Raw genomic sequence first — 144179 nt, 5'->3', positions numbered from 1 at the left:
GTGGATTTCTCTCATTATGCAATGCATATCATCTGTTTCTTACTTTGTCATTATTAATGGTGAAGCATATGGCAGCATCATTCCCACCAGGGGCCTTAGATAGGGCAACCCCCTCTCTCCAGGTTTATTCCTCTTATGTGCTGAAGGCCTATCAGCCCTCATTCACCAGGCTACCTGTTCACAAGCTCTTCATGGTATATCTATTTGTAGAGGCTGCCCAAACATCACCCACTTTTCTTCGCCGATAATAGTCTTCTATTCTGCAAGGCTAATGCCTAGCAATGCTTAGAATTGGTCCAGATTCCTAACTCCTATGAAGTGGCTTCAGGCCAGAAAATTAATGCCGATAAATCCTCTATTTTCTTTAGCCCCAATACTCCCAATGATATTAAGGAAGAAATCTTAAGTATTCTTGGCCCAATGTAGTGCTCTCAACATAGGAAATACCTTGGTTTCCCTTCTCTTATTGGTAAATCAAAAAACCAAGTCTTTGTTGAGATTAAGGAGAGGGTGAGCAAGAAGTTGGCTGGCTGGAAAGAAAAGCTCCTTTCCATTGGGGGTTAGAGAAGTCCTTATAAAATCAGTTGCTCAAGTGGTGCCGACATATACTATGAGTTGCTTCCAATTACCAAAGACCCTCTGCGATGATCTAGAAATAATGATGAGGAATTTTTGGTGGGGCCAAAGAAACCAGGAGACAAAGATGGCTTGGGTGAGTTGGAAAAAGTTATGCAAATCTAAGCTTTATGGAGGCATGGAATTCCAAAATCTCCAAGCTTTCAATATCGCTCTCCTTGCCAAACAAGGATGGCGGATTCTATCTAACCCAAATTCCCTAAGGGCTTCGGTTTATAAAGCCAAACACTTTCCCTTTGGTGATATTTTGAATGCAAAGTTGGAAGCAACCCGAGTTATACTTGGAGGAGCATTTTTAACAGCCTGGATGTCATTAGAAAAGGCACTAAATGGCGGGTGGGCAATGGTTAAAGAATTCACATTTGGGAAGACAAGTGGCTCCCATCTCCAACCACTCACAAAGTGATCTCTACTCTGAGGGATTTCGAGGATTTTCCAATGGTCTCATCACTCATTGATGAGAATAGTAAATGGTGGAAGTCAGACTTGGTGAAATCTCTTTTCCTCCACTTTGAAGCTGAAGAAATCCTTAAAATCCCCCTCAGCCATAACCTCCCTGAGGACTCTCTAATCTGGTTGGGGAATAAAAAAGGTTCCTTCACGGTGAAAAGTGCATATTATATAGCTAAGGAGCTGGTTGAGACGGGTGCAGCTGGTGAAAGCTTATCAAACCACCATGCCTCTCCTTTATGGAAGAAACTTTGGCATTTAAATGTTCCTCCAAAAGTGAAAGTCTTTGCTTGGCAGGTGTGCTGGGATGGCTTGCCAACAATGCTGAATCTTAGGCACAGGGGTTTAAATACGGCTGGTTTTTGTCAAATTTGTGATAGGAAGATGAAATCAATTTCTCACGCTTTGCTCCAGTGCAACCATGCAAAACAAACTTGGTCTTATTGGAGTGACTGCCCTGTGGACCTCTCTTTGCCAAACCAAGACCTCATAAGCATTGTGACTAAAATTATCAAGAAAGGGACCTCCACTGATCTCGACTTTTTTTTTCATGGCTGCTTGGTCAATTTGGGGAAACAGGAATAATTTCATTCACAATGATGCTGGCTGCCCCCCGAGTCAAGCTTGGGAGATTGCTAAATGATCCTTGACAGACTTCAATTCCTCCAACCTACATGATCACCCTCTCCATCCCACAGTTAGAGCTCATTGGTCTCCACCCCCTCCAGGTTATCACAAAATCAATGTAGATGGGGCAACAACAATTGATGGGGCGCCCTCTAGTATCGGTGTCAACATCAGAGATCACACTGGAGCCACTGTGGGAGCTCTCAACAATCTGCTTCCAACGGCTTTTCTTGCTCCTGTCACCGAGGCATTTGCTCTGCTTCAGGGAGTTCTTTTTGTTGTAGAAATGGGCACCTCTAACGCTATATTCGAGTCTGATGCTTTAGCTTTGGTTCAGGTAGTCAATGCTAATGAGTTTGGGGGTGATATCGGCCACATTATGCAGGATATTAAATCTGCTACTCTTGCTTTCAGCTGGAGCTCCTTCCAGCATCTGAAAAAGGGAAGGCAACAGGGGTGCCCATGAGTTAGCTAGAGATGCAAAACTCACGGGTCATTCTCACACATGGAAAGGGGTCTCCCCACCTTTCATTCAGAAGTTTCTGTTTGATGATCTATTGTGATCCTCTCTCTGGTCTTGTTGTATTCCAATTTCAGTTTTAATGAAATTCATTTTTCCCATCCAAAAAAAAAAAAAAATGTACTCTTGCAAAAACAACGCCATGGCTTTCATTGCATTATTTTCCATCAACTTGGATAAACTTCGCTTTTAGCCATAAGAACAGAGTCATTACAATCCTAAACTTGAATACCCATGTGCCTCTACTATCAAAACTAGTTAAAGCCTTTGAATCAAAATTTACCTTGATTATACTATACCAACAGGAGTATACTAGTACTGGGATCTTGCATTTATGGAATGAATCTGTCCACGTGCACAAGAAATTATGTTGCCTACTATGAGGTATAGTGTTGGCAACAGAATTTCTTAATTGAGTTGTAAATCAAGTTCATGACTAATACTATGTTTGAAAGTTTAGAGAGAGAGGAGAGTAGAGGGGAATGATTATCTTTCACCTTATTTTGATATTTTTAAAATTAAATAAGAGAGATGAGAATAATTAGCCCTTCTTCTTTTTTGGATGATTTAAAAATTAGGATGAGAAGGAGAGGATATGATTAAATATATTTACATAGACAAATTTACCCCCATTTGAAAATGTTTTTGGAACATTGGTCTATGATTCATATGATTAATTTGTTATATTAAATAATTTTGACTATAACATGCAATATTTTTATGACTTTTTTTTCTTCTCAAAAATGAATCACTAGCTTTGTTGTTCAAGCAATTGTCTCAAGTGAATTTTACTCTATTGAAAGCACACAGTAAAATTTTAAAAACCTCATAATTTTTCTTTCTTTTTTTTTATACTAAAAAAAAATCCTTAATTGATAATAATTAAAATAAGAAAAAATGTTTGGTTTGTTTGTTTACCAAAAAAATCGACAAAATATTGAATTTTGAGTGTTTCATTTATTATTATTATTATTATTTAATATTTTTATTTTTCTTAGTTCGTGAATTTAATTTTTGAGGATTCAAAGAAGAATTGAGACCCAAAAAAACAAAAAAGTTAGAGAGAGACTCTATTAATTAACTCAAAAATAGGATCCTATTATGTAATTTAAACTCAAATGTTTGCCCACTTACTATTCAAAGACTAAACAATAGATCACAGCTAAAGTTCAGAAAAGAAAGCAACCCAAAATTCTCAAGAGAATATCTATGCTAAAGGAACATCCTGAATGGCCCCCATAATTTGTTCCATGTCCTCATTTTTTGATGCTTTTCTCTTTTTGGCTTTTGAGGAGGTTTCACCCACCCTATTATCATCCACATTATCACAGATCTTGAAAGTAACTTCGTTTTGAGCAACTAAATGATCAACATCTTCAATGTTCTCCATAGAGTCCTCTCTGGGTGAAGTAGCCCACTACTGCCTCGTCTCCAAAGCAGTTTCAGATTGTTCTCCAATTGCTCTATCTTTTCCATAAAACTTAACCAATTTGTCGTAGTTTGGAATTGGTTTGTTCTTAAGCTCTTTTGCTCTGGGTTTAGCCTATTAAAATATGACAACAAAATACGAATTATATTAGTATAATATAATGACCTTGACAAGTTTGATTGTAATCAAACAATTAGCACATAAGAAATTATAGCTTCCAAAACCAATGGTGATTGATATTAATAATTATCAATTTATCATAAATAGAATTATACCTCAATATTTAAAGTTGTAAATAGTGAAGTTCAACAAAGTGAAGATAATCATTATGAGAATTGAGAAGTCAAGTTGTCCGTCAAACCTTTAGAGGTTAATTTGTCATTCAATTATGACTACTTAGAAAGGGTCACATAGTGCTTACTACAACATATTAGTTTTTATAGTTCATCTTAACTCAACTAGTACACAAGTCCATGTTAGTAGATCTATTATTGAAACAAATATATACGTAATATATATGACAAACTTGGATTAGACTTTCCTAAACTTCTGGTTCAGCACTCCATGTTTTGGTGATTGGACTCCAAGCAAAACCACTCAATCCATTCTTAAACACATCATAGCAATATGACCAATTATACTTGATGGTTTTAATGTTATTTTTCACCTTTTGCTTGTCTATTGGTTTTTCAAATTTTTCTTGCAAATCCTTCATAATATTGTCATAGGCATGTGTGGTGAAGACTGAACCATTTCTACTAATTGAGTAAGTTACTTGTCTCCTTTGAGGTCTTCTTCGAAGTATAAACCAATAGGCTACAAGACAAACTACATAAGCAATTGCCATTCTGTAACACCACACACTCATACCAAGGATTTAGATACACGACATATCTTATAAATAATCAACATTTGTTATAATGGGACAGAGTGCAATTAAATATCCACAAATAAGAATCAAACCATCAAGTCTTTCAAATATAATCTCAAAGAGTTCCATAAAGCCAAACTCACTATCCTAAGAAAATATACTAAAACAGTCCATCAACTAACATAGCTCCAAAAAAAAGTCTTCAATCTATGTCTCCAATGATCTACCATCAAAGGATAATTCGCCACTCTAATCTGAAAGGGTGGAGAAAGAAAGGGGGGGGGGGGGGGGTGAGTTAGAAGCTCAATAAGAGACTATATAACATGAGGATGTCTTTCAAGACAAAACAATAGTATCATTGACAAAATATAATATTTACAAAACATTTACAAATAGTTTTAACAATATTATAATATATTCCATAAAACATTTAAATTTTTTGGGTTGATGATTTGTGGACTATGGTTGTTTGGTTTGATATGTGATTTTTTGGATTGACTTGTGATGTTTGGGCTAATCTCTAGAGGGGAGCTTAGATTTTGAATGGAAGGAGACAAATTTTGTTTTCTCTGAACCCAATTAGATTTAGGCCCAAATATACCTATAGAAAAAAAAAAAAAAAATTCTAAATCTCATGGGCCAGGCTCCATTGGGCCCTTGTGTGGCTTTGTCCCTAATTACAATCGGAATCCAATGCAATAATAGAGTGTTGCATTGACCCCTTCTCCAGTTAGTGAAAAGCAATTTTTGCTTCTCATGGGGCCTGGCAGAAACTACAAGAGTCAAAACTTTTAGACCATAAAACCACAATGTCTGATACTATTCAAAGAATTTTTCAAATCCTTAGGAGTCTCCTTTCTATAATGACTTTGTTTATGCCCGCAACTCTGACATTTCTTTATGGCCCATCTGAATAATTTTACCCCGGGTCATTTCGTCCTAACATTGTTGCTACTTAACTTGGTTTCAAGTTTCAACGAAACATCAATCTATGATTGATCACATCCCATAACTCTTTAGCCAAATGAAGAAACTTATAACTAAACATACTCCTTTGCTCAAAAAAAAAAAAAAGTCAACATACTCCATTGACAATGCTTCCTCCTCTCCGATTTTTAGTTTGTCTAACCACTACTTTAATAGGATTGGATTTGTGGTTGGTGTCTGAACGTGTGGAACTGAAAGCTATTAAAAAGTGTGAGGTTCTTTAGTACATCAAGCCTACATTGGCTTCATTGTAATATGAACAAATTAATAGCAAAGATATAATCGTTAAGGATTTTTTGTTGTGGATATAGGCTCAAAGGCCAAAATGTTAAATTCTAGTGTTTATTTCTCTTTTTTCTTTCTCGCACTCTCTATTGCTCAACAAATTTAACATGCTATCAAAAACAAAATAGATCTTCCCTCACAGCACAATTTTGACTTGTTTGTCGAAACTCAAGGTTTTACCATAACTTTGAGGGGGTGGGGGTGTTAGAGATATTATAGCCCAAGAGTTCCATGGTAGATATTAAATTACTAACTGTCTCAAAAGCTTAAGCTCTTAGGAAATAATGAATTTAATCACTTGACCATAAGTCTAACACTCTCCCTCACTTGTGGGTTTAAACTTTCCCTTTATAAGTGAGGGCACAACAAGTGAGAATTTAACTTTTTAAATGAGAGGTAAAGTAAAGCCAGTGATCGAACTCAGGATCTCCTGTTCTGATACCATGTTAAATTACTAACTGTCCCAAAAGCTTAAACTCTTAGGAAATGGTGAATTTAATCACTTGACTATAAGTCTAACAGTAAATAATGTCTACAATAGGGTCACTGTAAGAGGAATACATGAATAGCAAAAAATGTTGTCGTCAAGGGTTTTCGCTGTCTTCAACTAACTCAACAACTTTAACAATGGTCTCATAGTCTTATAGCTTAACTCTAGATTAGCAATGGTCGTGGCAAAGTCGATGAGGGCTGGCATTCTCATCATAAATCAACTCTAGAGAGGAAACACTACAAAAAAAGGGGTCTATAGCCGCGTTTCAAAAACGCGGCTATAGACCCCGAAAACGCAGCTATAGGCTATAGCCGCGCTTTCTAGAGCCGCGTTTACAACCCAGGCCTAAGCGGCGCAGCAACAGCCCCCTGCGGGTCAGTAGCCTCGTTTTTATAATCGCGGCTAAAGGTCAGGCCTGAAGCCGCAGTTTTTAAGCACGGCTATAGGCTTCGGGTCTATAGCCGCGTTTTTAAAAAACGCGGCTATAGTCAGCGACCTATAGCCGCATTTTTGAAAAACGCGGCTACAGACCCAGTTGAGCCGCGTTTATAACTGTGGTTATAGGCTGCGAACTATAGCTGCGTTTATAAAAAACGCGGCTATAGGCCCTCTTTCAGCTACGTTTGCCAACCAAAGCCTAGAAAGTATAGCCGTGTTTTAAAAACGCGGCTATAGCTTCTTTTCTTTTTCTTTTTTTTTCCTTCCCTCTTTTTTTCTTTCTTTTCCCTGTTATCACAACTGAAGAATTTTTCCCTGCTATCACAAGTTCCCAACACAACACAACTTATCAAAATAAACAAGTTCCCTGCTATCACAACACAACACAAGTTCCCTGCTATCACAACTTCCCAACACAAGTTCCATAAGCAAGTTCCCAACACAAAAATTGCCAAAATAAACAAGTTCCCAAACAGCCAAACTGCCACAGCCACAGCCAACAACATCACAAACAGCCAAACTGGCTATTAACAAAAAAATATATATACAAACGTTTGTTCATGTCTATTCACAAAAAACTTTACAACATGCTTAGAATGACAACATGTTGTGAGGCCTCAAGAGTTTCCTCAGTAGCATTTGGCTCCATTTTGACATACGCTTTCTTGTCCACTTCATGGTAAAACTGCACAAATTATTCTTTGTCAAGTTAAACTTGCCAAATTTTTGCTTGCAATACATAATACTCTAAACATGAGTTCAAATTCAAACATTTGTATCAAAAGGCATGATCATGGAGCAATTTGGTAGAACAATGTTATGAGGGAAAGAGACATAATTTGACATTATTTTTGCCTAATTATGGAGTGATTTCGCTTTTCAAATGCCAAAATGGAAGGGAAAAAAATTATTTAGAAATAGGGAGAGCTCATTTCGATTAAAAATACAATACAACGAAATATAGTACTACGAATCAATCTCTGCCCCATAACAGTTATGTTGTTTTCATCAACTTAGTAACATGAGAGGAAGGCTAGCTGTAGTTCAACTATTCGTTAACAAGAGTAGTGTAGTAAGTTTTCTAGTCAATTTGTCAGAGTTAAAACATAGAGAGAATAAAAAAATCTAGTCAAAACTTTCAATTCAATCAAGTTCAGCAATACATGGATCAGATTGATAATGAGAGCTATTGTTTTTTCCCTTTACATTACCTATTTTGCATGTGTCTAGTCATGGAGATGTGCATGTGCCAAGCAAGTGTGTTCTTCATGTTTCAGGTGCCAAATAAGAATGCGATACTCTAGAGTAGTCACTATATCAAAACCCAAAACCTTTGAAATGCATCCTGAATCAACTTATAATATTTTATAACATATTCACCAGCAGAAAGTTTTCTTTCCTAGTGTACTGAGTACTGAGGTTCATAGTTTATCCATCATAGCATGGTATGTACATATGTAGGCTACTGTTTTTAGAGAAATTTCTAAAGAACGCGGTGTTTTACCTTCGGATACACAGTTGCATTCCCATCATTCCCATTAAGCATTGCCACTCTACATATATATTAAAGGCATTGTATTAATATCACATAACAATGCATTGTAAAAAGTAGTGTTTCGTTAAATAACATTTGTTTGCTACCTGAGAAGGATATAATTCACGAATAACTGGGCCAAGTGCGTTAAATTGGTTGAACATGTCTCATCGAATTCCTCAGTTCGTCCAGTTGTTGTTGGTGCCTTGCCTCAGATTGAGCTAGTTCTTCCCTATGCCTCGCCTCAGATTGAGTCAGGTCCTCCTTATGCCTCGCCTCTGATTAAGCTAGTTGCTCCCTAAGCTCTTCATGACTCGTCTCCAACCCTGAAATCCTTTGTGTTGTTCTGGTTGACGATGATGGACTCGAGGTAAACAGTGAATTGTTGGTGGCACTTCTTCCTGATAGGGTGATTCCAAAACCTACCCTGCGTACACGTCCGAGGCACTCTAGACGATCCATCACCCGAGCATACGCATCGTCTCTTGACCAGAGGATTCTACTACCAATCTCTCCTTCTAGTCGCATGCCCTGTTCATTCAACAGTGCTGCCATCCTATCCTGTTTTCCCACAAGAACCAAACAACATATTACACACCATAAACAATACAAACACAACATACACTACAATTCCATTCGATCAAGTTGTGCTTACCATGTTCTCTTATACATGGCTACTAACAGCAACCCCATCTTTGGTGCGGTATACTTGTTGATATACATCTGCGCGCTCAACGGGCGCCCCTTTAGCTTTCGCCTACATGATGAACAAAATTCATACAATAAGCACTAAGGCACTCGTGTTGTTAACAGCTTTGTCCAGTATAATGTTAACAGCTTGCTGCACATACCGTGTACACACGGCAAACAATTCCAATTTTCATTATAAAAGCAACTTCTCCATATCCCCAACCAGAGGGTTTAACTACTCAAAGAGACAAATGAAACATAGTGAATTGAGAAAAAACTTGCTTCTACGATAGGAAAAATTTCTACAAAGCTTCCTTAGAAACTAGCTCTCCAAAGCTTGGCTAGACAATCAAAAAGGAAAGTTTTCGAAGTAGTTCGAACACAAAGCTTTTAGGGTAGGTGAACTTTGTCTAATAAAAACATAACGCGGCTTTTATTTTTCTTCAGTTTGTGGATTTATTTCGTGAAATCCTCTTCATTATGTTGGTGGAAAAAAGATTCTCTTCATTGGAAATAGGTCATTAATAATGCTACTTTAGAGGGCTTATGGAACATATTTATTAGGTTAGCTGACTCACAAAGAATCAAAGAAAAACACATGAAAACAAATTTCCAATGAGTAAAGAAAGATATATCAGTGGCATTAATACAACCTAGCTAGTACTCATCAACCCTACTAGAATTGAGAAAATGATGGAAAATTTTGTTGCCTCTAGTAAAAATGATGCAATCCTCAGCCAAAAAATAAACATATAAATGAAAATAAAGGAAAGGAATCAAAGGATAAATTCATAGTGTATATTTTGATAAAGATAAATTTATATTAACCAATAAGTTAGGGGATTCTCACAACCAATATATTACATCATTTGGTGGATTAAGCAGGCCTCTACAGATGTCTATTATTAGTTATTAAGTTATTACTAATAACAGAAATAATAAAAGGTTTATGATTTCATTTAAACAAAACTTGTGTAAATTTAGGCCTTTCTCCCACGCATTCATGTAACCCACTGGTTGTGCAAGTGTAACTTTCAATCATGTATTACAGCAACATATTCAGTTGACTTTGGATTTAATGAGGTCGCAAACAGCCAATACCTCCCCTACTAGACCAAGTTAATTGTTGATAACATTTGCTTACTAGCTTGCATTATAATTACACTGACTACTAGTTCATAACATTCCAACCAGTTCTCCTTAATAGTAACTTATAAGTCCCATAGAAAGGTTGTAACTTCAACTATAAAGGAGAGCACTTTACCAAAACTATGTGTTGGCACTTATAAAAATAAAAGGAAAATCAAATTATGACCTTTTCCTATGACAAGATTTTGTGGAATCAATTATTTTGATTTAAGTTAATTTCGCATCTTTAAACAAGCATGCAGTTACCTAGCTTTTGAAAAGATGAGCAACCTCACTTCGTTTGGGTTGCCTTCATTTTTCCTTAATAAATTTGGATTTAGAACATATAATTTTAACCCAAACTTATCTTTTATCATTCTTAAGTGCACTGAATAGACCAAAGTGAACTAAAATGGACCAAAGTGGACGGAATGTACCGAAGTTGATCAAATTGGACCGGAGTGATCGAATGGACCATATTGGGCTGAAATGGATTGAAGGGAAATCTATAGACAGAGCAGACCAAATTGGACCCAAGGGAAATAAATGGACTAAACGGATCGAAGTGGACCGTATATACTGAATGGACCAAAGTGGACCGAAATGCTACGCTAATGTTATATAAATATAGATTATTAGAACTGAATTATGCATCTCGTAATAAACATCAAACTTTAGATTCGAAGACATGTTAACTACTTGGGGGTTGTGTCTCATCCTCACTTCCCACTAGTCTTGCCTCCTCAGAATGATGTGCTTCTTGATCTACTGCCTCCACCCTTTGTCAGGAATTCGATGATCCTTGCCCAACGTAAACCATCCCTAATTGACGTTTTCTCACCATTCTTGTGTCCAACACCTTTACAACACAAACATAAAGATAATTATAGCCAACAAGCAATCACATGAAGAAATAAGAATATGAAGAAATATCATTTGTAAAGATAATTATATATGTTAAAACTATTATTTCTTAACAACATGAAGAAATAACAATTTCCACATATATATGCAACGTTGTCAAACGTTGCACGCAATAGACCTTTACAAATTCTACTTACAATTTCAATAATAACTATAACATAATTACACATACAACAGCAGTATCCTATTACACTACTCATCATCGCTGTACTCGACTGCGTTGTCATCTTCATTGTTGGACTCATCATTAATGAACTCACAATCATCCAAGTTGTCCATTTCATGAAGATCTCTTTCGCCAATGACAGAGGCATTAATTGTCATTCCCTCCACATCATCTCGACCCCAACGAAGGTCATCCCTACGAACATCATTACCACTTATACTATACGGAATGTTCTCATAAAACCCATCAGTGTCATCCTCGTTACAATTGGGGCCAATACCAGTATCAAAGACACCTCAGGCTTTCGTTTTAACGACGACATACTAATCTTTGTGCCTTTTATCTTCAACATAAAATACTTGTATAGCTTGAGATGCCAAGACATATGGTTCATGCACCATTTCCTCCCCACCATGTATGGAATGAGTAAAATTCACCATAGGAAACCCAAACTCATCAGTCTTATATCCCCTCCTATTTTGATCATCAACCCATGTCCACTTGAATAACACATGTTTGATACTGCCATAATAATTCAACTCAATAATATCTGTCAACACACCATAGTACGTAATGCCACCTTCAGTGGCGACACTAACTCCACTATTCTGCGTTGTTCTATTTGCCTCGACATTCGAACTCCTAAATTTTAACCCATTTATGACATAATGTTTCAGCCGATTGACTGAAGTATATGGCCCTTTCGAAAGTGTGACAAGTGCATCAGTAAATGCAGTACTTTCCCTATCAGCATCAGTCATAGACATCACCTAATATAACCAAAAAAACTTATTATCATTAGTACAGTCATTTTACTTATGGGAAAGTTTCAAGCTTAAGAAGTGACACCTACGTGAGACCTAAACCAGCCACAAAATTTCTCCATGTGGTGCTTATGAATAATAGCATTCGATATACGACAGTGGCCCCTTCGAAGTTCATCCTCCATCAACCTTTTGTGCATCCAGCATGCGATGGCAATTGTATTAGTGTTAACACACGTAGCGAACTTTGGATTGTCATACAATTATATTGGTGTCTGTAGTACTTACTCACGAAATTGGTAAATGTTGTCGGAATTGAATAGAACGTAGCGATGAGCTTGGGTCAACTCCCTATTGTCTAGTGCCACACTTGAAACCGCCCTTGTTGACTCCTCCATCATCCTCGTGGGTCAATTAAATATAGTTTCAACTCCTTCCATATATTGTGAACAAAACGTTAAGCATTCCTCCACTATGTATCCTTCGGCAATACACCCTTCTGGAGTAGCCCTATTTCTTATGTAAGACTTAAGACATGAGAGGTACCTATAATGTGCATGAGAAGGTTAGCAATTGACACTAGTTTTTACAAAGCGCACATTATTTTTATATTGTACATATATTGCATTCGACTTACTTCTCAATAAAGTACTTCCAACGGTACTGGCCTGGACCACCAATCTTGGCTTCAGTAGCCAAGTGTATGACCAAATGTACCATCACAGTGAAGAAAGATGGAGGAAATATTTGTTCCGATTCACACAACGTGACTGCAATGTCTGCCTCAGCACTCGCTATATCTGAAACCGTAAGGGTTTTCGAACAAATTTTCTTGAAGAAACAAGCTAACTTTATCAAAGGCCTAGTAACGTGCGATGACAAAGATCCTTGTAAAGCAATTGGAAGGAGTTGTTGCATCAGGATGTGATTATCGTGACTCTTTAAACCAAAAATCTTGCGTTCTTTTAGATTGACACGGCGTGAGATGTTGGAAGCCTACCCATCAGACACTCTTACGTCCCGTAAAACTTGCAAGAAACTATCTTTCTCCAATGCAGTCATATGAAAACACTCGGGCGGTATCGTGTACTTATCATCACCTTTTCGCCGTAGGTGGAGTTCACTCTTTATTCCCATGTCCGCCATGTCAAGGTGTGCCTTGTAATTGTCCTTTGTCCAGTCCTTCAAATTCAACACCGTGCCAAGTATATTGTCCATCACATTCTTCTCTATATGCATCACATCAAGATTGTGTCGCAACTTGTGATCCTCCCAATAAGGCAAGTTGAAAAAAATACTTTTCTTCTTCCAAACACACTGGTTTGCCTCACCTCTCTTTATTTTGTTGTATTTTTCTTGACATTTCTTTCCCAGACAACGTCCAACTAAACTTTCAATGTCCACAATTATGCTTGCCACAACTTGTGGCATAGGAGCCATTCGCATATCAGTAGATCCCTCAAATAATGTATCTTCTTCTCGAAATTCGTGGTCCCTACCCAACCATCGCCTATGTCCCATGTAACATAATTTGTGGCCATTTTTTAAATATCGAGAGTCAGTCTCCAATGCACAACAAGGACACGCATACTTACCCTTCGTACTTCAACCCGACACATCTGCGTAGGCAGGAAAATCATGTATGGTCCACATCAATGCTGCATGCACTTGGAATACATTTTTTGAAGATGCATCGTACGCTTCTACTCCAACATCCCATAATTCCCTCAGTTCTTCTACTAAGGGTTGCAAGTACACATCTATTGCAATCCCTAGCGATTTAGGACTAGGAATAACTAGTGATAGAATCAAAGATGACCATTTCATGCACAGCCAAGGCGAGAGATTGTAAGGGACTAGCATGACAGGCCAAGTGCTATGAGTAGTACTCAGAATTCCGAAGGGGTTGAATCCATCCGCAGTTAGACCAAGTCTGACATTACGAGGGTCAAACGAGAACTATAAATGCGTACTGTCAAACATTTTCCATGCATCCAAGTCAGCAGGATGCCGCATTACCTCGTCATCTGTACGACCATTAACATGCCATTTCATAGAACTAGCTAGGTCGGGTGACAAAAACAGTCGTTGCAATTTCGACTTTAAGGGGAACCACCGTAGGATCTTTGCAGCTTTCTTCTTTCCCTTACTAGATGATGCATTATTACCTGTAACGGATGCCTCATTTGTTTTCCACCTTGAAACTTTGCAACAAGGACACGCCTCGAGGTTAACATTCTCCTTCCAAAATAGCATCCAATCATTGGGACAAGCATGGATCTTCTCATAACCCAAACCCAAATCCCGGACAATCTTCTTAGCCTTATAATGGTCCTTTGGCAACTTAGCGTCTGAAGGAAGCATATCCATCAGGACTTGAAGCAACATAGTAAATCGTCCAACCACAAAGAGTCTTCAACTGGAACAACACAACGATGGCTGAGAATATGCTAAATTTTGTACAACCAGCATATAAGGGTTTGTCCACATCATCTATCATGTTGTAAAACTTTTGTGCACCATCAGTCGGTTGGCCTTGAGCCTGTTGTTGCACTCTTTCACCTTCTTGCATTGGTTCGGGTGGCATTTCATGTGTGGGGCACAAATCATGCAACATCCCACGAAAGTCACCATATTGTTCTAGGGAGTCTTGTACATGACTACTCCCACATTCGGTGGCCGTTGGTGCATCGGCCGATTCCCCATGCCATTTCCAATGTGTGTAACTTTGAAGCATCCCCTTTCTCCACAGATGTTCACGTGCCACCCCTGGCGGGACCAAACACAAATTCACACATTTGGTACAAGGACAAAAGATTTTCCCATCACTTGCATGTTCAGATGCAAATTCCACAAAATTAAGTAAACCTTCAATATATTCCATTGAACCCCTCTGCTTCTTCATCCAACTTTTATCCATTGCTATACAAGATTTCAAAATTCTGACCTACAACAACATTTGTTAATGCATAGCCAGTAACCCTTCAAATTAGTTAAGATGAAATTATATGAGTGACCGTTGAAACTTGTTGAACCAAATGTTCTTAAAATAGAGGACAAATTTTAGTCAAATAATCCTATCTTTCACCAAAAGCATGCTAGTGCATTTTGGTTAACGTCAAAGTGTTGTATAGAAATATAGAATATGTCTTTGGATGATGGGTTTGCAATAAATATAGTATTATGAAGATGATTTTCACGTGGTTAAGAAAGATTAAGGATGTTTTGTTTGACAATAACATTTTCTAGCTAGAAAATAGTAGACCCCTAACCATGAACCTTATAAGCTAAGGTTCTATTTAAAAAAATTTGTTGAAGATTATAATGTAAATTGAATTTCACCAACAAAGGATGTAAAGTTTTTTAAAGTCTCACTTATTGTAACTATAGTCGTATTTTTAAACAAATAAGACAGTCAAACTAAATGCAGCTATGATCATGTGATACTTATTACTTATTATAGAGGGGATCTATAGCTACGTTGTTAAAAACACTGGTATAGGTGGTGGGTTTTAGTTGCATTTATAACAAACGTGGCTATAGGGCAACTATAGCTAGATTAGGGAATACTCTTTCTATTTTTTGTATTCTTATATTACACCCAGGTGCATGTCCCACAAGGTGAGTAATTAAAAGAAATCTACCTTATATTCAACAAGCAGTGGAAGATGAAGAATCATAGGTGGCTCAGTGTTTTCCTACCAAAAACCCCCATTAAGAAGCAAAAATAAATAAGAAGTATGGTAAGATGTAGAAGATTGGACCACATGTACACAATGTAGTAACAATCATGTACACATGTAAGATGTATAAGAAAGCTAAATATTATATTACACACGAACTATGAGAATTTTTTTTTTAGTTTGTAATAAAAATTTACAGTTTTTGACTTACGTCACCTTTGACCTTGACAAGAATCATTAATTTTTATTTCATTGGAACCAATTTTTGGTTGATAACAAAATAGAATAGAAGAAGGGTTACCTTGCTTACTCAATTGATTTTCTATAGAATTGTAATCGAGCACATATTCTAATACTATGTATGGTAATATTTCATTTCCAAAATAAATAAAACTGTTGCCCACATAGCAAAAGGTATGAGGGAACTCACTTGTAGTTAAGGAGAAAATGATGTAGGAAAATAGTTATCACAAGCTTAGCCAGGTCACTTGCAGGCCGAAATCTACTACCCGCACCAGATAGAATGAGAGCCTGTGCTTTGGCTTTTAAATTCTATTTACAAGAAAAATAACAAGTTAGTTATTTCAAGAAATATAGGCATGGGGCTTTGACCACTTCTTTGAGGTGCCAAGAGTTGGTTTAAGTTGCCTTGAAAAATCGATAAGATTTTTTGATTCTATCAGTGAGAAAGAACCTAATGCATCCATATAATTAATTAGGAGATACTTGTTGAGAGTCGATTGTCACATTTTCTTATGGAGTTTAAAGTTGATTTAATTTATGAAAAACGTTAGGCAATATCAATTTGTGCGAAGGGTTAAAGTTAATTTAATTTATGAAACTTGATTTCATTTATGAAATAAGTTAGCCAAAAAAGAAGACATATGTATGAAGTGAAACAATTTAGGTACTATAGTCTGGAATAAGGTTCAGAGGAAGTTCAGGTTGCATATATATATATATATATATATATATATGTGTATGTATGTATGTGTATGTATGTATGTATATATGTGTGTGTGTGGGTGTGTGTGTATACACACACGCACACACACTCAGCGTCTCTTCATGCAATTTCAAGGGCGAGATATTCACCCATTCAAATATCGTACCACTTCTCTTTACAGGGCGAGAAATTCACCCATTCAAATATAATTCCACTTCCCTTTCCAATAGGGTACTGCACGCATGCATGTCCCAACTGTGTTTGTTTTACAAATTTTTTTTTTTATGAAAATTTGTTTGATAGGGCCTACATATGTCTCAAATATGGCCCTATCATACAAATCTGAATGTACATAAAGACTTACAACGATGCATCAAAAGCATCAAATGAAGAAAGATATTAAACACAACAAAACACATTGTAATCAACAATGTATCCCAAGGAAAAAGATATATATATATATATATATATATATATATATATATAACAATTACAGTTCTAAAGCTTACAAAGAACGATGTTGAGCAATAAGTAACAAAAGAGGAACAACCAGCTTTGGTTCGTCCTTTTGGAAGCAATGAGTCCCGTAGCCTGATAGTGGAGTTGATCAATGGCTGCATAGAGAATTATGTGTTAACATCTTCAAAATTTGCTTGTCAAACACCATGATATTATGCACAGAAGATTTACCTAGCTACTAGAAAAGTCACAAAGCCAATTTAACAGTCCAAGAAAAAGAATTATTTTTCTAGTCTTTTTTATAAGTAAAAACAAATTATTAAATACAGTCTCCATCTTGCAAAAAAGGGCATGAAGCAGCCAAATAGGTATAGAGAAAGCTCAAAAAGGGGCAACGTTGGTATTGCACAGTTTGTGTTTGATTAAAAAACTTTTACTTTCTTTTAAAAATTAAAAAATAAAAACAACGTAATACTAATACAGGTGACCCTTTTTTAACGTAGGCACTTTGTATCTTGATTAGCACTCTGCCCTCACGGTGACTCCTAGCCTCTTCTGCCTATTTTCCAGCCTAAAAAATCTGTACACATGAAGCCCAATCACCAACATCAATCAACGCAACAATCATAAAAAAATATAATACTACAGGAAAGAATTCAAGAGGTACTGCTTAATTTTCATGCAGAAAATGAGACACAAATGCAAATGCTTATTCAAAAAATAATTGGCATTAACGTGTTCTAATCATCCATATGTTTTTCTATTACAACACGAAAAAAAAAGAAAAGAAAAAGACTATGACTAATAAACCAATGATCGCAGAGACACTAAGCAAAGATGCACTACTGAAGTTCATTCAATGCAAGGCTTAGGTAGAGAAACAAGTATGCTTTGGTAATTTATTCAACTACATAAATATTGATATCTACATAAGACCCAACTTCTGTTTTAGTCCAAAAGTTTTGGAAGTGGAGAAAATAAGGCATTCATGAAACATAAGGCCATTATAAAAGGAAAGCAAAGGGAAGAGACGGTAAATGGGGTTGTGTATAACGCAACTTCACATGGAAAACAGTGAACAATTATAGAACACTGCAGGGTGTAAAATCATCGAACACTTTATTATGGAACAAATATAAATGGGTTTTCAAGAGGGGAAGAAAATAAACATTATAAAATGGTTTTTAATTTTAAAAAAAAAATCCAGATAGTGTGTGAGTCAACTTGTAACTAATTATTCCACCAGTGTAGGAATAATTAGTGACATTGGCATCCACCCATTAGGCTACAGCACCAGGATCCGCACCCATCATCTACAACATGTTATTGGGTATTCCTAGCATCACTTCAATTTCAGTCCCTATCAAAGCCCCCAAAATCCTCTCATCAGCCTCGAAGAGCTTCAATTTTTTAAACCCATTTTCCCTCAGCATTTTCACCACCGTATCAGGTGGGAGTTGCTGTGTGGCCTAGGTTCCCCAGTTCACCCCAACACTCAAGCCACTATACAACATGGCCATGGAAACAAGAAAAAACAACAATATTGAACAATAACTACTAGACTCTACTAGCACTCTACTAGAACAAATCCATAATTCATAATCCATAATAAATTCACTTTCGAAGGAATAAAAAATAAATGATGAACTAAAAAAGCAATTCTAGAAGTACCTTTGAAATAGAATAACTAGATAACTGGTGCAAATCCATAAAAGTAGATGAAAATTAATGGCATTCAAATTCATTAAATCAACAACATATACCTTGCCAACAATAACTCATAACCAACAGCAAATTCATTTGATGCAATATATGTGTGTGTGTGTTTTGATCTCAAGTTTCTTTGGACAGCTTCATCAAACACTGAAGCTACACTTATCCTATGCTATTGGTTGAAGATAAATTTCATAAATGATTTACAGCTTAAACAGAAACTCACAAAAAGAATCAAAATTTATCTACATTTGACATCCACTCATAATGGCTAATTTATCTACATAACATGGTTGTTGGTTAGTAGCTTCTCTATACACAGATCGTACAAATACCTTAAAAGCACCATAGGATCTAGAGAGTAATGTCTGCAATCCAACACCAAGTCCAAATAGCATGGAAGAATCAAAATGTTGGATAAGTAATAAATATAAAAACTCAGAGTTTAATTTCCAAAACATTAGAAAGTCATCCCCAAATTTAAAAACTAGACCAAACTGGTCCAGTCAGTTTAAACAGAAACTGGACATTAAATTGGTCGAGTAAAACTATCAAAACTAGTCAAAACTGACAGTTCAACTAGTAAATATTGCGACATGATCATTTTTCGATTATTGGTGTATGTTTTTGAAGAAAAACATACACCAATAATTTCCACGTTACCAATGAGAAAGAAAAAAAAAACATTTTTGAAACTTTTGGGCACCAAGAATGGTCCTCTGGCATTCTTGGGAAATTTAATCAGTTCAACATTCAAATTCAAATCTATTATTCTACAAAACTTAATCAGTCCTGCAAATAAGCTAGAGACTCTAATATAATATATTTGTCAGCTGACTTGACTCCCACAGCCATTGCTCAGATCAAGTAATTAATTGGCCTGGTTAAGATTCCCTAATAAATTAATCATCAATGTGTCACTATATTGTGTAGCTGCAATCATGCATCATCATATTAAGAACAGCAAGAAAATAAGAATTTGAAGATTAATATCAAGCTTTAATCCCAAATATTTTGGGATTGGTTATATAGTTTTAACAAATTAATTAAAGTCAATCTCTTCTAAAAATAACAAAATAAATGTAGGAACATATGGTATAAAGGGTTTGAATTTTTTCTAGTATTTTTGTGCGTTGAAGGCGATACGGACACAACATGTGTCTTAAAATGATCATGTATCACCAGGGTGTCTTATCAACTTCTCCTGTGCATCGGATGGAAGCCTCACCCCCACAGCTAGACTGCAACACAGGACAATTGAAACCTACCCCAAGTGTTGATTGGCTAATTCAAACCTACTCTTAAATAAGGACTCACTACATTCAACTCCAAGAGAAGTGCTGGTGCATCTGTGATTGCTGCTTCAATTAAATTGCACCATGATGTTAGATGTATGCTCCATTAATCTTTGAGGCTTATCCTATTGAAGATCTCATCTACTCTTCTTATGTTAAAGTTAGTTAGCCAAAAAAAATAAAAGATTCATTGATTTTTTTTTTTTTTTTGGCACAATACGATGAAGGAATTATTATTTACTGCTAATATGGTCCTCCCTGACCAATGGGATGATGTCGTCTATGACAATATATGTGTGAACTTCCTAATCAGTATAAGGAATAAAAAATAAAAATTACTAGATCATATTTGCATAAATAACAACATTTTATTAGTTGGGAGATCATGAAACTAATCTCAAGTTTTGCACATCATGAAATTGTATTGGAGGTTAAGAACTAAATAGTGTTATTAACCTTAATAACTCTAAAAAAATTCTAATCATGTCTCTATTAATGCTCTTTTGACTCTTTTTTATATATAATATTCTTTAAATTTTAATAATGAATTATATAAACTTGATCCTGCTAGAGAATAAATAATCTGGGTCATGTTTTGCTTTTCTGTCAAAATTAATTTTACTGTCAAAGTGGTACAGATTGTTTTTTAAGTCTCTCTCTCTCTCTCTCTCTCTCTCTCTCTCTCTCTCTCTCTTGTTTACTAGAAAACCAGGAGTATAATATTTCTGAAGAATATGTACGAAGCTTGTAGATGATTGTTGATCACTATAAGCAAAGGTGTAGATTATGTCATTATATGTGACGCATTAGTGGTGGAACCAAAGAACGAATCATAACATTTAGTTATGGTGTCTTTAGAACAAATGCTGTCGATTTTTGACACTTCTTATATTTTATGTATATATGCCCAAGCAGCACAGGATATATTCCCAACTTTTTTTTCCTTTCTTTCTTGTTTTTCTTAATGCTATTGCTTGGAGAAGAAACAATCAAACCAAAGAAAGCAAAGAAAAACATCAATTGCAAAAGCACTAAAACTTAAACTTGTACACTTTATGTTCACACTTGACCCTTTAAACAAATTTTCTTTCCCTGTTCATCTTTCCAATGCAACAAAATTCAAGTAAAGATTACAATTTGACTATGACAAGGTGAGATAGGGGATATATATAACAGGTTCAGCAATGTGAATGTGGGTTTCCTTATCAGATTGTATTAAGTAATTAGTACACCCCACATATATTAACCAACCTAGTTCAAGCTGTACACCAATAAGTTTTCAAAATTCGCATCCACAGCCATTGTGGACTAATTAATTGTTCAATATTGTACAGACTAGCAAAAAAACATATAAGTACAAAGAGGATAAAAAAAATCATGGGTTCCAATTAGCAATTACCTTAAATGCTAAATATCTTCATTCTTGATTAAGGGACATGCGATTATATCACTTAAGCTGCACTTCGGCTATTGAGCTGCGTTTAAGATAAATTTCATAAATCAATTAGAGCTCAGACAGAAACTCACAAAAAGAATCAAAATTTAAGGAAAAATTGAATAAAGAAAGTATAGTTTTTGTGAAAGCATGGAACAAACCAACAATAAAATTTATTATGGCATGAAGAAGAAATTGTTGATCTAGGAGATTAAATTTTTGAAAAAATTAAAAAAAAATAATTGAAAACAACAAAATATCGAAACCCTAAACCAAAAATCGAAACCCTAAATCAAAAATGGAAACCCTAAAAACAAAAATCAAAACAAACAATTTTCAAAACTTACTGTTAGTCGGAGATAAAGGTTGCACCCTTTGCATGTGCTCGTTTCGTCGCTCTTTTGATGGAAATGGAATCGGAGGGTTTGACAGGATCGTGTTTGAGTTTTGAATTGAATAATGGAGAAAGATTGGAGAGAGGAGGGAGACGTATTTGATGAGGGAGAGCCGATCGATGGCGGAGATTGAAAGACGAGGGAGGCCATTGGATGGGTTGGGTTTGGAAGAGGAGGAGTCGGTGAGGCCGAAGAAGAGCTTCGAAATGAGAGGAGGGAAAGCGAGGAAGGAGTCGGGTTTGGTCAGGTGAGTGAGAGAGAGTAGGAAGGAGTTGATGGAGGAGCGGGTGGAGATGACTTAGGGTTGAGAGCGATCTAATTTAGGGATTTTTTTATTTATACTAAATGTTAGGCCGTGTTTGATTAACCGCAGCTCCAGACATATTGAAGCTGTGTTTGATTAAACGCAGTTCAATATGTCTGGAGCTGCGTTTTTTAAACGCAGCTCCAGAAATAATGAAAAAAAAAAAAAATCCTTGGAGCCGCATTTCTAAAAATGCGGCTTAAGTCCTACCAGCCAAACGCAGCCTCAACACCTAAGAACGCGGCTTCAAACCGGGTCTATAGCCGCGTTTAGTAAATGCGGCTATACTTTTTCCCTGGAGCTGCGTTTTTCAAAAATGCGGTTCAAAATCCCTGTCTATAGCTGCGTTTTACAAAAACATGGCTAAAAAACGCGACCCAAAAACGCGTTTTTTGTAGTGAAAAAATACGGCAGTTTCGCTCCAATAATCTTCAACCGATTCCAGTAGATGCTTTTGATTATTATTATTATTATTATTTAGGATCCAAGGTATTCTTAATTAATTGGTACATGATTTACACCAAATACTGGGTCATGTAAAAAATAACAATAATAATAAAGTAATAATAATGCAGTAAGGGTTTCTCTGATTTTACATTCTGCTGACAAATGCTTGTGATGTGAGCCAACAAATCATTCTCATTTAGTTTTATTCGTAAATGTCCAAAACAGAAATATGCAACACGATGGAGCTGTCAAAATACTCTTTAAGATGTGCATGTTGCAGCTGGAATCTGTGGGGGTGTAGTAGACATGAGCACGTAGCTCTTATTATTTTGGCCTTTTAAAATGAATTGGACTGCAAGTTTGTTGTAATCTAATTCTCACCATGCTAGTTTTTGAGGACGTACGTTAAACTGTTCCTTTCAAACTTCTGGCAATAAAATAGTATAACACTTATATAAGCTGACCTTAATTTATTTGAATAGTTAAGAATTTTTCAAAGGTTTGGGTTTGTTGCATCCACAGGAAAATTATTCACAATCTGAACTGTTTGATTTTTCAGATACAATAAAACATGCAGGGGAAAAAAGAAAAAGAAAAAAAGAAGCCAATTCAATTACTCATCACTCCATCAACTACTTTAATTCTAAAATCATTTTTGCCCGGCCCAAGACAGAATAAGTCGAATACACTTTCAATAATAATAATAATAATAAAGAATGTCTAAAGTCATTTTTTATGTCCAATTAATGAATAGGTTTATGGATAATAATCCTTTGCGTGACTTTGACTTTTGAAAATTATTTCTCCAATAATTTGCTATGTTAAGAAATAAGAGCAACTCCCTAATTTCAAGCTAGAAGGTTCTTTTTTAAGTTTTGTTTGGGAGTTCATAATGGAATAGAATGGGATGATTATAAAGGAATGAAAACAAATGGAATTGAATTGAATGTTTCTAAACAAGGAAAAAAAATGGAAAAAAAAATGGAACTAAGTAACCTTGATTGAATATTTTAAAACAAAGAAATGGAAATGAATAGTGTAAGTGCACAATTGCACCTGGCCTCAAAAACAGTTATGGGCTCAGGCCCAATGAGCCTTAAACAATATGAATTTGTAGAGTGTGGGCTTGAAACCCAGGTTAGAAGTGTCTAAGGATTAAATGACAAGTCAAAGATTGCTAACACTTGAAAATAACAAGGAATATTGTAAATCAACCCCCTCGGACGTAAGCCAAGAGCTGTTCTTATATTATCTCTTTCTCTTTCTTCTTTTTCTTTCTTTTTAGATTACAAAAAAAAGGGGCCCCTATTCCTATTCTAGGTTACTCCTTAAATACTCCTCTCTTTGATACTTTGTACACGTGTTGCCCCAACTCCCCCTTAGCCTAGATATTTCTTTTCTCAGTGCCTTTGAATAGTAACCAGAAGTTTCCCTTTCACTGTTCAGGTGTCACTTCCCAATTAATGCGGCCAGGGTGGTAGGTGCAGGGTCTTTAATGTGGAGGTGACAGCCTTTATCTTTGGTATTTCTCTAACATCGGTGCTTCCAGGACATTCAAGGGTTCACCTCTTTTAACCATTGGTCTTGACCGTGTCATTCCCTAACCTTTACCATGAAGTCCCAGGTTCTCCGGTGTCCGTCCGAGGGGAAGTTCACCCTCGGCTGGATCCTCGGATCCTCGGCGTATGGGCCGAACCGTAGTACTAACAGATTCCAAACCCAAGAGCAGGTCGGCCTTCCTTAGCACGGCCCAAAAGGTCCACATTCCCATCAGGATCTTTTTACTCCCCATAATAGCCCCTTAAAACTCTAATTTTCAACGTCCGAGGAGAAAAATAGGGTTTTGATCCGACGAGAACCTACTCCACACACTTTGTGAATAATTGCACGTGTGGAAATCGTTTCGCATCCCAGAAGATGCCACTTGGCGGTTTTATTTTCAAAATGCGCGCATTTATTACCGTAAGTTATACCTTGTCCCCCACGTTCAACGGCGAGATGGGTATCCAACGGTCCTCGTTACTCCACGAAAATTTGGGCGGGACGAATATAATTTCGAGGCCGCTTTTCCGCACATCGTGACGCTTCGGGAACCTGCGCCTCCATTTAATTCCCCAGGGACTAATCCCATCAAAACATCAGCAATCATACTTCACCTGCAAAAAAACCGTGGAAATTTGCACACCTTCAACTTTGTAAGTTCTTGCTCTCTCTATTCTTAACCTTTTCTCCTCGGATAGAGTCCTCGGTTGTCCTCGTAAATATTTTCTCCTTTAGAGTTTAGCCTTTCGTTCCTTTCTGATGGGTAGGTTTAAGTGTCTGGTTGATACCGCCGCCGGAATGGAAGGCTTCAGAGCCAAGTATCACATTCCCGGCGATGTGGGTTTAAAGTATTGCCCGGCAGAAGCCGTGGCCGGTTCTAGAAAAGAGGGAGAGGTTATCATCCCAATGATAGCCTTTATAGAGGGTGGGATGACCCTCCCAATGAAACCTGTAACTAGGGAATACCTTCGCAACCACCGGTTGTGTCCCGATCAGTGTCTCCCAAACGTTTTTAGAGTTTTGGGTAGTGTCGATGCTCTAAACGAGCAAATGGGTCTAAACCTCACCTGGCACGACGTCGTCTTTCTGTACGAGTCCCATAAACACTCCAAAGTAGGTTACTATATTAAATCCCGTTCCAGCTTCGTTAGGCTAATCTCCTGTCTGCCCAAATCCAACAAAGGCATGAAGGACGACTACCTGATCGTTTCTGGGAATTGGCACGACGGCCTCCACTGCCCAGTTGAGTGGGGAGATCCAGGTGCGACACCTTAGGATTAACCTCCCCCCCCCCCCCCGCACAAACTCCTCTAACACTCACACAAATGTGTATTCACATTTATTTAGGTTTATTATATGTTGTGTGAATCTGACCATGTTCGTGTGATTTGGTGTCTTCTTTTACAGATAAGCAACACGTGCGCCCACGCTTAAGCCACTGCAACGTTGCAGATCTCAACCGAGTATTGCGCTCCGAGGTGTTTATCAGCGAGGACTTACAACTCAGAGCTGCTCATCTGATTCTAGGATACGATCCCATCTCCTCAGACTTCCAAGAGATAGAAAACGCCATAGTAGCGGGTGACCGGAGGCGAAAGAAGATCAACGTAGTCCGGCCCCATTTTTTGGACGACCACGATCTCCCTGACGCCCCTCACACCGTACTGCATCTATAACCGATTGTTGCAGTCCCTCTAACTACACACTCCCAGGCAATTGCTGTCCCAGAGGAGCAAGTGTCTTCTTCAAACACGCTAGACGAGGAGATAGAACAGTTCCGATTTGACGACTGCGAAAGACCGTGAGGGAACCAGTTCGTTGTACTGTCTGACGAGGAAGAAGAAGCCACTGAGGCCTCTGGAATTGCATGGTTCGTAGTTGCCCGACCGGAAGACGAAGCCGAGGAAGACATGGATAGGATGCAGGATCTCCTAATCAAGAGAGGTGCGAAGGTCGCCGAGAAAAAGACGGGGGCATCCCAAGCTCTTCAAACTTTGCCACCTCCCCCTCCTCCAGTCGAGCCAAAACTTCCAGCCGAGGATCCCAAAAAGAAGAGAAAGGGGGAGGCCGAGGGGACGATCAGCAAAGACCCCAAAAAACCACAACAACAGCCTCTAGCGGCTCAGCAGCAGAAGCTGGATAAAGGCAAGGGTAGGGCCCGCTCAGTTGAAAGCGGGGAAATCAGGAACGTGGCCGAAGTGCGCCGAGCACCGACCACGTGGTCCCCCGACTTAAGATTGGACGGTGCACCCATCTCCTGCCAATCCAGTATAAGGGCAGTTCAACAAGACCGTGTCCACCACTTGGCCGAAGTGTTGGAGCGCCCTCTTTTGCTGCCCAAAGACATGAAAACCTTGGAAAAAATGAGCCAGCCACAACTATTCCTCTCTTTAAAAAGAGACTTAGCGCTGGTAAGTTTACCCCTTTTTAGGAAGATTCCACTTTTAAAAATATTCATTAGTTTTTTACTATTCCTGATTCCCTTATACTTTGTTACAGGCCATTCAGGAAGTCTTTGTAGCCAAGAAGTTCATAAAAGACACTCGGAAGAAGGCCAGAACTGAGCAGGAGGTTAGGATGGAGACTGAGAAGTCCTTGGGCATAGCCCTTGCTGAAAATGAGAAGCTTACTTCGGAGGTGGCTGAGCTGAGGAGAGAGAAAAGGGGGGTCGAGTCAAACTTGAAGACTATGAAGACCCCGATAGAAGGGCAGTGCAAGCTCCTACACGAAAAAGATGATGAGCTCACCCGAGTCCAAAGGGAACGCTCGGATTTGGAAAAAGAACTTGCGCTGATGAAGGAAGAAGCCAGCTCATTCCAACGCTCCTTACAGGCTGCCAAGCAGACAAGCTACGAGGAAGGGGTAGCAACCACCGAGGAGCAGCTGACAGAGGCCTTCGCGGCATTGTGCCGGGAGTACTGTCAGAAAGTCTGGGGGGAAGCCCTAAACGTGGCTGGAGTTCCTCTATCCTCGGATCTGAGGAAGTCCGAGAACGTTTGGCTTCCCCTGGAGATACAGGAGATTGAGGAGGCTCCTGCTGCTACTCCTACCCCTGACTCAACTTTCCCTGCTCTGCCTCTAATGGTCCCACAACTAATTCCAGATCCTACAGAACCTTCAGGTTCCAACAAAGAAAAGGAAGGAGGCGAGGATGCAGAGAAGGACTTGAGCCAAAAAGTGGAACCCAACGTCCTTCCAACTAAGACAGCAGACAAAGGAAAGCAAGTCATGACTCTCTTTGAGCTGGAGTTGAAAGAGACTGAGGCCACCAGTACCTCTCAGCAAGACCCTCCTCCAAAAGCTTAGGACCTAGCCTTAGGACTTCTCTTTTTCTACATCTGCCTTAAATATGTAATGTACATTTAAGTAATTAATGAAGAAGTATTTCGTTTGATTCTTACCCATATTGCATCCATTTTACTTTATTCTTTTTGTATTTGTCATAAAGACTGCCATTAATACATAGTCAAAAAGGGACAGATCAAACAAATCTAACTTCAAGTATTACACAATCATAACCTCCACGCAATCGATCGCGTGTTATTAAAAACTTAATAAAAAGTGATATGGCTAATATGTTTAAACAATGCCTTGGTTAAAAAAGAGAGACCTCATATAACGATTAAAACCTTATAATGTGTAGCATTGTTTTTAGTAGGATGTAAGATCCGAGGACCATTCCTTACATAAATTTTCTTAACACTTAAAGATATAGAACTTTAAAATCCGATCTAACAAACAGTAAGGTACTAATTTCCAGGCGCAATGAGGAATTAACTTTAATCAAGTTTGCGGTCCGAGAACAAGACTTATCCAAGTTGCTGTTTAATTATTTAGATCAGTAATTTCAAATGTTAATTTTCCCAAAGTAGGAGGTCTAAGGACCCGGCATAACTTAGGTTCTGTTTAACAAATGAGAAGACATCAATTTCCACAAGGTTTGTGGTTCGAGGACTACACTTAACCAAGTTTCTGTTTGATTCTTTAGAACAGTAACTTCAAGTGTTAATTTTCCCAAAGTAGGAGGTCTGAGGACCCGGCATAACTTAGGTTCTGTTTAACAAATGAGAAGACATCAATTTCCACAAGGTTTGTGGTCCGAGGACTACACTTAACCAAGTTTCTGTTTGATTCTTTAGAACAGTAACTTCAAATGTTAATTTTCCCAAAGTAGGAGGTCTGAGGACCCGGCATAACTTAGGTTCTGTTTAACAAATGAGAAGATATCAATTTCCACAAGGTTTGTGGTCCGAGGACTACACTTAACCAAGTTTCTGTTTGATTCTTTAGAACAGTAACTTCAAATGTTAATTTTCCCAAAGTAGGAGGTCTGAGGACCCGGCATAACTTAGGTTCAGTTTAACAAATGAGAAGATATCAATTTCCACAAGGTTTGTGGTCCGAGGACTACACTTAACCAAGTTTCTGTTTGATTCTTTAGAACAGTAACTTCAAATGTTAATTTTCCCAAAGTAGGAGGTCTGAGGACCCGGCATAACTTAGGTTCTATTTAACAAATGAGAAGATATCAATTTCCACAAGGTTTGTGGTCCGACGACTACACTTAACCAAGTTTCTGTTTGATTCTTTAGAACAGTAGTAACTGCATGCATCAGAGGTACTTATAACTTCGAAATGTTAACTGACAAAAGAGAATTTTATTAATAATAATACCTTCTAAGATTATTTACATTCCATGGGCGTGGTACAATTCTTTCGTTTAGGTCAGCTAGCCGATATGACCCTATGCCTGCTACTGAAACAATGCGATAAGGGCCTTCCCAGTTGGGTCCTAGCTTACCCCAAGCTGGGTTTTTAGAGGTGCCAACAACTTTTCTTAGCACAAGATCACCAGGTGCAAGTGGCCTTAGCTTCACGTGGGCATCATATCCTCATTTTAGCTTCTGTTGATAGTAAGCCATTTGAACCATAGCTGCCTCGCGTCATTCCTCAAGTAAATCAAGACCTTTCTCCAGGAGTCCATCGTTATTCTCCGGGCTAAAAGAACTTGTCTTTAGGGTAGGAAAATCAGATTCCAGAGGTATCACTGCCTCGGCTCCATAAGTCATAGAGAATGGCGTTTCTCCAGTGGACCTGCGCGGTGTGGTCCGATACGTCCACAGAACGTGAGGGAGCTCTTCTACCCATCTGCCTTTCGCATCGTCCAACCTTTTCTTCAGCCCACTGACAATGACCTTGTTAACGGCCTCGGCTTGTCCATTTCCTTGAGGATAAACTGGGGTGGAATATCTATTTATGATACCCATGTCACCACAATACTTCCTAAAAGCCTTACTATCGAACTGAACACCATTGTCTGAGATGAGTGTGTGTGGTATTCCGAATCTAGTGACGATGTTTTTCCAGATAAACTTCTTGGAGTCAACATCTCTAATATTTGCTAAGGGCTCGGCCTCGACCCATTTAGTGAAATAGTCTGTTCCCACGAGAAGCCATCTTTTATTACTTATTGCCCTCGGAAATGGCCCAACTATGTCTAGTCCCCACTGCACAAAGGGCCAAGGACTGGAAAGGGGGTTAAGAACTCCTCCAGATTTGATGAATATTAGGGGCGAACCTCTGACACTGATCGCATTTCCTGGCATAGTCTTGAGCCTCCCTTTGCATATTGGGCCACCAATAACCCTGAGTTAGAGCTCTGTGGGCTAAAGATCTTCCCCCAGTGTGGCTGCCACAAATCCCTTCATGCAGTTCTTCCAGAAGCCCTTCCGTTGAGTCAGGGTGTACACACAACAAGTACGGTCCTGAAAAGGATCGTTTATACAGTTTCTGGTCCTCGGACAACCAGAAACGCGGCGCCTTTCGGCGTATCTTATCTGCTTCAGATTTGTCTTCAGGAAGGACATCATTCCTAAGAAAAGATATGATCGGGTCAATCCAACTAGGTCCAGGCTTTATTAGATGGATGCAAGGCGCGTTGGCAATGACAGCAGAGGGTTCTAGTAAATCCTCAACGAGGATGACCCTAGGTAAACCTTGAGCCGAGGTAGTTGCCAGCGTAGCTAAGGAGTCTGCATGGGTGTTTCCGCTCCGAGAGATATGAGTTAAGGCGAAGGAGTCAAATTCAGGTTGCTGGCGCTTGATCTGGGCCAAATATTCCTGCATTCTGGGGTCTCTAGCCTCCATGGTCCCCATGACCTGGCCGACCACCGCCGAGAGTCCGAGAAGACATGGACTTCCTTTACTCCCATCTTACGTACCATCTGCATGCCTACCACGACTGGTTCATTGTCGGCCTCCTTGTTAGTAGCCGAGAAGGCCAATCTTAAAGATTTTTCAAAGACAATTCCTTCGGGGACATTAGAACAAGTCCAATACCAGACCCTCTCTCGATTAGCAGCCCCATCCACATACACTTCCCAAATCGGAGACACCGCAACTCGTGATTACCCCAACCGATTTTTCACCCATGTGGGCCTCTTTCGCAGTTTCTTCCAGCAATGGCTCAGCAAATTCCGCCACCAGGTCAGCGAGGACCTGGCCCTTCACCGAGGTGCGAGGCTTGTATTTAACATCAAAAGCCCCCAGGATAGTCCCCCACTTTGTTATCCTTCCTGAGTAGTCGGCGCTACGCAGCACTGCCTTGAGGGGCAATTGGGTCAGAACAATCACTGTGTGAGACTGAAAATAATGGGGAAGCTTTCGCATGGCATGAACCATGGCTAGGAGCGCTTTCTCTAAGGGTTGATAACGCACCTCGGCATCACCTAAAGACTTACTAACGTAATATACCGGTTTTTGCACCCCGTTATCATCTCTTATCAGGACCAGGCTGACCACGTGGACGGCTACTGCCAGATAAGCAAACAAAATCTCATGTGCCTCAGGACGAGACAGAACGGGTGGCCGAGAAAGATATTGCTTGAGCTGTTGAAAAGCTAACTCGCTGTCCTCGGTCCATTGAAACCCTTTCCACTTATTCAACAGTTGGAAGAAAGGACGACACCGGTCAGCTGACCGAGATATGAATCTATTCAAGGCAGAAATCATTCCCGTTAGCTTCTGGATTTCTTTTGGGTTCCGAGGAGACTGCAAGTCCTGAATAGCCTTGACCTGCACCAGATTTACCTCTATGCCTCTATGAGTAATCATATATCCCAAGAACTTTCCAGACCCCACGCCGAAAGAGCACTTTGAGGCATTGAGGCGTAACTTGTACTTTCTCAGTATCTGAAAAGTGTCGGCCAAATCTTTCACGTGTGAGGGTATTGTTTTTCTTTTCACCACCATATCGTCAACATATACCTCAATGGTTTTCCCCATTTGCTATTCGAACATTCTGGTCATCATCCTTTGATAGGTAGCCCCAGCATTCTTCAAGCCGAATGGCATGACCTTATAATGATAATTCCCCGTCGGTGTAATGAAGGCAGTCTTCTCCTGATCCTCTAACGCCAAGGGAATCTGGTGGTAACCCTGGAAGGCGTCCAAAAAACTCATCCGAGGATGTCCGACAGTGGCATCCACCAGTTGATCAATACGTGGCATTGGGAACGAATCTTTAGGACAGGCCTTGTTCAGATCAGTGAAGTCCACACATACCCTCCACGTTCCATTTTTCTTTTTGACAACAACCGTATGGGCCAACCACTCGGGGTAGAAAACTTCTTTGATAGCACCAGCCCTTTTAAGTTTAAGAACCTCTTCCTTCACAGCCTCGGAATGTTCCTTGGAAGATCGCCGAGGTGGCTGCCTTCTAAGAACGATAGCTGGATTGACATTTAAGTGATGACAAATGAAGCTCGGATCAACGCCTGGAGCTTCATAAGGATCCCATGCAAAAACATCAACATTGTCCTTCAAGAATTCTAACAATTCCATCTTCTCTTGGTGTGGCAAAAGTACACCGACTTGGAAGAACCTCTCTGGGTCATCGGCTACTGGAAACTTCTCCAACTCCTCACAATATGGCTCCTCCCCTGTCGCCATCCCAGATGAACCGGGAGCAGTTAATTGCTATAAACCTTTGGTGATCAGAGCCGAAGATTCGGCCTCCGTCTGATGCAGGACAACAGCCGATATGCATTGCCTGGCCACCGATTGGCTGCCGAGGACCTCTTCAACACATTCCCCTGAGGGAAATTTAACTTTAACATGCAAGGTAGAGGAGACAGCTCCAAGAGCGTGCAGCCATGGCCTGGCAAGGATGGCTGTATATGGAGACTATGCGTCAACCACAATAAAGTCCACCTCAACCGTTTCTGAGCCGGATTGAATGGGCAAACGAATCTGTCCCTTCGGCACAACGGCTCTCCCTTCAAAACTTATGAGCGGCGAATCATAAGGAGTAAGATCTTCCAACTTCAACCTTAACCCCTTGAATAGATCCGGGTACATGATATCTGCACCGCTGCCCTGGTCTATCATCACCCTTCTCACATCATAATTCCCTATCCTGAAGGTGACCACAGGAGCATCGTCATGGGGCTGGATAGTCCCTACCTTATCCTCCTCGGAGAAACCTAGGACGGGCAAAGTGCCCCTCAACCTCTTCGGCCTGCTACCCACGTCCTCGGCCTGAGGATGGGAAATCGCCATCACTCTAGTGGGACCTGAGTCGGTTCTACCAGGTGCAGCGAAGATAACATTAATTGTTCCTAATGCTGGCCGAGATGAATTATTCCTCTGGTTTTTCAAGCCAACTTGACTGACCTGCCCAGCGGGCTGACACAAGTGCTGCTTCAGCTTTCCCTCACTGACGAGCTGCTCCAGATGGTTCCACAAGGTCCGACAGTTCTCGGTAGTGTGGCCCACATCCTGATGGTACTGACAAAAGAGGTTTTGATTTCTTTTCGCAGGGTCCCCTGCCATCTTGCTGGGCCATCTAAAGAAGGGCTCTTTACGAACTTTTTCTAGTAACTGATGCACTGGTTCTCGGAACACAGTATTTACAACATGAGGTGCTGCCGAGCCGGATTGCCTGAAGTAATCCCTCCTCGGCTTGTTGTTGTGATATCTGTCTGACCTGAAATCCCTTCTCTCCTGCGGGATAGCCTTCTCCTTTCCCTTCCCCTGCTGCTGGTCTTCCTCTACCCTTTTGTACTCATCAATACGATCCATAAGGCGGCGTACGCTGCGGACGAGCTTTTTCGTCAAAGACTTTCTTAGGTCGTGGTCAGTAGGAAGACCTACCTTAAAGGTATTAAGCGCCACCTAATCAAAATCACCATCTATTTCATTAAACATTTCCCAGTATCGGTCGGAGTATGCTTTCAGCGTCTCCCCTTCCTTCATGGCCATGGATAGCAGCGAGTCCAATGGCCGAGGGACTCTGCTACACGTAATAAACCGCGAAGCGAATGCCCTAGTTAACTCCCCGAATGAGCCTACAGACCCCAATTTGAGACCGTTAAACCATCTCATAGCCACAGGTCCCAAGCTGGAGGGGAAAACCTTACACATCAGAGTCTCGTTGTGAGAGTGCACTGCCATCCTCTGGTTGAAGTGACTCACGTGCTCCACCGGATCAGTCCGGCCATTGTAGATGGTAAAGGTGGGCTGGGTAAACCTCCTGGGAAGCCTTCCTTTTTCAATCTTCCGTGTGAATGGAGACTTAGAGAGTTGGTGCAACGCCCTACTCATAGCGTCGTTGCCTAAGCCCCTAGAATGAAGCTTCTTACGTCTGCGAGTTGGCTGGTCGTTCTCCTCACCGGAGGATGTTGCACTGGTGGGGGAGTGCGACCTCGAGCTGTAGCCATCTCCCCTATCCTCCTCAGAGGAAGGATTAGACGAGGACGGTGAAAACCTGCACTTAGCACGGCGTAACTTCCTCTTCAAACGATTAATTTCCTTCTGCATGGATTTAGAACCCTCCTCGTGAGTGGTGCTACCCCTACCATGAGTATGGCTGGCGCCTGGGTACTCTGTGTGGACGCTTCCCTCACGATCCCTTCGATGTTCAAGACGCTCTAAATGGTCCTCCGGTTGTGATCCCTATGACTCTGCATGGTAAGAGCCTAAGCCTGCCATAATATCCCTACCTCTTCTAGACTAGATTTCCCACAGACGGCGCCAATTGTAAGTGCACAATTGCACCTGGCCCCAAAAACAGTTACGGGCTTAGGCCCAATGAGCCTTAAACAATATGAATTTGTAGAGTGTGGGCTTGAAACCCAGGTTAGAAGTGTCTAAGGATTAAATGACAAGTCAAAGATTGCTAACACTTGAAAATAACAAGGAATATTGTAAATCAACCCCCTTGGACGTAAGCCAAGAGCTGTTCTTATATTATCTCTTTCTCTTTCTTCTTTTTCTTTCTTTTTAGATTACAAAAAAAAGAGGCCCCTATTCCTGTTCTAGGTTGCTCCTTAAATACTCATCTCTTTGATACTTTGTACACGTGTTGCCCCAACTCCCCCTTAGCCTAGATATTTCTTTTCTCAGTGCCTTTGAATAGTAACCAGAAGTTTCCCTTCCACTGTTCAGGTGTCACTTCCCCATTAATGCGGCCAGGGTGGTAGGTGCGGGGTATTTAATGTGGAGGTGGCAGTCTTTATCTTTGGTATTTCTCTAACATCGGTGCTTCCAGGACATTCAAGGGTTCACCCCTTTTAACCATTGGTCTTGACCGTGTCATTCCCTAACCTTTACCATGAAGTCCCGGGTTCTCCGGTGTCCGTCCGAGGGGAAGTTCACCCTCGGCTGGATCCTCGGATCCTCGGCGTATGGGCCGACCCGTAGTACTAATAGATTCCAAACCCAAAAATAGGTCGGCCTTCCTTAACACGGCCTAAAAGGTCCACATTCCCATCAGGATCTTTTTACTCCCCACAAATAGCTTACAAGTAATTTTGTTTGGAAGTAACATAGAGGGGATAGAACGAATTCATTTCATGACAATATTATTATTATACTCTTATTTTAAAATAAAATGTTGAATATATAGGAGTATTTTGAGAGTTTTAGTAAAAAAAAATTCATTAAATCTAATTACATTCCCTCTCATTCCTCATATTTTCGGAGGGAATGAAAATTTGAGATTTTAAGGGAATAGAAAGAAATGAGTGTTCCCTCTATTAAAACTTCTAAATAAAATAATAGAAGAATATTCTAAAATTATTCTTTTCATTCATTTCTATTTCATTCCATTCTCTTATCTCAAATGAGGGCTTAGTATTTATTATTATTCTTTTAATTATTTTTTTATTTTAGAAAATTAAGTTGGGCTTTCTCTTAGTTTATTTGCTAATCCATATTGATTGGAATAACTATTATCATTCATGTGTTTGGTATCAACAACACTTAAAACATTTTGGTATAGAGGGTGGAAAGAAATCATATTTTAGTTCAGTTTTCTAAAATTTCCTTATTTATAAAACATTTTTGTGTGGGTCTAGCTTAACTTCTTGTTATGTAGAATGCATTTTTAAGATTAATATTTTGATTTTTCTTTTCGTTATTTTTGTTTACTAATTGTGATCAACATTGCACCCTATGTGCAAAGTTTTTAGAATATATTGTAAAGACATCATTCAGCAAAAGAAAAAAAAAATTGTAAAAAGACATCTAATGAGACATATTTTTAAATCCGTGAACGAAGTTAGGGTTAGTCTTCTTGGATCTCAATAGACGTAATTGAAAGCTCTACCTAACACTATCAACTCAAACCCAGATTAATGAGAGAGAGAGAGAGAGAGAGAGAGAGAATGTTTTTTTTGGCAAGTGGTGCAGCCAACAATGATGGCATTTTTAGGGATGCTTTTTATAAGAGTTATTACTAAGTTAAGAAATAGATATTATATAGCTTTTAATAAGGGCTAGTTATTCTTCATTTTAAAAAAATAGACTTTTTTAAGGAATAACTATTAATATTAGGCTTAATAAAAATTTGACTAAAGTTAACAATGGAATTAATAACTATTCCATTATAAGTTCTATTCTTAGATTTAAATGTGCCCTTAATTCAGGAATTGAGGTCTCAATGAGTAGCAGCCTAAATAATGATCATATCTAATATATTACTTGAACGCAACTTGGAAAATTATAAAGTTTTTGTCAATTGTGCCCTTCATTTTTGTCAATTGCTATTTTGAACTTTTAGTTTCTTTTATGTCATTTTAGTCCTTTAGGTTTACTATTATTGCCACCTTTAATCATTCCATCCAAAACTATAAGTGTTAACCATTAAATATTTTTTAATACTAAAAAATTATTAAATTTTGTTATTGAATAAAAAATAAATCTAAAACTTTATTAAAAAAAAAAAAAACTAATTCAAGCTCCGTAAGCATCAACCAAAGGAAGGGGGAAAAATATATAAAAAAACGACCATAAACTCATTATCAAAGCCACAGAACATAGAATTTGGAATGACAAAATCAATCACAACCAAATAAAACCAAACACAACCAAATGAAACGTGACTACCAAATTAAACACTACCATCTACGATACGCCAAAATTCAAAACCCAAACAAAGTTCCATTTGAAACACTCTTCAAGAAATGGAGGAGTTGCCTTGGGTTGGGATCGAACAACACTAGAGAGAGAGCTTTAGTCCAAGTGGGCATTCTTGTCAAAAATGTAAGGGATCTTGACGAGGACATTCGCCTTAAAAATGCTTTGAACTCCACTCATTGAAATGGTTGGTCCTTGCCGCAATTGAAATGGAGAAGAGGTTACGATCATCTCAGCGCAACTCTTGCTTAGTTGGCGCTGGATTTATTTTTAGAGAGAGGGATCTAATGGAAAAAGTTTGATCAAAGTTTAGTGCCAAATTAGTTTGAAGCAATCTCCTCTAACTCGCAACATGCAGATTTATAAGATTATTTATATATATTACTTAAACAAATCTCAAGATTCATTAAAAAAGTTATGTGATTAAGACTACATATGGAATGTCGTTTTAAAAGGTTTAATAATAATTTTTCAACAAAATATGCCTGCCGGCTATTAATCTAAATTCCAATATGAACAATATATTCCAGCTTTCTCTGATTAAAGTATCACCATATATCAACTAAACTATTGTCAAAATAACAAGTACACTAGTGGTGTTATATTTCCTCTATATAAACACATACTTCTTAACCTTGGTTGCACAGCGAGTTGGAAGAAAAAACTGAGCTAATACTCATGGCTGCTCTTCAATCATTTCTAGTGTGTCTTATATTTGCTTTTGCTGCCATTCTGATCCCTACAAGCACATCTGCACAATTAACTGCTGATTTTTACCAGAATGTATGCCCTGGGGCATTGCCTACCATCAGATCAGTTGTCAGGCGGGCTATTAGACGTGAACCACGCATGGGAGCATCGCTACTACGCCTGCATTTCCATGACTGCTTTGTTAATGTAAGTATGATATGTAATTTACTGAAGATGTGTTTCTTATCTATCATTAGAAATGTTTAGCCTTTTTTTTTTCCTTAGTGGAAGTAAGATGAATCAATCAGCGATTCAAGTCTCACAAAAAGGAAAAAAAAAAAAAAAAGCTTACTCCTCTTCAGTAACAACGAAGTTGATATTCTCGTTTCCCTAAGATATATATCGAAACTTGGTCTAGTGTTGTTTCAAGAGCAGATGGAGAAAATACATCAAGATTGTCTTTGAGCCTCGTTTTATAGTACAGATAGGTGAAGCAATGCTGGAATAAGGAAAACATATTGGTGGGAATAGACTCAAGGATGTAGACTAACCTACCAACTGCACAGAGTTCGTTATTAGTCAAAGAGTCTTATAATTTAGTAGTATTATCTGGTATCATTTATGAGAAGAATCAGGGCTCAAATCTTCTTTCTTACATTTGTTGTAAAAATTGAATGATTAAATAAAACAATGCCCGTAATTTAATGTAAACCATATTTGTTCATTGATTTACTCGTATTTTCGATGACAGGGTTGTGATGGATCAGTTCTGCTAGATGACACAGCCAACTTCACTGGTGAGAAAACGGCGTTTCCGAATTTGAATTCACTTAGAGGTTTCGATGTTGTAGACCAAATCAAAGCAACTGTTGACAAATATTGCAATGCCAGCGTGGTTTCATGTGCAGACATCTTAGCTGTGGCAGCTCGTGATTCTGTTCAAACTGTGAGTGCTGACATAATCTTCTATTCCATGTAAATATAGTAACATTCCTAATACAAAAGCAAAAATCTTATTAATTCATGTGCGTGTGTTATAGTTGGGAGGTTCTACCTTTTACTACGAAGTACTAGTAGGAAGAAGAGACGCAAGAAACGCAAGCTGGAACGACGCAAATAGAAATCTTCCTGCACCGTTTTTCAACTTCTCTCAGCTTATCTCTAACTTTCAAGCTCATGAGCTAGACTAGAAAGACCTTGTTCTCCTCTCAGGGGGGCATAGCATTGGACTGGCTCGGTGCACCACCTTCCGTGCAAGGATATTCAATGATACTAACATTGACAAAAGCTTTGCAACCTCAGTGCAGCAAGTGTGCCCTGTAAGTGGAGGAGATAACGACACAGAGCCACTCGATTCAACTCCAGAGAGATTTGATAATGTGTACTACAAGGCTTTGCGGAAATCTCAAGGTCTCCTCCATTCTGATCAGGAGCTCTTCAAGGGTGATAACAGTGAGAGCGATAGACTGGTGCGATACTACAGTTACCTCCCTGGTCATTTTGCTAGAGACTTTGGTGCTTCCATGATCAAGATGGGTAATATGAAACCTCTCACTGGCAATGATGGGGAGGTGAGGCTGAATTGCAGGAAAATCAACTAGAACAGTTGCAGTGGAAAATTTGATTCAACATTTTGGTTTAACATTTTCAGGGCCTCATTCAATAAAGTGGCAACTGTAAAATTTGCCGGCGAGGTCTTAGCAATTTTTTTTGTTGGCTTAGCAAGTCTTAAAAATAAATGTTAAATTGTTAATGGCATTGTGAATGTGTTGTATTATTATTATTATTATTATTATTATTTTTGTTGCAAGTGTGTTCGATTTAATGTATTTGAATTTATTTTTTTGAACGGATGTATTAAAAAATAATGACACTAGTATTGATTTTTTGGATAAAATAAAAATTACCTCTTTAAATTTGAGTAAATTGTCATTTTCATCCTTTAAATTTATATTTTGTAATATTAGTCCTTAATATTGACATCTATCCTCAAATAATACCTTCCAACTAGTTTCATTTAAAGTAGAGAAATACTATATTCACAACAACAAATTTTAGACAGTGAGTTATTATTAGTTCTAATTTGAATCTACTATTAAAATTACTTTATTTTCCCATAAGTAACAGTTAATAACAACCTTTCTCCTAAATTTTTTTTTGTAAAAGTGTTATGAAAATGTTGTAGACATAACATTTCTCTTTAAGATATATTCTCAGAGGTACATGTATCGTAGTCACTCCGAATCTTGTATCCGAGATACTACATGTTCCGCGGGTAGCGCATCCTGACTACCCCGCTCATTAGCTTCTGTACAGTCCAAAGACGAGTTCATATCTCACTTTGGTGAGAGACCTTCCATATTGGGTGGTCGTCAAAGTACCTTATGCTCAGATTTTGCAAAAGGATTAAGATTCCTAAACATAGTGATGACATTTGTTCTTTATCCCCTGTCTCACTATAACTCCATTACAAAGCCTCGTGCTTGGTTTTTGCTATCCCTCCTTGGGACCTCTCTATAGACTTTCCTTTTCACTTCATTTTTTCTCTCATTGATGTCTATAGAGATATGGTGACTCTTGATAAGCTCATTTTTCCTTCGGCTATCACGCAGATTCTTCGCCATTTTTCTATCCCTCTGCCTGACTCCTCCTTCTATCCTATCCTAGGAATCATCAGCGCATCGTTTTTTTGACGAAGTGAGGCCCAATTTCAATTAAAGTGGCCACGGACCGAGACGACGACTCCTCCAGCCCCCTCCATTCCATCCACCTCCGCTCCTTCTTCTTCTTCTATGGGTGGTGTGACTCTTGAAGCCATCATGGTGCAGCTTGTGCACATGGGTGTTCTCCTAAACACTCTTAGTGATAAGTTGTGTCTGGTGAACACTTGTGTTGGCCGTCTCGCTCCCCAGCAAGCTAAGATGGGTGGCTAAGACAAGTTGTCAATATCTATCATGCCATGAACTATATTCTTGCAAAGTTTTTCAAGAGTTTGTGATAGGGTTAGGTTTTATTGTATTTAACAAGTGTTTACGAGTTTAGTGATTTAAGACTTCTCTCATACTTCATTTGTTTGTTGTGGTTTTGTCACGAATTGCCAAAGGGTGAGATTGTTAGGACATATGTGGAATTTGTTAGAACATATGTTAATGTAAATTGGCTAATCTTTTGGCAAAACACACTTTACTTGTAATTTAGTAGATCTAGGATGGGTTTAATACTTTAAGGAACAAGAGTTCAAGTCTAGTATTGAAGCCATGCAAAACTATCCAAGAAAAAAGTGAAAAAAGTGATGTTCATTAAAGCTCGGCAGATAGCTCGATAGATAATATCTATCGAGGTTTAATGCGTGTGCTCAAGAGCTGCTCGACAGAAATAGTATCTATCGAGAATTACAAAAATTCAAATTTTCAGATCTAATTTCACGCATATCTAAGTGTGTTTGTGTAGAGTTTCTTTTCTCATAACCCTAGACATATATGAATATTATTTTAAGGACTGTCACACAAGGAATCAGAGCATCCCTTCATGCATTGTGTGACTAGAGACAAAATTTGACCTAGGTCATCATATTCTTTAAAGAAGCTATTGCGTATTTGCGCCGAGGGTTTTGTAACCAAAGAGTTTCTTAATCTTAATCATTTGGATGAACTAAAGAACTTTGTAGCCAACATCTTCTTCAATTTTATGTGTTAGTCACATACTGAGATTTGTGCAAAGGAGTAAGTCACGTACGGGGATCCGTGCATCAATTGGTTAGTCACGTACTTGGAGCCGTGCATTGAAATGAGAGATTGTCACTACATTACAAGTCCAATTGGGTATTAGGGTAAGAGTTTAACTGTAGGTTGGTATAAGGTACTAGGATCCCTTTGCCTGTAACCGCTTGTTTTGATAATAGCAGATTCTCGAGAGTGGTGACCTTAAATTCATCCGGTGAGATTTTGCCTCGGTGGTTTTCCCCATTCGTAAACAAATCACCTTGTCAAATTTATTTTTTGCTGCATTTAATTATTTGATAATTTGTTTGTGCTACCACGCTTATTGCATGTTATTGAATCTGATTAATTAACTTGACTAATTAATTGATTAATTTACCAAAGGGGGTCAATGAATTTTTGGTCTATCACCTAATATGCCCATTCTTCTAGCATTTATAACACTTCCTTGTCTTGCTTGTAGATTTGTAGCTACTGTGTCCCCTAGCAAAACTATTATTTTTGTTTTTCTTCCTTCCACAATCTTGATTACCCTTTTTTACAAGCCCTTCATAATAAACTTAATTTTCAAATGTTGTTCGACCGTCTAAGCTTTTGACCAGCATAGCATCTGTGTAATCCTACATATTCTTCTTATTTGATTTTTGAACATGGAATTTACTCATCACTCCATCAACTACTTTAATTCTAAAATCATTTCTACCTAGCCTAAGAAAGGAAATAAAATTCTATATAAATTTTTAATGAACAAAAGAAAGTCTGATTCCTCTCTTTTTTTTTTTTAATTTTATTTGATCAAGTGATTCCTTCCGATTTGATATGGAATTTGGTCATCAGTTCATCAACTACTTCAATTCTAAAACCATTTTAAGGTTTATGAACAGTATTTTCTTGGGGGAAAAGAGAGGAGGTCTTATTGCTCCATCAATTTTATTTGTTAAGAGAACCTTTTTAAACTTGCTGGACTTTGACTTCTGGAAAATATTGCTCCATTAATTTGATTTGTTAAGAGAGCGTCGTTCATTTGAAGCTAGAAGATTCCTATATTTATTTATTTATTTTTCTTTACCAATGCCACCTAATGTGCAAGATCAATCAAATGGAGTATGAATCGTTCCTACGATCATGTTTTTGGTCACTTATATTATGAATACAAATCATTTGTTCTTCTCGCATTTCACTTAATTTATACTCCACTAATCCTATTTATCATATGTTTGATTTATTATTGTTAGAGGTATATTAGCCCATTGACATAGGCCCAAGCTTAATTGTACTTTATGTGCAAGTCAAGTCTTTTACTTGTATTAGAAGTCTATTAGTTTAGGATTTAGTCTACTATATATACCCATGTTATGGTTTATTGTGACACAAGTTTTGTACTAATACAGATTTTGTACTACGCTCTTATATAATAAAATGTAACCCTTAAGGGTTTCCTCCGTGGACGTAAGCCGTAAGGCTGAATCACGTAAGTCTTGTATTCTTGTGTTCCTATTTTATGGATCCCTCTTCTACATATATTCAAGCATATTCAATATAGAATATATCATAGCTAATATTTAACATGGTATTAGAGCCACCTTCCTGTGACCATGATTTTATGTCCTTACGGTGTGTTTAAGAACTATCTTTGTCTTCCTAGGTGTTTCTTTGTTGCGTTCATCTTTTTGGATTCTTACTACTGCCGTCAAAACTCTCTGGTATAATCATGCCACCGTTAGAAGTCACATCAACACTACAAGACCATTGTCTTCCTCAAACCACTATCACAGAGGCAAAATTCAATCAAGGGATCTTCTCACTCTTATCAAATCTCAAGATTTCATCAAGTTTCCATCTTGAGTTTGAGAGGGGGTGTTAGGGATATATAGCCCATTAGCATAGGCCCAAGCTTAATTCTAATTTGTGTGCAAGTCAAGTCTCCTACTTGTATTAGAAGTCTATTAGTTTAGGATTTAGTATACTATATATACCCATGTTATGGTTTATTGTGACACAAGTTTTGCACTAACACAGATTTTGTACTACGCTCTTATATAATAAAGATGTAACCCTTAAGGGTTTCCTCCGTGGACATAAGCCGTAAGGCTGAACCACGTAAGTCTTGTATTCTTGTGTTCCTATTTTATGCACCCCTCTTCTGCATATATTCAAGCACATTCAATATAGAATATATCATAGATAATATTTAACATGGTATTAGAGCCACTTTCCTGTGACCATGATTTTCTGTCCTTACGGTGTGTTTAAGAACTATCTTTGTCTTCCTCGGTGTTTCTTCACTGCGTTCATCTTTTTGGATTGTTACTACTGCCGTCAAAACTCTCTGGTATAATCATGCCACCGTTAGAAGTCACATCAACACTACAAGACCATTGTCTTCCTCAAACCACTATCACAGAGGCAAAATTCAATCAAGGGATCTTCTCACTCTTATCAAATCTCAAGATTTCATCAAGTTTCCATCTTGAGTTTGAGAGGAGGTGTTAGAGATATATAGCCCATTAGCATAGGCCCAAGCTTAATTCTAATTTGTGTGCAAGTCAAGTCTCCTACTTGTATTAGAAGTCTATTAGTTTAGGATTTAGTCTACTATATACATCCATGTTATGGTTTATTGTGACACAAGTTTTGTACTGCACTCTTATATAATAAAGATGTAGCCCTTTAAAGTTTCCTCCGTGGACGTAGGCCGTAAGGCAGAACCACATAAGCCTTGTGTTCTTGTGTTCCTATTTTGTACTTCTCTCTTCCTCATATATTCAAGCATATTCAACATGAAATATATCATAGCTAATATTTAACATAGCGATTATGTTTTGAAGGTCAACTGTGGAAATGGTGATAATGGATCCAGAAGACTTGGATTTTGCAGAGACAGAAACCATTGGTTGGATACTCTTAGTGTTAGCAACAGTAGCAGCTGAAATGGAAATAGTTGATTTGTTGCGTTGATAACAAGTCTCAATATTATGTCAAAAATGTTTGCAAAAACGTCAAAAACGTTTGTTGAATTGTCAGCGACAATTGTTGCAAAAAGAAGACCTATCCTTATTCTTCATTTAGGAGCAAAATATGCAAAAATAGACTACAAAAATGAAATCTACGCAGAAAATTGGGTAAGGAACACATGGACTGCAAAAGTCAAACTTGACAAAAAGTCAACAGTCAAACCCTAAAGTCAATGGTCAAACCTTAAAGGCAACGGTCAACTGTGGCTGAAGTCAACGTTGATGTAGGCAGGATGACGTCAGCAAACAGCTAGGGTGGACGTAAGCGCTGACGTGGAAGATGACATCAATTAGGGCTAACATGGCGGGTGACTTGGCAATGATGACGTCACAGATGACGTTAGCAGGTACTTAACGGCGCGTGCTGAAACTTAATTGGCGCATGCAGCGTGTGGACAATTCGTCGTATCTTTGAGTGGCGCATGGGGGCGCGTGGACACTCAGAATGTGGTGATTATGGTGGCGTTGTGTAGATTGGTTGACTATCTATACGATTGTATCTCTAGTGTCGTAATTAAAGCTTCAGTACTTATGGATCCAAGAGCAGCAGTGATCTTGGCGATGGAGAGATCTTCTAGCGGTGATGATTCAACCCAAAATGCCTCTGACGGTAGTGGAGCAACTAGAAAAATAAAAAGGGCATAGATGGGTTTACTGACCGAAGAAGGTTGATGCAGTAGAGAATGCTGAAGAATACAAGACTGTAAGACACCGAAAAGGTTAGAACCTGGCTCTGATATTATGTTAGAAATACTGGATGAATAGTATTGTATTTCACAAAAAAAAAAACATACATTAGTGCCTTTATATAAGAGGCAGAGTGTGTAGTACAATATGTATGTTATAGAAGTAAACAAGGTGGGCCTAAAGCCCATAGCCCTATTACACGTTAACAATTATTATTATTATTATTTTTTTTTTTCATTTTAAACATTGGTTATTTTTAAGGAAAGTGAAATGATTTGTATTCATCACTTGAATGGATGTGAATCCACACTTCGTCGTTTGTTTTTCAAAAAAAATGATTTAAAAAAAAAAATATATATGTGCAATAAGTTTAGGAATTTAGGTCTCAATTAGGGCAAACATACAGCATAATATAGCAATATATCTGATCATATCGGTATTAGGAACGCAACTGTTTCTTTCTTTTCTTTTTTCTTTTTTTAAACAAAGGAATGCGCAACTTCAAAGACTTGTTTTTAGTCAATGATATAAACAATATGTATTCCTTCATTCATCATTCTCGACTTAGAATCATCATACGTACCAACTAAAAACTATTACGAATATGGTGGAAACAAGCACTAAACTAATGGTGTGATATTCTCATATTCCATCTATATAAACACAAACTTCTTAGCCTTAGTTGCACACCAATTTGTAAGAAGTAGTGCCTGAACTAACTTATAGTAATACCCATGGCTGCTCTTTAATCATTTCTAGTGTGTTTCATATTTGCTTCTGCTGCCATTCTGATCCCTACAAGTTCATCTGGACAATTATTAAGTGCTGATTTTTACCATAATGTATGCCCTGGGGCATTGCATATCATCAGATCAGTTGTCAAACAGGCTATTAGACGTGAAACCCGCATGGGAGCTTCACTACTACGCCTGCACTTCCATGGTTGCTTTGTTAACGTAAGTGTCATATGGGTTTTCCTGAAGATGCATATCGTATTGTATGGAAAAGCCTAATATAATATATATATATATATATATATATATATATATATATATATATATATATATAATATATATATATATATATATATTGACTTTTATTATTTTTTTAAATATGAAATTTGATAATTATGAAAATTCTAGTATAAATTATAAAATAGTCTGTAACATTTGTAATTATAAATAGGCCTTTATTATAATTATGTTTATATATGAAACTTCAAAATTATGCAGTGCTTAGTGGGAACATTAAGAGCACGTTTAATAGACTGTAAAGATAATTACATAATAATAGGAATGTATATTAAAAAGAATACAAGATGTTGTAATGTAATACTTATTACTATTCATTTGTTTGGTGACAACACAATAATAGAACATTGAAGACGATGGAATGAAAACATTTTAAATCAAACTGAAAATATATTTTAGAAAATATCTTACTCATAGAAATATAATTAATCATATGAGTAAGATGCTTCCTTAAAAATAACATTTTTTAAATTTGAAAGAAAGATTAGTTATTTTTTATGATTTTTTATTTTCATAATTATTATGTGCATATGGAAAGTTTGTTTATTTGAAAATATATTAATTTTAAAAATTAATACACCTACTAAAGAATAGCTATTACAAACCTTTTAAAGATGAATGATTATTTCTCATTTTAAAAAATAGATATTTATAAGGAATAATTATTCCCTGTAATGAAAACATAACTAAACTATTGAATAGCTAATCCATAAGAATAACTATTACATTACAGTGCTTATTACAGTTTACCAAATGTACCCTAAGTACATGGTTCACGTCTAATAGCTTGTTTGAATTTGTTCAACATGATTCAAAATTACATATTTGTAATATTAACTGTTAGGACAAATGTGATTCATGTTAGGAATATATGTCATTTAAAATTGGCTAATCTTTTGACAAAACACACTTTACTTGTAATTGGGTAGATCTAGAATATATTTAATACTTCAAGGAACAAGAGTTCAAGTCCAAGTATTGAAGCCATGCAAATTTGTCCAAGAAAGAAGTGAAGAAGTGCTAGATTTTAAAGCTCGACTAATAGCATCTATCGAGGTTTAAAAGGTAGTTTAGCCCGATGCTCCACAGCTGCTCGATAGATTCTCTATCTATCAAGATTTATGAAAATCAAATTTTCAGTTCTGATTTCATTCGAATCTATGTGTACATGTTTATGATTTCTTTTCTCATAACTCTAAACATATATAAGGATTATTTTAAGGGCCGTCAAAGGTGGCACAGTTGCACGAGTGTGGAGCAAAATGTTGTTCATGCTAATTGTGACCAGAGACAGAATTTGCCCTAGTTCATCTCTCTCTTGAAGAAGCTACTGCGTTTGTACGCCATTGGGTTTTGTGACCAAGAAGCTTTATGATCTTCATCGTGTTGATAACTGAAGAAATTTGCAGCCAACATCTTTCTCAAGTTGGTGATTAAGTCACGTACTAGGATTCGCGCATCTATTGGTTAGTCATGTACTAAGAGCCGTGCATTGAAAATGAGAGATTGTCACAATAGAACAAGTCCAGTTGTGTATTGGGGTAAGGGTTCAACTATAGGTTGGTATAAGGTATTGAGATTCTTTTACTTGTAACCACTTGTTGTGATAATAGTGGATTCATCGGGAGTGGTGACCTTAAAATCACCCGGTGGAATTTTTTCCTTGGAGGCTTTCCCCATTCATAAACAAATCACCGTGTCAACTTTATTTTCTGCTGCATATTATCTTAGTTGGTGATTTGTTTATGCTACCATGCATTTTTCTTGTTAATTGGATTAATTAATTAACTTGGCTAATTAATCAGTTAATTTATCATAAGGGGTGAATACATTATTGGCCTATCAAGTGGAATCAGAGCAGACACACTCTGATTAGGGTTAATCTTTGCTGTGTGATCCATTGATCCTTGTTTGTCATTGATAGAGGACAGTCACTCATTATACCTCCTTTATTTGATAGCATTAACTATGCATACTAGAAAGTACGTATGACAGCTTTCTTGCAGTCATTAGATGAAAATGTGTGGCAAGCTATGGAGATGGGCTGGACTAAGCCAAAGGAAGCATCGGCTGATTGGGATGATGCTAAGATCAAGGTGGCTAACTTCAACAACAAGGTATTGAATGTGTTATTCAGTGTAGTCATAAATGAGGAGTTCAAGAACATATCCTCCACTAAAACTGTAAAGGAAGCATAGACCATTCTCTAGACAACCTACAAGGGAATCAAGGCTGTCAAGGACTCGAAACTTTAGAGACTCACTACAAGCTTTGAAGAGATCAAGATGGAGGAGGATAAGTCGTTTGATGAGTTCTATGCCAAGCTCAAGGACATAATGAACTTAGCCTTTAATCTTGGGGAAACTATTCTTGAACCCAAGATTATGAGAAAGGTACTCAGATCTCTACCCGAGAGATTTCATGCCAAGATCACCACAATTGAGGAATTAAAGGACATCGACAAAATTCCTTTGACAGAGCTGGTTGGCAATCTGCAGACTTATAAATTGGATTTGACAAGGATTAGGAAATCAAGTAAAGGTAAGAGCATGACACTGAAGGCCAAAAGCAGTGACACGGATGAGTCTTTAGACGATGAAGATTTTAAAATGAAGTCCTACATCACCAGGCAATTCATGAAGTTCATGAAGAATGCTATTTGGAAGGGCTTTGACAAGGACCGTAGGCAATCTAGTTCTTTTCAGTTTATTAGCCAAGTCAAAGGGAAGAAGGATGCTAAGGATGAAGATCAGTACACTGTTCCCTCAAGACCTAAGTGTTTCAGGTGTCAAGGCTTTGGACACATGAAACAGGAGTGCCCTACATATCTCAAGACCATTGGGAAAAGCAAGGCACTTGCTGCTGCATTGAGCGACACCGAACTTGAGGATGATTCCGAAAATGAGGATGATGGAAACTTAAATGTCTTCACCGCCATTGTCAATCCTACTGAGGGGATTGTAGAAGATGTGGATGAAGAAGAGAACTTGGTGGAGTCAAAGCTTGAGAAGATGGATGAACAAGATGACATTCATACAACCTATGCAAAATTGTACAAGGTCTCCAAAAAGCATGAGAAGTTGTATAGATTGGCCACTAAGAAGCTTAGTGATGTGGAGCTTGAATGAGAAGAAATCTCCACAAAGTTTGATGAAGTTAATCAAACTATTGGAGAACTGAGATTTGAGAATAATTTCTTGGCTGAGAATACCAAGAAGCTTAAGGCAGAGTTGTTCCAAGTCAAAGCTCAGTTGTAGAGGCCTTCAAGTGCAAAGCTTGATGAGATGCTTAACCTTCAGAAATCTGCATTTGATCCTAATATTGCTTCTTCCAGTACTACTGTTTTTGTTTCACCTGCTAATAATGTTGAATCTGAGAACAATGATGTCAAAACTATATTAGCTAGTGAGAACATAGACAAAGGTAAATCTATCTTAGGAGTGCCCCTTAAGCTTACTAAGAAAGAAACTAAAAACCCTAAGGCTAAGAAGGGCAATACCCAAAAGCCTAAATAGAAGAAGTAACATCTTTGCCATCATTGTGGAACAAGTAGACATACTCGACCTAATTGCTATAACTAGCTAGCCACTCAATAAAGAAACAGTATGATCTCATCTGGAAACTAGAGTCAGTTTCCATCCTCTCTTGCTCCTCTTGGAGATCTACTTAAAGCCCTCATGTTCCTCTCGAACTTGAACGGTTGCAATTCTTCCCCCACTTCGTCTGTTCAAGGGTTCGCTAAAAGGAAAGGTTCTTCCAAGGTGTGGAAGGAAAAAGGCTTAAAGTGATTTTGTCACTTTTCTCTCTCTCTCTCTCTCTCTCTCTCTCTCTCCCTATTTATTTTTGATTGCATTACTTGTGTGTCTTGCTTTCTTATTTTGAGTCAGTCTAGTTTTACGCATTGCTATGTTTAACATTTTTTTTTTTCAGTTTTGCTTTATTTTTTTGTGAAAAAAAAAATTGAAAAATCAAAAAATTACAAAAACAGTGTGTGTTTGTGTACATTGGTACTTGTGTACCTTGAATGACCATTGAAACAAAGTTTTCTAAACTTTGTATCTCTTGTAGCTTAGATAAGCATTTCTATGCACAACTAAGCAAGTGAGCTTTGTGGCTTGTGTTTGTAATGAGTAAGATTAAGTAATCTTTTGTACTTAACACTCATATCACTCTTTTTGACAAGTAGGACTAGAAAATCCTAAGAGAAAGGCATAAATAACCATCTCACCATTGTCGCCCGCCAATCATGAAATGAAAACTATCTTAACTTGTTTTGAAATATAAAATTGATTAGACTTGTTTTGTGTGTGTGTGTGTGTGTGTGTTTTGGATCTTTATGCTTGACATTTTTCTTGTTGAGAGATGTTTTTAAAAGATTAAAATGTTGTTTGGACTTTTGGTTGAGTAGCATGCGTGATTGCATTCATGTTTGTGTTTTTCTCTTCTTTGAAAAACTGTTTTAAGCAACCTCAACAGCTTCTCGATACCTTTCAACAACTAAGCTATCTATCAAGATCTTAATCTTCCTTTCTTGACAGCTATTATCGTAATAAAGATCCATCAAAATTTTTGAGAATTTGTCTCGATAGCTTCTCAATCCATCGAGAAATTTTCTATCTCATTGATATCTTCTCGATCTATGGAGGTTCTTATGTTGTGGACACCTCTCGATAGCTCCTCGATAGCTTATTCTGTCACATTTTAATTCTCGATAGCTCTCGACACCTCTCAATCCATCGAGAAACTGGGATTTCTATATAAAAGGTCAGCGCGATTTCTATTTCATTTTTCTCGATCTCTCTCGATCCTTTCTAACTTCTCACCTTCCCAAACACTTCTCTCTCACTCCAAACTTCATTCCCAGAAGCTTTTCAGCCTAGATCAAGCTTTTATTCTTTGGTAAGGGTCTTTAATCCTTCATTCTTCATGCATTTCATGCATTAGACCTAGGTTTTTGGGTGTTTGAAATTTTTTTTGGGGTTTTCAAAATTGATGAAGTTTTTGCAAAATTTTGGGATGGGTTTTGTGTAAATGATCCTAAATGTTCATGCATTGCATCACATATGAATTTTTAACAATGTTCATGCATTTTAGATGTGTAATTATTATCTTAAAATGTTGTATGCTGATAAGATTGGATTGGGCTGAGCCCATGATGCTTTTATTGTTGCATGTCACATGCTCATGCATTTTTCATGCATACGTACCTTCTATTTTCTATCATATTGATATTAAATTGTTTGGTGCTTTTCTTTTTGTCTCCCTCTCTCTCTTTCTTTCAGTCTGCATCAGGGCACCTAAGCGTAAATCAACTCCGTCCCGGAATCCTCTTTATTCCAAGGCATCTTCCTCTGATTCTACTCCTTCTCATCTTCAGTTCAGTGATGAGAAAGCCCATAAGGACTTCTAGGAGAACATTTCTCGACGAGGCATTCATTTGGAACCCCAAGTCATCTTATCAGATTTTTTTGATACTGACTTTCCATTATCATCCACAGTAGGGGATGGGAGTCACTGTGTGACGTCCCGGTCAATTTTCCTTCCGTGATCAATTAGGAGTTTTACTCTAACATGCAAAAATTTGATTATTCAGTATCACTTTTTGTCACTCATGTTCGAGGTACGCACATAGTGGTTACTCCGGATATTGTATCTGAGGTGCTCCACATCCCAAGGGTAGCGCATCCTGACTACCTCGGTTGTGATCATCTTGGGACTGTGTCCAAAGATGAGCTCATGTCTCTGTTTTGTGAGACTCCATCCTTTGTCTCACTATAACTCTATCATAGAGCCTCATGCTCGATTTTTGTTATCCCTCCTAGAGTACCTCACTATAGACTTCCCTTCTCACTTCATCCTCTCCCTCATAGATGTATATAGGGATACGACGATCCATGATAAGCTTATCATTCCTTCAGCTATCACAAGGATCCTTCGCCATTTTTCTGTCTCCATTCCCATATCGGATCCTGTCCCTATGATATGTGCCATTGATGCGATTACTATTAGACGGAATGAGGCCCAGCTTCAACCAAAGTAGCCACGAACCGAGACAGCGACCCCTCCAGCTTCTTTAGCTCCATCCACATCTGTTCCTCCTTCTTCTGCAGATGGTGTGACTCTAAAGGTGATTATGGCGCAGCTTCAGCGCATGGATGCTCACCTTGACACTTTTAGCGATGAGTTGTGTCAGGCGAACACCAGTGTCTGTCTTATCGCACGATGACAGGCTTGCCTTGATGGCTTCGTTGAGTCTCCTACTCCTTCTCTAGAGACTTATGAGGATGAGAACGACAATTGTGGCTCTAATGGCGATGGTGATAAGGATGATGGTACTACCTCTTCCAGTGATGATGAGAGGACTGCTTGAGTTATTTTCCCTTCGTCATTTGTGACAAAAATGGGGAATATTTTTGGATATGAGAGTAGTCATGTATTTAGAGGGAGAGTTAGTTTAGGAGATTTTCGTTAGGGGGTGTGTCTATACTTGTTGAGGGATGTAGTGAGGACTTGTGTATTTTTTTCTTTTCTATCTTTTATAGATACATTGTTCTTACTTTGTGATAGCAAACCTTATACCCATTATTGGTATATATATATATATATATATATATATATATATGTATATATTGAGATTGTTATTTCATTTTCACCTATTTCTTCATGTGTTGTTTCTTTTCTCTCTTTATGCACATGCTTCTTATTACTTGTATGCAATATTTTATTTTTGTTTCACACTAAGATGCCATGATGAGTTTTGTTTAAAGTGTTTAAAAAATATAGGTTGTCAAAGTCTTCTTGCCATGAACTTTCTTCTTGCAAAGTTTTTCAAGAGTTTGTGTTAGGATAGATTTTATTTTATTCAACAAGTGAGTATGAGTTGAGTGATTTATGACTTCTTTAATATGTTTGTTTGTTTGTTGTGATTTTGTCACGGATTGCCAAAGGGGGAGATTGTTAGGACATATGTGATTCATGTTAGGAACATATGTCATTTAAAATTGGCTAATTCTTTGACAAAATGCACTTTACTTGTAATTTGGTAGATCTAGGATGTGTTTAATACTTCAAGGAACAAGAGTTCAAGTCCAAGTATTGAAGTCATGCAAATCTGTCCAAGAAACAAGTGAAGAAGTGCTGGATTTTAAGGCTCGATAACTAGCTCGACAGATAGCATCTATCGAGGTTTAAAAGGCAGTTTAGCCCGATGCTCGACAGCTGCTCAATTGATACCCTATCTATCGAGATTTATGAAAATCAGATTTTCAGTTCTGATTTCATTCCAATCCATGTGTACATGTTTAGGCTTTCTCACAACTTTAAACATATATAATGATTATTTTAAGGGCCGTCAAAGGTAGCACAGTTGCACGAGTGTGGGGCAAAGTGTTGTTCATGCAAATTGTAACCGGAGACAAAATTTGCCCTAGTTCATCTTTCTTTTGAAGAAGCTACAGCGTTTGTACGCCGTTGGGTTTTGTGACCAAGGAGTTTCAAAGTCTTCATTGTGTTGATGAACTGAAGAACTTTGCAACCAATATCTTTCTCAAGTTAGTGATTAAGTCACGTACTAGAATCCGTGCATCTATTGGTTAGTCACGTACTAGGAGTCGTGCATTGAAAAGGAGAGATTGTCACTACAGAATAAGTCCAATTGTGTATTGGGGTAAGGGTTCAACTGTAGTGGATTCTCGGAAGTGGTGACCTTAAAATCACTCGATGGTGATTTGTTTATGCTACCATGCGTTTTACTTGTTAATTGGATTAATTAATTAACTTAGCTAATTAATCGATTAATTTATCACAAATGGTCAGTACATTCTTGGCCTTTCACTAACAAATGTAAAACTAACAATTATGTGAGGGGCTTGAGCATGCATTTATTGTGCTCCTGAAGTATTGAATAGTTACTCATGAAACTATATATTCTAGCGATAGAAATTTACTATAATTGTTTTCTTATATGAAACTACAGATTCCACCATACCATGGACAAGGTTTCTCTCCGAACTAGTTTGGAGAGTAACTCTTCAAACTCGTCTTATATCTTTTTATTGGATGTAAATTGACGAGTATCAAGGTGAGATTTTCTAGGTAGCAGACGATCTTATCCACACCCAAGTCGGGGACGAGAGTAAGCGTAAAATCCCAGCATCATACGTCGTCCTTTGAGGCGAGCCAGGCCAGCACTCATTGAAGGCACAAATAAATGCAATCAGGACAGTTAATAAGCAATGACTGCGCCGGACCAATTACAAGAGCAATGATGGTTCAACGGTCACCCGTTACACCTTAAATGGAATCACCATTGTCAATTAATGCCGTATTCCTCTCAGGAGAAAAATGCTTAAAGCAGCATTAACAGACATAAATTGCACCGACCCAAAGCAAACTTTAAAAAGGAAATGGAACTCAAGTAAAAAGACATGAGAAATTAGAGAGATAGAACTGTGAATAACTTCATCTGAAAATCGATAAGCTGACTTTAGCATCGGAGCATTCTCAGCTGGTTCCATGCCTGCGAAAATCCCCTATGCCTTTCTTTTCTTAACAGCAGTTACTGGAGATTGTCCATCGATAGTGACGAGGAGCATACTAACGAGGTCAAGATTCGGCTTCATCAGTTTAGCGCCGTCTATGGGAACGACGAGTTGATCCTTTCTCAAACCATCATGCTCCTACCGATAAAGCTCCAATCACTTGATGGATTCTACACCAGAACCACCTCCAAATCCTATGGTGATGGCTCAATAGATCCAAGCTCTAACAGCGAATATACAAGAGCTAATGAATCAGAATGAAGAGTTGAAGTGTCGAGCCTGCCCAGAGGGCAGCAATGCCTTGCATCATCGATGCAACCGTAGTAGACATGACGAAGAGGCTAGTAGCCTTGAAAACAGTAAGGGAAAAGATGCAACCGAATACACAGGGTAGTACATGCATGATAACGATCACATAATGAAGAGCTTAAGAAGGGAACTTGACGAAGTAAAGAATGCAATGAAAGGGAAGACGGCGATGAACCTCGACGGCATGTTGAAACGAACAGATTCACCTTTCACAGCCAGTGTTTTGGAGTGCCTTTTGCCTTCAAAGTTTCGTTTACCATAGTTGGAGTGTTATGGTAGTACAAAGGACACTTTTGACCATATAGGGGCCTTCAAGACTATCTTGAACCTTCAACAGACCCCGAATGAAGTTATCTGCAGATCTTTCCCTGCCACCCTTAGAGGGGCTGTTAGGGTTTGGTTAAGTAAGTTGCCGGCATCTTCCATAGCGAATTTCTAATAGCTCAGTGACTCATTTGTTCATCATTTCATTAGTGGATAGTGTCATAAGAGGCCAACCTCTTACTTGTTGACAGTGAGGCAACAGGAAGGGGAAAGCCTAAAAGATTATGTAAAGTGTTTCAACAAGGCTGTGTTGGAGATTGACAAAGCTGACGACGAGGTGATAATGACGACCTTATAGGCTAGGCTGAATAACCCCGATTTCATCTTTTCGTTGGGAAAGACGCTGCCAACCTCTATGACTGATCTCCTGTTCAAAGCCCAGAAGTATATGAATGGAGAGGGCGCTTTACTGCGAAGGGGCTAACAGGAAAACGGAAGAAGGAAGAACCTGGTGATTCTCATGGTAAGAAGAAAGATCGTAAGAATTCGTATTTAGAGACTAAGATCAGCAAGAGCAGTTTTGACACTCCAAAGAAGAAGATGAACTTCACCCCATTAGTGATGCCTGCAGACAAAACACTACAACAAAATGTATTTTCAGTGAGGAAAAACTTTGTCACTAAAAGTCCAGTTTTTCGTCACTAAGAACCTTTAGCGACGAAATCGAACTTTTAGCGACGAAACTCATTTTGTCGCTGAAACCTTGTTGCTAAAAGTCCTAGTGACGAAAAATTTCATCACTAGAAGACCGCTTTGTTTTAAAAAGAAAAAACTTTTAGCGACGAAAATGTTTCGTCACTAAATGTTTTCCTCGCTAAAAACACTTTTTAGTGACGAAAATATTTCGTCACTAAAAGCATTTCAGTTTATTAAATCATATTTAGTGACGAACAATTTCGTCACTAAAACTATTTTCGGGTACATATAGTAACGAAAAAATTCGTCACTAAAACTATTTTTAACAAAATCCAAGCACATATAGCGACGAAAATTTTTGTCACTAAAACCATTTCTTACAAAATTTTGCTACATTTAGCGACAAAATATTTCGTCACTAAAACAATTTTTTGTTGCTATATTTGTGATGAAATAATTTGTCGCTAAAACTTATTTTCTTTTTTTTAATATATTTTTTTATAGCTTTGATATTAACCTGTAACCTGTCATTACATTATTAAAACCTCAAAGTTGAATAACACATTTATTTCAACAACTCATTTATAAAAAAAGATCTATACATTCCACAAATAAAAAATAAAATAAGTATCCAATTCAAACTCCTTCCATACAATAATTATTTGCAACACCTACAATAACTCTAGATGTTTTATAACAATACAAAAAGTGTAGCATAATATAATTAGAACTAACGGAAGATGTCTTCAAGTAATGCCAAAAGTAAATCCCCTAAAAGCCACCAATAAGAAATCTGCACAATATAAAAATAATACTACATTAAAATTGTAAATTTTCCCAAGGAGGAAAATTTTGAAGTGGACGAAGTTGCTAAGCTGGCATTGTTGGACATAAATGAACGACGACCTGGATTGTACATGGAGGTGTAGTACCTACTGAGCATTGAGGGGCTTAACGTGAACTATGTTTAATCAGGAGCAAGCTGGATGGATCCAATTGTAGGATAATAGGTTTGAACATGGTTTGAATCTCATATAAAACATACGCAGCGGAAATTTAACGGATCTATTTCATTCACAATCGATAACATGCACTATGTAAGTTTCAGAATTCAAGAACAAGAGAGCGTACCTTGGTGTGTTGAATTTCAAAACAAAGATCGAAAGCACTTGGAAATACTTTTGATCTCTACTCCAATTCCACTAACGCCCAATATGTGTGGTCTCTCAATCAGTTCCAAAGGGAGAATGCCAAAGTGTCTAACACTTCTTACACCACTTCGCAATAGTCACTACAACAAAATGTATTTTTAGTGAGGAAAAAATTCGTCACTAAAAATCCAGTTTTTCGTCACTAAGAACCTTTAGCGACGAAATCGGACTTTTAGTGACGAAACTCATTTCGTCGCTGAAACCCCGTCGCTGAAAGTCCTAGCGACGAAAATTTTCGTCACTAAAAGTCCGATTTGTTTTAAAAAGAAAAAACTTTTAGCGACGAAAATATTTCGTCGCTAAATGTTTTCCTCGCTAAAAACACTATTTAGTGACGAAAAGATTTCGTCACTAAAAACACTTCAGTTTATTAAATCATATTTAGTGACGAATAATTTCGTCACTAAAACTATTTTCGGGTACATATAGCGACGAAAAAATTCGTCACTAAAACTATTTATAAGAAAATTCAAGGACATATAGTGACGAAAATTTTCGTCACTAAAACCATTTCTTACAAAATTTTGCTACAATTAGCGACGAAATATTTCGTCACTAAAACAATTTTTTGTTGCAATAATTGTGACGAAAAATTCGTCGCTAAAACTTATTTTCTGTTTTTATTTTTTTCCTAGCTTTGATATTAACATGTAACCTGTCATTACATTATTAAAACCTCAAATTTAAAAAACACATTTATAAAAAAAGATCTATACATTCCACAAGTAAAAAATAAAAGAAGCATCCACTTCAAACAACTTCCATACAATAAAAGTTTGCAATCCATACAATAACTCAAGATGTTTTATAATAATACAAAAAGTGTAGCATAATATAATTAGAACTAATGAAAGATGTCCTCATATGTCTTCAAGTAATGCCAAAAGTAAATCTTCTAAAAGCCACCAATAAGAAATCTGCACAAATATAAAAACAATACTACATTAAAATCATAAAGTAAAAACATAAACTATGTTATATGAAACATTTCTAACAATGCATTAAGAGTAGCCACACTAATGAATTAAAATCATAACTCCTAATTTATAAGTTGTAGAAAGCAAATATAGATTTTCAAATGTAATATAAAGTACTAACCAATAAGTGTTTTAACTTGAAGATGAACCACCCCCATAGGTAAGAGCATCATCATAACCCTTACTCCTCAAAAAGTTAAGAATATTGTTGAACCTCTTCTTGCTTAGCTCGTGCCTCTTGCTCCTTAGCTCGTGCCTCTTGCTCCCTAGCTCGCTCCCTAACTCGCTCCTCTTGGTCCCTAACTCGCTCCTCTTGGTCCCTAGCTCTTGCCTCTTTGAGCTCAATTATCTCATTTTCTAACCGTTGTATATACTCCACCGAGGAATTAGATGAAGCGGTAGTTACTAGAGAAGAAGATGGTCTCATGCCAAGTCCTTTTACAATACCGGACTTCTTCTTAAAAACCAAGTTTGAAATCTCCTCTTGTGTAAGGGGAATTGCATTAGGATCTTGACAATGATCCTCTTGCACTTTGAGAATAGTTTCCTATCATTTGAAAGAGAGAAAGAAACAAACAATCACAACATTAATACTACAAATGTTATAGCTTTACAAACATGATATAAATGGAATGATAGGGATGGAATGCTACACATACATATGTCACTTCATCCTCATGGTGTATCCACATATTTGTATTTGGATTGAAATGAACATCTTTGAAGATTTTTGCCAATTCGGGAACTTGACCGCCATTATTATTTGTCTGATTAATTAACATTCGAGGGTTAGATAGATATAGTTAATTAATCACAACATGTAATATATTGAGGTTTAAGAAAATGAAAAAAACATTCACCTCCTCATCAACCCTAACAGCAAGTGCCTTTGTCCCGCATCTATGTTTTCTGAAGTTTTCTTCCTATTTTCGAGTTCTTTCTTGATTTTTCCTAATTGAGAACATTCAAGATACTTATTAAATCATGAATAAAACAGTATACATTTACTTCATCTAAGTATTAAGTTAATCATTTGACAACATAGTATAGTAAACATTGAATAATAAAAATATACGCATTAATAATTTACCGGCCAATCCTTATTAGTCCATTTCCCATCAATGAGTCCGATCCTTTGCTCAAGTGTGGCATTCTTTGGCGGGTGGCTTCTTGCATAGTCGGCACCATGAGATTCTACAAGCTTTTTATAAGTTTGATGCAACTTATTAGAGTTGCAACTCAATAATCTTCCACATTTTGTATTTAATGCTTTTGTTACCAAGTTGGAATCTCCGTGTAGCTCAAAGGCTGATCTGTAAAATGAAGTGTATATGTATTATAATAATATTATTATCCTGAATCAACGTTAATATGCTTCAGGAATACAATGACAGGTTCGACGTTATGACTGTACATTTTCGGCTATATTGTGTAGCACCACATCTCTAGTGGCAACCTCAACACTTTTCCAATTTTTCACATTGTAATTAGACAAATTACTTCTCACTTGTACGCCAATTTAATTGACCAGCTTACATGCATTCTTCCCAACAGGAGCATCGTACTCTTCGGCTATACGTCTTGGCGGACTTACCACTTTTTTCAACAAGTGCCGTCTTGCTATACCTCGTGTTGTTCCACGGGTATTTACGCTGTGATCATATTTAAACATTATTAATGTTAAATTAAGTGAAGTATAATCTCAATAGTAAATTAAGTGAAATATAATCTCTATGTAATTACCAGTCGTGCTAGTTAATGCATCAGTAGCTTGTGCCTCTGCACTAGAAGAACTTTGGGCAAGAGGATTTGCCTCAGGAGGTGTTTCCGTAGATTGGACCGTAGATTGGACCACCGGAATAGATGCCTCACCTCGCGAACGTGTAAGCCGTCTGGTGCCATCTGTAACTAACAAACATACATTTAATGAAACAAGAAAGTCATTACAAATAATAGAACAAAATTATTATCATCTATTGTACCCTATGGAACATCTATTGTACCTTATGGATTATAGAATTAGATGACTCATCATCATTGTCATCGTCACCAATAGGTGGTACATAATCATCATCTACCATAACACTAGCTCTACTTCTTTTCCCTTTTGCACAATTGGACTGAAAGCGAGAATCCTTTAGAAGTTGAGATGTGCTTCAATCCCAAAGCATCAATTCTCTCTTGGTTTTGCCTCATTCTATCCAATCTTGCCATCTCATACCTTGGTATATTATGAGCGTATTTGGCCTTTTTGGGCATTTTTTGAAACTATGTATTGACATGAAAGATAAGTACAATTGCTACTAACTTAATATCATAGTCTACACCATTATCCATATCAAGCAATTCACAAGTACAAAATTTGAATACAATTACTACTAACTCAACACAACAAATGACCACATCAATATCCATATCAAGTTCAAGATAAGTACAAACCACATCAATATCCATATCAAGTTAAAGATAAGTACAAAACATCTCAATAACAATTACTACTAACTTTACATATCATAGTTCATACCATTATTCATACCATTATCCATATCAAGCAATTCACAAGTGCTAAGTTTGAACTCAATTGCTAAAACCTCAACAAAAAAAATGACCATATCAATATCCATATCAAGTTCAAGATAAGTACAAAACTTTAAAACAATTGCTACTTAGACAAGCATAAAACTTTAAGACAAACACACAACATTTAAGACAATTATTATCAATCTCATTTCCCGGTTGATGAGGACCAGGAATAAGCAATGACAACATAAAATATGGCTCCTTCATAACCAACCAAGGCGGTAGGTTATAGGGGATAAGTATGACAGGCCACATACTATAGTTGTTGTTCATATTCCCAAAAGGGTTAAATCCATCTGTAGCCAACCCTAACCTTACATTGCGAGGTTCGAGGGCAAAATCAGGATGTTGCAAATCAAACTCCTTCCACTCCTCACTATCAGCCGGATGCCTCATTATTCCATCGTCCACGCGTTTGTCTATATACCATCTCATGTCCTTAGCTCTTTGGCACGACATGTACAATTTCCTCGGTCTCGGGGTCAACGGGGAAGTAACGCAATACCTTATGAGGAATCTTCTTACCTTGGGCACGTGTATCCTTGTACCTAGGCACCTCACACAGGACATTTATCAAGGTTTTCATTTTCCTTCCAAAATAGTGCACAATCATTTTTGCATGCATCTATATGCTCGTATGACATGCCCAAGTCACGTAATATCTTCTTTGCTTCATAAGTTGACCTTGGAACCAAGTTACCTTTCGGTAAAACTTTTGTCGACAATTCTAGCATCATATCAAGTCCCGTATTACTAAAGTTGGACATTACCTTTACATTCAACATCTCGATAACAAACTTCAAGATACTATAATCGGTACGGCAACCGGATACAACTCACGCTTTGCATCTTCCTCGAAGTTTGTCAAAATTACGCACTTCCTCATCTTCGGTTGCATTTCTTGGTTCCCCTCTAATTCGGTCACCTACCAAGGCATCGATACCATCCATATGATCACCATCCGACATTTCATTATCATAAATGTTCTCATTTAATACACGTGGTTCTCCATGATTATACCAATTAATGTAAGATTGCATAATCCCACGATGAAGTAAATGTATACGCACGGTTGAAGAGATTGTCGATAGCAATTAACACGGTGAATACACGGGCACGAGAATATTACCACTACAGTCCACAACCACTCTTGCAAAATTAAGAAATGCATTGACCCCTTCAATATATGGACGAGTTAATCTACCATCCGGTGTCTTACCAATTGTCATCCAACTTTTATCCATGTTCAACTACAATTGCAAAGTGAATGCTACTTTAGTAAAATAAGGACAACTCATTCATAATGTATTCTAACATCTAAGTCTATAAGCTACTTAGATAAAATTCTATCTCATTCATGAATGCATAAATTTATATTAATACTAAAACACTCCCAATATTAGTTCAAACCACCTTATAACACCATGCAAGCCACCCGCTTGCTCCAACACAACAACCCACCACAAAACCAATCACAAATATCACAAGTATAGAGTGTTCACAAGTATTGAAATCAATTAAAGTATTATTCATCACATCTAATCAACAAATTCCATTCACATTTGCAAGAATTGAAAAAACACTCCCAATATGTATTTAAACTACCTTATCACACCATGCAAGCCACCCGCTTGCTCCAACACAACAACCCACCACAAATCCAATTTTCAACATCACAAGGATAGAGTTTACAAGTATTGAAATCTAATAAAGTAATATTCATCACATCTAATTAACAATACTCATTTTCATTTGCAAAAATTGAAAAAACACTCCCAATATTAGTTCAAACCACCTTATAACACCATGCAAGCCACCGCTTGCTCCAACACAACAACCCACCACAAAACCAATCACAAATATCACAAGTATAGAGTGTTCACAAGTATTGAAATCAATTAAAGTATTATTCATCACATCTAATCAACAAATTCCATTCACATTTGCAATAATTGAAAAAACACTCCCAATATGTATTTAAACTACCTTATCACACCATGCAAGCCACCCGCTTGCTCCAACACAACAACCCACCACAAATCCAATTTCCAACATCACAATTATAGAGTTTACAAGTATTGAAATCTAATAAATTTCTCTTTCATCACATCTAATTAACAATGCTCATTCACATTTGCAAGAATTGAAAAAACACTCCCAATATGTATTTAAACTACCTTATAACACCATGCAAGCCACCCGCTTGCTCCAACACAACAACCCACCACAAATTCAATTTCCAACATCATAAGTATAGAGTTTTATAAGTTTTTAACTAAAATTTACTTACTTTGCTCAAGCTAAGCTTACAACTTTCAGAAAAAATCCAAAATTATTGCAAACAATGTATATTTAGCCTGCAAAGGAGAAATAAAATAAATAAATAACGTTATAACTAGAAGACATAACAAAATTGAGTCCCTAATGATAACTTCTCTTTGGTGAAAACAATAAATTGAACTCATGATGCATAGCACGTCTTTTACAATAATTAGAACCCAAACTTAACAAATCTCTTCGCATTTATGCAAAATCTTCATGGTACCATGAAAGGTCAAAATAAAACATATTTCCACCAAAGTTTGAACAAAATTGTCATCCAACTTTTATCCAACTTTTAGAGTTAAATAGTAATTAAATAAGCTAAACTACTTAAAACTAAGTTACAAATTTCAACAAGTCATGAAAAATATTCTCATTTCAACAATGGTGTCACACTACATTTTCTCTTCTAAACCAAACAAAATTTTATCACAATTCTAACACAAGCATAATAGCAAACAATTTTTTTCTCAGAACCCATATAATTTCTCCTCTTATTCACAATGACAACTGCCTATCTATCATTTCTCAATCAAATTTCTCACCTAAACCAAATGAAATTTTCTCAAGACAACTCAAATATTACACCAAAAATAGAAGGAAAAAAAATGCACCGTGAGCCTCGAGAACACGGAGGATCTTGCTTCCAGTTAAAAACCCTTCCGGCAAATTTGTATATGTTCTCCTCTATAGCGAAGAAAAAAGAAGAAATTCTCTTGAAACATAGATCGGTAGACATTAGTTTATTACATGCGAGTTGTTGTCAAGTGACCAAAATTACATGAAGTAGGTCGGTACAAAACATAAATATAAGCTCCAAAGATTTATTAAAACCAAAAGTAATTTTCAATGACACATAGGAGGTTGGTCAACTGTTGAGAACAATAATAATTAGCAAGTGCCTTTGTTAAAGTGAAAAGCTAAGTGATAATCATACAAGAGGCACCAAAGCATGCGGACCAAGTAGTAATTTAATACATAAAAGTTTCAAATAACAAGGCTATCTATAAAACTTTAAAGTTTCAATTTTAGCACATGAATAAACGATCAAGGCGACCCCTGAGTTATCTTGAACTAGAGGTGTCGAGTTTCTTTGTCCAACCGGTATAAACAACCCCATGTAGAGGTGGTCTTCTTTAAGATTCTAATTATGCTTTGCTTTATATGTAGGATTATTATGAAATTAACCCCGAGGGCAGCCCCATATACACAATTTAAAGCTGTAATAAACAACACAATTTATTGATTTTCTTTTCATAGAATGTAAAGATCTATTAAATTATTTCAAGGTAAGCTCAATCTAAACTTCAAGTAGAATAAAAGGCCGGACTTAACATTTTGTTGGATAGCTCTCAAAGTCATTTCCTACGGGAAAATAGGCCAATCACTCCAAACACCATGGCATCAACTAGAAATAATACCCAACTATGAAGCCACAAGATAGTTCACTGAGATCTTGTAAATATGGTCTTACTCCTTACAAGGAAAAGCATATTCTCCTCTTGGATTGCTACTTAATCATTCATAGACACCATAACAAAAACCTCACTTTAGAAACCGCAAAGCACAACCACTATTTTTTTCCCGAGAGCTTCTACATTTACGTGTTTGTTGGTAAGTTGTGCATGCACCAGTGGGTTTTGAACCCACAAATTCAACCTTCATCCAACATTCTTGTATTTCGAGAAAGCATTATGACAACCATCTTTTTTTAGTTCCTACTTCTTTTACAAACAAAACCAACGAGATACCCTCCTCATGGCCTTATATAGAAAGAAACTTCAATCTCACACGAGTTCCTTTTCTTCTCAGCTATTAAACTAAACAACAACCATAATCAAATTGACATATTTACCCCCACTAGTCCTTCTCCTCTTCTCTTACTACAACAAAATTTATCAATTATTATATATCCTTGTCTGTATCACTCACTCTACAAAACCACAAACACAGACACTCACATAAAGACAAAAACACATAAATAGTGATCCGTTTGGTTGCTGAGAAAATTCGAGGAAATTAAATAAAAAAATATTTTAAATTTTCAACCAGAGTCCTTACTAAACAAGCTCGAGACTTGACTCAATTTTAAAATAACCTTTTTTGTTGGAAAAAAAAAACTATCATTTTCCTTCAAATTCCGTCACTTTCTAACTAACCAAACAGAGAATAGAGAAAAATTTTCCAGCTTACATTTTTCATAGACGAATGGTTTTGCTTGTATTCAATAGTTTTGGGTACCTGCAACTAAAAAAAAAAAACTAGAAAAGAAAATAAAAAAGAAACCCAGAAAAGAAAAGAAAAAATAAATGACAAAAATCTAAAAAAGAAAATAAAAAAGAAAAGGATATTACCTATGGAGACGGAAGCCGAAGGATCGCCGGAGCGTCGCCGCTAGGTGAAGTGTCGCGGCTGAAGCGGTGAAGTGTCGCCGCTGGGTGAAGTGTCGCCGCTGGGTGAAGTGTCGCTGGAGCGATGCGAAGCGTCGCGCCTGAAGCGTCGCGGCGCGATGCGAAGGGTCGCGCCTGAAGCGTCGCGGCGCGATGCGAAGCGTCGCGCCTGAAGCGTCGCGGCGAAGCGTCGCGTCGCGCCTGAAGCGTCGCCTGAAGCGTCGCGTCGCGCCTGAAGCGTCGCGGCGAAGCGTCGCGTCGCGCCTGAAGCGTCGCCTGAAGCGTCGCGGCGAAGCGTCGCGGCGCGATGCGAACCGTCACTGAAGGTCACCGGTGCAGGATGCGGTGCAGGAGCGTCGCCGAAGGTCGCCGGTGCCGAAGCGTCGCTGAAGGTCCGATTTGGGTGTGTGAGGGAGTGGGTAATGTGTGAGGGAGTGGGTATCAGAGTTGCTGAATGAGTGAGGGAGTTGCTGAATGAGTGAGGAAAAAAAAAAGAGTTAAGGAAGTATATATATGATAGCTATAGCGACGAATTCCATTTCGTCACTATATATTAGCTTTAGCGACGGTTTTAATTTCCTCGCAGATTTCATCACTAAATCATGTGTTTTTTTTCAGCGACGATCTCTTTTCGTCGCTAATTGTCTCCTTTAGCGACGAAAATGGTTTCGTCACTAAAAGCATGACAGTAGCACCTTTAGCGACGAAATTTTTTCGTCGCAAAAACTATAACTTTTAGCGACGAAATATATTCGTCGCTAAAGCTCCATGATTTCGCGCCTGCCCTTTCAATTGGCGCCCTTAATTCAGCAACCTCTATAGCGACGAAATCTATGTTTCGTCGCTATTCATAGCCTTTAGTGACGAATTTTGTTTCGTCGCTATTGCTCCACACAAATCTTATGATTTTATTTTTAGCGACGAAAATATTTCGTCGCTAATTGTCACCTTCAGCGACGAAAGATGTTTCGTCACTAAAAGCATAATTTTCAGCACCTTTAGCGACGAAACTGTTTCGTCGCAAAAGACTAGAACTTTTAGCGACGAACGAAGTCGTCGCTGTAGATCCATTTTGGTTTCGCGCCAGCCCACTTGGTCCGCGCCACTAATTCAGCATCCCTATAGCGACGAAATAAATATTTCGTCGCTAAAGGTCACCCATTTTTTTATAAATAGCGACGAAATTTATATTTCGTCGCTATATGGTACTTTTTTGCGACGAAAAAATTTTCCTCACTAAAATTCGTCACTGTAGTTACATTTTGTTGTAGTGAGTGTTTATTCAATTCTCTACAGAAATTTCTGTATGTTTCTTCCTTTGTATCTAACTGATTATCTAATTGGAATGACCTTTTGGGCCTTTCCAATTGGGCTTTAGTATGTGGCTTGGAGTGGGACCAAAAGGGACCAATAAGACACTAGCTCCAATGGGCCTTGGGCTTTTCTGTCAACTCTTGACAAGTCCAAAGTTACCATTAACTATATTTAATACCACTATATAAATATAGTTGCACTCTAGGCCTTATCTATAAATTATATCCCAAGACTTTATTGTACATACAACCCTTTCATAAAATATTCGTAGTAATACAAAGTCATGAATGTAGACTGCCACTTTGTAAATTACTACATTTTATCCTTGAATACCCAATTTAATCCTTTAAGTTATTCATCATATATTTATGAAATCCAATTTCATAAATATATACTCTAGCAAAAATTTACTAAAGTAGTTAGGCCTAACATTTTGAATAACAAAACCATTAAACTTATCTCAAGGGAATATTTTGTATCTCTGTTAAGAGACTATGAATTTCATCTTGAGAATATATGTCCATCAACATTAAATGTGGTTCTTTAGACCTCACTCCTGATATATTAAAGCAACCCACACTTCATGATCAAGTCCATTATTCTCTCAGGATTAAGAGTTCATGCAAATATAAGTCGTGAGTTTATTATTCATTTGACAGTCGTTAGGAGAATAATAAATCTCACACCGGTCCAGTTCAATATGTTTTAACTCTTAAAACATATCAACATACCAACTAGAAATCTCCATTTCCATGATCAAGACAAATCATCTTAGTTGATATGTTATAGTCTTCGCAGATGAAAAGCTCAATTTCATCACCGACTACGAACTACAATTCTGATTTTACAAAGAACTTGTGATTTATATCTTCAATGACTTTTCACATAAATCACATACTATGCATCTCATGGACTATATGATAATGTCTCAATATTCATGTTACCATTATTTCAGATAATAATAAAACAACTTTATTAAATACAACATTAAGTCATACATAATGTCATACATAATAACATACATAGCATCATACAATAGGATTTAAGAGCACTAATCCTAACACCAATAATCACATACATCGAGAATGGTAACCTTCCTACAGATCCCGTAGAAGCCAGAAAAGTCAAAGTTAGGTTATCCAGATTTACAGTCTTGAATGGCAAGCTTTACAAGAAGGGATTCTCACAACCCTACTTGAAGTGCGTAGATCCAGAGGATGCTGAGTATGTATTAAGGGAGAACCACAAGGGGTATGTGGAAATCACTCTAGACCACGATCACTTGTTGGGCAAGTTGTTCGTACAGGATATTTCTGGCCAACCATGCATATAGATGCAGCTTAGGTCATTCAGAAGTGCGATAAGTGCCAGCGATTTGGAAACGTGCAGCATGTCCCAGCGGAGCACTTAACGAGCATCACCTCACCATGGCCTTTCTCAACATGGGGAATTGACATAATGGGCCCCCTACCCCCTGGTAAGAAGCAGGTAAAATTCCTAGTTGTCGCTATTGATTATTTCACAAAGTGGGTGGAAGCAGAGCCTTTGGCAGTTATAACGAAGGCCAAGATACAACACTTTGTGTGGAAAAACCTTGTTTGTCAGGTTTGGGATTCCACGAGTCATCATTTTCGACAATGGACGACAATTTGACAGCCACAAGTTTAGGGGCTTCTGCAAGGAGCTGGGGATAAGGAACCACTATTCTTCACCTAGTCATTCGCAGGCCAATGGCCAGACAAAAGTCACAAATCGGACTTTGCTCAAGTTAATCAAAACCTGACTTAAGGGGGCAAAAGGGATGTGGCCTGATGAGCTCCCAGGAGTGTTATGGGCTTACAGAACGACAGTAAGGACTCCAACAGGCGAGACGCCCTTCAAGATGGCGTTTGGAACTGAGGCAGTGGTTCCATTGGAAGTCGGAGCGTTAAGCCTTAGAAGGGTATGTTATGACAAGCAAAGTAATGACGAGGGCCTCAAGCTAGCTTTGGATTGTTTACTCAAGGTCAGAGATGACGCAGCCTAGAGAATGGCCTTGTATCAAGAGACGATGACGAAGTACTACAACCAGAGGACCAAGTTGAAGCAATTTAATCCTGGAGATATGGTTCTACAGAAAGTTTCACAGGCTACCAAAAATCCAAACAAAGGGAAACTGAGCCCTAATTGGGAAGGCCTATACAAGGTCGCCAATTATTCAAGGAGAGGAAGCTACTATTTCGAAGAAGCAAATAGGAAACCTTTGCCTCGTCCACGGAATGCAGAACACCTTAAAAAGTATCATCAATGAGGGAACGGATTCTTAGCCCTAATAAGTTCCAAGGTTTGGAACATTTCGTTTATTCATTCACAAATAAGCGGGACACTAATTTTATTGTTTTTATGCATTCAACCTTTGCTTTTTTAGTACTTTATTTTCAACACCTTTTGTGTTTTCATGAAGTATTACCCTTGTAACCCCCTTTATAAACAAGGATGAATAAAATGGAAGAAGTGTTAGCAAAAGCTATTTCTTTTCATGACGGACACTCCAAGGAAAGATTCTACTTTATTCGAAAAGAAAAGCCCAAAAAGCAGAGGTCGTGATAGAAACCCTGGTGAGTCTAAATCATGATCAAGTGATAAAAACGTTTAGTTTAAATCACAAATAGGGATAAAGGTTTCATCAATACAAATGACAAGGCTAAAATCCATTCTTAGTGATAAAAACATTAAGTTTAAAACACAAACAAGGATAAAGGTTTCGTCAATACAAATGACGAGGCTAAAATCCATTCTTAGTGATAAAAATGTTAACTTTAAATCACAAACAAGGATGAAGGCTTCGTCAATACAAATGACGAGGTTAAAATCCATTTTCAGTGATAAAACCGTTAAGTTTAAATCACAAACAAGGATAGAGGCTTCGTCAATACATATGACAAGGTTAAAATCCATTTAAGTGATAAAAACGACAAGTTTAAATCACAAGGATAAAAGCTTCATTGATATAAACGACGAGGTTAAAAGTCCAATTCATATGACAAAAACGTCAAACTTAACCACGAGGATGAAAACCTTGTCAATATAAGTGACGCGGTTAGAATCCAAGTTAGGCGAAAACAATAAGTCATGTGAATGTTTCTTACAAAGGACTCCATCAACAGGAGGGACAATGCTTTAAAAAAAAGGGGGTTAAATTCACAAAGATAAGCGACAAGGTCATAGCATGAGCAAAGCAATAAATTGTTCAAAAGCCTCAAAACAAGGAGGCAACCAGTGTTCGTTAAAAGACCCCAATAATAAAAGGGGAATCTATTGTTCTCAAGATATATATAAAAAAAAAAAAAGAAAAGAAAAGAAAAAGAAAGAAGTCATAAAGGAGGGGCAGTAGATTCGTCAACTTCTTTTCCTTCAGCAGCCTTGTTCACAACAAGGTCTTTTTCCATGGCACCAGACTCAAACTCTTCTAGCTCCTTTACTTCGTCTTCGAGAATCTCTGTATTAATCTTCTCAAAATCTAAGCTGTAGAAATCTACGGCCAAGCTATGGTGTTTCATTGTCCATCGGCGTAGAAGCTTGAACCCCTTAACGTATTGCATGAACTGAAGATTTGAAAATTCCTTTGACTACTTAAACCTTTGGATGATCTTGTCTCTTTCTTCGTTAGTCTTCAGGAGAGCCACCTGAATCTCTTCATCCTTCTGAGTGACCAGAGCCTTTTCTACACGCAAGGCATCAGTAAGCTCCATTATTTTCTAGTTCGCCTCATTCTTCTTGTTTATGATGGCAATCAGATCTTTCTTCAGCTAGGAGCACATAACCTCAATAGATTCTGTTTTTGACATAGCCACCATAACCTTCTTTTCCATGGTCAAATAATCAGTTGTGATACGCAATGACTCTACAAGGACTTAATTAGATAAGGGATGAAATTATGCACACCCACACGTATAGACAAATCCAAAAAGAGATGCTGGAAGTACAAAATTTCATACCTGCACCAACTTATGGATATGCCGACCAACGAGCTCATGGGAAGGAATGGACGATAAACCCTTCAGCTCATTGTTGGTAATCACATTGTGTGCATGACCCAAAGCTGTAGCAGGGTCGTCCCATACACTCATCCTAATCTTGCTTTTACCCTTTGCACGAGTAAGTGGAGGGGTAACAGCAGTCACTTCCAAAGATAGAGTTGGAGAAGAAGGGGCAACATTGACAGGTGAAAGAGCAGCATCTTCAATTTTCTCATCACTTAGCTTTCTTTTCTTCGAATTAGAAGTCAAGTTGGCTAGAGGTTCGTTCTTCAAGTCTTTAATGCAAGCATATTTGTCCTTGATGTATCTAGTGGCCATCTCTGTAAAAAAAAAAAAAAGATGAAGCAAGGGACAAAAAATCTTACTTTTCTCTTCTCGGCGGATTTTCTCTAAAACATACTTTGAAGGTTTGGGGCCTAAGCAACAGCCATACAAATGACGAGGATCAACGAGGTCGTCAAAATCCTCCATTTCACGAGCGTAGGCAAGGGCAGCACAAACTCGGTGGCGGTACCTATCTTCCAGGTCAGGACAATCAAGAGCTTTGAAAAATCAGAGGACGAACTTCGTTAGATGAGTAATCAAGATATGGAAGACAAAAAAAGGATGACGGAAATACGCACCAAGAGCCAAAACTTCCCATTTTTGTAGTAATATTGGAACTTCCCCCCAGAAATCATCGAACAAGGTTTCCCAGCCTGTTCCAGAAATGAAAAAATTATCGTGATTTCCATTCACAAAAAGATGACGGAAAACCCCTAACAATCCTAGATTTCCTATCCCAAGGCAGGAGTTCGAAATACCCAAAGTGGGTAGAAGCCTTCAAACGGTACAAAAACAGAAACTCATTCAAAGTAATCATCTCTCCATCACAAGCAGACACCCAAATGGACATACAACTTACTTTCGTCCTCTAAGTGTTAGGGACAAGCTGACCAGGGGCGATCTAAAGTTCATTTAGGAGATGCAGAATAAATGGGTGAACGAGGAAGCGAAGGCCACATAGAAAGTTAGCCTCATAAAAACACACCTCTCCGTGAGCAAAGTTGCAAGCTTTCTCACCCAAGCAAGGTAGTCTAATGGAGGTCCCTTTGGGAAACTGAAACCTCTTCCTAAAACACCTTAGATTACTCTCTTTCAAGGAACATGATTCGGAAAGAGCATGTAAGGGGCGTAAAGAAGAAGACGAGGGTAATTTTGAGGCAGTGGTGTCCACTACCTTACTCAAAGAGTCTGCGTTGGAAGATAACCCAGTCTCCAATTCGCTAGACCAAACATCATCTACCCTATACTAGATGGCGGCCATTTCCAAATGGTGCTTTATCAGAGATTGGCAAATTAAAGGATAAAGGAAAAGTAAAACAGGCCTAAGGGCAGAGGAATGGGGAACAAACAAGCCTACTTGAGGACATTGACTCGAGGAATATTCTTAGAAAAGTCCCAACTGAGCAAAGAAAAATGGGACCCAGGGGCACTCTTGACTAAGGAAATCAAAACCAACCATCAAAGCATAGAGAAAAGAAGCCTTATCAGGAAAATACGAAGAATGAAGGTTTCCCAAGCACGCTGAAGTTCAAACCAAATAAGGCAAAGGGAGAGGAACAATTTCTTTTTTCTAAAAGGAAAACTAAGAATTAAGGCACGCCAGAATCAAGGAAATTCCACACGTACCACGAATTGAAGAACAACACATGTTTTCTTCCGGAAGAGTAGTTGTTTCACATTTAAAACAAAGAGCCAAGTTTCAAGAATCGAGAAGATACGAAAAGTCACATCCAATCATGTTCCTGAGGTTGTCCAATTTCTTGAAGACCTAGGAATGGGGGGCAACTGACGAGTATCAAGGTGAGATCGTCTAGGTAAAAGACGATCTTATCCACACCCAAGTCGGGGATGAGAGTAAGTGTAAAATCCCGGCGTCATACATCGTCCTTTGAGGCGAGCTAGGCCAACACTCATTGAAGGCGCAAATAAATGCAATCAGGACAGTTAATAAGCAATGACTGTGCCAGACCAATTACAAGAGCAATGATGGTTCAACGGTCACCCATTACACCTTAAATGGAATCACCATTGTTAATTAATGTTGCGTTCCTCTCAGGAGAAAAATGCTTAAAGCAGCATTAACAGACATAAATTGCACCGACCCAAAGCAAACTATGAAAAGGAAATGGAACTCAAGTAAAAAGACATGAGAAATTAGAGAGATAGAACTGTGAGTAACTTCTTCTGAAAACCAATAAGCTGACTTTAGCATCAGAGTGTTCTCAGTTGGCTCCACTCCAGCGAAAATCTCCTTTGCCTTTCTTTTCTTAACAACAGGTACTGGAAATCATCCATTGGTAATGACGAGGAGCATACTAACGAGGTTAAGATTCGGCTTCATCATGAATTTTAAAATTTTATCTGTTAAATTGCATTATCTTTATGTTTTTAACATATATGTCAAATTTCATTCAAATCAAATGCTATTTATAAAAATTATTCTTATTAAATGTTTTAGTTTAATAAGTTACTTCTAGGGTTTCTTTGCCCTAGTGTCTGGCGGCGCTAGTCCCTAAGGTAGAGAATTTTGGTTTTCTACATTTGTAGGAATATAATTGCCTTCTCATAACTCTGTTACGTAGTAGGCATAGTGTTTCGTAATGGATTCGTTGATTGCAAACTGGAGTCATCTTTCTCTTTCGGAAGAAGAAGGTGACAAGTCTAGTTTTCAGGGAGTTGGAATCAAACAGGGCTACACCCTTGCAGCAAAGTTTTTTACAAAACGTCAATTGAATGTTGAAGCCATTATCAAAACCCTACATCCTCTTTGGAGACCAAAACAAGGATTTCAGGTTCGGGACATGGGGAATCATATATTACTATTCACGTTTGATGATGAACTTGATGCGGATAGAGTCTTGCTTGGGGAACCTTGGGGTTTTGATAAGTATCTGATAGCACTACAGGGCTATGAGGAAGATTCTCCTTGGAGTACTATTTGTTTTAATACTGCTAGGTTTTGGCTGCAGGTTCATGATTTACCACCGTGTCGTATGATACAGGAGGCTGTGGAAGCTCTGTGCCAACCGTTAGGTCAGATTATTTCTTCTCCGGATAAAACTAAAGTGGAGGGTGGTAACTTTATGAGAGTTAGGGTGGAACTGGATATCACTAAACCTTTATGCCGAGGTAGGAAGGTTACTTTCGGTGAGGGCAAAGATGGTTGGGTTTCATTTAAGTATGAGCGTTTGCCTACCTATTGTTGTTGGTGTGGTTTATTGTCACATGTTGGGAAGGATTCTGATCGTTGGGTTCGAAGTAAGGGTACTTTGACCTCTGAGGATGTGCAATTTGGAGCATGGCTGAAAGCGGAACCTACTAATATGTCAAAGTGGAAGGTATTCATGGTGGAAGGTTTTGATAATTCCAAATTTAATTCTCCCAAGAATCATTCTGAGCATGTGGCTAAAAAGGAGCCAGTGCATTGTGACATGGAAGAGCATCAGGTAGCCCCAATTAATGATCAAATTCCAATGGACAGCGAGGATACTGGGGTGGTTAATGATAGGGTTCAATCTGTGGATGCTAGAGATATTCTCCTCAATAACGATAAGTTTGAAGCTCAGCTTAAGGAAATAGATTCAGGTATTCAATTCCAAAATTTGATAGAACACGAGACTGTCTCTAATCTCCCTATAAATTCTGAAGTTGGTAATACAGGGGTCGTTCTTGATGCCTTGGACTCTCCTCTTGTTGATGCTGGTACTCATCAGGTGGGCTCGAATTTAGAAGGTCATTCTCAACTTTTGTGTTCTGATTCTCCTTCTACAGGATCCACGGAGCTGGCTAGCAATGTTCCTAATATTTACAAAAGGAAATTTCAAGAGGATGAGACTCACAGTATGATTTTGAACAAGTGGAAGAAGGCACGAGGGGTACATGAGATTAAGGAGTTCAGCAAGGTCTTGGCACTTTTACAGCGCCGCCGAGCTCAATGAGTCTACTTAGTTGGAACTTGTAGAGTTATTTAGACCCCTTAAAACACAATTGGATTAACCTAGTTAACAAGCCAAGTTATTACTTAGTCCAAATTCCAGATCTAGGTTAACACAATCATATAATCATATCAATGTATAGTGCGGAATATAAAAACACAAAGATATGATGACCTAGGAAAACCAAACCGGTAAAAAACCTAGGGAGGATTTAACTTAACTATCCTCAAGGTAAAACTGAATCCACTATGAAAGAATCGAAGTTTGTACAATAGCAACTTAGACAACATATGATTAATACCCACCAGTAGAAAACTTACTGACACGACCACGTGCAAGCTCCGAGACCACGAACTCCTTCTTTCTTGGATTCTCCAGCAAGTACAAGCACTCCCACTTGTGTATCGTTAAGCTCTTATGGCAGCAACTAAATGATCATCAAGTTCTTGACATAATCTCCTTCTTGATAATCCTAAGCTTGTGTGAAGGCAAACACCTCTCCTTCTTGCACAGTAACTTCTGCAATTAACTTGATTCCAACTTTACATGAATGACATACTTTGAGCAAGTCTAAAACAAGACTAAACACTTGTTTTGATTATAGTTTGCCAACAATACACATTAGAGTTCTAATACATTAGTTCCTAAGTACTTAGAACTTAACAAACTCCCCCTTTGGCAATTCGTGACAAAACACAACTAAAAGCTCAAAGTTTACAAAGAAAAGCCCTTTACAAAAATATGCCTATTATAACAAATCCAATCCTAACTACTATCCATTAGTTGCAAGTGTAGATAGCAGCTCAATTGAATCAACCTGTATATTTCCTGAAACACTAAACAAAACGCATAAACGTATGTGTGGAAAATACAAGTAAGCAAAATAACAATCTTGATTTCACAAAACACAAAATATAGACACATATCAATGAATAACTCATAATCATAAGTCTATAAGCAGTGAAACAAGAAAAATAAAATGAATCTCCCCCTAACATGAATACATCAAGAGCCAAAAACAATAAGTACAGAGTGAAGCACCTAGATACAATATAATCTCCACGGGCTCACAAAATCTCAAACTCTCCAAATCTCCAAAACTCCCCCTGACTAGATACAATCTACTCTACTCCCCCTTTTTGTGACGGAATGCCAAAGGGCAAATCAAAATCCATCATCAAAAGGAGGTGGCGGAGACGAACGTCTAAGAAGCGCCAAATCTGCTCTCAAAGCACAGATCTCATCCAGAATGTCCACCAAAATCTGACCATGAGCAGCCTGAACGGTCACGACAGACTCTAAAGTACGACGAATGTCAAAGTCATCCGAAGTCGATGGCGGAGGAACATCAGCAGCAGCATCACCTACAGGATCAACAGACTCCTCACTAGAAGGAACACCTGTAGAAGTAGAAGGGGGTGCGGTACCAGAAGGCTCAACTCTAGGATGTTTAGAGTGCTCTCTCATCTGAGTAGCCCTCTGCCTAAGAAAGGTGGCACCTATGGGAGCAATAACATGTACGGGCTCAGAAGCGAGGAAGTCAGACAAACCTAAAAACAACAAAATCCTATGAATGAAAACAGGATGGAAAAGAGCATGAGCCATAAAGGAACTCCTACAAACTTTGTTCAAAGAACGAAGAAACAGATCAGGAAAACTAATAGGAGCATCCGTAATAAAAGCATATAAAAATGCACATCGCTCCAAAGGAATGGTGTGCAAATGCGAAATAGACAAACCTAAAAACAACAAAATCCTATGAATGAAAACAGGATGGAAAAGAGCATGAGCCATAAAGGAACTCCTACAAACTTCGTTCAAAGAACGAAGAAACAGATCAGGAAAACTAATAGGAGCATCCGTAATAAGAGCATACAAAAATGCACATCACTCCAAAGGAATGGTGTGCAAATGCGAAATAAGCCACAAGGAATGACACGCTATCCTAAAGATAAGATAGGTAGACTCAGTAAGCTCAACAGAAGTGATCCGAGGATCAGAACCCCACCGGATAGAAGTACCAGTGATGTATGATATGATGTCGTCTAGGGGAGGAGACACATCATAGGAATAAACAGGATGCTAAACAAGAGGCACCCCAAGAGCATCAGCCACTACCGAAGGGGTAATGGTGTACTCATCACCACGAATCCAACTCCTCACAAGAGTACCAGAATCATAAGGGTGAATAGAGAGGTTCGAATAGAACTTTTTAATCAAGATGGTTAGAGGGGGGGAATCAAAATCCAAAAGAGACAACTAGCCTCGACGCTTAAAGTTTGCCCTAATGGTAGGATCAAGCTCATCTAACAGAACCCTACGCTCAGCCCAAATCTTTCTCTTAAGGTTAAGGGTCTCAAAGGTCTCTTGGTGCTTCGCACTCAAGAATCTGTCACTCTCAAAGGAAGGGTCAAAAGTAGAGGTGGATGACCTATTGGCTATAGTCTTCCTAGGCATGGTGCTAGAGAAAGGACAAAGACACAAGAGAAAGAACAACACAAAACACAAGGGCAGACTGCAAGTTAGCACAAAAAAAAAATGTATATGATGCATGAACAGATAAATGTTATGATGCATGCTCTAATGCAGTGATAGCAAGTTCAAATTTTAAGTTTAGAATCACAAAATTGGCTTGAGCAAAAAGTTTAAGACAAACTCCAAAATTTTGAAAAACCACTTGTTGAATTTGTACTCAATGGATCAATTGATCATCACACAAGTTAGATAACAGTTTATAATGATCAATTACACCAAACCAACAAGCCAATTTCATCAATCAAACTCAATTTGAACAAAATCCCTAATTCGGATAAATACAAGCCCTAGAATTTTCAATTCTTCACAAAACACCAAATTGATCAAATTAAACACTATAGATCATGATTATAGCATTGTATGACAAAAACCCATTGATCAATTTCAAAAAATATGGCTTGAATCATTAAAAACCCCAAAACATGCTTAGGTCCGAAAATCCCCCTTAAATGCGTGAATTTATGCATGAAACATGAAATAAAATGTAAAAGAAAGGGTATAAAGGTCTTACCGGCCTTGGGAGAGGAAAACCTTGCAAAAAGAACGGAGGAAAATGACAAAAACTTTTGAAAAGTTAAAAGAACACGTGAAAAAGAATCCTTTTAAAAAAGTCTCTACACGATTTTCGATCGATCGAAAAATAGATTCGATCGGTCAAAAATGTTTCGATTAATCGAAAACCAATCGAGCATCAATTGAAACAGATAGAGGCTGACCAAAATTTTAATCGTAATTTCAATCGATCGAAAAACAAGTTCGATCGATCAAAAGGAAAAATCAGTTTTTGAAAAATATAGAGCAATTTGATGCAAAAACTCCTCAAAGCATTGAATTTTATGAATAAAATGCATGAGTATGAGATGAAATGCTTTTAAAAAACACAAGTTTTGAACCCAGTTTTCCCAAAATTAAGATTTCCAAACATTTTCCTTGAATTCTCAAGCATCAAATCTATTTTGCATAAAACTCAAGGCATTTTCAAACTTGGTTGGTCAGACCAAAAACACACACACAATAACATGTACAAAGTTTAGCAAAGAGTAACTTATGTCGTGTGTGCAACTAGCAAAAACTTGAGATACATGTGAGATGATATGTAAGTAGAAATTGACCACAAAGTCTACAAAATTCATCAAAAAGAATTTGAAAGAGACTATCACCTAAAGAGTTACATCATATAACTCCCACATCTCCTAGATCATAAGCTTGCAATCATGTAAGTTTCTTGATTTTGCCTCATAATGTACACACAAATTTTAAGTTTTTCAGAATCTTATTAAAAATAGCCGAGATAATGTACACACGAATTTTATTTATTTGATTTAGCATTAAGCCCAATAATGTACACACCAATTTTAATTATATAAACCAAGGCTACACCTTATGTTCTTTTTGTGCATGCATTACACTTTCTTGAGCACAAAATCTTACAATATGCACTAAGGTGTTCATAATTGGCTAGTGAACAGTGGTGAGATGGTTATTTATGCCTTTCTCAAAAAGTTCAAGTCCGACAGTCAAAGACATGTGACTTCAAGATCACGACAAAGTAGTCAAAAACCACAAACATCTTCCCACACAACATGCACGACAAAACTTTAACTAGTAAAGTGCAAGAAATAAGCTCATCCAAGCTAAACACAGTACATAGACATGTTATGTGAAAATAAATTGACCAACCTTGTTTTCAAAACCAAGAAAATAAATGCAAAACACATTTTGCTTCCCCCTTTCCTTTTTTTTTAAAATTTTTTTTTGATGAAAATAACAAACAAAAATCCTAGAATGAAAGGCACGAATGTTATGCAATGCAAATCCTAAAAAAAATATAAAACAAAATAGTCACAAAGAGTAGAACAATGAAGCACAAGGACCATGAAGGCTATGAATGACTAGGGGTATAGAATCACACCAATTACTTGACAAAGTGCTTCAAACTTGCTTCCATCAAGTGGTTTGGTGAAGATATCAGCATTCTGACGTTCAGTAGGAATATATTCAAGAACAACAATCTTCCTTTCAACCAAATCCCTAATAAAGTGATACCTAATATCTATGTGTTTAGTCTTAAAATGTTGAACAGGGTTCTTAGAGATATCAATAGCACTAGAATTTTCAAAATAAACAACCATGGTGTCTTGTGATATTCCATAATCATTCAAGAGCTTTTTCATCCAAAGAAGCTATGAACAACAACTTCCAGCAGCAATATATTCTGCCTCTGCAGTAGACAGAGACACAGAATTTTGCTTCTTACTCATCCAAGCAACAGGATTGGCTCCTACATAAAAACACCCACCAGAGGTGCTTTTTTTGTCATCGGCATTGCCGGCCCAATCAGAATCAAAAAACCTGCAAGAGATAGATTGGACTCTTTGCTATAAAACAATCCATAATCACAAGTTCCACCAACATATTTAATGATCCGTTTAACAACATTTAAATGTGAAACCTTAGGATTAGATTGAAACCTAGAACAAACACCAACACTAAAGGCAATATCAGGCCGACTAGCAGTTAAATACAAAAGACAACAAATCATGCTTCTATATAATGTAACATCAACAGATTCACCCGACGGATCATTGGTGAGTTTTGCATTTGCAGCCATTGGTGTTCTAGCATGTGGAGCCTTGTCAAGTCCAAATCTCTTGACTAGATTTCTCGCATACTTTGCTTGGTTGATGTAAATTCTAGAATCCATTTGCTTCACCTGTAATCCCAAGAAATAAGTCAGTTCACCAACCATACTCATCTCAAACATTGCCTTCATTTCATCTACAAAAGATTTAGCAAGAGAGTCATTAGTAGCACCAAAAACAATATCATCAACATATATTTAAGCTACAACAAAATAATTCTTATCCTATCGAATGAAGGGAGTAGTATCTGCAAATCCTCGTTTGAATCCATGCTCAGTGAGATATGTAGTTAACCTATCATACCAAGCCCTTGAAGCTTGTTTCAAACCATAGAGAGCTCTCTTCAACTTGTAGACATCATCTGGTCTGTGAGGATCAACAAAACCCTTTGGTTATTCAATATATACCTCTTCTTACAACATACCATTCAAGAAAGCACTCTTAATATCCATTTGATACAACTTGAAGTTCAGACAACTTGCGATGGCCAAAAGTATCCAAATGGATTCTAGTCTTGCTACCAGTGCAAATGTCTCATCAAAATCAATCCCTTCCACTTGTGTGTATCCTTGAGCAACAAGTCTTGATTTATTTCTGATAACAGTACCATGTTCATCGGACTTGTTCCTAAAAATCCACTTAGTTCCAATTACATTGACTCCCTTTGGTCTAGGAACTAATTCCCACACATCATTCCGAACAAATTGATGAAGTTCTTCATGCATAGAATTAACCCAATCAGCATCTTGAAGGGCTTCATCCACCTTTTTTGGTTCAAATTGGGATAGATAGCATGAGTGAGTAATTACATTCAAGGCTTTGGATCTCAATCTCATGTTATCATTCAGACTACCCAATATATTTGTGGCAGGATGATTTAACTTAACTCTAGAAGATGGACCTTTGACCAGAGATGTGGAGGTACCTTTCTGTTCAGATGGAGGACTAAGCTCACTCTGTGTTTGTTGAGTTTCATGAACCAGTGTGGATGGTTCTGAGCTTGATGGTAAAAAGACCGCATCATTCAACAACAACAACTCTTCCTCAGTATGCTTCCCCACATAATCATCAGGGAGTGAATCATTAGCTTCCATGATCTTTTCTTGATCCGAAGAAGTGTTTTCTAAATGACTTTCTGAGCTTAATTCATCATTGATCACAACATTGGAAGACTCCATGACTGTTTTAGTTATCAAATTGTACACTCTGTATGCTCTACTGGTGGAAGAGTATCCTAGAAAGTAATCCTTGTCACTCTTTGCATCAAACTTTTCTAGGTTCTCTCTATCACGTAGAATGTAGCAGTCACTACCAAAAATTCTAAAATATTTGACAACTGGTTTCTTTCCTCTCCAAACTTCATAGGGAGTTTGCTTGGAATCAGGTCTGAAATACACCCGATTGAGTGTATGGCAAGCAGTGTTAACGGCTTCTCTTCAGAAGGATTTAGGCATCTTCTTATTGTGTAGCATGACACGTGCCATTTCTTGGACAACCCTATTCTTCCGTTCCACTATTCCATTTTTCTGTGGTGTCTTGGGAGAAGAGAACTCTTGATGTGTGCCTTGATCATTGCAAAAGGTAGCCAGTTTTGAGTTCTCAAATTCTCTTCCATGATCACTTCTGATTCTGGCTATCACAATACCTTTTTCAACTTGCAATTTTTTGCACAAATGAATCATTTTTTCAGGAGCCTCAGCTTTATCTTTCAAAAATACAACTCATGTATATCTAGTAAAATCATCCACAACCACTAGCATATACCTCTTTCCACCCAAACTCAGAACTCTGGCAAGACCCATGAGATCAATATGTAGTAACTTTAGAGATCTAGAAGTTTGAACATCAATTACAGACGGATGTTTGGACTTCACTTGTTTACCCATCTAACATGGTCCACAAATGCACTTTTCAATCTTCTCAAACTTGGGCAAACCAATAACTGCATCACACTTGGAAATCTTCTTTAATTGCTTGTGACTTGCATGTCCCAATCATTTATGCCATAAGTCAACCTGATTGATCTTTGCACTGAAACATTTGTTGCTTATACTTGGTGTTATACCATAACAATTGTCAGCCGTTCTCACACCAATACACATACAATCACCTCCTCCATCAAGTATCACACATTCATACTTGGAGAAGAGAACATCCAGCCCATTATCACAAATCTGACTAATGCTGAGTAAGTTAGCCTTCAACCCTTCAACATACCAGACATCTTCAAAAACTGGCAGCCCTGGGATGTCCACGGTTCCAATGCCTCTGATCACAAATTTGCTTCCATCGTCAAACGTGACTGTACCAATCTTTCCTTCAAAGAGAGTCTTGAATAAAGCTTTATTTCCTGTCATATGCTTGGAACAACCACTATCAAAATACCAAAGACAAGAATCACGTGCCTTTAAGGCGGTTAAAGCAATATAACACACATAATTATCATCACATGCAATTATACCAAGATGCTCAAGGAAAGATTTAACAAAAGCAACAAGAGACAAAAACAACGAGTAAACAAGTTGACATATATGTGAAAAGATATTCCAAAACTCCATGACAACCGGGGTCAAGGATCAGCTCAGAGATCAAAAGATCTACACACAAGAGCTACCCGCTCTGATACCACTTATAGAGTTATTTAGACCCCTTAAAACACAATTAGATTAACCTAGTTAAGAAGCCAAGTTATTACTTAGTCTAAATTTCAGATCTAGGTTAACACAATAATATAATCATATCAATGTACAGTGCGGAATATAAAAACACAAAGATATGATGACCCAGGAAAACCAAACCGGTAAAAAATCTAGGGAGGATTTAACCTAGCTATCCTCAAAGTAAAATCGAATCCACTATGAAAGAATCAAATTTTGTACAATAGCGACTTAGACCACTAACATCTTATTGCTACCCACCAGTAGAAAACTTACTGACACGACCACGTGCAGGCTCTGAGACCACGGACTCCTTCTTTCTTGGATTCTCCAGCAAGTACAAGCACTCCCGCTTGTGTATCGTTAAACTCTTATGGTAGTAACTGAATGATCATCAAGTTCTTGACATAATCTCCTTCTTAATAATCCTAAGCTTGTGTGAAGGCAAACACCTCTCAGATTTCACAAGAGATTCATACAAACAGCAATATGAGCAATCTAAAAAATGTGGCTAGGGTTTGCCTTTTATACCTAGGGCAAAACATAAAACCCTACACATCATATGGGTTTAGGGCTAAGTTGGAAATTCTACAGAAAAAACAATCTGCACGACTTTCGATTGGTCGAGTCTAATTCTCGATTGATCGAGCCAGACAGAAATGCACAGTAACTTCTGAAGTTAACTCGATTCCAACTTTACATGAATGACATACTTTAAGCAAGCCTAAAACAAGACTAAACACCTGTTTTGATCATGGTTTGCCAACAATACACATTAGAGTTCTAATACATTAGTTCCTAAGTACTTAGAACCTAAAAGAACTGTTGAGGGCTTGGGAACCCTCGAACAGTTCATACACTCCAATGAGTGGTGCAACAGGAAGCTCCCAGTTTAGTTTTTCTTATGGAAACTAAACTTTCAATGGAAGAGATGAAGAAGAAGAGAGACTTAATTGGTTTTCAGAATGGATATGTAATCTCAAGCCAGGGGAAGAGTGGTGGCCTTGCGCTTCTTTGGAACCATGGCACTGATGTAGCTGTTCAAGGAGCGAATAGGTGGTATATTGATGCGATAATTGATGGTCATTGGTGTTTCACTAGTTTTTATGGCCAACCGGAGACTAGCAAAAGGGAGGAGACTTGGAGATTGCTTGAAAGCCTTGGTCGAAATAACACCTTGCCATGGATTTGCATGGGTGATTTTAATGAAATTCTATATGATGATGAGACTATTGGTGGAAACTCCAGACCTGAGCCGCAAATAGACCGGTTTCGTATGGCCTTGAATTGCTGTTCTCTCTGTGATTTGGGGTTCCTAGGTCCTTGGTTTACTTGGCATAAACTTTTCACAGATGGTAGAAGCATTTGTTCCAAATTAGACAGAGCGTTAGTTTCCTTTAGCTAGATCAGTAAGTTTTCTAATGCCAAATTGTATCATATTTCAAACTCTACCGTTGACCACTACATTCTAAGTCTTCGGTTAGGACTGGTGCGTGTTCCTTTCAAGGGTCAATCCAAACAGTTCCGCTTCGAAGCTATGTGGCTTCGTGATCTTAAGTGTCAAGAGGTCGTCTTAGAGGCTTGGGAGAGAGGTCTTATGTCCAACTCGGGTTGTCCATTATCTAACTGTTTGCAGGCTTGTAAAGAGGATCTCACGGATTGGAATAAGAAGGAATTTGAGCATGTAGGGCGTCGGATTGCCCAGTTGCAGAAAAAACTTCAAATCATGGAGGCTTCAGGTGTAGCAACTACTGAGGAGATTCGGTCAGCCAAAACAGACTTGAATGTGTGGCTGGGTGCTGAGGAGACCATGTGGAAGCAGCGGTCTCGTAACATGTGGCTTAAATTGGGAGATAAAAACACTAGTTTTTTCCATACCAAAGCTTCTAATAGGAAAGCAAGGAATTATATTATGGGTTTGTCTGATTTGGATGGTGTTTGGCAGGAGGATCCTAGCGAAATTGAGAGGATAGCTACTGAATATTTTTCCACCTTGTTCACGACCTCTAATCCTACTCAATGGGAGGAGTTGAATGCAGCCATTGAACCTTTGATATCCAAGTCTATGAATTATCTTCTGACTGGGGATTTTCAACCTTCAGAAGTGGTCTAATCTTTGAAGCAAATGCACCCACAGCCCCTGGTCAGGATGGTATGCCTCTGCTCTTTTATCAAACTTTTTGGCCTGTAGTTGGTGATTGTGTTACTAAATTGTTTTGGATTTTCTTAATTTGGGTATTGCTCCTCCTAATTTTAATAAGACCCATATTATTCTTATTCCCAAAATTAAAAATCCAAGTTGTATGTCTGTTTTTAGACCCATTAGTCTGTATAATGTGGTGTATAAGTTGGCATCTAAAACTTTGGCCAATCGAATGAAATATGTGCTATCTAACATTGTTAGTGAAAATCAAAGCGCTTTTACTAAGGGTCGCTATATCACAGATAGTGTATTGGTGGCTTTTGAGACTATGCATCATATTGGCCAAAAGCGGAGAGGTAAAGTTGGTGATATGGCCTTAAAGCTTGACATGAGTAAAGCTTATGATAGGGTGGAATGGACTTGTTTGGAAAATATTATGCTTTGATTGGGGTTTCATAGAAAATTGGTGGATATTGTATTGTCCTGTGTTTCTTCTGTTGTTTACTCTATGTGCATTAATGGGCAACCTCGGGGGCGAATTATCCCTTCTCGTGGTCTTCGCCAAGGAAATCCACTTTCTCCATATTTGTTTTTACTCTGTGCAGAAGGGCTTTCAGCTTTATTACGGTGTGCTTCAGAAAGGAATTCCCTTACTGGTATCTCAGTTAGTTGTCATGCCCCTCATATTACTCATTTCTTCTTTGCTGATGATAGTTTGATTTTCTGTAAAGCAACGTTGGAGGAATGCTTGGAGTTAGAGCGTATTTTCAATTTATATGAAGCTGTTTCTGGCCAACAGTTGAACAGGAATAAAACTGCACTTTTCTTTAGTAAAAATACTCCTCAAACCATTAAAGAAGAAATCAAAAGCCAGTTTAGTGCCCAAGTCATATGCCAACATGAGAAGTATTTGGGTCTTCCATCTCTCATAGGGCGCAACAAACGTAATACCTTCATTCAACTTAAGGAAAAATTGGGCAATAAACTTTCTGGGTGGAAGGAAAAATTATTATCTGCTGCAGGAAAGGAGATTCTTATTAAATCTGTGGCCCAAGCTATCCCGGATTATACCATGAGCTGTTTTAAACTTCCTGATTCGATTTGTGACGATTTAGCAGGTATGGTGAGGAATTTTTGGTGGGGGCAAAATAATGGGGTGAATAAAACAGCTTGGTTGAGTTGGGAAAAGATGTGTAGGCCTAAGGAAGAAGGGGGTATTGGTTTCCGGGATTTGAAGGCTTTTAACATTGCCCTTTTGGCTAAGCAATGGTGGCGTCTTCAAACTTGTCCGAATTCTCTTTTCCATCGAGTGTTTAAGGCGAAGTACTTCCCTGATCATGAATTTATTGATGCTAATATAGGAAGTGCTCCATCCTTTGCTTGGAGAAGTCTTATGGCTGCGCAAAAGGTTGTGAAGGCTGGATGTCGTTGGCTGATTGGTAATGGTGAAAGTGCTAGTGTTTGGGGCGATAAGTGGCCTCCTACACCATCTTCCTTTCAGGTTGTATCTCCTGTGAGAATCCTCCAGCCAGATGCTCGAGTTTCAGAGTTGATTGATTACCAAAATGGCACATGGAAGTCGGAGTTGGTTTGGCAAATTTTCTTTGAACATGAAGCTGATTCTATCCTTGCTATTCCCCTTAGTCCTTTTCCCCATGACTCTCGAATTTGGGCTTATACAGCTTCTGGGCGATTTTCTGTTGCGAGCGCATATCGGGTTGCTCTTCAAGTTATTACTCAGAGGAAAGGGGACTGTGGAGAGTTCAGACCCTCTCCAGATTCAATCCTTTTGGAAGTTTGTTTGGCAACTTCAGGTTCCAAATAAGATACAATCCTTTGTGTGGCGTGTTTGCAGAGATATTTTACCAACGAAAGCTAATCTGATGCGGAGGCATATTATCCAAGACTGTATATGCGAGGCGTGTGGGCTGGAGGTGGAAGACTCGGGTCATCTGTTTTGGTGGTGTTCTAGAGCACAGGAAGTCTGGGCAGCGTTGGGTTTGGTTAGGGATTTGAACATAGGCAGGATTGGGTCATTTATGGATTTGCTATGGTTGCTGAAATTTCAATTCAAGTTGGAAGCAGAGTCATTGGCGTTGGTTGCGATGATAGCTTGGTGCCTCTGGTATTCGCGGAATCAAGTGCGTATGGGAGGTGCTCGGAATTCGGCTTGGCATATTTTCCAGTGGGCTCGGTCATATTTGGATGAGGTTCAGTTTGCAAATCATCTCCCTACCCGGCCTCGGTTTGTGGCAGAAGTGTTGTGGTCGCCTCCAAAACCCCCTTGGTTTAAGGTAAATGTTGACGGTGCGGTTTTCTCTTCTCTCAAATCTGTGGTGTAGGCATTGTGGTTCGTGATCAGAGGGGTAACGTTGCTGCAGCAATGAGTAAGTTGGTCAATGCTCCGTTGGGTCCGCTTGAAACGGAAGCAAAGGCTATGGAGGAGGCTATCCAGTTTGCTAGAGACACTAGCTTTCTTGACGTTATTTTTGAAAGTGACTCCTTGTCTGTGATTCAGTCTCTTAATGGGAGTCTTATTCCCCCTGCTAGCATAGCCAACATTATCTCCGGCTCTCTTCAAGCTATTCGCCACTTCAGGCAGGTGCAGTTTATTTATGTTCCTGGCATGGGTAATAAAGCAGCTCATGGCCTAGCTCAGTATGCTAGGAACATTTCCGATTATGTTACTTGGATAGAGGAAACCCTTGTGTTATTGAACACTCTTTAGTGCTTGATGTATTGTGTTTATTCTCGTCTGAATAAAGTTTGAGAATTCCAATAAAAAAAAAATAAAAAATGCTATTTATAATTTTATCAATAATTTTTTAATGCCATTTAAATAATATGGATATGTAACTCCATATAAATAATATATTCCAATAATTTGTTAACGTAAGTATGATATATGCGGGTATTCCTTAAGATTTGCTTGTTGTAGTTCCATTAGATATGCTTAGCTTCTACTTTGCACTAGGCGTTTGCTTGGGGTCTGAAACTTCTTTTTAAAAACCCAACCATACGTCAACTAGCAGTCGCATCGGTTAGTGCTTGTAGTACTAATTACTTGGTCTTGCCTTAGACAAGAAATTAATTACATTAGAGTTGGAGAGTAAAGCATTACATTTACATTTTTTTTTTTTTTTTGAGAAACAAAGCATTACAATTAAATTTGTTGTAGGTTTATTTCCATCATTTGCAGGTCAATGAGAAAGTACTATTAAAGTTGATGTTCTCATGATCACTACCCTTTAATTAATATATATATATATATATATATATATATATATATCCAATTTGTTGTAAGAAATAATCAACATATATTAAAATAATGACTTATTAATTGTAAAGCCTCAAATGCTTATAAGGTCAAAGTCCACTATTTGTTCTTTGGGAGAATAGTATATAAGTACTCTCCCGATTGATATTAATATATTTTTTACGTTTGGCATTAGTTTAAAAAGTTAATTTTTTTTACTATTTAGTTTATTTTTGCTACTATTTAGCTTTTTTTTGTTATTATTCATAGGTCTCCCTATATTATTTCAGTTACCTTTTAACTTTATCTATAGTACTTTCAGTAAAAAGTTTTCAATTTCAGCTAAATAAATTGTTCCTAAATGGACTTATATTGGGTCTCACCATAAATTTATTATTATGTGAGAAAAGGAAGCATGTATTTATTGAACTCCCAAAATAGTGAATAATTACTCTCTTCTTCTTTTTTTGTGCTCTCAAATAGAATCTACTCTAACTTAATTATAAATGATTGTGCTTATATATGAAATTATATATAATTATTTAGTGCTTTGGGGAAATAGTACATAAGTGCTCCCCCTCCCCCCCCCCCCCTCTAACATTAATTATTTATGTGAGACGTCTCACCATAAATTTGTTATTATGTGAGAGGGTGAAACATATATTTATTGTGCTCCTGGAATACAAATAATTACTTTTTTTTTTCTCTCAGAAGAATTCTAATCTTGTATAATTTAAGTGTATATGTGTATGAAACTCTCTCCTAGTGACTTGAATCTCAGTCCTTATCCCTCATAACTCACACCCCACAAGCACTTATTATATGAAGTGAACATCACGCCATGAGTGGTATTACTCATGAAACTATATATTTTCGCATTGGGCATTTATTATAATTATGTTTGTATATAAAACTACATATTCTTCTATTTAAAGAAAATATAGTGTGCCAAGATTTTAATAATATATAAAATATATAATTTCAAATTTAATTAAAAATATATATTAAAATAATGACATGTAAAATTGTTGGATCTCAAAAGCTTATGTCACAATATTATAAGGTCAATCAAACAATCCAACATCTTCAATTTTATTTTGATTATAGATTATAGATATATATAATTCCATTTAAATAATTCCAATTGTTAAAGTAAGTGTGATGTGGGCTCAAACTTCTTTCTAAAAACCCAACCATGCCTTAACTAGCAGTGGCATCAAAATAATGCTTGTAGTACTAATTACTTGGTCTTGTCTTAGACAACAAATATATGACATTAGAGTTGGTGAGTTAAGCATTACATTTACATTAGTTGCAGGTTTATTTCCATCATTTACAGGTCAATGAAGGTACCATTAACTACCCTATGAACATTAGAGTTGATGTTCTAACTACCCTATTTTAAATATATATAATTCCATATAAATAACTCCAATTTCTTGCAAGAAATAATTGAAATTAGGCCTAGTGTTGTTTCAAAAGCACGCTGGTTAAAATTACATCAATCTAAGTGCCTTTGAGCCTCATGGTATACAATATATATACACACACACAGAATAAAGGTGAACCAATAAAAGGGGACTTGGATAAGGAAAAGGGATGTAGGATTAACTTACCAACTACAAAGACTTTGTTCCTAGTCGTCATCAATTTTTAAGTCAACCATATCCTTGAAATACTCGTGTTTGCAATGACAGAGTTGTGATGGATCAAACCTGCTAGATGACACAGAAAATTTTTTTGGTGAGAAGACAGCGTTGCCAAATACGAATTCACTTGGGGGTTTCGAAGTAGTCGATTAAATCAAAACAGCGGTCGACAAATATTGCAATGCTAGTGTGGTTTCATGTGCAGACATCTTAGCTGTAGCAGCTCGTGATTCTGTAGAAATTGTGAGCAGTGTTGATATAATCTTCTATTCGATGTAATACAATAAATTTCCTCTTACAAAATCTTAATATATCTTATTATTGTGCTTTGTGTTTTAGTTGGGAGCTATGAAACACGGGTGCGTTTTCAAATTCGGGTGCGGGTGCGGGTGCAAATGCGGGACTCGGCAATTTTTGAAAAAGTAGGGTGCGGGTGCGACGATTAAAAATTATTAAAAATATTTTTATTTATATTTTCTACATATTGTTAAGCATACTTTTTCATATAATTGTAAATATATACTAATTTATGAGTAATAGTAGATAATAACTAAAACATAATATTCATAAATTAGAATACAACTCACAAGTTTATTTTTATTATTTTTTTAACTTGTATTTCAGCCAGTTTCGGCCGGTTTCAGCTGATTTCAGCCGGAATCGGCATCGAATTGGCTAGAATTGGCGCAAATCTATGCGTACTAGTGCGAATCGAAAAAAAAGACTGAATCAGCGCGTCGGAGGAGTGTCGCCGCGAGTCCGATGCGAGTGTGGCGGCCCTGGAGTCACACTCATGCTTTCTAGGTTGGGAGGTCATTTCTTTTTCTACAAAGTGTTATTAGGCAGAAGAGACGCAAGAAATGCAAGCTTCAAATATTCAAATGACTCTCTTCCAAACCCCTTTGCCGACTTCCCTCAACTTATCTCTAACTTTCAATCTCGTGGACTAGACTTGAAAGACCTTGTTCAGGGACGGAATTACTCAAAGGCTGAGGGGGGACTAGACTTGAATGACCTTGAAAGACTTTGAAAAAAAAAAATACTAGTATGTATATTAACAAAAAGAATTTTAATTCTGGCTCTTAAATTTATATACTTGGTCCCCTTCCCCAAAAAAGTTACAAATTGACCCAAGAAATCCAACAAATAGATAACAAGAAAAATCTATAAAAAAAAAAAAAATGCACATATCCGGATTATAAGAAAAATCTTTGGACAAATCCTAAATCCAGTCTAAGCAAAAACAATAACAATAAATCAATTACAAATCCTAGCAAAAACAAATCACAAAAACCCCAATAATCTTTACGCAATTTCTCACTCTCACTTGAGAGCTTTATGCCCCTCTCAATTGACTCCACCCTCATAGCCATAGAGACAACTCCTATGCCACATATTGATCGCTTTATCTACACATTAGTTAGACCTTGAAAATATTAAGATATGCCAATTGACTTACAAAACTCTTGATTATAAAATCCTATTATTAGTTTTTTTTAAAGAAAAAATAAAAATAAAAATTAATAAATTAATGCTAATAATGCAACTTTGTCAACTTCTAGAATTGATATTCTAATTTTTTTAAAATATTTGAACAAAGAATTTCGGCCCCCCTTAAGTTTGAATTTTGGTTCCGTCCCTCACCTTGTTGTCCTCTTAGGGGGCCAGAGCATTGGATTTGCAAGGTGCATCACCTTCCGTCCTAGGATTTACAATGATACCAACATTGACAAAAGCTTTGCAACCTACATACAATGGTTCCCTGTAAGTGGAGGAGATAACAACACAGAGCCATTCGATGCAACTCCAACGGAACTTGATACGGTGTACTACAAGGCTTTGCTGGAAAATAAGGGTCTCCTTCATTCTAATCAGGAGCTCTTCAAGAGTAACGGTTGTGACAGTGATACGCTAGTGTGGTACTACAGCTACAACCCTGGTGGTTTTGCTAAAAACTTTGGTGTTTCTATGATCAAGATGGGTAATATTAAACCTCTCATTGGCAATTTCGGAGAGGTCAGGCTGAATCGCAGGAAAGTCAACTAGCAGAATAGTTCCGGCGAAAATAGCCAAATAGAAAATTTTTGCAAACTATGTTGCAATCTACCATTGTTTTAGAAATATATAAGGGTCTCCCATCTTTTGGGTACTCGAGTTTGGCGAAATTGAGTTTTCCATGGTATTCGAACTTATGAAACTTGAGTACCATGGAAAAATTTTGAACATTTTTCAGAGTATATTTTTTCAAAAAACTCGAGTTTCATAAACTCGAGTTTTTGGAACTCGAGTTTTAAAAATGTGGTAGATCTCTATATATTTCTAAAACAGTGATAAATTGCTAATTGTTTTACTAAATAGTGGTAATGGGCCATTTTTGTCGAACAGTTCCTCCCCTGAAAAGCCATAATGAATTTGTGTTAAAGGTTTTTAAGCCTCATTCGGGGATTCCAGCCTTTTACCCCTATTTTTTAAAATATTTGGCAATATGCCCTTGTTTCCAAATTATTTAGGTCAATGCCCCTATTTTGAAACTCGATTTCCTCAAAATCGATTTATGCCCGATCAAACTTTAAAGAAAAAAAATGCATGGAACTTGAGTTCCATTGAAAATGCTGCTATAAGTGTTATCAAATGCCGCTATAGGTTTTGGGCTGATCAAACTTAAAAAAAAACAATTGCATGGAACTCGAGTTCTATTGAAAATGCCGCTATAGGTGTTACCGAACGCCGCTATAGGTATGGAACTCGAGTTCCATGCAATTTTTTTTTTTATAAGTTTTATTGCCCCATACTTGATTTTCTACCAATCGAATTTGGAAACAGGGGCATAAACCTAAATAGTTTGGAAACAGGAGCATATTGCCAAATATTTTTAAAAATAGGGGTAAAATGCCAGAATCCCCAGCCCTATTCGCAAAAATAACATTTGCTCCCATGTTCTTCATAATTAATGTTTTTTTCTTTTTTTCCTTTTAGCTTAGCTTGTCTTATAATAGTCATTGTTAATGGCTTCAAAAGTAGTGTGTACTATTTTATGATGTATTGAAAATTAATGACACTAGTAATTATCTATCAAAAAAGTTGTTGATTAAAATTATCATATAGTTTGTAGATCTGATGTCACAGAAGCCTAAAGAAAGCGCAGACAATACTCTCTTGATGGAACAAAAACTAAACTGTTAGTTCCTGGTAGTAAACCCCGAATCCACAAGGGGTTCCCTGAATCCACAAGTAGAAGAAAACCGAAATTCACCAGAGAAATAATTTGACAAAAGTCTGTGTTTATTGATAATAGTATTGCTTTTTGAGGTTACAATGCATTTAAATAGTAAAAACAAAACCTAGGGTAACTAGAAACCCTAAGGCGGCTACGAAAGCATATAAAACCCTAATTTGACTAAAAAAAAAAATTTAAAAATCACCTAAAAAGAAGGAAATAAATAACCTAAACCTAAAATAACAAGAAATTGTGTCCTACATCAGACCCCTCCACTTGAAACAAACTCGTCCTCGAGTTCATCGTTGAAATCCAAAATCTTCCACTCCAAATAAACAAATACTTCGAATGCTTTAATAACTTAATCTGATTTTGAAACTTGAATCCTTCATAAAGTATAGCATAAAATTTCTTCTCATCTACTTTCAATTTATTTGCAACATCAATCAACAAAGGGTTGATAATAAAATTAAAATTTGCTACTCCAAAAAAATCAACATATTGTGTAGTCATCTTCAACAAATCAATTGAGACGTGAGGATTATCAGTTGTGGACTCATCCTCATATTTGACCTCAATTGACTCTTCTACAATGTTCTTAATAATTACCATCTCTTCTTTTTAGTCATTATCCACAATCAACTCAACCTTTGTTTCTTTGAATTCTTCATCAAATTTTTGACAAGTGGTATCTTCAATCTTCAATTCTATAACTTGTTGCAAATCTTGATCTTTTTTAACCACTTCAAATTTCTCTTTAGAACTAGGTTGCTTCTTCTCAACCCTCAAACCCTTTCCTTTACTTGACACATGGACTTGGCTGTAATAATTTTGATTTTGTGGTTGACCTTTCATGTTTTGAACATATTGCTTTTTATATGAATATATGGATTTATAATCAACACTTTTATAATCTAATATATCATAATAGTCATTAGGAAACCATAAATCAATTAATAGAATTTTTATTCTTTGCCAAGAGCGGATTGGATGCTTACCTTGTCGCGTTCTATCGATTTGAATGTCTTCCCACCATTCCTTTGCTTCATCGTCCAATTTATTAGATGCAAGCTGCACTTTTTCTTCATCACAAATCTTCCAAAAATTAAAATACTCTTCCAAATCAAGAAGTCAATCAATAAAATCCAACTTACACATATCTCCATCAAAGAATGAAATTTTCTTGTAGTTAGGAGTGCATCTTTGAATAGATTGATCATTGTTATTGTGAGTTGATTTCCTAGCAAGAAGAGCAACAATCTTTTGCCCGATTTCACCTATAATTTGTGATTCTTTTCACAAAATTGGTGATTCTTATCACGAAAATTAAGGAACTCAACCCTAGTGAGGACTAGGTTTTTGACGTCATCACCGCCGCCATTGTTGTGGTGGTCACCGTCTCGCCGGTTAGCCATCAGACCAGGGTAAGTCAAGACACTGATACCAATTGATGTCGTAGAAGCCTGAAAAAAGCACACACGATGCTCTCTTGATGGAACAGAAACTAAACTATTAGTTCTTGGTAGTAAACCTCGAATCCACAAGGGGTTCCTTGAACCTACAAGGAGAAGAAAACTAGAATCCACCAGAGAAATAGTTTGACAAAAGTTTGTGTTTATTGATAATAACCTAAAAACTGAATTGCCTTTAGAGGCTATAATGCGTTTAAATATTTAAAACAAAACCTAGGGCAACTAAAAACCCTAAAGCGGCTACGAAAGCATATAAAACCCTAATTTGACTAAAAAAACATTAAAAGCGTCTAAAAAGAAGGAAATAAATAAACTAAACCTAAAATAACAAAAAATTACATAAACTAAAATTAAATAATTATCAAATTTAGAGAAACTGTGTCCTACATCAGGATCTTTTTGGCAACATTAATGTTACGAAATTTATAAGAATACCACAAATTCCTTGAATCATGGTAGGTGGAAAACAAGGGCGGAGCTAGGAATTTTTGTTTGGGGGAGCCAAGTTGCAACACTAATATATCTATCATGGCAAGCCCTCACACACACATATATACACACATTTTTTTTTCCATTTATATATACACACACTATTTTATTTGATAAGTTATATATATACACACGCCTAACAAAAAAAAAGAGCTTAGTATTTTCAATCGAAATTATGATTGATGGAGATCTTTCATAAAATTAATAAAATTTATTTTTTACCATTTTCATAGTGAAATTCTTAAAAAGTTTCATTTTCTATACAAGTTATCAAATTTATACTAATGTAAGTAAAAAAATTATTCAATTGAACTAATGAAATTTTCAAAAACATGAATGATCCAAAACTTGGAGGAACAAGTTAGGCTTCAAACATATTTGAAACTATTTTGCTTTAACTCATTATGTGGCAACTAAAGAAACATTTCATGTTTAGTTTTAGTGACAATATTTTTTTAATAAGTTAATGACTTGTTAATCGCCACATAACGGGGTTGAAAAAGATAAAATCAAACATGTTTGGGGTCAAACTTTAACAAATATAAGAGCACATTTTACAAAAAAATATAATTTCAAAAAATAAAGTTATGTCACTATAACTATTAGACCAATTATTTTTTTAAGAGTATCATTAGACTAATTCAAATACTTGGGAGCACCAACTCCTATTTTTGTAGACTAAATTTTGAAAACATTAAAATAATTATATATATATATATATATATTTCAACATTTTAGAGTGCCATGGCCCCCCACCCTTCAACATAACTCCGCCCATGAAGGTAGTTTTAACTAGCCTTGGTAGCATATCATGATTTGGAATTGGAACAACTAGATGTAAATAAAACATTTCTTCTTGGGAATTGGGAGAAAGAGATCTTCATGGAAAAACCAAAGAAATTCAAACAAACTGGTACACAAAATCTTGTCTTTGAAGAAGTAACGCTATGGGCTTAAGCGACCTCCTAGACAATAGTTTGATTCTTATATGATCTAGGTCCATTATTCATGTTGAGTATGATTGATGTGTATATGTTAGAATGTTTGATGATGGTTCTTATATTTTTCTACTATTGTATGTGGATGATATGTCAATTTCTGCTAAGAGCATATGTGAGGCTGACGGGTTAGAGTCTTTGTTGCACAAGGAATTTAACATGAAAGACCTGGGCACTGATAAGAACATTTTGGGTAGGGATATTTGTAGGGATAGGGAGGCATGAAAATTGTAGTTGTCTTAGAAAAACTCATCAAAAAGGTACTTAAAAGATTCAACATGTAAGATGCTAAGTCGTTAGTACTCAAAGAAATTGAGAAAAAAATAATTGAAGACATATCAAAGGTATGCTAGTGTTTTTGGGTGTAGAAAATAGCCTTTTTAATTATAATTTTAATTCAATCAACCTCCAAAGAATGAACAAATTTTAGTAAAAAATTATTCCAAACTTGAGTAGTACCTAAGTTAGGGACTAATTTATCTTCATCAATAATACTATTGTAAAGTTGAATGTATTCAACTATGTGTTGGCTTTATTCCATGCCAAATCTGCTTGTAATTCAGCATTTAGAAACCCTGTATTTAGGTGGGAATAATGTAAGAGTTGTGTGTGAGAGAGTGTGAAGATTTGATCAAGAGTGTGCAACAAGAAGGTGACTCGCGACTGATTCGCAAGTGGTGACTCACCAAGATGAAGCACACGTGTGAAGCATGCAAAAAGATGAAGAGTCAACCCAGCTGGATCACTACAGGACAAAATGTATAGTCTGGCCTAGTCTGGTAATTGTCGACTGAAACTTGCGACTCATCCCAGTCGTGAAGTGACTCGCCAATGTATCCTATTTTGCTAAAAAGTGACTTTTCACGTTCCATCCCATATCCTACTATAAATATCCTTATACCCACGAAATGTAGAGAGCTTCCAGAGAAAATTTTGTGAGAGAAACCTAGAGAAAAACAAGATTGATTCATCCACAATTTTATACATTTGATTCTCCAAATTCCTCTACCCTCACCCTCTCCATTGTCATACTCATGAGAGGATTATAAACTAAATCCTTACCTCACCAAATTCAGAGTTGTGAGAAGGTTCTTGGTGTTTTGGAAGCAGTTCAAGGGAGAACCAATTCATATTGGAAGCTAGAGAAGACACAGTTTGACATAACCTTGTTGGAGCAAGAAGCTTGGAGGGCTGGGTGGATCAGGCTTGGAGAGTCTATTACTATTCATGTAACCCAACTGATTTTTTAGTGGATCATATACCACTTGGAGGGCGGCGAAGTGGTTTTTCACCGAGTTCTTCGATTCCCTCTTCGATAACATGTGTCAATATTATCTTATATTTGCATATCTCTTTCTCTTACTCTTAGCTTTTAATTTTTGCTAGTTGTGATTAATTAATAGTTTAGAGTAGTTTGCTAATTTGAGTATTGCTTATATTCCGCACATATATTGTTTGAATATAAGTTTATATCGGAAAATTTGTTTTTTCACAAGTATTATATACACTGAGTGAGATTTCAACTATAAATACAAAAAATTTCACAACATTTTTTATAATTTATTAAGGTGACAAATTGTAATTTGTAATACACAACTTTTACATGGTCCAATAATAATATCATTTTTACCATACACTAACTACAAACTAGTATCTCAACAATTGTGAATAAAATCTGCCACGCCATGCATGTGTTGAGCGAGGCTGTATATATATACGGACAGTAGTACAAAATCAGTTTATTGTTTGCTAGATTTTTTAAAGGGTCTCCTGCACATACTTGTTTTTTTTTTTTTTTTTTGCTAAATCTCCTGCACATACTTGTTGTATGAAGTAATCACACGATTTAAATTCAAAAAGTAAAAAATGTGTACTTTGTATGTAAATAGGTTGTGTGTAATAGACAGTTAGACACTGTCCTTTAATCAAACGTCAATGTATGATAGTTTGATGATTGATCAGTTTAATCAAACGTCAATCTATGATAGTTTGATCAGATGCTTCTATAGCTAGGTAAGTACATGCCATTTATAATTCTGTTATCTTCCTTTTAATTGGAAGATAATTCTGTCAATAACGTTGCTTTCAAGAATATAGTAGGTGGTCTCTAAAATTTATAAAAATTAAAAAAAAAAAAAATAAAAAAAAAAAAAACAGAATTAAGAGATTTATACCTGTTATATATAACAAAAATATTAATATTAATACATAATTAAGAAATTTATTAATTGTAATTTATAACGGTGTTTTTCACAAAAGGGGTGGAGCTATGTCGAAGGGTGTGTTTGGGGGGGGGGGGGGGGTTAAAAAAATTTATATATAAAATTATTTTAAAATTTACAAAATTTACACAAAAAAAATAATAGGCCCCCCCCCCCCCCCCCGGCAAAGTATTTGGAGCTATGTCGAAGGGTGTGTTGGGGTGGGAGGGGGGGGGGGCTTAAAAACATTTATATATATAATTATTTTAATCTTTTCAAAATTTAGACTACAAAAATAATAGTTCCCCCCCCCCAAAGTATTTGAATTAGTCAAGTGACGCTCCTAAAAAAGTTATTGGTTTAATAGTTATAGAAACATAACTTTATTTTTTGCAATTCTATTTCTTATTGTAAAATGTGTTGTTCTATTTGTTAAATATTTGATAAAGTTCGGCACCAAACATGTTTGAATATATCTTTTTCAACTCGTTATGTGGCGATTAACAAGTCATTGACTCATTAAAAAAATAATATCACTAAAACTAAACATGAAATGTCTCTTTAGTTGCCACATAATAGGTTAAAGCAAGATAACTTCAAATATGTTTGGAGCCTAATTTGTTCCTCCAAGTTTTAGATCATTTATGTTTTTGAAAATTTCATTATTTCAATTGAATGATTTTTTACTTACATTAGTATAAAATTTGATAACTTATATAGAAAATAAAACTTTATAAGAATTTCACTATGAAAATGGTAAAAATGAATTTTATTAATTTTATGAAAGATCTCCATCAAACATAATTTTGATTGAAAATACTAAACTTTTTTTTTTGTTAGGTGTGTGTATATATATAACTTATCAAATAAAAAAATGTGTGTATATAGTAAAAAAAGTGTGTGTATATATGTGTGTGTGAGGGGCTGTCTTAATAGATATATTAGTGTTGAAACTTGGCCTCCCAAACAAAAATTCATGATTCCGCCCTTAACTACCTTGATAGAAGTATACCTAACCATTTGGGGTGGGTGGGGGGGGGGGGGAGGGAACCTCATCATAGTCAGTCTCTTTAATCGTTTTTCTTCCTTTTCTAATTCTGTTTCCTACTTTCTGAACACCCTCAGAGAACTTATTGGTTTCTTTCCCTTTAAAAGTTCTTATCAATAACTCATAATTTTTGTTTTTATTGAAGGATTTCATCTCATTCACCATAGCTTCCATCCAATTGTTCCTTTCAAAGCTATTAATTGTTTCCTAAAAAGTGGAGGTCCTTGCTACTAGTTAGCAAGGCACAAGAAGCAAGATCCTCACAAACCACACTTACCATGTGGTCTTATGTTGCGTTTATTAGGTTTGCTTGTCTGATATGGTGTTGTGGTGATCTTGATCACTATTGTGAGGTTCCTTCTCTAGTTAAGACATCACTTATCTAACTCCAACAACACCCCATTGATCTATTACTATTAATATTGCTTCCCTCTACTTGAAATTCTTTTTTCTATAGGTTTTTATCATTGACTTCTCATCAAACACCACATCCTTGCTGATCACTAATTTTTTTGTAACTTGATCCCTATACTTGTTCCATTTTACAAGCACAAATGATATAATTAAGTAGAAAATGTAATCAAATTGTTTACTTTTCAAGAATCAAATGCAATCAAAGTATACTAAGGGTCCGTTTGGGAACAACTTATTTAGCTAAAACTGAAATTTTTTTACTGAAAATACGATAGATAAAGGTAAAAGCTAACTGAAATAGTAAAGTGAGACTCATGAATAATATCAAAAAGTGCAATGAGACCTATAAATAGTAATAAAAATAAGTTGAATAGTAACAAAAATAAGCTAAATATTAAAATAAGCTAACTTTAAACTTCAATCCCAATCACAACCTAAGTAGAGTTGTAGTTATTGGCTATAACCATAGTTGACAAAATCGTACGATACGCAAAGTGTAAAAAGTTCTATATCGTAAGGGTATATTAGAAGCGCTCATGAATTGTACAATATAGTGCGCGTATTGTATGAATCGTATCGTATGAATCATATCGTCTTGTACGATACATAAATATATGCTTTAAAATAAGTTTTTTTGCTAAAATTTATACTTTTATTTGAATCTAAGAAGTTGTTTGACTTCTTTTTAATACAAAATTCTTAGGTTACTTAATTTAACCTCATAAAATATTATTGTCTATAAGTTTTTTTTTATTCCTATAAAATTTGGACTACACACATACATTTCACTCTCATATTTACAAATTTCTTTTCTATACTATCAACAAGGTATTAACTAAAAATATAATTATTTTTTTATTTTTGTCATTATTGTTATAAGTTTGTAAAACTAGAAATGCCAATAAGATTTTTTTTTTATTATTAAAATAAAAGAACAAGGAGAGATAGTAAATTTTGATGACAATGAAAAAAAATGCAATGAAGAAATTAATAAGTTTGCAAAATAATGAATATGATGATAAGAGTGATTTAAATGGAGTTGAATAGGCAAGATAACGAATATGATAAAAAGAAATGATTATTTTGAGTCATTTGTAATGCACTAATGCATTATCACTCTTGAGTTTATAACATACCCATTCAATTTTTTTTTTTTTTTTGATTCTCAAAAAAAAAAAAATTGAATGGGTATGTTATAAACAAATGCTAGTTTGATTTATTTAGTTAGCTTATAAAATATCATTATATAAGTGATGAATAAATTAGTCATTAGTTGAATATATTTAAAATTTAAAACTAATAATCCTTTTATATATGTATATCTAAAATTTTTTTATAAAATTTTTTAAGTATTTGTGTATCTTACGATACACGATATACAAAGATAAAAAAACAATTCACAATATAATTCAAAATGATTTGACAACTATAGCTATAATCAAGTTTTAAGCCAAACTTTATTACTATTTATATATTTATTTATTTTTACTACATTACCAACGTCACCTTATAAAGTGCAAGACCAATGAAATGGGGGTGGAAGGAATAATTTTACGCGGTTTTAAAAAAATAAAAGAAAAATTCTTATAAAACATGTATAATCGTATTTCTACAACTGTTTTTTGGTCACTTATGTGGATGTGAATCCCACCACGCTTTGTCTTTTTTTTTTTTTTTTGATAGAACACGCTTTGTCATTTGTTTTTTCAAAAACGGTGGTTTCTTTTTTTTAAAGAAAAAAAAAAAAAAAACCTTGGACAGGTGTATACAATAAGTTCAAGAATTGAGGTCTCAATAAGGCATTCAACCGGCCCGGTATAACATTAAATAATTTATTTATCTAATCATATCCGGCATTACTAGAAACGCAACGTTTGAAAAATAAAAACAAAAAATTTTAAAAAGGACAGACTCGTTTTTAGTCAATGGTACTAAAATAGTTATTATCCCATCCCCAAGGTCTCAACGAAAACATGATACAAAATGCATGCTCATTGGTCCTGCTAGCTAGCATTCTTTAGTTAAAGAATCATCATTTAACAACTAAAGAATATTATGAAAATGATGGAAACCAGTAGACTAATGGTGTGATATTCCATCTATATAAACACATACTTCATAGCCTTAATTGCACACCAATTTGAAAGAAGTACCTGGGCTAATAGGATTATTACCATGGCTGCACTTCAATCTCTTCTAGTATGTGTTATATTTGCTTTTGCTGCCATTCTGATCCCTACAAATACATCTGCACAATTAAGTGCTGATTTTTACCAGGAAGTATGCCCTGGGGCATTGCCTGTCATCAAATCAGTTGTCAAGCAGGCTATTGATCGCGAACCACGCATGGGAGCATCACTACTTCGCCTTCACTTCCATGATTGTTTTGTTAACGTAAGTGTGATGTGGTTTTTTCCTTCAGATTTGCTTCTTATTGTTCCATTAGTTATGTTTAGCTTCTTTTTTGCACTATGCATTTGCTTGGGCTGAAATTTCTTTCTAAAAACCCAACCATACATTAACTAGCAATGGCATCTGGTCAGTACTTGTAGTACTAATTACTTAGTTATGTCTTAGACAAGAAATAACATTCGAGTAGGTGAATAAAGCATTACATTATTTTCAGGCTTATTTCCATTGTTTGCAGGTCAATGAAACTAGTAAATTACTATTTAGGAACAATGAAGTTGATGTTCTCGCTACCATATTTCAATTATATAATTCCAAATAAATAACTCCAATTTGGTGCAAGAAATAATTGAAAATTTGGCCTCATGTTGTTTCAAAAGCATACTGGAGAAAATTACATCGATCTAAGATGACTTTGAGCCTTATGGTTTATAATATGCAGAAAGGTGAACAAAAAACAGATGGGGTTTGGATAAGGAAAAGGGATGTAGGATTAACTTACCAACTACAAAGTCTAAGTTACTAGTAATTAATTTTTAAGTAATTAAACCATATTCTTGAATGCTCAGGACGTGTTTGCAATGACAGGGTTGTGATGGATCAAATCTGCTAGATGACACAGCAAACTTCACTGGTGAGAAGACAGCGTTTCCAAATTTGAATTCACTTAGGGGTTTTGATGTTGTAGATGAAATCAAAGCAGCAGTTGACAAACATTGCAATGCCAGTGTGGTTTCATGTGCAGACATCTTAGCTTTGGCAGCTCGAGATTCTGTTGAAATTGTGAGTGTTGATAAAATAATCTTCTATTCCAAGTAAATATAATAAATTTCCTAATACGAAGTCTTAATATATCTTATTCTTGTGCTTTGTGTTATAGTTGGGAGGTCTTTCCTTTTGCTACAAAGTATTATTAGGCAGAAGAGACGCAAGAAATGCAAGCTGGAACGACGCAAACACCAATCTTCCACCCCCATTTTTCAGCTTCTCTCAGCTTATATCTAACTTTCAAGCTCATGGGCTAGACTTGAAAGACCTTGTTGTCCTCTCAGGGGGCCACAGCATAGGACTTGCTAGGTGCACCACTTTCCGTGCTAGGATTTACAACGATACCAACATTGACAAAAGCTTTGCAGCCTCCATGCAACAAGGGTGCCCTGTAAATGGAGGAGGTAACAACACAGAGCCACTGGATGCAACTACAACGAAATTTGATACAGTGTACTACGAGGCTTTGCTGAAAAATAAGGGCCTCCTTCATTCTGATCAGGAGCTCTTCAAGAATAACGGTAGTGACAGTGATAAGTTAGTGCAGTACTACAGTAACCACCCTCGCGGTTTTGCTAAAGACTTTAGTGTTTCCATGATCAAGATGGGTAATATGAAACCTCTCACTGGCAATTTAGGAGAGATCAGGCTGAACTGCAGGAGAGTCAACTAAAACAGAAGAATGAACTTTATTCCAGCATATTCAATCCTCTTTCAATAAAGTGGAAACTGTAAAATTTGCCCACCAGATTTTAACAATCATTTGCTGTTGTTGTTGTTGTTTTTTTTTTTAATTTAACTATCAATGTTAATGGCATGTCAAGTGTGTACTATTTTTGTTATGTAATTGAAAAATAATGACACTAGTATTTATTTCTAAGTTGATGCTTACAACGTTCAAATTAGCATACAGTTCTCAGACCTTTTGGCCAACTTTAGGCTTATAAAAAACCATAAAAATACCGTATAAGTTTTATACAAAGTCATAATCATAAGAATACCATAACTTTCGGGAATCATAGTTTAAAATCCAATTGTGCTGTTATGGCTGCTCTTCAATCTCTTCTAGTGTGTGTTATATTTGCTTTTGCTTCCATTCTGACCCCTACAAGTACATCTGCACAATTAAGTGCTGATCTTTACCAGAAAGTATGCCCTGGGGCATTGCCTGTCATCAGATCAGTTGTCAAGCAGGCTATTGATCGCGAACCACGCATGGGAGCATCACTACTTCGCCTTCACTTCCATGATTGCTTTGTTAACGTAAGTGTGATGTGGTTTTTTCCTTAAGATTTGCTTCTTATTGTTCCATTAGATATGTTTAGCTTCTTTTTTGCACTAGGCATTTGCATGGGCGGAAACTTCTTTCTAAAAACCCAGCCATACATTAACAAGCAATGGCATCTGGTAAGTCATAAGTGCTTGTAGTACTAATTACTTAGTTATGTCTTAGACAAGAAATAACATTCGAGTAGGTGAGTAAAGCATTACATTATTTTCAGGCTTATTTCCATTGTTTGCAGGTCAATGAAACTAGTAAATTACTATTTAGGAACAATGAAGTTGATGTTCTCGCTACCATATTTTAATTATATAATTCCGAATAAATAACTCCAATTTGGTGCAAGAAATAATTGAAAATTTGGCCTCATGTTGTTTCAAAAGCACACTGGAGAAAATTACATCGATCTAAGATGACTTTGAGCCTTCTGGTATATAATATACAGAAAGGTGAACAAAAAGCAGATGGGGTTTGGATAAGGAAAAGGGATGTAGGATTAACTTACCAACTACAAAGTCTAAGTTACTAGTAATTAATTTTTAAGTAATTAAATCATATTCTTGAATGCTCAAGACGTGTTTGCAATGACAGGGTTGTGATGGATCAAATCTGCTTGATGACACAGCAAACTTCACTGGTGAGAAGACAGCGTTTCCAAATTTGAATTCACTTAGGGGTTTTGATGTTGTCGATGAAATCAAAGCAGCAGTTGACAAACATTGCAATGCCAGTGTGGTTTCATGTGCAGACATCTTAGCTTTGGCAGCTCGTGATTCTGTTGAAATTGTGGGTGTTGATATAAAATCTTCTATTCCAAGTAAATATAATAAATTTCCTAATACGAAGTCTTAATATATCTTATTCATGTGCTTTGTGTTTTAGTTGGGAGGTCGTTCCTTTCCGTGCTAGGATTTACAACGATACCAACATTGACAAAAGCTTTGCAGCCTCCATGCAACAAGGGTGCCCTGTAAATGGAGGAGGTAACAACACAGAGCCACTGGATGCAACTACAACGAAATTTGATACAGTGTACTACGAGGCTTTGCTGAAAAATAAGGGCCTCCTTCATTCTGATCAGGAGCTCTTCAAGAATAACGGTAGTGACAGTGATAAGTTAGTGCAGTACTACAGTAAACACCCTCGCGGTTTTGCTAAAGACTTTGGTGTTTCCATGATCAAGATGGGTAATATGAAACCTCTCACTGGCAATTTAGGAGAGATCCGAATGAACTGCAGGAGAGTCAACTAAAACAGAAGAATGAACTTTAATCCAGCATATTCAATCCTCATTCAATAAAGTGGCAACTGTAAAATTTACCCACCAGGTTTTAACAATCATTGAAAGTTTTTTTTTTAGTTTTTTTTTTTTTAAATTTTCAACTATCAATGTTAATGGCATCCCAAGTGTGTACTATTTTTGTTATGTGATTGAAAAATAATGACACTAGTATTTAGTTCTAAGTTGATGCTTACAAAGTTAAAATTAGCATACAGTAAATTTGATTTGTGCTATATCAGTAAATTCACTTTAAAACTAATATATATATATATATATATATATATATATATATATATATATAAAACTCAGAGAAAATTCAATTAAATTCTAAAATTGAAGTCCAATTTAGCGCTTTGTATCCTATAAATTATTCATTTTTAGAAAGTTTTATTTCTTAATTTTGGAGTCAAATACGGGACCACGTTATAAATATCTATTTAAGTGAATTATTACGTATAAGAACCAAAGAATCTAGAATTAATAACATAAAAAAAATTAAATTGACAATTTACATTTTCTACTTAATAATATTCTTACAAGACTTTTTAAAGATTTAAAATATATATAATAACTATTAATAATATTTAAATTATATATGTAAGAATTATACAATGCATCTTAATGTATATCTCTTAAATATATTCATGCATATGCATGGGGTTACAAGCTAGTATATATTAATAACCAAAACTAAGAGAAAATCCAATTAAATTTTAAATTGGAGTATAATTTTGTACTACGTGTCTCATCTAATTTTTAAATTTGTGTGTCAAATTATTAGGTGCAAAAATCAAAGAATCTAAATTCAATTAGATTCTAAATTGAATTTTAATTGGAGTTCAATTTTGTGTCATATGTCCCATCTTTTTTTTTTTGTGGCAAGTAAATTATTATATGCAAAAATTAAAGAGTCTAGATTTAATTATATTCTAAATCATATATATATATATATATATGTACACATGTAATTGTAATTGTAATTTTTTTTTAAATGTACATGTACTTGTGCATATGCACTAAATTATACACTAGTTTTATTATAAAACTAAGAGCCTTATAGCTTAATGATATTTGAATTCTTGATGTCTCTAATTAAGGAGATAATATCTCCTACATCAGTCTCATGAGATTGGCACATACAAGATTTTAACCTAATTAAGACATTCAACATTCAAATCTCTACTCCCCAATTATCCAATTATCAAGAAATAAATTATTAAAAATAATTTATAAACCAAGATAAAAATAAATGTGGTTGGCATTATATCAACTAGCATGTAACTTCATGCAAATGTATGGATGCATTTAAAAGTAAACAAAATTTTATTATAAAATATAAATAATTAGTCAAATTAATTTTTTTTAAACTTGTAACACATGCACTCATGCATACATATAGATACATTTAAAATTAAACACAATTTTTATCATAAAATATAGATAATTAGTCAAATTATTTTTTAAAGTAAACATAATTAGTCATATATTAAAATTCTTACCTAAATTAATACTACTTATGATCATTTTTTTTCTAATTTTTAATAAGATAGAATATGTGGTGACTTTTGTTTTGTACTGATTTTTATTTTATTTATTTTTTGAGAAACATGTGGTGATTTTTATTGAGTATATATGATTGTTTTTTTTTTTTTTTAATTTTATAGTTCATCAATATTAGATTCTTAGTATTTTGCATTTATTAACTTACTTGACACAAAGATTAAAAAATTTAAGTAGACACATGGCATAAGCTTAAGTGGATAGTTATAGTGTAATTACCACATAAATTTAGACACATGGCGCAAAATTGGATTATAATTTCAAATTCTAATTCAATTTTCTCTAAAATTTACCTATTAATATATATATATATATATATATATATATATATGACTTATAAATTTGAATTTTTTTTAGTTATGTGATTATGTTTTTTTTTTTTCGTTTATTATATTGGACTCCTCCTTTTCTATACTAAATTAACTAATTTTGCACAAAAATTTTAAAAAAAGAACTTAGATTAGATGAGACACATGGTGTAAAATTAAACTCTAATTGAAGTTCAATTTTTATACTAAATTAACTCACTTCACAAAATTCTAAAATTTAGATTAAATGAGACATATAGCGCAAAATTACATTCTAACTGAATTCCAATTTGAAATTTAATTAGATTTTCTCTCTATTTTACCTATTATCATATACTAGCTTGTAACGCCATGCATATGCACGGATATACTTAAAAGACGCACGTTAAGATGCATAGTATAATTCTTACATATATAATTTAAATATTATTGATAGCCATTCTTATATATTTTTTTAACTCTATAAAAAGTCTTATAAGAATGTTATTAGGTAGAAAATGTAAATTGTCCATTTTTTAAAATATTTTTATGTTCATTAATTCTAAACTCTTTAATTTTTGTATACAATAACTCATTTGAATGGATATTTATGATATGGTTCCACATTTGATTCTAAAATTAAGAAATAAAACTCTCTCTAAAAATAAAAAATTTAGGATACATGACGCAAAATTGGACTTCAATTGTAAAATCTAATTTGATTTTCTTTAAACTTTACCTATTAATACACACACACATATATGACTTATAAATTTGAATTATTTTGAGTTATATTAAAAAAAAGGCTCATAAATATAAAATCATTCAAATTCTCTCTTCCTCTAATTTGATATATAGTTTTAGAAATAATTATGTTTTTTATGATTTATTTATATTGGACTCTTCGTTTTCTACACTAAAGTAACTCATTTGACACAAATATTTTTTTAAAAATTGATTAGATGGGACATATAGATATAGATGACTTATAAACTTGAATTGTTTTTAGTTCTATAAAAGAATTGCTCATAAATATAAAATCATTTAAAAATTATGTTTTTTTTTTATGGTTTACATATATTGGACTTTTCATTTTTTACACTAAATTAACTCATTTGGCACAAAAATTTAAAAAATTAGATTAAATGGGACACGTGTTGCAAAATCAAACTCTAATTGAAATCTAATTTTTACATTGAGTTAACTCACTTGGTACAAAAATTTAAAAACTTAAATTAGATTGGATACATGGCACAAAATTATACTCTAATTGAATTCCAATTTGAAATTTAATTGGATTTTCTCTCAGTTTTATCTATTATTATTACTAGCTTGTAACCTCATGCATATGCATGGATACACTTAAAGATATACAATAAGATACATACTATAATTCATATATATATAATTTAAATATTATTAATAGTCATTTTTATATTTTGTAAACTCTTTAAAATAATTTGTATGGATATTATTAAGTATAAAATGTAAATTGTCCATGCTTTTTTTTTAAATAATTGTGAAACACTTTTTTTTTACTATTAATTTATTCTAGACTCTTTGGTTTTTGAATTTAATAACTCACTTGGATGAATATTTATAGTGTGGCCTCACATTTGATTCTAAAATTAAGAAATAAAACTCTTTAAGAATAAATAATTTAAGACACATGGCGCAAAATTAGAACTCTAATTTAGAATGTTAATTTGAATTTCTCTCAGTTTCACCTATTATTATTATTATTATTCCCCCCCCCCCCCCCCCCCCAAATGATAATTTCTTTAAATTGTGTTTTGTTAAAAACTTTCACCTCATTTTATAAGGCATATATATATAGCATTTGTAGTAAAGAACAGCAGGTTCAGCTCCTGTACATGTGGGTTTGTTTTAGTTTTTTATTTTATAATAAAATTTGTTAATTGTTGGATGTGGATAAAATTACAATTATTCTTAACTTTTTAAAAATGGTACTCAAATAAATAACCTATTAGTAGGTTTAAAAAGCTTATCCATTCCCAAGTCTCCTTACTTAATTTGTAAGCAAACAATATTGGAACCGGAAATAATTTCTTCCGTGCCATCTGAGTTTATGCTGCCTATCTAGCCATAAACAATACAACAAAGTTCAGAAAACAAATTCCAGATATAATTGAAGAATGACTGAGTACTAAGATGAACATATAATATCTTATCTTTTCGCAATACACGTTAGATATAATCATGTTAGGTACCTCTACCTTCACAACGTGCTTCCCTTTTCTTTGGTATTAAACTCTCCGTTTGAGAAGGCAGATGAAACGTCCAAGGTTCCCTTAATATTAGCTCTGCATTGCTGGAATCCGTTTTGCAAGTTCTGGGTTGAGTGTGCTACACGCATGTTTTGAGTTGACCTTTCTACCAATTTAACGACTTTTGCTTGTCCCATAGTTCCATAGTGTTTATTATACACACTGCGTGGATCTATGTGCAGACTCAAAAAAAAATAAAACTAAAAACAAAAAGTCACGAATTTAGTTTATTTTGGGCAGTATGTGGATCCGCACGTGTAAACATGTATGTAACAGATTTCTCCCTTAATATTAGCTGTGACCTGCCTTTTCGATGAAGTTTGTGATTATTTTTCCGGTTTGGATTTTTTAAATTAAATAGGACTAGTTGGATAGACAGAGAATTAGAAAATGTTGACATCTAACATTTGCTGTACTTGAAAAGCTAAGGGCGGTTTGAAAATGTGTTTTGAACAACAATTTTTAATATTTAAATATTACAGGTATTTTTTACATACATTCTCATTTATACATATTTTCTAAAAATACAAATAACGTTATTAAAACAATATTGCCAATCACCCTCAATTTACACGGTACGCACCTTGACATAGCAGGAAATGTGAGATTAATTTGGGTCTATGATCCTGCAAGTTCCATTAGAAGGCGTCAAACTAATAATATAATATAAAAGCTACTTGGAAAAGTAAACACTTTTTTTGTCGTTTTGTGAAGTTGGGTTGGTAGAAAAAACCCGTTATAGAAACTCATCAAACACAAAGGTCCAGCACTCAAATCGGGTACTATATTTATTTATTTATTTTATAGACATTAGACTTAGTAAAGTAGATATTGTACCATACCAATCGGTAAATATCGTATCAGTCAGTGCATCGATATAGGTATTCCTCTATTTTGTATAGGAAAATATATCAGCTATACCGGACGTGTACCGGTGAAATTCGGCCATACTGGACGTGTACCGGCCTATACCGGGCCGAAACACTCCATGCCATTTTTTTTTTTTTTGTAATTTTGACAAATTTTCAAGAACGATATGGGTAATTGTGCTAAACTTAATTCTAACCTTAAGTCCCAGCCACATAGTCCTTTTTCTTTCTTTCTCTCACACTCTCTCTTAGCTGCTCTATGTCTCTCAACTCTCGGCTTCTCTATCTCTCATCCTGCTCTGTCTCTCACTCTACTCTGTCTCAGCTTCTCACTCTGCTATGTCTCGAATTCTAATTCTCTATCTCGGGTCTCGGCTTCTCACTCTCAAGTAAAATTTTGCCTTAATCAAATTTGAAAATCGTTGTTATTGTATGATATAAGTTTTGCATAAGATTTTAGAAATTGGCATTTTTATACAAGTATCTTGCAATTGTTCCATCATGTCATTCTTCAGAATTTCTTAATGCAAAACATAGAATTTATTTATTTTCTTTTTCATTTTTGTTGCTTTTTTTTTAGTTTCTATACTCTGAAATTTATTTCTGTGTTTTTTTTTTATATTAATTTTGGTTTGCTTTAATTTGTTATAAAGGAGGTTGTTTCTTTCCTTGGAAAGACAATTTTACAGATTCATTATGAAATGCAATTTCAGCATTATGTTTATTTAATTCCACTAAAGAAAAATGAGACCAATTTATACTTGTCGTGCATCTATAAATTTTCTCTAATGATGAATTATCTCGGCAAAGTTGTTCCTTTGTGTTGTAATTTTTATGTTTCTTGGGTTAGAAGAATAGTTATAATCTTGTAAACATAGTTTTAGAGATTTTCTCTGTGTGTGTGTGTGCGTGTGTGTGTGCGTGTGCGTGTGTGTAATATAAAATAGCGGTAAAACCAAAACGGTACACTGGTATTGATCGGTACTCAAAATATATCGTACCACTGGTCAAATCGGTACAGCCTCTGGTACAGTATTGACTTCCTTGATTAGACTAGACAATTTATTTATATTAAAGGAATATATATATCTACAAAAACGGCCGGTTTTTCCTTTGATGGTTTTGTCCTTCGATGGTTCTTATTCTCGGCAAAGAATGGTCACAAATTCAAACTTGCTTTGTGAAGGAGCTGGAATGGCACATGTCTTTAATTATTCTCGGGGATGGATAGAAACTTTAGGTGCAGCCATGCAGGAATTTTTTTTATTTATATTATTGCTTTGTCAAAAAAAAAAAAACTAATCATTTGAATGAAATAGATTCAAGTTATATCTGGTATAATTTTATTGAACGTTATACAATGATCTGAAAATTACATGTTCTTAAAATGCATACCTAGTTTCATGTGAATCGAATTTTATTTACTATATAATTCATAAACTCACCCTTGAAACACAATTTTAAACTATAAAAATGTAGATTTTAAATATTTGATTGATGACATAGTTATTAATCTTTGATTGTCTTGAAATTTTATGATTATGAAGAATATATAACATAATGTAATTAAATAATATGTGATCTATTAAATGTTTAAACTTTAAGTTTTTGTGTTTTAAAACATTGAATTAAAGATTATTCATAGATCAAATAGTAAATAATATTTTATTGACACAAAATTTAGCATACATGCGAAGAACATAAAAACATGTTATCTAATTGTGGAATTTTTCAAAATATCAATACAATAAAAATTTACATTTACTATAACTTGATACATACATACATACATACATACATATATATATATATATATATATTTATATATGTGGGGGTAAGATTTATAAAATAAACAAATGGGTCGTGGGCTTGATCAATTGGTACCAGTTTGTTTTTGTCATTGGGCCCCTAAGCCCACGAGTCAGCCTACACTACAGACATCCAAGGAACCATCCGAGGATGAATGTCTCCTCGGATGGGCCCGGCGCACACCCTGGGATTTGTCAAGAAGATTAAAGACAGAGTTTTGGAAAAACTATTAGGTAAGAGGGGGATCTAAGTACCCTCTAGAGGCAACGACGTGATAGAAATATCTGAGAAAAAGGCTGCTACCTCCACATTAAAGACCCTACACCTACCTCCCTGGCCGCATTAATGGAAAAATGACTCCTAAACAGTAGAATTGAACTTTCTTGCTATTATTTAAAGACTTCAAGAAGGTGGTGGAAGGAAGAGGCACCTAAGGATAAGATTTGTGAGACACGTGGATGTAAGAGGGAAGAAGAAGAATATTTAAGAAGAGAAGGGAGAAAAGAAAAAGGGGGGATCAATCAGTTAGCGAGAAAAAAGAACTAAGGACTGTAATTTTCGGCATGAAAGAGAAGCAATATACAAATCGTCCGAGGAGGTTCTCTTGTCATATTTGTTTATCATTTGCAAAGATTGTGGCATTCTAGTCTTATCAAGTTTCCAATACCCCTAAACTAGATTTCAAATCCACACTCTACAAATCTTATTATTTAAGGCTCATTGGGCCTGAGCCCACGTCTATCTTTGGGTCCAGGTTCAATTATGCGCTTACAATTGGCCCCGTCTGTGGGGATCTAGTGTTGAAGGAATTGGAACATCATGGCAGGCTTAGGCTCACACCATGCTGAATCTCAGGGATCGCAACCAGAAGATATTTTCGAACGTCTTGAGCGCCGGAGGCATCGAGAGGGAAGCGTTCACACTATATACCCTGGCTCGAGTCATACCCGCGCTGGAGGCAGTGTCACCCATGAAAATGATGCTAAGGCCATGTAGAGGGAGATTAACCACCTTAAGAAGAAGCTGTGCCACGTCAGAAGAAGGCGTGCTTCGCCCCCATCTAATCATTCTTCTGGGGAATCCCGGGGAGGTAGTTACAATTCAAGGTCATGGTCGCCCCCCAGCAAAGCTTCCTCTTGCGAAGAGGGTGACCTACTAGGTTGCAGGCACAGGAAGCTCCCCTCTAAGGGCTTGGGAATCGACGCTATGAGCCGAGCGCTAACCAACTCTCCAAATCGCCATTCTCACGTAGGATTGAGAATGGGAGGCTCCCCAGGCGGTTCACCCAGCCCACCTTCACCATTTATAATGGCCGGACAGACCCGGTAAAACATGTGAGCCACTTTAACCAGAGAATGGCGGTGCATTCCCACAATAAGACCTTGATGTGCAAAGTCTTCCCTTCCAGTTTGGGGCCTGTTGCCATGAGATGGTTCAATGGTCTAAAGTCGAGGTCTGTCGGTTCGTTTGGGGAACTTACTAGAGCATTTGTGTCACGGTTCATTACATGCAGCAGAGTTCCTTGACCGTTGGATTCACTGTTATCTATGGCCATGAGGGAGGGTAAGACGTTGAAAGCATACTCTGACAGGTATTGGGAGATGTTCAACGAGATAGATGGAGATTTTGACGAGGTGACAATTAATACTTTTAAAGTGGGTCTTCCCACTGATCATGATTTGAGGAAATCCTTGACCAAAAAGCCCGTACAAAGTGTACGTCGCCTCATGGACCGCATTGACGAGTACAAGAGGGTGGAAGAAGACCAACAGCAGGGTAAGGGTAAGGCGAAAGTTATCCCGCAAGAGAGAAGGGATTTCAGGTCAGACAGATGTCACAATAATAAGCCGAGGAGAGATTACTCTGGGCAGCCTAGCTCGGCAATTCCTCAGGCTGTTAACACTGTATTCCGAGAACCAGTGCACCTGCTACAGGAGAAAGTTCGTAAGGAACCCTACTTTAGATGGCCTAATAAGATGTCGGGGGACCTTGCGAAGCGGAATCAAAATCTCTTTTGCCAGTACCACCAGGACGTGGGTCATACCACCGAGAATTGTTAGACCCTCTAGAACCATTTAGAGCAGCTCGTTAGCAAGGGGAAGTTAAAGCAGCACCTATACCAACCTAACGGGCAAGGCAGTCAGTCTAGCTCAAATAATCAGAAGAATAATTCATCTCAGCCGCCCTTGGGAACGATAAACATTATTTTCGCTGCACTTGGCAGGACCAGTTCGTGTCCCACCAGAGTGATGGCAGTTTTACACTCCCAGGCCAAGGAGTCAGGTGCGAAGCCGAAGAGGATGAAAGTGATTGTGCCCGTCTTGGGATTTTCAGAGGAGGATAAGGCTGGGACCATCCAGTCCCATGATGACGCCCTGGTAGTCACTTTGAGGATAGGAAATTACGACGTTAGGAGGGTGATGATTGACTAGGGCAGCAGGGCAGATATTATGTACCCTGACTTATTCAAGGGGCTGAAGTTGAAATTAGAGGATCTCACTCCTTACGACTCGTCGTTAATAAGTTTTGAAGGGAAAGCCGTTATACCAAAGGGACAGATTCGGTTGCCCGTGCAATCTGGCTCGAAAACGGTTGAGGTGGATTTTATCGTGGTCGATGTATATTCCCCATACACTGCCATCCTTGCCAGGCCCTGGCTGCACGCTTTGGGTGCTGTCTCCTCCACCTTGCATGTTAAGGTAAAATTCCCTTCAGGGGAATACATTGAAGAAATTTTGGGCAGCCAATCGGTGGCCAAACAATGCATATCGGCTGCAGTACTACATCAGGCAGAAGCGGAGTCCTTGGCCTCGGTCGTGGACTTATAGCAATTAACGACTCTGGATGCGCTCGATGCGGCGATAGCAGAGGAGGCCGCATGCGAAGATTTGGAGAAGTTTATGATAGACGATGATCCCGAAAGGTTCTTTCAAGTTGGCGTACGTTTACCGTACCAAGAAAATATGGAGTTGTTGGAGTTTTTGAAGGACAACATCGATGTCTTTGCCTAGGATCCCTATGTGGCTCTAGGGGTAGACCCAAGCTTCATTTGTCATCATTTGAATGTCAACCCTGCTATCATTCCTAGAAGGCAGCCACCTCGGCGTTCCTCCAAAGAGCACTCCAAGGCTGTTAAAGAGGAAGTGCTCAAGCTCAAGAGGGCAGGGGCTATTAAGGAAGTTTTCTACCCAGAGTGGTTGGCGCATACAGTTGTGGTGAAAAAGAAGAATGGAAAGTGAAGAGTATATGTGTACTTCAAAATTTTAAACAAGGCCTGCCCAAAGGACTCGTTCCCTATGCCACGCATCGATCAGCTTGTGGATGCCACAGTTGGACATCTTTGAATGAGCTTTTTGGATGCCTTTCAGGGTTATCATCAAATTCCATTAGCTACGGAGGATCAGGAGAAGACTACTTTTATTACTCCAACAGGGAACTATCACTACAAGGCTATGCCGTTCGAATTGAAGAATGTTGGGGCTACTTACCAAAGGATGATGACCAGAATGTTTAAGTTGCAACTTGGAAAGACCATTGAGGTATACGTGAATGATATGGTAGTGAAGAGTAAAACAATGCCTTCACACGTGAAAGATTTGGACGACACCTTTCAAGTACTTAGAAAGTACAAAGCTGTGCCTTAACGCCTCAAAATGTTCTTTTGGCGTAGGTTCCAAAAAATTCCTAGGTTATATGGTTACTCATAGAGGGATAGAAGTGAACCCAGCACAAGTCAGAGCCATTCAAGGCTTACAGCCATCTCAAAATCCAAAAGAAGTTCAGAGGTTGACCGGAATGATCACTGCTCTCAGCAAGTTTATCTCTCGGTTAGCTGACAGGTGTAGACCTTTCTTCCAACTGTTGAATAAATGGAAAGGGTTCCAGTGGTCCGAGGATTGCGTTGTGGCCTTCCAGCAGCTTAAGGAATATCTTTCCTGGCCACCCATTATGTCTCGGCCTGAGGTAGATGAGATCCTGTTTGTGTATTTGGCAGTGGCCGTCCATGCGGTCAACCTAGTCCTCATAAGGGACGACGGTGGTGTGCAAAGACCGGTTTACTATCTCAGTAAATCCTTGAATGAAGCCAAGGTGCGTTACCCACTCTTGGAGAAGGCACTTCTAGCTGTAGTTCATGCCACGTAAAAGCTTCCTCACTATTTCCAGTCCCAGACCGTTGTAATTTTGACCCAACTACCTCTCAAGTCGGTGTTATGCAGTGCTGACTACTCTAGAAGAGTGGCTAAATGGGGAACTATTTTAGGAGCCTTTGATATTAAATACATGCCACGCACCTCAGTGAAGGGCCAGGTTCTCGCAAATTTGGTGGCAGAGTTTGCTGAACCATTGTTGGAAGAAACTATGAAGGAATCACACATGGATGAAAAATCAGTTGGCATGATTACGAACAAAGGACCTCTAATTTGGAAAGTGTCCGTTGATGGCGCAGCTAACCAGAGAGGGTCTGGTGTCGGACTTGTGTTGATATCCCCTGAGGGAATTTTGTTCGAAAAATCTTTGAGGTTAGCGTTCTCGGCGACTAATAACGAGGCCGAATACGAAACAGTCTTGGTCAGCATGAACATGGTGCGTAGCATGGGCGGAAAGGAAGTTTGTATGTTCTCGAATTCTCAGTTAGTGGTCGGCCAAGTGACAGGTACCATGGAGGCTAGGGATCTAAGAATGCAAGAATACTTGACCCAGGTCAAACAATTACAATCTAGCTTCGATTCCTTTATCCTTTCTCACGTTTCTAGAAGTGAGAATACACATGTAGACTCGTTGGCTACCTTGGCGACATCCTCGGCTTTGTGTTTACCAAGGATTATCCTAGTCGAGGATTTGCTAAAGCCGACTCTCACCACTGTTACTGCAGCCCGTGTCCATCTGATAAGGCCTGTACCTAGTTAGATTGACCCTGTACTATCTTTTCTGAAAAACGACATTCTTCCAAAGGACAAGTCTGAAGCAGATAAGATCCGTCGAAAGGCCCCGCGTTTCTAGCTATCTGAGGATCAGAAACTGTATAAACACTCCTTCTCTGGACCATACTTGTTATGCGTGCACCCCGAGCTAACAGAGACACTTTTGGAAGAATTGCATGAGGGAATTTGTGGAAGCCATACCGGGGGAAAATCCTTAGCCCATAGGGCTTTGACTCAGGGATATTGGTGGCCCAATATGCAGAGGGAAGCTCAAGATTATGCAAGAAAGTGTGACTAGTGCCAAAAGTTCGCTCCCAACATTCATCAGCCTGGGGGAACCCTTAATCCTCTGTCCAGTCCTTGGCCTTTCGCTTAATGGGGATTGGACATAGTAGGGCCTTTTCCGAGGGTTGTAGGAAACAAAAGATGGCTACTTATGGGAACCGACTATTTCACCAAATAGATCGAGGCTAAACCCTTAGCAAATATTAGGGACGTCGATTCCAAGAAGTTTATTTGGAAGAATATCATCACTAGATTTAGGGTACCACACACAATCATTTCGGACAATGGTGTTCAATTTGATAGTAGAGCTTTTAGGAAGTATTGTAACGACATGGGCATCATAAACAGATACTCCACACTGGCTTATCCTCAAGAAAATGGGCAGGCCGAGGCCGTCAACAAGGTCATAGTCAGTGGACTCAAGAAAAGACTGAACAATGCGAAGGGCAGATGGGTAGAGGAGCTACCACATGTCTTATGGACGTATCGAACTACGCCGCACAGGTCCATTAGAAAGACACCGTTCTCTATGACTTATGGAGCCAAGGTCGTGATACCCTTAGAATCCGGTTTCCCCACCCTAAAGACGAGTTCTTTTAGTCCATAAAGTAATGGTGGCCTCCTAGGGAAAGGCCTGGATTTAGTTGAAGAACGACGAGGGGCCGCCATGGTCCAAATGGCTTATTATCAGCAGAAGCTTAAACGAGGGTATGACGCCCACGTAAAGCTAAGGCCACTAGCGCCTGGGGATTCGGTGTTGAGGAAGGTTGTGTGTACTGCCAAAAAGCTAGCATGGGGAAAGTTTGGACCCAATTGGGAAGGACCCTATCAGATCATCTCTGTAGTGGGCATAGGATCATATCGACTAGCCGATCTAGATGAAAAAATTGTACAATGCCCCTGGAATGTACACAACCTTCGAAGGTATTATTATTAATAAAATGCATTTTTATCATTCATGGTTCAATTTATGAATATGCATTTGGGTTTATCACTTACTATTATTAAGTATCAAATAGAAAGTTGGTGATGCATGGTCCTCGGACCACGTACCTTGTGCAAATTGATATATTATTAAGTATCAAACAGAAACTTGGTGATGCATGGTCCTCGGACCACATAACTTGTGAAAATTGATATATTATTAAGTATAAAACAGAAACTTGGTGATGCATGGTCCTCGGACCACATACCTTGTGGAAATTGATATATTATTAAGTATCAAACAGAAACTTGGTCATGGATGGTCCTCGGACCATATACCTTGTGGAAATTAATATCTTATCATTTGTTAAACAGAACCTTAGTTATGCCGGGTCCAAAAACATTCTACTTCGAAGAAATTAACATCTTAAGTTACTATTATTAAGTACCAAACACAAACTTGGTGATGCATGGTCCTCGGACCACATACCTTGTAAAAATTGATATATTATTAAGTATCAAACAGAAACTTGGTGATGCATGGTCCTCGAACCATATACCTTGTGAAAATTGATATATTATTAAGTATCAAACAGAAACTTGGTCATGGATGGTCCTCGGACCACATACTTTGTGGAAATTGATATCTTATCATTTGTTAAACAGAACCTTAGATATGCTGGGTCCACAGACCTTCTACGTTGGAGAAATTAACATCTTAAGTTATTATTATTAAGTATCAAATAGAAACTTGGTGATGCATGGTCCTTGGACCACATACCTTGTGAAAATTGATATATTATTAAGTATCAAACAGAAACTTGATGATGCATGGTCCTCGAACCATATACCTTGTGAAAAATAATATATTATTAAGTATCAAATAGAAACTTGGTCATGGATGGTCCTCGGATCACATACCTTGTGGAAATTGATATCTTATCATTTGTTAAACAGAACCTTAGATATGCCGGGTCCACAGACCTTCTACTTTGGGGAAATTACCATCTTAAGTTATTATTATTAAGTATCAAATAGAAACTGGGTGATGCATGGTCCTCGGACCACATACCTTGTGGAAATTGATATATTATTAAGTATCAAACAGAAACTTGGTCATGGATGGTCCTCGGACCACATACCTTGTGGAAATTGATATCTTATCATTTGTTAAACAAAATCTTAGTTCTGCCGGGTCCACAAACCTTCTACTTTGGGGAAATTAACATCTTAAGTTACTATTATTAAGTATCAAACAGAAACTTGGTCATGGATGGTCCTCGGACCATATACCTTGTGAAAATTGATATCTTATCATTTGTTAACGGAACCATAGTTATGTCGGGTCCACAAGACCTTCTACTTTAGGGAAATTAACATCTTAAATTACTATTATTAAGTATCAAACAGAAACTTGGTCATGGATGGTCCTCGGACCACATACCTTGTGAAAATTGATATCTTATCATTTGTTAAACAGAACCTTAGTTATGTCGGGTCCACAGACCTTCTACTTTGGGGAAATTAACATCTTAAGTTACTATTATTAAGTATCAAACAGAAACTTGGTCTGGATGGTCCTCGGACCACATACCTTGTGGAAATTGATATCTTATCATTTGTTAAACAGAACCTTAGATATGCTGGGTCCACAGACCTTCTACGTTGGAGAAATTAACATCTTAAGTTATTATTATTAAGTATCAAATAGAAACTTGGTGATGCATGGTCCTTGGACCACATACCTTGTGAAAATTGATATATTATTAAGTATCAAACAGAAACTTGATGATGCATGGTCCTCGAACCATATACCTTGTGAAAAATAATATATTATTAAGTATCAAATAGAAACTTGGTCATGGATGGTCCTCGGATCACATACCTTGTGGAAATTGATATCTTATCATTTGTTAAACAGAACCTTAGATATGCCGGGTCCACAGACCTTCTACTTTGGGGAAATTACCATCTTAAGTTATTATTATTAAGTATCAAATAGAAACTGGGTGATGCATGGTCCTCGGACCACATACCTTGTGGAAATTGATATATTATTAAGTATCAAACAGAAACTTGGTCATGGAGGGTCCTCGGACCACATACCTTGTGGAAATTGATATCTTATCATTTGTTAAACAAAACCTTAGTTCTGCCGGGTCCACAAACCTTCTACTTTAGGGAAATTAACATCTTAAGTTACTATTATTAAGTATCAAACAGAAACTTGGTCATGGATGGTCCTCGGACCATATACCTTGTGAAAATTGATATCATATCATTTGTTAAACAGAACCATAGTTATGTCGGGTCCACAGACCTTCTACTTTAGGGAAATTAACATCTTAAATTACTATTATTAAGTATCAAACAGAAACTTGGTCATGGATGGTCCTCGGACCACATACCTTGTGAAAATTGATATCTTATCATTTGTTAAACAGAACCTTAGTTATGTCGGGTCCACAGACCTTCTACTTTGGGGAAATTAACATCTTAAGTTACTATTATTAAGTATCAAACAGAAACTTGGTCTGGATGGTCCTCGGACCACATACCTTGTGGAAATTGATATCTTATCATTTGTTAAACAGAACCTTAGATATGCTGGGTCCACAGACCTTCTACGTTGGAGAAATTAACATCTTAAGTTATTATTATTAAGTATCAAATAGAAACTTGGTGATGCATGGTCCTTGGACCACATACCTTGTGAAAATTGATATATTATTAAGTATCAAACAGAAACTTGATGATGCATGGTCCTCGAACCATATACCTTGTGAAAAATAATATATTATTAAGTATCAAATAGAAACTTGGTCATGGATGGTCCTCGGATCACATACCTTGTGGAAATTGATATCTTATCATTTGTTAAACAGAACCTTAGATATGCCGGGTCCACAGACCTTCTACTTTGGGGAAATTACCATCTTAAGTTATTATTATTAAGTATCAAATAGAAACTGGGTGATGCATGGTCCTCGGACCACATACCTTGTGGAAATTGATATATTATTAAGTATCAAACAGAAACTTGGTCATGGATGGTCCTCGGACCACATACCTTGTGGAAATTGATATCTTATCATTTGTTAAACAAAATCTTAGTTCTGCCGGGTCCACAAACCTTCTACTTTGGGGAAATTAACATCTTAAGTTACTATTATTAAGTATCAAACAGAAACTTGGTCATGGATGGTCCTCGGACCATATACCTTGTGAAAATTGATATCATATCATTTGTTAAACAGAACCATAGTTATGTCGGGTCCACAGACCTTCTACTTTAGGGAAATTAACATCTTAAATTACTATTATTAAGTATCAAACAGAAACTTGGTCATGGATGGTCCTCGGACCACATACCTTGTGAAAATTGATATCTTATCATTTGTTAAACAGAACCTTAGTTATGTCGGGTCCACAGACCTTCTACTTTGGGGAAATTAACATCTTAAGTTACTATTATTAAGTATCAAACAGAAACTTGGTCTGGATGGTCCTCGGACCACATACCTTGTGGAAATTGATATCTTATCATTTGTTAAACAGAAACTTAGTTATGCCAGGTCCACAGACCTTCTACTTTGGAGAAATTAACATCTTAAGTTACTATTATTAAGTATCAAATAGAAACTTGGTGATGCATGGTCCTTGGACCACATACCTTGTGGAAATTGATATATTATTAAGTATCAAACAAAAACTTAGTCATGGATGGTCCTCGGACCACATACCTTGTGGAAATTGATATCTTATCATTTGTTAAACAGAACCTTAGTTTTGCCGGGTCCACAGACCTTCTACTTTGGGGAAATTAACATCTTAAGTTACTATTATTAAGTATCAAACAGAAACTTGGTCATGGATAGTCCTCGGACCACATACCTTGCAGAAATTGATATCATATCATTTGTTAAACAGAACCATAGTTATGCCGGGTCCACAGACCTTCTACTTTGGGGAAATTAACATCTTAAATTACTATTATTAAGTATCAAACAGAAACTTGGTCATGGATGGTCTTCGGACCACATACCTTGTGAAAATTGATATCTTATCGTTTGTTAAACAGAACCATAGTTATGTCGGGTCCACAGACCTTCTACTTTGGGGAAATTAACATCTTAAGTTACTATTATTAAGTATCAAACAGAAACTTGGTCTGGATGGTCCTCGGACCACATACCTTGTGGAAATTGATATCTTATCATTTGTTAAACAGAACCTTAGTTATGCCAGGTCCACAGACCTTCTACTTTGGAGAAATTAACATCTTAAGTTACTATTATTTAGTATCAAATAGAAACTTGGTGATGCATGGTCCTCGGACCACATACCTTGTGGAAATTGATATATTATTAAGTATCAAACAGAAACTTGGTCATGGATGGTCCTCGGACCACATACCTTGTGGAAATTGATATCTCATCATTTGTTAAACAGAACATTTGTTATGCCGGGTCCACAGACCTTCTTTTTTGGGGGAAATTAACATCTTAAGTTACTATTGTTAAGTATCAAACAGAAACTTGGTCATGGATGGTGCTGGGACCACATACCTTGTGGAAATTGATATCATATCATTTGTTAAACAGAACCATAGTTATGCCGGGTCCACAGACCTTCTACTTTGGGGAAATTAACATCTGAAGTTACTATTATTAAGTATCAAACAGAAACTTGGTCATGGATGGTCCTCGGACCATATACCTTGTGAAAATTGATATCTTATCATTTGTTAAACAGAACCTTAGTTATGTCGGGTTCACAGACCTTCTACTTTAGGAAAATTAACATCTTAAGTTACTATTATTAAGTATCAAACAGAAACTTGGTCTGGATGGTCCTCGGACCACATACTTTATGGAAATTGATATCTTATCATTTGTTAAATAGAAACTTAGTTATGCCGGGTCCACAGACCTTCTACTTTGGGGAAATTAACATCTTAAGTTACTATTATTAAGTATCAAACAGAAACTTGGTCATGGATGGTCCTCAGACCACCTACCTTGTGGAAATTGATATCTTATCATTTGTTAAACAGAACCATAGTTATGCTGGGTCCACAGACCTTCTACTTTGGGGAAATTAACATCTTGAGTTACAAATTCTCAAGCATCAAGCAGGAAGTTGGTAATGTAGGGTCCTCGGACCGCATACCTCGACGAAATTAACGTTTCAAGTTACAAATTCTAGGTATCACATTGATATGCGCAGTTTTCGGCCCATATGCCTTGTGCAAATTGATGTCATAGTTACCATCAAAACAAAGTTTGTTTATGTCAGGTTCTTGAACACTTTACTTTAGAAATGCTAGTGAAAATGCATGTCATGTTTATGCTGCGACTTTAATGAAGTATTTTTGATTACTTTATGCCTTAAGTTGAATTCTAAGTTAGCTTGTTAGGCGTTCATCATTGCGTCATACATGTTATACTTCTAAGATGTAATGTGTAGAATACAAGTTAAGCATGTGTACGGTTGTTTAGAGTTATGATAATTCAACTATTGAAAGTGGAGTTCGTTGTTCCATTCATTCTCCCTTTGTGTGCTAGTGAGAACCCTTATAATAAAAACAAAGTAAAATAAATACAAGCCAAAAGAAGATCAAACGAGGCATACTTCCATTAATTTCTCTTGATATACATTACAAAAAAAAGGGGTCTGGATTACAAGAAGAGAAGTCCTGGGTTTGGCCCTAAATTTTGGAAGGAAGGTCTTGCGCAGAGGTGCTGCCAGCTTCGGTGCCTTTTAGCTCTAGCTCAAAGGAGGATTGAACCTATTTTCCCTTGTGTACCGCTGCCGGTGGAGGAACATTAGTCTCGGCGCTTTGGCTTGCTGCCTTCTCGGCACCTTCACCTTGTTCCTTCTCTTTATTGGAACTTGTATGTTCTGTAGGAGCAGGAATGGGCTCTGGGATCACTGGGAGGGGCATGGAAGAAGCTGTCTCAGGGGCAGGGGCGACAAGAGAAAGCTCTTCTATCTCCTGTATGTCTAGGGGAAGCCAAACGTTTTCGGGCTTCCTCAGCTAAGAAGCTAGAGGAACCCCTGCTACATTTAGGGCCTCACCCCAAACTTACTGGCAGTATTCCTGGCACAGCACGGTGAATTCTTCTGTCAGTTGGTCCTCTGTCGCAGCTGCCCCTTCCTTGTAAGCAGCCTTTTTCGCTGCCTCCAGCGAGTCCTTGAAGGCGTGGGCCTCGTCCTTCATCTTTGCAAGCTCCTTCCTCAAGTCGGAGTTGTCCTGTTGGGTTTTGGAGAACCCTTCATCCTTCTGATGAAGAAGCTTGCGTTGCCCCTCCACCTGGGTCTTCATCGTCTTTAAACTAGCCTCGGCGCCATCCCTTTCCCTTTTTAGCTCCACCAACTGTGTGGTGAGCTTCTCATTTTATGCGAAGGCCTGGCCTAGGGTCTTCTCGGTCTCCATCCGAAGCTCCTGTTCCATTCCAGCCCTTTTTCGAGAATCCTCCACGAACTTCTCGGCAGTAAAAACTTCCTAGATGGCCTGTGACAGAATACCAAAGGGCCAGACGCATGAAAATATCTCATAATAGTTAGATACAATGAAAAAGAAGTGAAGTTAAGGTTCGAAACTTACTAGGGCCAAGTCCCTTTTTAGTGAAAGGAACAGATGGGGCTGGCTCATCTTTTCTAGGGCCTCCATGTCCTTGGGCAGAAGAAGGGGACGTTCCAAGGCATCGGCCAGGTAAAGGGCATGGCCTTGTTGGAACGCCTTAATATTGGACTGGCAAAAGATAGGTGCCCCGTCCAGTTTGAGCTCGAAAAACCAAATAGCCGGTGCTCGGCGCACTTCGGCGAGGTCCTTGTTCTCCCCGCTTTCCACTGAGGGCACACGTCCCTTGCCCTTGTCTAGTTTTTGCTGCTGGGGTTGCTGCTGTTGTTTCAACTTCTTTTGCCTTTCCCCATCTGCCTCCTCAACCTTACCCTTCCTTTTCTTCTTGGGCTCAGCAACAAGAGGCTTAGGGTCAGAGAGAGGAGGGGGTAGAGGCAAGGACGAAGGAACTTGAGACCCCCTGCTCCTTTTTTGGCTACTCTTTCGCCCCTCTTCTGCATTAATCCTTTAAGCACGTCTATCTGTTCCTCTTTGGAGTTGGAGTCGGGGTGGGCGACTATTAGGCCTGCTATCCCGGAGGTCTCGGTAGGCTCGTCCTCCTCGTCCGAGAGTATGACAAACGGGTTTCCTCGGGGTCTTTCGACGTCCTCGAGTTGAAACTGGTCTATCTCCTCGTCCAACGAGTGCGACGAGGACACTTGCTTTTCTTGGGCGGCGGTCGTCTGAGAGTGCATCGAAAGAGGGATTACTGCGATGGGGCGTGTGTACAAGATGGTGTTGGGTTCGTCGGGAAGATCGTGGTTGGAGAGGAAGCTTGGTCGTGCGACATTTATCCTTCTGCGTCGTTTATCCCCGGTAATGATTGGGTTTTCTATCTCTTGGAAGTCCGAGGATATGAGATCATATCCTAATATCAAATGAGCCGCTTTCACTTGTAAATCTTCGCTCATAAAAACTTCTGAGCAGAGAACGCGGTTTAGGTCGGCAACGTTGCAATAACTCAGGCGTGGGCGTACGTGCTGTTTATTTGTGAGAAAGGACATCCGAGGAGACAAACGTGGTCAGATCTGTGGTAAATGTGAAAACCAGAAAAAATAGTGTACAATAAGAAATAAAGCATTAAAAGGCGTTGGGATTGAATCACAAGGTAAAGGAATTAACTCCTAAGGAGTCACACCTAGATCTCCCCATACGATAAGGTAGTGACGATCATCGTGCCAGTTTCCTGAGGCGATGAGGTAGTCGTCCTTCATGCCTTTCTTGGAATTAGGCAGACAGGAAATCAACCTAATTATACTAGAACTCGACTTGATGTAATACCCTACGTTTTTAAGTTTGTGGCACTCGTACATGAAGGCAACATCGTGCCATGTGAAGTTTAAACCCATTTGCTCATTCAGAGCATCCACGCTACCCAAGACCCTAAACACGTTTGGTGCGCACTGGTCTGGGCATAACCTATGATTACAAAGGTATTCCTTAGTCACAATTCTCATAGGGAGAGTCATCCCACCTTTTATGAAGGCAATCATAGGGATGATTACTTCTCCCGTTTTCCTAGCACTGCCTAAGCCTTCTACTGGATAGTATTCTAGGTCTACGTCACTGGGAATTTAGTTTTTGGTCATAAAACCTTCCATCCCAGCGGCGGTATCTACTAAGCACTTAAACCTACCCATCTAGGAGAAATGAAAAAGCAAGTTTTGAAAGGAAAAACAATTAAGAGTGGAGCCGAGGATAGAATCGGAGAAGAAAAGAGCAAAGAAAGCAAGAACTTATGAGATTTGGTTATGCGAGTTTCCACGAGTTTCTGGAGAGAAAACGCGATGACTGATACTTTGATATGATTGAATTCTAAAGAAATGAATGAAGATGCGGATTTCCAAGCGTTTTGACGTGCGGGAAACGGCCTCGAAATTGGATTTGTCCCGCTTAAATTGGATTTGTCCAGTTTGTTTTTGTCATTGGGCCCCTAAGCCCACGAGTTAGCCTACACTACAAACATCCGATGAACCGTCCGAGGATGAATGTCTCCTCGGATGGGCCCGGCGCACACCCTAGGATTTGTCAAGAAGATTAAAGGCAGAGTTTTGGAAAAACTATTGGGTAAGAGGGGGATCCAAGTACCCTTTAGAGGCAATGGCGTGATAGAAATATTTGAGAAAAAGGCTGCTACCTCCACATTAAAGACCTTGCACCTACCGCTCTAGCCGCATTAATGAGGAAATGACCCCTGAACAGTAGAATTGAACTTTCCTGCTATTATTTAAAGACTTCAAGAAGGTGGTGGAAGGGAGAGGCACCTAAGGATAAGATTTGTGAGACACGTGGATGTAAGAGGGAAGAAGAAGAATATTTAAGAAGAGAAGGGAGAAAAGAAAAAGGGGGGATCAATCAGTTAGCGAGAAAAAAGAACTAAGGACTGTAATTTTCGGCATAAAAGAGAAGCAATATACAAATCGTCCTCGGCTTATGTCCGAGAAGGTTCCCTTGTCATATTTGTTTATCATTTGCAAAGATTGTGGCATTCTAGCCTGCTTATCAAGTTTCCAATACCCCTAAACTAGATTTCAAATCCACACTCTACAAATCTTATTGTTTAAGACTCATTGGGTCTGAGCCCACGTCTATCTTTGGGTCCAGATGCAATTGTGCACTTACAATATATATATATATATATATATATATATATATATATATATATATATATATATATATATATATATATATATATATCTTCCCGAGGTTTGAGCGGTCGGTATGATAATAGAAATATCGTTACGCATCTAATTTGTAGTAATATATTTGAGCTAGTCTAGGATCGATGAAGTGAAACCCGAAAACAGATTATTTTGTCGGGTCAATGGAACTGATTTGATCTACATATTATACAAAAATGAGGCTTTCTCAGCAGTACCAATGAAATTAAATAACTTATTTGCAATGTAGATGGCTTACAGTGACGTGTGATTTTTATATGGACAAAGTTTAACTACAAATTTAGTTGTAGCTATAAATTATAACTTTATTCAATATCAACAAAATTACTGCATATTTTGAAAATCTAACTGTTGGATTGTATGTTTTGTACGCTTTTAATGTACATGTCAAATTTTGTTTCAATCATATATTATTTACTATATGATTTATAAGATTATATTTTATGCATAATTTTAAACTATACAAACTTGCAATTTAAAAAAAAAAATTATTGATGGCATAGCTATTGATTTTTAAATTTCTAGAAATTTTGCAAGTATGGGGGATATAAAAAAAAAATGTAATCCACTAGTGGAGTTGTCAAAATTCACCTCTAATAAAAAAGATATTGAGTAAGGTTGTGGACTTAGATTACAACCAATTTTATAACTAAAATTTTTCCTTTTTATATTTGCTAGTATATAACTCAGGCTTATGGACAGGAATAATGAATTGTAGTGATGCCATTGATATTAATTTGAGTTATTAAACATATGGGACATAGTACGACTATAACATTTGGATGTACTAAAATAGTTTTTCCTCGCAATTTTCCTGATATTGGTTACGCTAAGCTTCTTATTACATTGCTATAATTTTAAAAATCACTATTGGATACTACATATACAATATTAATTTACAATTATTGTTTGTGAAATTCTACTAAATACAACAAAAACTAAAATAATAAATTGATCAAACAATTTCTTCTAAATTAAATGGGGATAGATACATGAGATCATTCAGTTCAATTACAGTTTGTTACATTCAATATTTTCACATGCATAATATCTGAATAGAAATAAAAAAAAATATATGTACATTAGTTTAGAGAAAAAATAACAGTAAAAATTTAAATAGTTTAATTTGTATGGAAAGCTAACAAAAGCAAAATCCAATTTTGATTCTAATTGAATTTTCTCTAAATTTTGGTTTATATATATATATATATATACACACACACACACACACACACACACACACACACATATATTACCTAGTTAGTAATAAATCATACATAGTCATAGTATATTACATAAATGGCTTATAAATTTGAATTGTTTTTAGTTATAAAAAAAAGGCCCATAAATATAAAATCATTTAAACTCTCTCTTTCTCTAATTTTATATATAGAGTTCAATATATGATTAGGTTTTTTATAGTTTATTTATATTGGACTCCTCGTTTTTTACACTAAATTAACTCATCTATATTTTATATATATATATATATATATATATATATATAATAAGTGAAGCTGAGAGAAACTCAAATTAGAATTCCAAATTAGAGTTCCAATTTTGCGTCATGTGTCCTAAATTATTTATTCTTAAAGAGTTTTATTTCTTAATTTTATAATCAAATGTGGGACCACATCGTAAATATTCATTCAAGTTAGTTATTAAATATAAAAATCAAAGAGTCTAGAATAAATGAATCATAAAAGAGAAAAAAAAGTGTTTCACAATAGTTTAAAAAAAAAATGGACAATTTACCTTTGATACCTAATAATATCCATATAAAATTTTTTAAAGAGTTAACAAAATATAAAAATGACTATCAATAGTATTTAAATTATCTATATAGAAATTATATTATGCATCTTATTGTATATCTTTAAGTGTATCCATGCATATGCATGGGGTTACAAGCTTGGCGCAAAATTAAACTTTAATTGAAATCAAATTTTTACATTGAATTAACTCACTTGACACAAAAATTTAAATTTTAGATTAAATGGAATACATGGCGCAAAATTAGACTTTAATTGAATTCTAATTTAAAATCTAATTAAATTTTCTCTCAACTTTGCTTATATATATAAAAGTAATGCTAAGGACACAACAAAATATCACAACAATTTCATTGCATTCCTTCTTATCAAAAAGAAATTATTACATTCCTAAATTAGCATATTGGTAGCCTCGCGTGGGCATGCGGACAAGGTCGTGGCATGCACATATGCACACTACCTAGACCATGTCATGACTTTTGGGTGGGTTACCAAGGCCATGGCATGCCTTGGGGACCCCTTTATTGCCATGACAGCACTTGGGGGCATGTTGCTGCCAAGGCTAGATAACCTCTTTGGACACTTTCTGCTCTTCCCCCCTTGAAGAACACCTAGAAACAAATCCTAAACATTGATATATTGAGAAAACATAATACCCTCTTTTGAGGCAATTATTGGAGTCTTGTCCTGATTTTTTGCACACATGCTAAGAAAACCAAACCTTGGACATATAAAAATTTCAAGGCCAGATTTCACATATAATTTTTTTTTTTTAAATTTTCGGAAGCCGAAAATAGGAAAAATCATAAAAATTTGAAAAATGCTTGAAATGTCAAACCGATTGTTGGAAACCATCTCTAAAATCATGTAATGAATTTAGAGAGGCAATACATGGACCTATCACAATCTCCAATTTAAATTTTTTTTGATATACTAATTTTAAAATATTGTGAAATTATTTTCAATTTTTATTGTATCCATGGCATTAGTTGAAAATTTATTCGTTTATCTAAATGGTTTTACATTATTATTATTATTATTTGGGTAGAAATCACAAATGACGTTGGAGACAGATAAAAGGCCAGTCTGGTTTGATTGGGGAAAAAAATGATATTTCTTAGTAGTAGGTGCATAAGACAGGGAGGGAGTCAAACGCTTTTGCCTAGGCGAATATATTGATAAGGGTGCATACTACTTTGATGACATTACGTAGAGCGCGGGATGAATTAGAGGTCACACTATCTATTTTCAATTTTCTAGCAAGTTGCTTTCCAAATTTTGTCAGCTGTACATATAATAGTTAGGCATCTGTTCATTGTATTGACTTCGAAATTATCAAGCATATCTTAGAACTAGAAGTGAAATGACTAAAAGGGGTGCAAGGTAGCTTAACTCATTATTCTATATGTTGTAGATGCCACATCAAGCAAGTTGATCTAGGAGATGGTCCTACCCTACAAACTCAATTTAATGGACAATCTTAGATTTACAAGTAGTTGTCAATTTAAATTTTACATGTCACATATAAAATGGTGCAATGGGATGTTGATAAGGCAAATAAAAATATGCAATGTGTTGTATCATGTATGCTCTTTAAAATATGTCATAATAAGGAAAATCACGTAATGCTTCATCTTAGAAATTATTAAGTTGACACACATGGATTCGTTAAAAATTTTCTGTAGGCCACGTGTCATTAGTCATTACCCTATTTTGACAGTCCTAAGATTTTTCAAAATTATTTTTTACAGCCTAGGGCACCCAAAAATATTTTTTTGACACTCAACACTTTCAAATTGAAAGTAACAAAACTTGTTCACCAAGATCAAATAAAGGAACGAGTACTAACATCAAATTATAGCCATATATAGAAGACCAAACACTTTGACCAAGTTTGATTGGAGGTCGACTAAAGTTCACACCATAGTTACCAGTATCTCGATCCGAATCTTAGAATCTTAAGATCCAAATATCTTACACTCCTTTAGAGCAAATTTGTGTTCATCTTAAAAAATAGGGAAAAATTAATAAAACCCCTTTGAATTGACATGTACGAACCAAATTGGACTTGAAAATGAGCAAGATATTTTAGAACCTAGAATATAATAACTCAAACATTTAGCAAATTTTTGACAAGCGTAAGGAAGTTTAACTTCAAAATTAACCTTGGTCAAATTGAGGTCGAACAACATCTGAGTGGTGAAAGTCAGTATTCATTGGAAGTATTATGGAAAAACGTTCGATTAGACGAACTTCAAGCATAGAAACTCCAAACGAGCTAATCAAACTCATGAAAGTACGAAGATTGGAAACTTGGGAAAAAAATCAGGGTTGTGGTTTGGATATACCAACAAGAAGGCTCGGTATAATTTACAACCTATAGAGAATCCATTTTTGTTCTGGCCTATATCTAATCCTGATGATGAAGCCAGAATCTCTGCTAAAATGATAAGCACCATGTGTTAAGCCCAACAACCCATTCCTCAAGACCTAAACCCACTTTTTAGTTGTTTTGTAACTTTTTGACCGAAGCAATGCACACTACTTTTAGGCAGTGTGTACGTAGCTTTTTTTTTTGCTGAATACAGTGTGTACGTAGCTTGAAACTAGCGTATGCCACTAAGAGATAAGAAGCATATATTCACTCCATTTCTATATGGTTATTGATTGTGGTCTGCTAGCATGGCTAGCAAACTGACTAGAACATACACTAATCCCCTTATATATCCTTTCTAAGTGTGCGTTTGGGAAGCAATGAAAATTATAAATTATTTTACTATTCAGCTTATTTTTGTTACTATTCATAGATCTCACTGCACTTTTTGATACTATTCATAGGCTCTACTATATTATTTTAACAATAAATTTTAGTTTCAGCAAAATAAGTAATATCTAAACCGATCTAGCCTAGCAGGATTTATCAGAATTTGTACTCCAAATTGTGCAATTTTGCTCCCTGGCGCGCTTCTCGAATTCAGCATCCCCCTGTCAACTTCAAATTATGATATCTCACTTGTTTCAAAAGAAAGATTCAGCATTCCTAATAGTTCTATACAATCAATTTTGGAAAAAAGAGTCTCTCCCCCATGAGACACCAATTACTATTCCTATCACTATCTCATGTTGACCTTAACTCCTTGAAGTTTCTAACATCCTTGTTGGAGTTTTGCTAAAACCAAAAATATCAAAGCTAGAGTGACACACAAAGCTGCAATAGAGAATTGACCAAGGGACCGATCAATTTAATTACCATTGAGTGCTTAGAAGGGAGGTAGGAATTTGGAACCTTTATCTTTATTCTCCTCCTTTATTTTGACATTAATTGTGTGTGTGTGTGTTTTTTTTTTTTTTTTGAATGCTTTAATTTGTTTGCTTCATGTTTATTTATTTTTAATTCAAATATGCTCATTCCACACAATTCATGTGATTGATTGAATTGTATTTACTTTGGTGCCCTTAAGTTTTTATTCAAAGTAGAGATGTGCAGCAAACTCATTGATTTGCCAAAATTGAAAAAAATCAACCCAAACGGTCGAGTTGAGTTGGTTTTTAGGGGTTGGATGGGATGGTCAAAGTTTTTCACAGTGAGTCAAGTTGGGTGCAAGTCAGAAAATTCACAAATTTACCTAACTAACTCGCCTATATTTAATATATATTTAAAATATATATTATATAATTTTATTATTTACTCTTTCTTTTTTATTAACTGAGTTGGGATAGAACTATACAATATCTTAGTAACTTTGAAGCAGTAATAAAGTAGTTTGTATTGGTTTGGTAATATACTCAAGTTTGTTAGATTTCAAATTTGCTCTTATTTGTATTGGTGTTCTAATACTCAATTAAAAAAAATTAAAATTGTCCAACTCATGGGTCCAATGACTCCAACCTAATCCAACTCAATCCAAATGGGTTGAGTTGGATCCCTGTAATTGGTTGGATTGGATTGAGTTGAATTTTTTTTAACCCAACCCATGCAAACCCCTAATTCAAAGTAGCGTACACCTTCTATAAAATAATAAATAAATAAAAAAGTAGCTTACGCCTAACTTATTAAGCATATGGTTTTGTCATTGATTAGTATCTTGAATACGAGACTAGAGCTGTGTCTGTGAAGACTATATCTACTGAGTGCAAAGCCAAGGCTAGTATGTCTTCCTTAGATCCTTAGATCCATAAACACCTGAAGGACATTAAGTTTGAGCAACAATACAAAACTTTCTGTTTTGACTTAATGTTGAATTTGCAATTGTACTTGAGTTACTCTGTATCTAAAATAGATAAATAGGCACTATTTATTTATGGCTTTCTTTTTTCAGAATTGAAAACAAAACTTCATGTTTTACAATTCATACAAACTTTTTTCAAGAACAGAAACTATAAAATCAAATTACATCAACAGAATTCATTTAACATGTTTTGATCTCCACTTTATTATAGCGATTGGTTGAATCAAAACACATGAAACCATATATTCTATATAAATTAACAACTTAGTTCAGTTGTAAGGTTCAATTGATTTTCTTGCAATTAGTACGAATTTCGCCATTAGTTTTTGTGAGAGGGCTAAGGTTCCCCATTTTCACCATGGCATTGGCGAAATCAGTGAAGAAAGTTGAAATGCCTGAGCTATAGGTGGTGACCTGAGCGTCTGTGGGGCCGCCACTGAAGAGTTGTTGGTCCGAATGTAACAGGCCCTTGCTATTCACCAAATTCTTGAAATAAGCATTATCAAAGATAACAGGACTGGTGGCATCTATTGGAGAAAGGTTGCTATCTCCCCCTGTGATTGGACAGTTTGATTGTGTTGATTTTGTAAATTCTGAATCAATAGTGGTCTCGTTATAGATACGTCCACGAAACATCAAGCACCTAGCTTGACCTATCGTATGAGATCCTATTTGTGAACAATTCAGAAAAGGAAAACGAATAAGAATTAGTTGATTCAACTTCCATGAAGCTCAGAACTAAAATTTTTATTGATGTGACTCCACTGTTCTGTTATTTGACTCAAGAATGACTATTAATGCTTATGATGACAAAATGCAAATTTCAGAGGCAGTTAGAAAATAGTCTAAAGTAATATGCTTATTTTCAGCATATGTTACCATCCTAAAAGCACTCTACTTCAACTGGTAGGACTATGGACAGTAACATAGAATCATTAAATTGTATGCAACAAACTAACTAGATGGATAGGCTTCATAAACTCATTGCAATATAAGAAATCTCATTAAAAAAATTTACTATGTTTTACCTGAGAGCGCTACCATTTCTTTTGTACTAAACCCTTTGTTCGAGAAGGAAGATATAAGGTCTTTGAGGTCCATTGCAGGAGATGGGAGGTCGCTATTTGCAGCTGATAAACTTGCTGTGGTCGAGTCTCTTCTGCCCAACTGAACTGTCCATGAAGGCCCAGCTAACTGTATAAAGGGATAGTGAGATTATTACACTAACAATAAGATAAGCTTCTTAGTATAAAAAGGTTGTATGCACTGGGATACCAATTGTATCAAAACGGTGTTAATCCTTAATTCTCACGATTAATACTCTTCCCTCTATTTATTTTTAATACTATTACTTACGGCGGCAACAGAATCACGAGCTGCAACAGCTAGGATATCTGCACAAGAAACAACTCCAGGGCAAGCACTCTCCAGTGAAGTCTTAATGGTATCAATTACTTCAAAACCCCTCAAAGAATCGACGTTTGGGCCGGCTGTCTTCTCCCCAGTAAAACTTGAAGTATCATCTAATAAAACTGATGCATCACATCCCTGTTTAAGCCACAAAATTGATTCATCAATGGTGAGACAAGATCAACTGAATATATATATATATATATATAAGCAGAAGTAGTTATATAATTCCCTATTCTCTCAAGAATTTTTTTTAGTGATATATGCATTTCTCCTTAATATTGTATATGCATGATGCATGCAAGCTTTGGATATCGTCCGCAAATATATATACAATCATGCAATACGATGTGTACAGATTATATAAGGTTGTATTTGTATGCACGCATTTATATATTCAGTGCATGCATGATGCTAAAATTAAACTTTCAGTATCTTTTACTGAGTCACCGCATGGTATATTAAGGTTGCTGCAGGCATTTTTTTTTTTCTTTTCTTTTTTCCCGTTTCTTTTGTTAAGTAATTAGAGGAATGAGAGTAGTATATGATACTCATTAAGCTGCACTCTTTTTCTTGAATAACAAAAAGATGCCCTCTTTAGTATTTGATATATATACCTAAACGCAAATACTAAAATAATTAAGTTGCGTGAATATTTTGTTATTGATCATTAAGCTAATCATAAATTATTATGCTACTGGCCTTTTTATTTCAATACTGAAAAACAAACTTAAAACTAGCTATATAATTCCACGAAATGCTACTAGAGCTTGTGTCATTGACAATAAATATATATTTTTAACATATTGAATTATTGATATCATACTCAAAGTGGTGACTGCATATGCTCATACAAATGTATGTTCTACTACGTAGTGCTGGTGTGTGTGCATGTGCATGCATGGTCAGTGTGTGTATGTGTAGTGATAATGAGAGATAGAGAGGAGAGAGAACATGCATTGACAAAGCAATCATGGAAATGGAGACGAAGCAAAGAGGCCCCCATGCGATGTTCCTTAACAACTGCGTTATTCACTGCAGTTTTAATGGTAGAGAGGGCTCTTGGGCATGTGGTTGCATAGAAAGTTGGGGATAATTGTGCAGAGGCATCTCCAAATATTAACAAAATTGCAAAGAAGCAGAACATGCAAGAGTGTGAGTAAAAGGCCATGTTTCAAAGAAGAGAGACCACAAAGAAGTAGAGAATTGTGATTCGTCTTTCGTTGTGGGAAATGAATAATGCGTGTAGCTGTATTTATAGAGGAGCTAGCACTTTGTTGGACCTTGCAATTTGCTTGGGTCCTATGTCAAAGGCAAATAAAAAATTGGAAAATGAAAATTCTACAAAGGGGAAGAGGTATCCTATCCTACGCAGCCATTCAAAGAAACAAGATTTTTAAAATGTCATCCAAATTCCACTACTGCCATACATGCCTTGGCTTGATAATTATTTATGAATAGTCAGCTAAAATCCGTTGGTCAAAATTCAAAGAGATAAAATGAAGTTAAAAACAAAAACTATGCCTGCCCCTAACCCCACCTCAATTGGCCAACTCTCCACAAGCATTACATGGGTTAAGGCCTAACTAGGTCTTTTTTTTTTTTTTTTTTAATGATATAATTGGGTCTCCAGTATAGACTTATCATATGTTAAGTTTTGAAGCATACGAGGATTAATTTTAATATAATGACTAGTCAAGTTTTAAGCATACGAGAATTAAAAGTTAATATAATGACTAGTCAAGTTATAATATTTCTATTACGCTCATTATTGTTACATGTTGATTTATACATTGTCGTATAAACTTTAACTGAAAACATGATTTCAATTATAATTGTAGAATGGTAAAATTGTGTCTTAAAATCACAATTTTAACTAAACTCAAGTTAAAAACACAATTTCAACTATCTCATACACACAAATTTTAATTATCACCACTCTTTCTATTATACTTCCACAAGATTAATCTAAATTATAATTAAGACTCTTTGTGATCGGTTATATAGCTCACATCAACCAAATACACTTAATATTAGACTGAACTTAGTACACATCTGCGCAACAATTCACAATTCAAATCCATACTCAAATTCTGATCATCCAAACAACCCAATTTATCATAGTTTAGCACTAGTGTGTTATCAAAAATAAGGTGATCAAAGTCCTTATTTTGGGATGGTGGAAAAATGAATTTGTAATGATTTTTCTACATGAATCTCATAATTAATATACTCATATATTTTGTGTGCTAAAAATATTTAATATTCTAAAATATATATATATATTTATATATATCACATAATTCCATTATACTACATATATAAATAAAATAAAAAAATTATATATAAATAATTAGTACATCACGTTTTAATAATTGAGACTTAGAAATAAATTTTTTTATCCCATTAAATACATGACAATTAATTAGTACACTAGTATAAATGCGTTTGAGTGAAATGCTAAATGAAAAGGGAAAAATTTTTGGTACAATTCTATAGGTGTTGTACATTAGGTTTCCCAATTAGGTACAATTCATCTTTTTATTTTATTTTATTAAGATTTCATCTAATATTGACACAAAAGCTTTTGAAAACTAGCAGTTTTTCAAGTCATTAGACTAATATATATTTTTAATTGACTTTAAATTCTATCAAGATTCCTTATATAATGCTAAGAGTCTTATATCTCAATTGATACTTTCTAGTATTTTTAATGGAAATACTTAAGGTTTAAATTCCTCTTCTTGTTGTTATAACTATCAAATTATCAACAACGAAAAAAATCTTTAAATTTACTTCTTTTTTTCAGCCTCTATTAGAATATTGCAAGTTTGCAACATCATGCTTATTTAAATGGTAGTCCCTCTCCCTTGTGTGTGTGTTTTTGTTTCTCAAAAAAAAAATAGTAGAATAAATAATTTCATATACATACAATTATAATAAATGCCTATAGATAACTAGCATAATTATCAAATTCAACTTTTTTTTCTCAAAAAAAAAATCAACTTTTTTTTAATGAAAAAATATTGATGTTTTCTTATTAGAAAAAAGGAATATCACATTTTAAATAACTATTCCATTCATGGTACAGGCCACTTTTATATATATATATATAAAAGCCTAAAATTAGATATTGATGTAGATGGGATATGAGAAATTTTATTATAAAAATTACGAATGAAATTGTCTTTATATATATTTTTATATATAAAAGCCTAAAAGTAGATATTGATATAGATGGGATATGAGAATTGTAATAAAATAATGATGAATGTTATCATGAATTTCATTGCGACACTTCGAGAGAAAGGAATACTACTTTTGAAGTGCGGAATAATTACTCTCTATTCTGATGTTATTATCAAGGGGGAACTAGAAAAATAGAAATGAAAAAACCAAGGCATAGAGCAGCTGCTTTCACAAATTTTGGGGTAGTTGTGAAGAGTGTGAACATATTTTTTTCTCAGGAATCTAATTAGTCAACTAAACCAAAGGTTTATACCCTTTCATTGCTTTAACCTTTGCAACGTTCTGTAATTGGAAGCCACATTTTGCAAATCCGCCAAACTTTAGAACTTTCCAACTACCCATAGGATTAAAATATTCAACAGCAGCAAAATTCTGCATAAACAAATAATAATGTCTGGAAAAGTAAACGTTTTCAAAGTCTAAAAGATTCATATTAGCCTTTGCTAGAATGGATTTGTTAAAGTTTTTTCTTCCTTTGAGAGCTCATGTTTGACGATTGGGCATTATCAAAAGTAAAAATTAAGAAACATAAGCGTGATTAGTATAAGTTCGATCTTGGACGTCATGCTCGATCAACTATGAGAAATAAAATCCGAGTTGTCCTTTATCCATTATATTTGTCTCTCTCTCTCTCTCTCTCTCTCTCTCTCTCTGATGTGACTGATTGCTAACTTCTCTTAACTTTCAAATGCTGAATCGATTTATTTATTTATTTATTTATAACTTTTTGGGTATGTTAACACCAACTCTTAAAGTGGTGTTTGGTTTGGTCATGTGTAAACATGTTACATGCATGTCCATCAACATACAGATATCAATTAAATTGTAATGCAGGAAAATCTAAATGATTGAAATTAAGGGTCTTTTTAGAATTCGCTTATTTTGCTAAAATTGAAATTTTTGTGCTAAAGGTACTGTAGATAAAGATAAAAGTTAACTGAAATAGTATAGTGGGACCCATGAATAGAACCAAAAAATGCAGTGAGGCCCATGAATAATTGCAAAAATAAGCTGAATAGTAAAATAAGTTGGCAAAAATAATTTTTGCCAAACACACACTAAATATAATGAAATTATATTTAGAAATTTGGCCAAATTCCATAAATGGATAGTTCTATCTTCTATGTTTGTTTTATTCTTATTTTATGAAAAATCTAATTAAAGTAATGTGGGAATTTGGATGCCAATTTATTTTTCAGATTATAAAATAGAAATATTCAAAAATCCTACTGCCTACATTAATTCACGAGGAGGCCGTCTTTACCCTATAATAATTATTTATATATATATATACACACACACACATATATATAGGGTGTGCTACTGCAATAGTTATTCCATAAGTATAAGTGTTTGTGGAGTGTGAGGGGTAAAGGCTGGAGTTCAAATCTTTAAGAAGGAATTTTACACACACACACACACACACACATATATATATATATATATATATATATTTAGATTAGGCTAGAGTGAAATTTCTATCTTGTATCAATATATGGGAAATAGCCTGTTTTGAATCAAGTCATCCTATAAAGAGATGAGATAAATGTTTTTGTGAAATTCACCTCCTCAAGAAATGAGTTTGAACATATCTCTTCAAGAATTGGAAAGGTTATACCCCATATACCGTTAAAACAGATAAAATCATATATAATTTGTAAAATATTACCAAAAAGAAAAATTGGCCTTCCCAAGCATCTTGAACCTAGACTCAAATAGATGTCAAAATACAAATTGTCAACACTGCCATACCAATAAAGTACGTTATTAACATAAGATCCAGTTAATGTATGCTCTTAGAGCACACATTAATGTATGTCACGTTAGTAAAACCCATTAACAAAACCCTATTCATGCCTTGGTTTCATAAGATGGTTTTGTCGTTCATCACTTCATCTTGTCAATCTACATGCAATTATGACATTGACACTAAACAAGAAAAAAAGAAGGATGAAAAGAAAAGGATAAGTCTAGTTGATCCAACCCATAGTATATTTTTGACACTTAAAGTTATATGTTTTCATTTTAACCATTTGCGTTTCACAATTTTCATTTTGCCCATTTATATTTAATATTTTTTATCATATTGTCATATTGAAATTGCTATTAATTTTCACAATTAATCTGGTGAAGCTTGGTTTTATATAGGTAACGTGACTAAATTGGACATCACTTATTTGGCACTTAACATTCAAGTCACTAACAAACAAACAAAAAACGACATAGTTAATATAAAATCAAAATGAAATATGAATAGCCAAAATGAAATTTTAAAATATAAAGGCCCAAAATAAAAATAACTTCAAATTTTACGGATTAAAAGTATATTTTAATTTAAGAAAAAATACTCAAGCTCTCCTAAGGGATCGGAGTATTCAGGTTCAATACATTGTTGTAGTCTTGTGGATATTTCTCTTTCTAACCACACAATTACTAGTACGCCTATTGTGATTCCTAATACAAAAGTCAAAATAAGAAAAGCATACATATAATTCCATAAACCCCTTTTAATTAAAGATTCCACTTTGTGAGAAATATTGATATCTTGTACTTTGCTTTTTATCAATTATCATTTTAACGATTTATTTCTCCTATCTATGCTACCTATTATTGTCATAATACAGGCAAAAACTCAATTATGCCATTGACCTGATCCCTTAAGACTTAAATCTCAACTCGACCCAATTTATTTCAACACTAAAAGTTTATTCCAATTTGAGTCTGTTTGGGATCCGCTTATTTTGCTGAAACTAAAAACTTTTTGTTGAAATTATAGTAGATAAAGGTAAAAGTTAGCTGAAATAGTATAATAGAACCCATGAATAGTACCAAAAAGTACAATGAGACCCATAAATAGTAGCAAAAATAACATGAATAGTCAAATAAGTTGGCAAAAATAATTTTTTCCAAACATACACTTAAACTTAATTCCTAAAACGCAGTTCAGCCCATGGCTTGAAGCCTAGGCTAACTCTAATCTAAAAACCCAAGTCCCAAACCTATGTATGGTCCGAAAACAAGCTCTGTCTGTCTAGTTGATTTCAAACCTGGTTTGATTAAAGCCCAATCTGATCCAATGCTACCGCAAATCCATATCTGCCCACACTCAAAACCCATCAGGCCGAAGACACTTTAAGAGTAAACCCAATCCAAACAAGCCCAAGCCCATTCCATACATTTAGGTTAAAAAAGAGAGCTAAATTACAAATTTCCCCCCTTTAAATTTGCTTAAAATGAAATTTAGTTTTTTGACTTCATTTTCATTCAATTAAGTCCTCTAACTTTTAATTTTGTTAATTGATCCTTCCATCAGTCTTTAACTATTGAGGACCCCCCCCAAAATGATGTAGTTTTGTATCAAACAAAGTTAAAACTTAATGGTAGAATTCTAATAAAGACTAACCGGAAAATTGAATTAAATAAAACTTAAATTTAAATTTAAAAGATTGAATAAAACAGATAAAAACATATATAATTTTTAAAATATTACCAATAAGAAAAATTGGCCTTTTTAAGCATCTTGAACCTAGACTCAAATAAAACATACAACGATGTCCAAATACAGATTGTCAACACTGCCATACCAATAAATATGTTATTAACATGGGGTCTGATTAATGTATGCCCTTAGGGCACACATTAATCATCTATTTTAGAAAGCATTTTATGAAAAATTGAAAAATTTGTCAAACAAGCTAATAACTTTTTAATCATTCCATGAAAAGTTTCCTAAAATGGTTTACTAATATATGCCCTAAAGGCATATATTAGTAAAATCCATTAACAAAACCCTATTCATGCCTTGGTTTCATAAGATAGTTTTGTTGTTCATCACTTTATCCAGTCAATCTACATGCATTTTATGAGAAATTGAAAAATTTGTCAAACAGGCTAATAACTTTTTAATCATTCCATGAAAAGTTTCCTAAAATGGTTTACTAATATATGTCCTAAAGGAATATAGTAGTAAAACCCATTAACAAAACCCTATTCATGCCTTGGTTTCATAAATAGTTTTGTTGTTCATCACTTTATCCAGTCAATCTACATGCAATCATGACATTGACACTAAACAAGAAAAAAAAGAAGGAAGACAAGAAAATGATAAGTCTGATTGATCCAACCCATAGTATATTTTTTACACTTAAAGTTATGATTGTTTTCATTTTAACCATTTGCATTTCACAATTTTCATTTTGACCATTTATATTTAATTTTGTTATCATATTGTCATATTGAAATTGCTATTTATTTTCACAATTAATTTGGTGAAGCTTGGTTTTATATAGGTGACGTGACTAAATTGGACATCACTTATTTGGCACTTAATGTTCAAGTCATTAACAAAAAAAAAAACAACATAGCTAATATAAAATTGAAATCAAATATGAATAGCCAAAATGAAATTTTAAAATATAAAGGCTCAAAATAAAAATAACTTCAAATTTCACAAATTAAAAGTGATGTTGCGAAGAAAATCAGTAGGTTAGATGCTTCGGACTTGAAAGGACTACTTGCTCTCTCGATAGCCTAAAAAAGAAAGAAAGGTAATCAAAGGTGACCAGGGTTGCCAGCCAAGAACCCTCCGATGGCAAAGTTAGTTTTTCTCTCTGTATTCTTGGAGTTTCAACTTTTTAAGAAATGTAAAAAACGTACATTTGTTTGGTCTGAATGAGTGTTTATATAGTGTCCTAAAGACAGTTATGAAACTTGTAACCTCCCCTGAATTTGAGGAGGTGTGAGGGTTCAGGAATAACTTCTTCAACCGTTTAGGAGTTACATTTTTCCTCACAAAACGATCACTGGAAGTTATGCGTGTGATACGGAGTTGTTATATTCACTTAGGAATTTTTCCCCAAGTGTCATGGGCTCGTCCAGGGGTCCTCGTCCAAGGTACCTCCAGTTAGGCGCATCTTGCTACCAAGCGGTCTCGTTCCCTTCTAGACGATTTCCAGGACAAGGTTGATGGTCTTCTTTGGATGACATGACATGGTGTGGCAAAACTTTGTCCATGCAAATCTTTGCCCACACACCTTACCCCATGGACGGCCTTATCCTGGACAAGGTTCTTACAACCTCTGCCTACCTGGTTTTGTCTTGGACGACCTCCATGGACAAAGCTAGAGTTGTATTTTTTATACCCCATCAGTTGTCCCCTTGTCCATCAGTTGTCCAGCGAGTACATTAAATGGCGTCATCTTTCGAACGCGTGTCATTATTAGCTGTTACGTATGCCACGTGTCGCAATTTCGTTGGTAATTTGTCACATTGATTTAATTTTTTGAGGGAAGTGCCACGTGGCATGCTCTGGTTGGTCACGTAACTCGAGACATCATTTTTCAACGCCTATAAATAGTGGAATTCCTCTCGTACCCTCTGCATTTTCTCAAATTTTCTTATTTGACATCCTCATCTTAGCGCCTCGTCTAGAAGTTTTCTAACGTCCCTAGTTTTCCACCGTCTAGAGCCAGGTATCTTCTTTACACTCGTCTTTAGGTTTTCCTTAAGTTTTCAAGATGTCTGGAATTATCTTATCTTCATCTAGTAATAGTGTCGAAAAAGAGATAGACGAGTATCATAACTCTTCTAGCTATAGTGGTTCTAGTTACACTAGTAGTAGTGGGGGAAATACCACAGACGAGGAGTATATTTCCGAAGTTCCTGGGGTTACTCTGGAAGTCCTTCAAGAAGAACTTAGGATGAGAGCAGCGTCTAGGTCTGGGGCTGGTTCGTCGAGTGCTCCCCCGTCTGTTCCTCAGGACGAGTTAGAAACCATTTACAGTTGTGCTGTGGGAGTCCCTTCTAAGATGAACGACAAGAAATTAGAGTTTCTTAAAAGTTGGTATTAGATCCCAGAGGAGCTGAATCCTAGGTCGGCCGTCCGAGAAGAATGGTGTTGCCAACCTCGTTTTGGTGTAGGAGTTTATGAGGCCTATCTTTTAGGAGGTCTTAGGTTGCCTCTTAACTCTTTTGCTAGGGAGCTACTCACCAGGTTAGGTTTAGGGTTGTGTCAATTTAACCCTAATGCGTGGAGATGAGTTGTCTCTATGCAAATTTTGTGGAGAGAGGTGTTTGAAGGGGATCGTCCCCTCATAGTGGACAAGTTCCTTTTTTGCTACAAACCCTCTGAAATTAGTCAATCCCGTGGTTTTTATCAATTTACAGCCAGAGGGAGAAATTGTAGAATTATTAATTCTTTGGTCACGTCCGATAGGAACTGGAAGACAGAGTTTTTCTTCGTCTCAGGTTTCTGGGCAGGACACCCTATTGAGATTGGCAAGGATCCATTTGCCCCTTATACTAGAGAGTTAGGAAACCTTCGTCCTGAAGGTATGTTTATTGTTATGCATTGTCCCTTGTTGCATGTCATTTTATAATCATTTTAACTCTTAACTCTTTCTTGCAGCGTTAGACGACCATCCTTGAACAGGTTTTACCTTGGACGAGTGCAAAAGGCTCGTCTTCACCCTGAAAGGGATTTCCATT

General features: G+C 36.4%; 3 protein-coding genes and 3 pseudogenes across 3 annotated transcripts; 4 read left to right on the top strand and 2 right to left on the bottom strand.

Moving 5' to 3' along the window:
* Nucleotides 1-13547: 13547 nt before the first annotated feature.
* Nucleotides 13548-14862, bottom strand: LOC142606210 (uncharacterized). The gene is made up of 3 exons (XM_075777593.1): nucleotides 14409-14862; nucleotides 13962-14293; nucleotides 13548-13901 (listed from the first exon to the last, which is right to left on the bottom strand). Exons 1-3 carry the CDS (start codon nucleotides 14860-14862, stop codon nucleotides 13548-13550), a joined length of 1140 nt encoding a protein of 379 aa, XP_075633708.1.
* Nucleotides 14863-37256: 22394 nt separating this feature from the next.
* On the top strand, nucleotides 37257-38869 carry LOC142608409 (peroxidase RIP1-like; annotated as a pseudogene).
* Nucleotides 38870-45422: 6553 nt separating this feature from the next.
* LOC142605504 (peroxidase RIP1-like) lies at nucleotides 45423-91249 on the top strand (annotated as a pseudogene).
* A 9864-nt stretch (nucleotides 91250-101113) lies between these two features.
* Nucleotides 101114-103074, top strand: LOC142608082 (peroxidase RIP1-like). Its single transcript, XM_075779788.1, has 3 exons — nucleotides 101114-101436; nucleotides 102040-102234; nucleotides 102332-103074. Exons 1-3 carry the CDS (start codon nucleotides 101218-101220, stop codon nucleotides 102890-102892), a joined length of 975 nt encoding a protein of 324 aa, XP_075635903.1. The 5' UTR covers nucleotides 101114-101217; the 3' UTR covers nucleotides 102893-103074.
* Nucleotides 103075-103263: 189 nt separating this feature from the next.
* LOC142605565 (peroxidase RIP1-like) lies at nucleotides 103264-104753 on the top strand (annotated as a pseudogene).
* A 28327-nt stretch (nucleotides 104754-133080) lies between these two features.
* On the bottom strand, nucleotides 133081-135671 carry LOC142607692 (cationic peroxidase 1-like). The gene is made up of 4 exons (XM_075779281.1): nucleotides 135403-135671; nucleotides 134391-134582; nucleotides 134063-134228; nucleotides 133081-133702 (listed from the first exon to the last, which is right to left on the bottom strand). Exons 1-4 carry the CDS (start codon nucleotides 135613-135615, stop codon nucleotides 133317-133319), a joined length of 957 nt encoding a protein of 318 aa, XP_075635396.1. The 5' UTR covers nucleotides 135616-135671; the 3' UTR covers nucleotides 133081-133316.
* Nucleotides 135672-144179: the final 8508 nt, after the last annotated feature.

This window comes from Castanea sativa, chromosome 8 (assembly GCF_040712315.1).
Source record: "Castanea sativa cultivar Marrone di Chiusa Pesio chromosome 8, ASM4071231v1".
NCBI lineage: Eukaryota > Viridiplantae > Streptophyta > Magnoliopsida > Fagales > Fagaceae > Castanea > Castanea sativa.
Note: the sequence above shows the minus strand (reverse complement) of the source record. Positions and strands in the feature narration are given on the sequence as shown.

Coding starts and splice junctions, on each gene's coding strand:
- LOC142606210 (XM_075777593.1), bottom strand. CDS start 14,862: ATGGATAAAAGTTGGATGAAGAAGCAGAGGGGTTCAATGGAATATATT. Junction 14,294..14,408: donor GGACAAACCCTTATATGCTG/GTTGTACAAAAT, acceptor TGCTTCCTTCAG/ACGCTAAGTTGCCAAAGGAC. Junction 13,902..13,961: donor ATGGTCGTACAGATGACGAG/GTAATGCGGCAT, acceptor ACGCATTTATAG/TTCTCGTTTGACCCTCGTAA.
- LOC142608082 (XM_075779788.1), top strand. CDS start 101,218: ATGGCTGCACTTCAATCTCTTCTAGTATGTGTTATATTTGCTTTTGCT. Junction 101,437..102,039: donor TCCATGATTGTTTTGTTAAC/GTAAGTGTGATG, acceptor TTGCAATGACAG/GGTTGTGATGGATCAAATCT. Junction 102,235..102,331: donor CTCGAGATTCTGTTGAAATT/GTGAGTGTTGAT, acceptor TTTGTGTTATAG/TTGGGAGGTCTTTCCTTTTG.
- LOC142607692 (XM_075779281.1), bottom strand. CDS start 135,615: ATGGCCTTTTACTCACACTCTTGCATGTTCTGCTTCTTTGCAATTTTG. Junction 134,583..135,402: donor TCCATGATTGCTTTGTCAAT/GCATGTTCTCTC, acceptor TGGCTTAAACAG/GGATGTGATGCATCAGTTTT. Junction 133,703..134,062: donor AGAAATGGTAGCGCTCTCAG/GTAAAACATAGT, acceptor GTTCACAAATAG/GATCTCATACGATAGGTCAA.